We start from the raw sequence: 144,179 nt of genomic DNA on the forward strand, positions 1-144,179 counted from the left end.
TGCTGACCCTGAACCTAACACTAAACCCTACCCTAAACCAAACCCTAACCCTGACCTTACGCTGTCTAACCCTAACCCTAACCCTAAACATAACCCTACTTCTAACTCTAACCCAAAACCCAATCCCAAACCCTACCGCCAAAACCTAACTGTCACACTGAACCGAACATTGACCCTATACCAAAGCCTGACCCTCAACCTTACCCTGGCCCTGCCGTTTACCTGACCCTGACTCTGAACCTAATCCTAACCTTGACACTAACTCTGACCACTACATAGCCCTGTCCCTGACCCGAATGTGGACGTTAAACCAATACCTGAACCTGACCCTAAAAAGGACACTGGTGCTAAACTTCACCCTGACACTGACCCAGACCATGATGAAAACCTATCCCTGACCCTCACAGTGACCCCGACAATCAACTGAACACTAAACCTGACCCTGACTGTGAGACTGAACCTAACTCTGAGCCTAAGTGTAACCCTGACCCTGAAACTAACATGGGCCCTCCCCCGAATCCTATCTCTGAACCTAACCCTCACACTAACCACTAACCCTACCACGGACCCTGATCCTAACAAGTTCTAACCCTAACCGTCAACCTAACGCTAAACGTAGATCTAACCCTAAACATTAACAATAACCCTGACCCTATACCTGACTATGATCATAACCCTAACCCTGAACTTTGCCTATAACAGACCCTGACGCTAAACCTGAACTTGTCCCTGACCCTAAACCTAACCATGACCCTAACAATGACCACTACATAACCTTGTCCCTGACCCGAATGTGGGCTTTAAACCAATACCTGATCCTGACAGTAAACATGACACTGGCCCTAGACTTCACCCTGACCCCGACCCAGGCAAAGACCAGAAACCTAACCCTGACCCTAACAGTGACCCTGACCCTGAACCTAACACTAACCCTGACACTGAATGGGAGCCTGAACCTATCCCTAACCATAAACGTATCCCGGACCCTGACACTAACACTGGCCCTGACCCGAAACCTAATGCTGAACGTAACCCTAAAACTAACCCCTAACATTATGCCTGACACTGACCGTACCCCGGTCTACACTAACCCACAACCTACCTCTAACCCTAACCCTAACCCCACTTTAACAATTATCCTGACCCTCTCCCTGACCCTGATCATAACCATAACTCTGAAATTTGCCTACATCAGAACTTAACCTTAAAACTGACCCTGGCCTTGACCTTAATACTGACCCTAATCCTGACTGCAAACCTAAATCTGACCCAATCCGTGATCCTGAACATATTAGTAACCCTAAAGCTAACTCTGATCCTGAACCTACTCATAAAACAGAACCTAAATATAAAGCTGACCTTACCATAACCATGAACCTAACACTTACCCTGACCCTAACCCTGACACTAAACCTGTCCCAAACCTAACCCTGACCTGACATGACCTTGCCCCCAAACCAAAACTTGAACCTGACCCTAAAACTGACCATGACTCTTAACCTGACCCTAAACCTAACCATCAGCCTAACACTGACCCTGAGCCTGACTCTGACCGTAACGCTAACCCTGAACCTACTGTGATCCTGACCCTAAACCTAACCATGAACCTAACCCTAACCCTGACCCCTGCCTAAACCTTACGCTAACCTTGACCCCAAGGACGTCTAACCCTAACCCTGACCCTAAGTCATTCTTAACCCCATTACAGAGAAAACCGCCATGCCCAGCTCATTTCTAAGCACATCCTAAAGGAAGCAACATGTTCTCTGCTGTACTAAAGCCGAGGATGCAGGGAAAAGAGAGCTCGCCCGCCAGACACGTCCCCTCCCTGGCAAGTCATATCAGGTTTCCCCAACGCCGCAGCACCTTTGGCTAATAAACTTAAAAGGTGACTCCAGGGGGCTCAGAATCAGAGAGTCCCACATATCTTATCCAATTGTGTAGCCCTAGGTCTCATCCCTAACTGTGTGTTGTGTGTGTGTGTTCGAGTGCCTCTGGGTGTCTGTGTGTCTGTGTGTAAAGAGCACCTTGCCATGCCATCGTGGGTGGAGATGCCCCAAGCAGGATCAGGCTGATGAGGGTTTAGATATCTGGTGGGCAAGTCATGTTCACACCCCAGTTTAAGGCTGGTTTAGTGGGATTGGGTGTAGCGTATACACCCTTCAGCCCAGGGTTTATCCTGAGACGCTGAATGGATGGGTTCATGACCCAGGAGGGGGCTAACCCTAACAGTAACCACTAACCCTGACCCTGATCTTACGCTGTCTAACCCAGCCCTAACCGAAACCATAACCCTACTTCTAACTCTAACCCAAACCCCAATCCCAAACCCTACCGCCAAAACCTAACTGTGACACTGAACCGAACATTGACTCTATACCAAAGCCTGACCCTTACCCTGACCCTGGCCCTGACCTTTACCTGACCCTGACTCTGAACCTAATCCTAACCTTGACACTAACTCTGACCACTACATAGCCCTGTCCCTGACCCGAATGTGGACTTTAAACCAATACCTGAACCTGACCCTAAAAAGGACACTGGTGCTAAACTTCACCCTAACCCTGACACAGACCATGACGATTACTTAACCCTGACACTTACAGTGACCCCGACAATCAACTGAACACTAAACCTGACCCTGACTGTGAGACTGAACCTAATTCTGACCTTAATTGTAACCCTGACCCTGACACTAACATGGGCCCTCCCCCGAATCCTATCTCTGAACCTAACCCTCACACTAACCACTAACCCTACGACGGACCCTGACCCTAACAAGTTCTAACCCTAACCGTCATCCTAACGCTAAACGTAGAACTAACCCTAAACATTACAAATAACCCTGACCCTATACCTGACTATGATCATAACCCTAACCCTGAACTTTGCCTATACCAGACCCTGACTCTAAACCTGACCCTGACCCTGACCCTAAACCTGACCATGACCCTAACAATGACCACTACATAACCTTGACCCTAACCCGAATGTGGAGTTTAAACCAATACCTGATCGTGACCGTAAGCCTGACACTGGCCCTAGACTTCACCCTGACCCCGAACCAGGCAAAGACCAGAAACCAAACCCTGACCCTAACAGTGACACTGACCCTGAACCTAACAATAAATCTGACACTGAATGGGAGCCTGAACCTAACTCTAACCCTAAACGTAACCCTGACCCTGACACTAACACGGGCCCTGACCTGAAACCTAATGCTGAACCTAACCCTAAAACTAACCCCTAACATTATCCCTGACATTGACCCTACCCCGATCTAACCCTAACCTCGCAACCTACCTCTAACTCTAAACCTAACCCCACTTTAACAATAATCCTGACCCTCTCCCTGACCCTGATCATAACCTTAACTCTGAACTTTGCCTATGTCAGAACTGAACCTTAAACCTGACCCTGGCCTTGACGTTAATACTGACCCTAAACCTGACTGTAAGCCTAAATCTGACCCAATCCGTGATTCTGAACAGAATCGTAACCGTAAAGCTAACCCTGATCCTGAACCTACTCATGAAACAGAACCTAAACATAAAGCTGACCTTACCATAACCATGAACCTAAACCTGACCCTGACCCTCACCCTGACACTACACCTGTCCCAAACCTAACCCTGACCCTGACATGAACCTTGACACCACACCAAAACTTGAACCTGACCCTAAATCTGACCATGACCCTGCCTGGACCTAAACATAACCATCAGCCTAACTCTGACCCTGACCCTGTCTGTGACCGTAACGCTAACCCTGACCCTACTGTGATCCTGACTCTAAACCTAACCATGAACCTAACCCTACCCCTGACCCCTACCCTAAGCCTTACACTAACCCTGACCCCAAAGTCGTCTAACCCTAACCCTGACCCTACCTCTCTCTTAGACCTAAGCCTAACACTAAGCTGGTCTAAACCCAGCTCTGTTCCCTCCAGCGGGGACAACAGCTGCACCCAGGCTTCCTAGGGTCTGGGAGGAGGCTGTATGGGGGTCACTGGATGGGCACTGCATTGAGTGGAGTGTGAGCCTTGAGCAGCTTGGGGACCGGCAGCTCAGGGAGCTCTGGTGCAGCAGGAAGTTCGGTAAGGAGCCCCCAGGCAGTGGTGACCTCACTTCCTTGAAGACAGAGACCAATGCAATTGGAACCCACGTATCACGGCACCCCATAACAGAGAAAACCCCCTGTGCGGATCATTTCTAGGCACATCCTAAAGGAAGCGACATGTTCTTCTACTGTACTGAAGCCCAGAGCATACAGGGAGAAGTGAGCTCGCCCGCCAGACACGTCCCCTCCCTGGCAGGTCATATCAGGTTTCCCCAACGCCACAGGCCCTTTGGCTAATAAAATCAAAAGGTGACACCAGTGGGCTCAGAGTCAGAGAGTCCCACACCTTCTGATCAATGGGTGTAGAGCTAGGTCTCCTCCCTGTCTCTGCGAGTGTGTGTGTGTGTGTGTGTGTGCCTCTGGGTGACTGTGTGTCTGTGTGTAAAGAGGTCCTGGTCATGCCATCGTGGGTGGAGATGCCCCAAGCAGTATGAGCTGATCAGGGGTTAGATGTCTGGTGGGTACGTCATGTTCACACCCCAGATTAAGGCTGCTTAAGTGGGATCGGTTGTAGGGTCTACACCCTTCTGCCCAGAGTTTATCTTGAGACCCTGAATGGATGGGTCCATGACTCAGGAGCAGGGCTACCCTAACAGTAACCACTAACTCTGACCCTGACACTGACTGTGAGCCTGTCCAAACACTAACCCAAGCCCTGACCCTGACTCTGACCCTGACCCTGACTGTGATCCTTACCTGAACCCAAAACAAAACCTAAGCCTGGCACGGACCCTGATGTGGATCCTGAACCTAAACCTAAATCTGACATTACCGTAAATATGACTAATACCTAACCATGACCCAGACCCTGACCCTAAACCTAACCCTGATGCTGATCTAACCCTGACCCTAACACTAACCCTGACACTGAAAGGGAGCCTGAACCTAACTCTAACCCTAAACGTAACCCTGACCCTGATACTAACACCGGCCCTGACCCAAAACCTAACGCTGAACCTAACCCTAAAACTAACCCCTAACATTATCCCTGACACTGACCCTAACCCGGTCTAAACCTAACCGTCAACCTACCTCTAACCCTAACCCTAACCCACTTTAACAATTATCCTGACCCTCTCCCTGACCCTGATCATAACCCAAAATCTGAAATTTGCCTACATCAGAACATAACCTTAAAACTGACCCTGGCCTTGACCTTAATACTGACCCTAATCCTGACTCCAAACCTAACTCTGACCCAATCCTTGATCCTGCACATATTAGTAACCCTAAAGCTAACTCTGATCCTGAACCTACTCATAAAACAGAACCTAAATATAAAGCTGAACTTACCATAACCATGAATCTAACACTTACCCTTACCTAACCCTGACACTAAACCTGTCCCAAACCTAACCCTGTCCTGACATGACCTTGCCCCCAAACCAAAACTTGAACCTGATCCTAAAACTGACCATGACACTCAACCTGACCCTAAACCTAACCATCAGCCTAACACTGACCCTTAGCCTGACTCTGACCATAACACTAACCCTGAACCTACTGTGATCCTGAACCTAAACCTAACCATGAACCTAACACTAACCCTGACCCCACCCTAAACCTTATGCTAACCCTGACCACAAAGACGTTGAACCCTAACCCTGACCCTAATTCATTCTTAACCCTAACCCTAACACTAAGCTGGTCTAAACCCAGCTCTGTTCCCTCCAGTAGGGACAACAGCTGCACCAAGGCCTCCCAGGGGCTGGGGGAGGCTGTATGGGGGTCACTGGATGGGCACTGCATTGAGTGGGGTGTGAGCCTTGAGCAGCTTGGGGACCGGAGGCTCAGGAAGCTCTGGTGGAGCAGGAAGTTCAGTAAGGAATCCCCGGCACTGGTGACCTCACTTCCTTGACGACAGAGCCCAACTGAATTGGAACCCACGTATCCAGGCACCCCATGACAGAGAAAACCCCCCTGCCCAGCTCATTTCTAGGCACATCCTAAAAGAAGCGACATGTTCTCTGCTGTACTAAAGTCGAGAGGATGCAGGGAAATGAGAGCTCGCCCGCCAGACATGTCCCCTCCCTGGCAGGTCATATCAGGTTTCCCCAAAGCCGCAGGCCCTTTGGCTAATAAAATTAAAAGGTGAAACCGGGGGGCTCAGAGTCAGAGAGTCCCACACATCTTGTCGAATTGTGTAGCCCTAGGTCTCCTCCCTGTGTGTGTGTGTGTGTGTGTGTGTGCGAGTGCCTCTGGGTGTCTGTGTGTCTGTGTGTAAAGAGCACCTTGCCATGCCATCGTGGGTGGAGATGCCCCAAGCAGGATCAGGCTGATGAGGGTTTAGATATATGGTGGGCAAGTCATGTTCACACCCCAGTTTAAGGCTGGTTAAGTGAGATCGGGTGTAGGGTCTACACCCTTCTGCCCAGGGTTTATTCTGAGATCATGAACGGATGGGTCCATGACCCCGGACGGGGCGAACCCTAATAGTAACCACACACCCTGACCCTGACCCTGATACTGACTGTGAGCCTGCCCCAAAACCTGACCCAAGCCCTGACCCTGACCCCGAACGTGGCCCTGACTGTGATCCTGACCTGAACCCTAAACCTAAACCTAAGCCTGACACTGACTCTGATTTGGACCCTGAAACTAAAACTAACTCTGACAATACCGTAACCATGACTCAAACCTAACCAGGACCCTGACCCTGACCGTAATCATAACCCTGACGCTGACCTAACCAGTACCCTAACCCTACCCCTGACCGTGACAGTGTGCTTGACCCTAACCCTAAACCTAATGGTAACTCGAACCAACCCTAATAAGGACACTGAACCTACACCTCAAGCTGACCCTGAACCTAACACTAACCCATACCCTAAACAAAACCCTAACCCTGATCTTACGCTGTCTAACCCAGCCCTAACCCTAACCATAACCCTATTTCTAATTCTAACCCAAACCCCAATTCCAAAACCTACCGCCAAAACCAACAGTGACACTGAACCGAACATTGACCCTATACCAAAGCCTGACCCTCACCCTGACCCTGGCCTTGACCTTTACCTGACCCTGACTCTGAACCTAATCCTAACCTTGACACTAACTCTGACGACTACATAGCCTTGTCCCTGACCCGAATGTGGACTTTAAACCAATACCTGAACCTGACCCTAAAAAGGACACTGACCCAGATCATGACGATAACCTTACCTGACACTTAGAGTGACCTCGAAAATCAACTGAACACTAAACCTGACCCTGACTGTGAGACTGAACCTAACTCGGACCCCAAGTGTAACCCTGACCCTGACACTAACACGGGCCCTCCCCCGAATACTATCTCTGAACCTAACCCTAACACTAACCTCTAACCCTATCACGGACCCTGACCCTAACAAGTTCTAACCCTAACCGTCAACCTAATGCTAAACGTAGAACTAACCCTAAACATTAGCAATAACCCTGACCCTATACCTATGATCATAACCCTAACCTTGACCTAAACTTGACCATGGCCCTGACCCTAAACCTGACCATGGCCATAACAATGACCACTATATAACCTTGTCCCTGACCCGAATGTGGACTTTAAACCAATACCTGATCATTACCGTAAACATGACACTGGCCCTAGACTTCACCCTGACCCCGACCCAGGCAAAGAACAGAAACTTAACCCTGACCCTAACAGTGACCCTGACCCTGAACCTAACACTAACCCTGACACGGAATGGGAGTCTGAACCTATCCCTAACCCTAAACGTAACCCTGACCCTGACACTAACACTGGCCCTGACCCGAAACCTAATGCTGAACCTAACCCTAAAACTAACCTCTAACATTATCCCTGACACTGACCCTACCCCGATCTAACCCTAACCCGCAACCTACCTCTAACCCTAACCCTAACCCCACTTTAACAATTATCCTGACCCTCTCCCTGACCCTGATCATAACCTTAACTCTAAACTTTGCCTATGTCAGAACTGAACCTTCAACCTGACCCTGGCCTTGACCTTAACACGGACCCTAACCCTGACTGTAAACCTAACTCTGACCCAATCCATGATCCTAAACAGAATCGTAACCGTAAAGCTAAACCTAATCCTGAACCTACTCATGAAACAGAACCTAAACATAAAGCTGACCTTACCATAACCATGAACCTAACCCTGACCCTGACCCTAAGCCTGACACTAAACCTGTCCCAAACCTAACCCTGACTCTAACATGAACCTTGCCCCCACACCAAAACTTGAACCTGACCCTAAATCTGACCATGACCCTGCCTGGACCTAAACCTAACCGTCAGCCTAACACTGAACCTTACCCTGTCTGTGACCGTAACGCTAACCCTGACCCTACTGTGATCCTGACCCTAAACATAACCATGAACCTAACCCTAACCCTGAACCCTAAACTAAGCCTTACGCTAACCCTGACCCCAGTCGTCTAACCGTAACCCTGAGCCTACCTCTTTCTTAGACCTAAGCCTAACACTAAGCTGGTCTAAACCCAGCTCTGTTCCCTCCAGCGGGGACAACAGCTGCACCCAGGCTTCCTAGGGTCTGGGAGGAGGCTGTATGGGGGTCACTGGATGGGCACTGCATTGAGTGGAGTGTGAGCCTTGAGCAGCTTGGGGACCGGCAGCTCAGGGAGCTCTGGTGCAGCAGGAAGTTCGGTAAGGAGCCCCCAGGCAGTGGTGACCTCACTTCCTTGAAGACAGAGACCAATGCAATTGGAACCCACGTATCACGGCACCCCATAACAGAGATACCCCCTGTGCAGATCATTTCTAGGCACATCCTAAAGGAAGCGACATGTTCTTCTACTGTACTGAAGCCCAGAGGATACAGGGAAAAGTGAGCTCGCCCGCCAGACACGTCCCCTCCCTGGCAGGTCATATCAGGTATCCCCAACGATGCAGGCCCTTTGGCTAATAAAATCAAAAGGTGACACCAGTGGGCTCAGAGTCAGAGAGTCCCACACCTTCTGATCTATGGGTTTAGCCCTAGGTCTCCTCCATGTCTCTGCGTGTGTGTGTGTGTGTGTGTGTGTGTGTGTGTGTCTGTGTGTCTGTGTGTGTGCCTCTGGGTGTCTGTGTGTCTGTGTGTAAAGAGGTCCTGGCCATGCAATCGTGGGTGGAGATGCCCCAAGCAGGATGAGATGATGAGGGGTTAGATGTCTGGTGGGTAAGTAATGTTCACACCCAAGATTAAGGATGCTTAAGTGGGATCGGTTGTAGGGTCTACACCCTTCTGCCCAGAGTTTATCCTGAGACTCTGAATGGATGGGTCCATGACTCAGGAGCAGGGCTACCCTAACAGTAACCACTAACTCTGACCCTGACACTGACTGTGAGCCTGTCCAAACCCTAACCCAAGCCCTGACCCTGACTCTGACCCTGACCCTGACTGTGATCCTTACCTGAACCCAAAACAAATCCTAAGCCTGGCACGGACCCTGATGTGGACCCTGAACCTAAAGCTAAATTTGACATACCGTAAATATGACTAATACCTAACCATGACCCAGACCCTGACCCTAAACCTAACCCTGATGCTGATGTAACCCTGACCCTAACACTAACCCTGACACTGAAAGGGAGCCTGAACCTAACTCTAACCCTAAATGTAACCCTGACCCTGACACTAACACAGGCCCTGACCTGAAACATAACGCTGAACCTAACCCTAAAACTAACCCCTAACATTATCCCTGACACTGCACTAACCCATCTAATCCTAACCCTCAACCTACCTCTAACCCTAACCCTAACCCCACTTTAACAATTATCCTGACCCTCTCCCTGACCCTGATCATAACCCAAACTCTTAAATTTGCCTACGTCAGAACTTAACCTTAAACTGACCCTGGCCTTGACCTTATTACTTACCCTAACCCTGACTGCAAACCTAAATCTGACCCAATCCATGATCCTGAACAGAATCGTAAACCTAAAGCTAACTCTGATCCTGAACCTACTCATAAAACAGAACCTAAATATAAAGCTGACCTTACCATAACCATGAACCTAACACTTACCCTGACCCTAACCCTGACACTAAACCTGTCCCAAACCTAACCCTGACCTGACATGACCTTGCCCCCAAATCAAAACTTGAACCTGACCCCATAACTGACCATGACCCTGAACCTGACCCTAATCCTATCCATCAGCCTAACACTGACCCTGAGCCTGACTCTGACCGTAACGCTAACCCTGAACCTACTGTGATCCTGAACCTAAACCTAACCATGAACCTAACCCTAACCCTGACCCCACCATAAACCTTACGCTAACCCTCACCCCAAGGACGTCTAACCCTAACCCTGACCCTAAGTCATTCTTAACACTAACCCTAACACTACGCTGGTCTAAACCTAGCTCTGTTCCCTCCAGCATGGACAACAGCTGCACCCAGGCATCCCAGGGGCTGGGGGGAGGCTGTATGGGGGTCACTGGATGGGCACGGCATTGAGTGCAGTGTAAGACTTCAGCAGCTTGGGCACCGGAGGCTCAGGGAGCTCTGGTGGTGAAGGAAGCTCAGTAAGGAGCCCCCAGGAAGTGGTGACCTCACTTCCTTGACGACAGAGCCCAATTGAATTGCAACCCACGTATCCAGGCACCCCATTACAGAGAACACCGCCATGCCCAGCTCATTTATAGGCACATAGTAAAGGAAGCGACATGTTCTCTGCTGTACTAAAGCCGAGAGGATGCAGGGAAAAGAGAGCTCGCCCGCCAGACACGTCCCCTCCCTGGCAAGTCATATCAGGTTTCCCCAACGCCGCAGGCCCTTTGGCTAATAAAATTAAAAGGTGACACCAGGGGGCTCAGAGTCAGAGAGTCCCACACATCTTATCGAATTGTGTAGCCCTAGGTCTCCTCCCTGTCTGTGTGTGTGTGTGTGTGTGTGCGAGTGCCTCTGGGTGTCTGTGTGTCTGTGTGTAAAGAGCACCTTGCCATGACATCGTGGTTGGAGATACCCCAAGCAGGATCAGGCTGATGAGGGTTTAGATATCTGGTGGGCAAGTCATGTTCACACCCCAGTTTAAGGCTGGTTAAGTGGGATTCGGTGTAGGTCTACACCCTTCTGCCCAGGGTTTATCCTGAGACCCTGAACGGATGGGTCCATGACCCATGAGGGGGCTAACCCTAACAGTAACCACTAACCCTGACCCTGACCCTGATACTGACTGTGAGCCTGCCCCTAAACCTGACCCAAGCCCTGACCCTGACCCCGAACCTGACCCTAACTGTGATCATGACCTGAACCCTAAACCTAATCCTAAGCCTAACACTGACCCTGATGTGGACCCTGAACCTAAACGTAACTCTGACATTACCGTAACCATGACTCAAACCTAACCAGGACCCTGAACCTGACCCTAATCCTAACCCTGACACTGACCTAACCCGGACCCTAACCCTACCCCTGAACGTGACAGTGAGCTTGACCCTGACCCTAAACATAATGGTAACTCGAACGATGACCCTAATAAGGACCCTGAACCAACACCTCATGCTGACCCTGAACCTAACACTAACCCCTACCCTAAACCAAACCCTAACCGTGACCTTACGCTGTCTAACCCTAACCCTAATCCTAACCATAACCCTACTTCTAACTCTAACCCAAACCCCAATCCCAAACCCTACCGCCAAAACCTAACTGTGACACTGAACCGAACATTGACCCTATACCAAAGCCTGACCCTCAACCTGACCCTGGCTCTGACCTTTACCTGACCCTGACTCTGAACCTAATCCTAACCTTGACACTAACTCTGACCACTACATAGCCCTGTCCCTGACCCGAATGTGGACTTTAAACCAATACCTGAACCTGACCCTAAAAAGGACACTGGTGCTAAACTTCACCCAGACCCTGACCCAGACCATGACAATAACCTAACCCTGACCCTTACAGTGACCCCGACAATCAACTGAACACTAAACCTGACCCTGACTGTGAGACTGAACCTAACTCTGAGCCTAAGTGTAACCCTGACCCTGACACTAACATGGGCCCTCCCCCGAATCCTATCTCTGAACCTAACCCTAACACTAACCCCTAACCCTACCACGGATCCTGACCCTAACAAGTTCTAACCCTAACCGTCAACCTAATGCTAAATGTAGAACTAACCCTAAACATTAACAATAACCCTGACCCTATACCTGACTATGATCATAACCCTAACCCTGAACTTTGCCTATAACAGACCCTGACCCAAAACCTGACCATGACCCTAAAAATGACCACTACATAACCTTGTCCCTGACCCGAATGTGGACTTTAAACCAATACCTGAGCCTGACCGTAAACCTGACACTGGCCCTAGACTTCACCCTGACCCCGATCCAGGCAAAGCCCAGATACCTAACTCTGACCCTAACAGTGACCCTGACCCTGAACCTAACACTAACCCTGACACTGAATGGGAGCCTGAACCTAACTCTAACCCTAAATGTAACCCTGACCCTGACACTAACACGGGCCCTGACCCAAAACATAACGCTGAACCTAACCCTAAAACTAACCCCTAACATTATCCCTGACACTGACCCTACCCCGATCTAACCCTAACCCGCAACCTACCTCTAACCCTAACCCTAACCCCACTTTAACAATAATCCTGACCCTCTCCCTGACCCTGATCATAACCTTAACTCTGAACTTTGCCTATGTCAGAACTGAACCTTAAACCTGACCCTGGCCTTGACGTTAACACTGACTCTAACCTTGACTGTAAACCTAACTCTGACCCAATCCATGATCCTAAACAGAATAGTAATGGTAAATCTAACCCTGATCCGGAACCTACTCATGAAACAGAACCTAAACATAAAGCTGACCTTACCATAACCATGAACCTAACCCTGACCCTGACCCTAACCCTGTCACTAAACCTGTCCCAAACCTAACCCTGACCCTGACATGAACCTTGCCCCCACACCAAAACGGGAACCTGACCCTAAATCTGACCATGACCCTGCCTGGACCTAAACCTAACTGTCAGCCTAACACTGAACCTTACCCTGACTGTGACCATAACGCTAATCTTGACCCTACTGTGATCCTGACAATAAACCTAACCATGAACCTAACCCTAACCCTTACCCCTGCACTAAGCCTTACGCTAACCCTGACACCAAAGTCGTCTAACCCTAACCCTGACCCTACGTCTTTCTTAGTCCTAACCCTAACACTAACCTGGTCTAAACCCAGCTCTGTTCCCTCCAGTGGGGACAACAACTGCACCCAGGCCTCCTAGGTTCTGGGAGGAGGCTGTATGGGGGTCACTGGATGGGCACTGCATTGTGTGGAGTGTGAGCCTTGAGCAGCTTGGAGACCGGTGGCTCATGGAGCTCTGGTGGAGCAGGAAGTTCGGTAAGGAGCCCCCAGGCAGTGGTGACCTCACTTTCCTGACGACAGAGCCCAGTGCAATTGGAACCCACGTATCACGGCACCCCATAACATAGAAAAACCCCTGTGAAGATCATTTCTAGGCACATCCTAAAGGAAGCAACATGTTCTTCTACTGTACTGAAGCCCAGAGGATACAGGGAGAAGTGAGCTCGCCCGCCAGACACGTCCCCTCCCTGGCAGGTCATATCAGGTTTCCCCAACTACGCAGGCCCTTTGGCTAATAAAATCAAAAGGTGAGACCAGCATGCTCAGAGTCAGAGAGTCCCACACCTTCTGATCAATGGGTGTAGAGCTAGGTCTCCTCCCTGTCTCTGCGTGTGTGTGTGTGAGTGTGTGTGTGTGTGTGAGTGTGTGTGTGTGTGTGTGTGGGTGTGTGTTTGTGTGCCTCTGGGTGTCTGTGTGTCTGTGTGTAAAGAGGACGTGGCCATGCCATCGTGGGTGGAGATGCCCCAAGCAAGATGAGCTGATGAGGGGTTAGATGTCTGGTGGGTAAGTCATGTTCACACCCCAGTTTAAGGATGCTTAAGTGGGTTTGCTTGTAGGGTCTACACCCTTCTGCCCAGAGTTTATCCTGAGACCCTGAATGGATGGGTCCATGACTCAGGAGAAGGGCTAACCCTAACAGTAACCACTAACCCTGATCCTGACTCTGACTGTGAGCCTGCCCCAAACCCTAACGCAAGCCCGGTCCCTGACTCTGACCCTGACCCTGACTGTGATCCTTACCTGAACTCAAAACAAAACCTAAGCCTGGCAAGGACCCTGATGTGGACCCTGAACCTAAACCTAACTCTGACATTACCGTAAATATGACGAATACCTAACCATGACCCAGACCCTGACCCTAATCCTAACCCTGATGCTGATCTTCCCTGACCCTAACACTAACCCTGACACTGAATTTAAGCCTGAACCTAACTCTAACCCTAAATGTAACCCTGACCCTGACACTAACACAGGCCCTGACCCGAATCCTAACGCTGAACCTAACCCTAAAACTAACCCCTAACATTTTCCCTGATATTGACCCTAATACTGACCCTAACGCTGACTGTAAACCTAACTCTGACCCAATCCGTGATCCTGAACAGATTAGTAACCCTAAAGCTAACACTGATCCTGAACCTACTCATAAAAGAGAACCTAAACATAAAGCTGACCTTACCATAACCATGAACCTAACCCTGACCCTGACCCTAACGCTGACACTAAACCTGTCCCAAACCTAACCCTGACCTGACATGACCTTGCCCCCAAACCAAAACTTGAACCTGACCCCAAAATAGACCATGACCCTGAACCTGACCGTAAACCTAACCATCAGACTAACACTGACCCTGAGCCTGACTCTACCGTAACGCTAACCCTGAACCTACTGTGATCCTGACCCTAAACATAACCATGAACCTAACCCTAACCCTGACCCCACCCTAAACCTTACCCTAACCCTGACCCCAGAGACGTCTAACCCTAACCCTGACCCTAAGTCATTCTTAACCCTAACCCTAACACTAACCTTGTCTAAACCCAGCTCTGTTCCCTCCAGCGGGGACAACAGCTGCACACAGGCCTCCCAGGGGTTGGGGGGAGGCTCTATGGGGGTCACTGGATGGGCACTGCATTGAGTGCAGTGTGAGAATAGAGCAGCTTGGGGACGGCGGCTCAGGGATTTCTGGCGGAGCAGGAAGTTAGCCCCCAGGCAGTGGTGACCTCACTTCCTTGATGACAGAGCCCAACTGAATTGGAACCCACGTATCCAGGCACCCCATTACAGAGAACACCGCCATGCCCAGCTCATTTCTAGGCACATCCTTAAAGAAGCGACATGTTCTCTGCTGTACTAAAGCCGAGAGGATGTAGGGAAAAGAGAGCTCGCCCGCCAGACACGTCCCCTCCCTGGCAATTCATATCAGGTTTCCCCAATGCCCCAGGCCCTTTGGCTAATAAAATTAATAGGTGACACCAGGGGGCTCAGAGTCAGAGAGTCCCACACATCTTATCCTATTGTGTAGCCCTAGGTCTCCCCCTGTCTGTGTGTGTGTGTGTGAGTGCCTCTGGGTGTCTGTGTGTCTGTGTGTAAAGAGGACCTTGCCATGCCATCGTGGGTGGCGATGCCCCAAGCAGGATCAGGCTGATGAGGGTTTAGATATCTGGTGGGCAAGTCATGTTCACACCCCAGTTTAAGGCTGGTTAAGTGAGATCGGGTGTAGGGTCTACACCCTTCTGCCCAGGGTTTATCCTGAGACCCTGAACGGATGGGTCCATGACCCAGGAGCGCGGATAACACTAACAGTAACCACTAACCCTGACCCTGACCCTGACACTTAGTGTGAGCCTGCCCCTAATCCTGACCCAAGCCTGACCCTGACCCCGAACCTGACCCTGACTGTGATCCTGACCTGAACCCTAAACCTAAATCTAAGCCTGACACTGACCGTGATGTGGACCCTGAACCTAAACGTAACTCTGACATTACCATAGCCATGACTCAAACCTAACCAGGACCCTGACCCTGACCCTAATTCTAACCATGACGCTGACCTAACCCGGACCTAACCCTACCCCTGAACGTGACAGTGTGCTTGACCCTAACCCTAAACATAATGGTAACTCGAACCATGACCCTAATAAGGACCCTGAACCTACATCTCATGCTGACCCTGAACCTAACACTAACCTCAACCCTAAATGAAACCCTAACCCTGACCTTACGCTGTCTAACCCTAACCCTAACCATAACCATAACCCTACTTCTAACTCTAACCAAACCCCAATCCCACACCCTACCGCCAAAACCTAACTGTGACACTTAACCGAACATTGACCCTATACCAAAGCCTGACCCTCAACCTGGCCCTGGCCCTGACCTTTACCTGACCCTGACTCTGAACCTAATCCTAACCTTGACACTAACTCTGACCACTACATAGCCCTGTCCCTGACACAAATGTGGACTTTAAACCAATACCTGAACCTGTCCCTAAACATGACACTGGAGCTAATGTTCACCTTGATCCTGACCCAGACCATGACCATAAACCTAACCCTGACCCTAACAGTGACCTCGACCCTGACCTGAACACTAAACCTGACCCTGACTGTGAGACTGACCCTAACTCTACCTCTAAATGTAACCCAGACCCTGACACTAACACGGGCTGTACCCCGAACCTATCGCTGAACCTAACCCTAACACTAACCCCTAACCCTACCACGGACCCTGACCCTAACAAGTTCTAACCCTAACAGTCAACCTAACGCTAACCCTAACACCTACTCTAAACTTTAACAATAACCCTGACCCTATACATGACTATGATCATAACCCTACCCCTGAACTTTGCCTATACCAGACCATGAACCTAAACCTGACTCTGGCCCTGACCCTAAACTAACCATGATTATAACACTTACCACTACATAAACCTGTCAGCATGCATGGTACTGGCACAAAAACAGACACATAGATCAATGGAACAGAATAGAGAGCCAGAAATAGACCCTCAACTCTATGGTCAACTAATCTTCGACAAAGCAGGAAAGAATGTCCAATGGAAAAAAGACAGCCTTTTCAATAAATGGTGCTGGGAAAATTGGACAGCCATATGCAGAAAAATGAAATTGGACCATTTCCTTACACCACACACGAAAATAGACTCAAAATGGATGAAGGACCTCAATGTACGAAAGGAATCCATCAAAATCCTTGAGGAGAACACGGGCAGCAACCTCTTCGACCTCTGCCGCAGCAACATCTTCCTAGGAACAACGCAAAAGGCAAGGGAAGCAAGGGAAAAAATGAACTACTGGGATTTCATCAAGATCAAAAGCTTTTGCACAGCAAAGGAAACAGTTAACAAAATCAAAAGACAACTGACAGAATGGGAGAAGATATTTGCAAACGACATATCAGATAAAGGACTAGTGTCCAGAATCTATAAAGAACTTAGCAAACTCAACACCCAAAGAACAAATAATCCAATCAAGAAATGGGCAGAGGACATGAACAGACATTTCTGCAAAGAAGACATCCAGATGGCCAACAGACACATGAAAAAGTGCTCCATATCACTCGGCATCAGGGACATACAAATCAAAACCACAATGAGATATCACCTCACACCAGTCAGAATGGCTAAAATCAACAAGTCAGGAAATGACAGATGCTGGCGAGGATGCGGAGAAAGGGGAACCCTCCTACACTGTTGGTGGGAATGCAAGCTGGTGCAGCCACTCTGGAAAACAGCATGGAGGTTCCTCAAAATGTTGAAAATAGAACTGCCCTATGACCCAGCAATTGCACTATTGGGTATTTACCCTAAAGATACAAATGTAGTGATCCAAAGGGGCACGTGCACCCGAATGTTTATAGCAGCAATGTCCACAATAGCCAAACTATGGAAAGAACCTAGATGTCCATCAACAGATGAATGGATCAAGAAGATGTGGTATATATACACAATGGAATACTATGCAGCCATCAAAAGAAATGAAATCTTGCCATTTGCAACAACATGGATGGAACTAGAGCGTATCATGCTTAGCGAAATAAGTCAAGCAGAGAAAGACAACTATCATATGATCTCCCTGATATGAGGAAGTGGTGATGCAACATGGAGGCTTAAGTGGGTAGAAGAAGAATAAATGAAACAAGATGGGATTGGGAGGGAGACAAACCATAAGTGACTCTTAATCTCACAAAACAAACTGAGGGTTGCCGGGGGGAGGGGGTTTGGGAGAAGGGGGTGGGATTATGGACATTGGGGAGGGTATGTGATTTGGTGAGTGCTGTGAAGTGTGTAAACCTGGTGATTCACAGACCTGTACCCCTGGGGATAAAAATATATGTTTATAAAAAATAAAAAATTAAAAAAAAAAAAAACAAAAAAACCCTGTCCCTGACCTGAATGTGGACTTTAAACCATTACCTGATCTTACAGTAATCCTGACACTGGCCCTAGACTTCACCCTGACCCTGACCCAGGTAAAGACCATAAACCTAACCCTGACCCTAACAGAGACTCTGACCCTGACCCTAACAATAAACCTGACACTGAATGGGAGCCTGACCCTAACTCTAATCCTAACCGTAACCCTGACCCTGACACTAACACGGGCCCTGACCCGAAACCTAACACTGAACTTAACCCTAAAACTAACCCCTAACATTATCCCTGACACTGACTCTAACCCGGTCTATCCCTAACCCTCAAACTACCTCTAATCCTAACTCTAACCCCACATTAACAATAATCCTGACCCTCTCCCTGACCCTGATCATAACCCTAACTCTGAACTTTGCCTTTGTCAGACCTTAACCTTAAACCTGACCTTGGCCTTGACCTTAACACTGACCCTAACCCTGACTGTAAACCTAACTCTGACCCAATCCATGATCCTGAACAGAATCTTAAACCTAAAGCTAACACTGATCCTGAACCTACTCATAAAACAAAACCTAAACATAAAGCTGACCTTACCATAACCGTAAACCTAATCCTGACCCTGACCCTAACCCTGACACTAAACCTGTCCCAAACCTAACGCTGACCCTTCAACTCTGGTGAAGCAGGAAGTTTGGTAAGGAGCCCCCAGGCAGTGGTGAACTCACTTCCCTGATAACAGAGCCCAACGGAATTGGAACCCACATATCCAGGCACCCCATTACAGAGAAAACCGCCATGCCCAGCTCATTTCTAGGCACATCCTAAAGGAAGCAAAATGTTCTTCTGCTGTACTGAAGCCAAGAGGATGCAGGGAGAAGAGAGCTGGCCCGTTAGACAGGTCCCCTCCCTGGCAGGTCATATCAGGTTTCCCCAACGCCTCAGGCCCATTGTCTAATAAAATCAAAAGGGGACACAGAAGGTTCAGAGTCAGAGAGTCCCACACCATCTGATGACTGGTGTAGCCCTTGGTCTCCTCCCCGTCTCTCTGTGTGTGTGTGTGTGTGTGTGTGTGTGTGTGTGTGTCTGTGCGCGGTTGGATGTCTGTGGGTCTGTGTGTAAAGAGCACCTGGCCATGCCATCGTGGGTAGAGATGCCCCAAGCAGGATCAGGCTGATGAGGGGTTAGATATCTGGTGGGCAAGTCATGTTCACACCCCAGTTTAAGGCTGGTTAAGTGGGATCGGGTGTAGGGTGTACACCCTTCTGCCCAGGGTTTATCCTGAAACCCTGAAGGGATGGGTCCATGACCCAGGAGCGGGGCTAACACTAACAGTAAGCACTAACCCTGACCCTGACACTGACTGTGAGCCTGCACCAAACCCTCACCCAAGCCCTGACCATCACCCTAACCCTGAACCTGACTGTGATCCTGACATGAACGCTAAACCTAAACCTAAGCATGACACTGACCCTGATGTGGACCCTGAACCTAAACCTAACTCTGTCAACACCGTAACCATGACTCATACCTAACCATGACCCTGACCCTGACCCTAATCCTAACCCTGACGCTCACCTAACCCTGAGCCTAACCCTAACCCTACCCCGGACCGTGACTGTGAGCCTGATGCTAACCCTAAACCTAAAGATAACTCTAACCATGTCCCTCTACGGACCCTGAACCTAATCCTAACGATGACCCTGACCCTAACACTAACCCCTACCATAAACCAAACCCTAAACCTGACCTTCCGTTGTCTATCCCTAACCCTAAACATAACCCTACTTCTAACTCTCACCCAAACCCCAATCCCAAAACCTACTGCCGAAACCTAACTGTGACACTGAACCGAACATTAACCCTAAACCAAAGCCTGACCCTAAACCTGACCTATCCCTGACCTTCACCTGACCCTGACCCTGACCCTAATCATATCCATGACACTAACACTGACAACTACATAACCCTGTCCTTGACCCGAATGTGGACTTTAAACCAATACCTGAACCTGACACTAAACCTGACCGTGGCGCTAAACTTCACCCTGACCCTGACCCAAACAATGACCATAAACCTAACCCTGACCCTAACAGTGACCCCGACTCTGACCTGAACACTAAACCTGACCCTGACTGTGAGCCTGACCCTTACTCTAACCCTAAATGTAACCCAGACCCTGACACTAACACGGGCCGTACCCCGAATCCTATGGCTGAAACTAAACTTACACTAACCCCTAGCCCTACCACGGACCCTGACCCTAACAAGTTCTAACCCTAACCGTCAACCTAACGCTAACCCTAACACCTACTCTAAACTTTAAAAATAACACTGACCCTATACCTGACTATGATCATGACCCTATCCCTGAACATTGCCTATACCAGACCCTGACCCTAAACCTGACTCTGGCCCTGACCCTAAACCTAACCATGATTCTAACACTTACCACTACATAACCCTGTCCCTGACCCGAATGTGGACTTTAAACCAATACCTGATCTTGACCGTAATCCTGACAGTGGCCTTAGACTTCAACCTGACCCTGACGCAGGTAAAGACCATAAACCCAAGGCTGACCCTAACAGAGATGCAGACCCTGACCCTAACAATAACCGTGACCCTGAATGGGAGCCTGACCCTAACTCTAACCCTAACCGTAACCCTGACCCTGATACTAACATGGGACCTGACCGAAAAATAATGCTGAACCTAACCCTAAAACTAACCCCTAACATTATCCCTGACACTGACCCTAACCCGGTCTAACCCTAACCCTCAACCTACCTCTAACCCTAAGCCTAACCCCACTTTAACAATAAACCTGACCCTCTCCCTGACCCTGATGATAACCCTAACTGTGAACTTTGCCTATGTCAGACCTTAACCTTAAACCGGACCCTGGCCTTGACCTTAACACTGACCCTAACCCTGACTGTAAACCTAACTCTGACCCAATCCGTGATTCTGAACAGAATCGTAACCCTAAAGCTAACACTGATCCTGAAGCTACTCATAAAACAAAACCTAAACATAAAGCTGACCTAACCCTAACCCTGACACTAAACCTGTCCCAAACCTAACCCTGACCCTGATATGAACCTTGCCCCAAAACCAAAACTTGAACCTGACCCTAAACCTGAGCATGACCCTGAACCTGACCCTAAACCTAACCGTCACCCACACGGACCCTGACCCTGACTCTGAGCGTAACGCTAACCCTGACCCTACTGTGAGCCTGACCCTAAACCTAACCATGAACCTAACCCTAACCCTGAACCCTACCCTAAGCCTTATGCTAACCCTGACCCCAACGACGTCTATTCCTAACCCTGACCCTAGTTGTTCTTAACCCTAACCCTAACAGTAACTTGGTCTAAACCCAGCTGTGTTCCCTCCAGCGGGGACAACAGATGAACCCAGCCCTCCAGGGGCATGGGGAGGCTGTATGGGGGTAACTGGATGGGCACTGCATTGAGTGGAGTGTGAGCCTTGAGCAGCTTGGGGACCGGCGGCGTAGGGAGCTCTGGTGAAACAGGAAGTTCGGTAAGGAACCCCCAGGCAGTGGTGACCTCACTTCCCTGAAGACAGAGCCCAACGGAATTGGAAGCCACGTATCCAGGCACCCCATTACAGAGAAAACGGCCATGCCCAACTCATTTCTAGGCACATCATAAAGGAAGCGACATGTTCTTCTGCTGTACTGAAGCCCAGCGGATGCAGGGAGAAGAGAGCTCGCCCACCAGATACGTCCAATCCCTGGCAGGTCATATCAGGTTTCCCCAACGTCTCAGGCCCTTTGGCTAATAAAATCAAGGGGACACCAGGGGTCTCAGAGTAAGAGAGTGCACACCTTCTGATCAACAGGTTTAGCCCTAGGTCTCCTCCTCTTCTCTCTCTCTGTGAGTGTGTGTGTGTGTGTGTGTGTGTGCGCGCGCGCGCGGCTCTGGGTGTCTGTGTGTCTGTGTGTAAAGAGGACCTGGCCATGCCATCGTGGGTGGAGATGCCCCAGGCAGGATCAGGCTGATGAGGGGTTAGATGTCTGGTGGGCAAGTCATGTTCACACCCCAGTTTAAGGCTGGTTAAGTGGGATGGGGTGTAAGGACTACACCCTTCTGCCCATGGTTTATCTTGAGACCCTGAAGGGATGGGTCAATGAAATCTAACAGTAACAGTAACACTAAAAGTAACCACTAACCCTGACCCTGACACTGACTTTGAGCTTGCCCCAAACCCTAACCCAAGCCCTGACCCCGAACCTGACCCTGACTGTGATCCTGACCTGAACCGTAAACCTAAACCTAAGCCTTACACTGACCCTGATGTGGACCCTGAACCTAAACGTACCTCTGACATTACCGTAACAATGACTCATACCTAACCATGACCCTGACCCTAACCCTAATGCTAACCCTGACGCTGACCTAACCCTGACCCTAACTCTACACCTGACCGTGACTGGGAGCCTGACGCTAAACCTAAACCCAAACGTAACTCTAACCATGACCCTCTACAGACCCTGAACCTAAACCTAACGCTGACCCTGACCCTAACACTTACCCGAACCCTAAACCAAACCCTAACCCTGACCTTACACTATCCCTAACCCTAACCATAACCCTACTACTAACTCTAACCCTAAGCCGAATCCCAAACCCTACCACCAAAACCTAACAGTGACACTGAACCAAACATTGACCCTAAACCAAAGCTTGACCCTAAACCTGACCCTGGCCCTGACATTCACCAGACCCTGACCCTGACCCTGACCCTAATCCTAACCATGACACTAACACTGACCCCTACATAACCCTGTCCCTGACCCGAATGTGGACTTTAAACAAATACCTGAACCAGACCCTTAAAAGACACTGGCGCTAAACTTCACCCTGACCCTGACCCAGACTCTGTCCATCAACCTAACTCTGACCCTAACAGTGACCCCGACCCTGACCAGAACACTAAACCTGACCCTAACTGTGAGCCTGACCCTAACTCTAACCCTAATGTAACCCAGATCCTGACACTAACACGGGCTGTACACCGAATCCTATTGCTGAACCTAACCCTAACACTAACCGCAAACCCTACCACGGACCCTGACCCTAACAAGTTCTAACCCTAACCGTCAACCTAACGCTAACCCTAACACTAACTTTAAACTTTAACAATAACCCTGACCCCTACCTGACTATGATCATAACCGTACCCCTGAACTTTGCCTATACCAGACCCTGATCCTAAAACTGACTCTGGCCCTGACCCTAAACCTAACCATGATTCTAACACTTACCACTACATAACCCTGTCCCTGACCCGAATGTGGACTTTAAACCAATATCTGATTTTGACCGTAAAGCTGTCACTGGCCCTAGTCTTCACCCTGACCCTGACCCAGCCAAAGACCATAAACCTTACCCTGACCCTAACAGTGACACTGACCCTGACCCTAACACTAACCCTGACACTGAATGGGAGCCTGACCCTAACTCTAACCCTAAACGTAACCCTGACCCTGACACTAACACGGGCCCCGACCCGAAACCTAACGCTGAACCTAACCCTAAAACTAACCCCTAACATTATCCCTGACACTGACCCTAACCCGGTCTAACCCTAACCCTCAACCTATCTCTAAACCTAACCATAACCCCACTTTAACAATAAACCTGACCCTGTCCCTGACCCTGATCATAACCCTAACTCTGAACTTTGCCTATGTCAGACCTTAACCTTAAACCTGACCCTGGCCATGACCTTAACACTGACCCTAACCCTGTCTGTAAACCTAACTCTGACCCAATCCGTGATTCTGAACAGAATCGTAACCCTAAATCTAACCCTGATCTTGAACCTACTCATAAAACAGAACCTAAACATAAAGCTGACCTAACCCTAACCCTGACACTAAACCTGTCCCAAACCTAACCCTGACCCTGACATGAACCTTGCCCCAAAACCAAAACTTGAACCTGACCCTAAACCTGAGCATGACCCTGAACCTGACCCTAAACCTAACCGTCACCCTAACACTGACCCTGACCCTGACTCTGACAGTAACGCTAACCGTGACCCTACTGTGAGCCTGACCCTAAACCTAACCATGAACCTAATCCTAACCCTGACCCCTACCCTAAGCCTTATGCTAACCCTGACCCCAACGACGTCTAACCCTAACCCCACTGCCTGTCCTCCGTCCACTTGTGATCTCTCTCTGTCAAATAAATAATAAATAAATTCTTAAAAAAAAAAGAATGACTCTACTTTAAATAATAACTTAAAAGGGGCACCTGGGTGGCTCAGTGGGTTAACAAGACTTATAGACCAGTGGATTAGAGTAGAGTGCCCAGATATGGACCATCAACTCTATGGTCAAAAAATCTTTGTCAAAGCAGAGAAAATTACACAGTGGAAAAAAGACAGCCTCTTCAATCAATGGTGCCGGAAAAATTGGACAGCTATGTATGGAAGAATGACACTCAACCATTCTCTTATCCCATACATAAAGATAAATTCGAAATGGACAAACGACCTCAACATGAGGCAGGAATCTATCAAAATCCTAGAGGAGAACATAGGCAGTAACCTCTTGGACACTGGCCACAGCAAATTCTTTCAAGACATGTCCCCAAAGACAAAGGAAACAAAAGCAAAAATGAACTTTTGGGACTTCATCAAGATCAAAAGTTTCTGCACAGCAAAGGAAACCGTCAACAAAATGAAGAGACAACCCACGGAATGGGAGAAGATTTTCACAAATGACATTACAGATAAAGGGCTGATATCCAAGATCTATAAAGAACTCCTCAAACTCAACACACACAAAACAGATAATCATGTCAAAAAATGGGCAGAAGACATGAACAGACACTTCTCCAAAGAAGACATACAAATGGCAAACAGATGCATGAGAAAATGTTCATCATCATTAGCCATCAGGGAGATTCAAATCAAAAGCACATTGGGATACCACCTTACACAGTTAGAATGGCCAAAATTAAGAAGGCAATAAACAACAAGTGTTGGAGAGGATGTGGAGAATGGGGAACCCTCTTACACTATTGGTGAGAATGCCAGTTGGTGCAGCTACTTTGGGATACAGTGTGGAGACTCCTTAAGAAATTAAAATTAGAGCTACCCTATGACCCTGCAATTGCACTACTGAGTATTTACCCCTAAGATACAGATGCAGTGTGAAGGACCCCAGGTCAGAATTATACTATAGCCTATAAGTTTTAACATTCTTTTTATAACCAGCTTATGCTAACTGAGAAACTGTAGCTAGCTGACGATAGATAAGGGAGTCAGCAAGCAGCATAACAGGATAACGAATAGCGAAAATCTGTGTTTAACCCAGCTGTTTCTGGCTTCTGTATAATAATGCTTCTAATGCTTTGCTAAGAAATGAAAAATTGCTTAAACCCTCAACTCTAAGGAGCAAGAGGCTGGCTGAGGACAAAGCAAAAGCTGGCGCCTTGCACCGCCCCCCCTTCACCCGCTCCCCTCCATATGTGTAGCATTATAAATAGTTAACTTGCAGAAATCACAGTCCTGCAGGGTAGGAGTCTCCCTTGGTTTGCAAATGTCCTTGAGATTTACAACAAAGAAGTTACCTTACGTTTGATAGCAGGAATGTAACATTTCACCAGGAGAGACTCCCAATTGTCTTTATGTTAGGACCTCATTAAAGGGAAAATGGCCTTGGCTTGATAGTAACCAGGCCTTCAATATCCTGATAGTGCTTTCATTCGCATGCGTGGGCTAACCGGCCAGTTCTGCTTCTGTAAGATTGCTTTGTCTGCTTTCGCACGTGGGTCCCCTGATCCACTCCACTGACGCCAAGTATGCCTGTTCAAACTATCAATTAGTCAGCTCAGCCCCTCCCGAAACTTGTTTGTCCATAAAAATCCTGCACCACCCCAGCCTGGTGTGTTCAGCTAGCAGGAGCTGCTGACCACCCGCAGGAGCGCGCTGACCACCCGCAGGCGCCTGTGTAACAATAAAGAACCTCTTGCTGATTGCATCCAGTGGCAGTGTTGGATTCTTGGGTAAGGGGATCCGCGGGTCTTTCAGTGAAAAGAAGGGACATCTGTACCCTAATGTTTATAGCAGCAATGGCCACAGTCATTAAACATTGGAAAGAACCGAGATGACCTTCAATGGAAGAACGGATAAGGAAGATATGATCCATTTTTACAATGGAGTATTATGCTTCCTTCTGAAAGGAAGGATACCCAACTTTTGTATCAACATGGATGGGACTGGAGGAGATAATCCTGAGTGGAATAATTCAAGCAGAGATTGTCAATTTTCATATGGTTTCACTTAATTGTGGAGCATAAAGCATAACACAGAAGACACTGGGTGATCAAGAGGAGAAGTGAGTGGGGGGAAATTGGAGGGGGAGACAAACCATGAGAGACTCTGAGAAACAAACTGAGAGTTTTGAGGGGAGGGGGCAGAGGGTTGGGTAAGCCTGTTAATGGGAGTTATGGAGGGCACATATTGCATGGAGCACTGGGTGTGGTGCATAAACAGTGAATTTTGGAACCCTGATAAAAATAAAATAAAAATGACAACAACTCCTTTTCCCAACATGTGGTAGGAGTCCCCCAAATGATTGGAAGCAGCCTCCATTAGAGATCAATCCACTGCATGTTGAAGGTCCTCCCACTTCAAAAAGAACAAGAAATATCCAATCCCAAAACAAAGTAAGGGCCAGCTCCACCTCATGGAATACCACCTGCTCTCCCTTAGATAGTGTGCTGTTGCTTTAATAAACCTGCCTTCTGCTTTCACTTGGGCATTGATCTCTAATTCTCACGGGCCAACAATAAAAATAATGATGGTTGACCATTACAATTCATAGAAAAGGAGGTACAGGGAAATTGAATGAAAGGGAATAACAAAGTAGGTTCATAAGTCAATCTTCCTTGTAAAAAAATTAACCTGAAAGTGCGTTTCTGCCACCTCTCTCCTGTTTGATATGATAAAGAATGACCACGATACATGAATTATAGTTCGGGATTTTGAAAAGCATAATAGCTTTATACCAACACTTGACCTTTTATTTATTTATTTATTTATTTATTTATTGCTAAAAAGATAGCTCGATTTGATATGCGGTTCCTGACAACCAACCTCAGAAGTAATTCCATCTTCATGAGAAGTCAGAAAGAACCACAAATCAAACCTCAAAATAGATTCAAAGAGGAAATACTCTTAAAAAAATTTCCCTTCCTGGGGCACCCGAGTAGCTCAGTGAGTTTGGCTCACTGGGCCTTTGCGTTCGGCTCAGGTCATGATCCTAGGGTCCTGGGATTGAGGCCCATGTCTGGCTCTCTGCTCAGCAGGGAGCCTGCTTCCACTTCTCTCTCTGCCTGCTCTCTGCCTACTTGTGATCTCTGTCTGTCAAATAAATAAATAAAATCTTTAAAAAAAATTTCCCTTGGGCACCTGGGTGGCAGAGTGAGTTAAAGCCTCTGCCTTCGGCTCAGGTCATGATTCCAGGGTCCTGGGATCGAGCCCGACATCAGGCTCACTCCTCAGCAGGGAGCCTGTTTCTTCCTCTCTCTCTGCCTGCCTCTCTTCCTACTTGTGATCTCTATCAAATAAATAAATAAAATCTTTAAAAATAAAATTTCCCTTCATAAGAAGCAGACCAAACCACTAACAAATTCCCCAGAAAGCTTCATCTAAAAGGTTGTACTTTCTTCAGACACCCAGCAGGACCTTCTTCTCTGGGCCTGGTATTTCTTCAATGGCCTATTCCAGAGAATAAGACACTAAACTACTGAGCGCCAAGGGCCGCAGAACCACGAAAGACATGATGAGGGGCACAAAGCATGCCTCTGGTCACCAAGAGGGTATGTAAACGTTTGCTGCTTTTCTGCATTTTTCAAAGCTGAGTTTTTAGCTGGTGGCAGCTCCTTTAGGATAAATTGCTGATACCGTATAGTAAAAGCTATTATATGATCTTTTACAAACCATTTCCTATCTTTGCAATCTCATGTGCCAAGACAGACACGGATTATTTAAAACCCTGAAGAGAGTGCTATTGCATTGAAATTGCCTGTAACCTTCGTGTAATAGATTTATGATTGATGATAGATTTAGTTAAAATATAACTGTTTTAAATATTTATTCTTAGTAAACGATTTCAAACTATGCTCATTTAAGTAAGTTGGTGCATAATCCCATTTCTATTAAAACATAGTGCAAGGACCAATGCCACACTTCAGCGAGAACCCCAAGCTCTTTTCCTAGAATGGCCATATGCGTATGTATCAGGCATCCTCTTTTCACTCCCTTTGTGGAGCACCTACCATGGAGGTCATGTAATAACCAATAACCAAAAAACAAACAAAAAACCCAAACATCCGGGTCGAAGTGATTCGCGCCTGCCATCAGGCAATGGCGGACCCTGCCTGGAGACTAGGAGACTGCTCAAAGAGATCTCTGGCAGGCATCTCAGCCCAGGCCTGTGCTGGGGAATCTGGTTCCCGGCTTTGGGCACAATCAGGAAGCCAGAGAAATGACCCGAGAGTGCAGCCGGGTTTAGGGCTGATGATCTTTTCGCAGCCAGGCAGCACTCGGACACCCGCTCAGGGAGCCAGGCTAGGAGGCTGCCCAGCGCTGGCGCTGGCCACGTTCGCAGGCCCCCGGGGCTTCGCCTCAGGGCGGAGGGGGAGGGGGGCGGGGGCGGGTGCGGCCCGGAGAAGGGGCTTTGCTAATTGCCGAAGCGGGAAGTGAGCTCGCGGAGGACGCGGTGGAGACTCTGAGAGGAGGTGGAGGGGCTGGCAGAGGAGGGGCGCGCAGCGCCGCCATGGTGTGCTGCGGCCCAGTCAGGACTCAGGACCCCCTTCCTCGCCGCCCCTGCACTCCCGCGGTCCAGCCCAGCCCCTGAGGCCCAGCTGTCCCGCTCCCGAGGCCCGCTGCCTCGCCCCGCCCCATGGCTTCTCAGGACGACCCTCTGCGAGCAGGTAAAGTGACACTGCGCCGCGCCCTCACTGGAGCAGAAAGCGCGGCCCGCGAGTTCGCGGGGGTGTCGGGACCCAGCCTCCTGCGAACCCCGGGGCAGCGGGACCACCCCGGAGGACACGCCGCACCCTGGACCCCACGGGGTCGGGCCGGGACGGAGCCTGGCGAGGTGCCCCCCCCCCCGCCAGCGAGCGCAATAGCCCCCATCGTTTGGCACCCCCACGCGCGGGTGCGGAGGACCCCCTTCCCTCATCCCGAGCTTTGGACCCGCCATTTTTGTTCTGGACTTGGGATCCCAGGTGGAAACTAGTCCCTCAGACCTCCCTGGCAGCAAGGAGCGCAGGGAGGGATTCTCCCTTTTTCCACCCTGGCTCTTCCTCTCTCCACATTCACATGCCTTCTGGCGTCCCTTTCCTCACCTCATTGTCACTTTTATTAAATGGCTTTGTTCTGCATGTTGACCCGCAGAGCGATTTCATGAATGAATATACAGGAAACTAAGTCGGAGCCCACCTGTGAGAGCCCACCTGTGGAGGCCTTTCATTAGAATGGTCTCTGGTTCTAGCCTCAGTTCAGAATACTGCGTGTACCTGAGGACCGAGTCCAGATGTTTCTTTCATCTCTGACTTGAATTTGAAATCCTAACGTCACTATGACCTGGGAAGCTGAGGTCCACAGCATCTTCATCTGAAATTCCACTAGAGCTCCCATTTACTTGAGTCTGTTTTCCACTACTGTCAGGGTTCTAGAAGTTCATGCGCTGCCCACCACTGACAGTAGGGGCATCTCTCTGTCCAGATTTTCCCTTTACAAAAGGAGGTCAGTTACAGGAGATTAGGGCCCACTCTAACGACCTCACTGTAATGTGATTGCATCTGTAAGGACTCTAGTTCCAAATAAGGTCACGTTCTGTGGTACCAGAGGTAAAGACAGCAGCAAGGTTTCTGGGGGAAATGCAAGGTCAGCTCTTAACAGTCCACTCTCTGGCTCCCCAAATTCGTGTCCTTCCCGTGTGCAAAATACCTTCACCCAATGCCCTCCAAAGCACTAATCATCCCAGAATCAACACAAAATCTGAAATATCATCTGTCTGCCTCCACTGAAAGACCTAGATCTCAGCCAGACCATGGGACCTGAGGACGGCACCCAGAAGCCACAGTCTCCTGGTAAAGCTTCCCATCAGGTCCTGACATCACCCTCATTCGTCCCAGCAGCCGAGGGCCTAGAGTTCCCAGAGACAGTTTCTCAGAGGAAGTTTGAAGACCACCTCAGAGGACGTTCTTTGGGAGTGAATGAAGAGGGAAGGGGGTCAGAGACTCCTGCCATTCCCAGGGCACCCAGAACCCAGAGAGTGAGGCCTTGGGTGCTTTCTAGTGACAGATTCAAGGCAATTCTTTGACTTTGGGACTTCAGAGCTAACTTAGTTTTCATTTGTGATTATTATTTTTGTGTGGGGGCCATAGCTTTTCTTTTGACCTATGGCTGTTTTCACTCCCGGTTCTGAAGAAGCCCCTAAATCCTAACCCTGTTGAGAACTCTGAAAGCTCTCAGAGCAGCAGTACTGGGGGACAGTGTGGACACATGGTTTGGTTTCTCCTCTGGCCTGATTCTGCGGCAGCCCCACTCTGTCCTCCTAAGACTTCAGAGCAATAGCTGAATAAGTGGAGAAAGGACCAGGGGATCAGGAAGGTGGCCACCGAAGAGTGACTTTTCTGGAGGGTGGCTGAGCTAGCGAGTGAGCATGATAGTCCAGCTCTGCCTGCAGTCTGGATGGAGCTGAACAAGGGCCAAGAAAGGGGAGGAGGAGCAGAGAGCAGGGAGAAAGGGACCAAAGAGGAGATTCAGAGGAAGGGAAGTAATTGGGAGGAGAGAAGAAACTCTAGAAGGCAGGCATGTAAGAAAAGAAAAGGGATGAAGTGGGCATCGGGAAAGGGCACCACCAGGGAAGGACAGAGGGGAAGGGAAGAAGGAGGGAGGGAGGAAAGGGGAAAGGAAGAAGGGAGGAGTCAGCACTCCAAGGCTCCCCCTGCATCTGAAGAAGAGGTGGCTGGTCCCTCCTGTCAAACAGGGTGTTCACTCTTTGGTCCCAGTTTCTGCTCCCAGTGCTATTGGGCTTTGCAGCAAATTAATGACATATATAAAATTATAGGGAAATAACACCTTCCGTTCCATTATGAGTACAGCTTTTAAAATGGTCTCATGAGGCAGGGATTCTAGCCATTGGCTGCGCAAGGCATGAGGCCTGTTAGTGATTCTATTTTTTCCTCTGCAGAATGGGTATTTCTACATTCCAGGTCATTTCTACCCTAATAAATAATGCGGCGATTCTCTCAGTGAGTTGTACTTTTGGTTTAAGCAGCCAACTTTCTCTTAAAAAGGACTTATGTTTAAAGTCCTTTAAAAAAAAAAGTCCTTTCAAAAAATCTTTTTTTTAATTTTTTAATCCCATATGTTTACTCTTAATCTGGAACTTTGTCATTTTGACCTTCTCTTTTGAATAAAATATTCTTCATCATCAGCACATACTGCTCTCCTCTCCTGGTGTTCTCTCCAGAAGGGGTCTTCTCTAGCTCTTCTAGCAGGAGATGGGCTCTTCCCCTCTACCCGTGTTGCCGGACTTACCTTACCTATCCTGCAGGGTCAGGATGGCCGGGCCTTTTATCTATTGTTCTCTTCTGAGTGGTTAGTTTTTCATAGATACCGTGCTTTGCTTTTGTCAGGATTTACTCTGGACTTTCAAAATCCTTTTCTAGTGCCCCTGAAGCCTAGGAAACTGTCCTGATGAGAGAACCATGAACTCGAACAGATCATGTTTATCCTGAATGTTCTGTCCAAAATGAAAAATACATTTCTGAGGAGCCTCAAGATCTCTGAGAAGGGAAGTTTCACCAACTCTGTCATGTAGGGGCATCAATTCCGATTCTGTGTCAATTTTCCTCCTTTCCTAGCTAGTAATTCTCTACCTCAGAAAGCCCACGCTCAACCGTTTCGTCTCTCAAAGGCAGTTGCTCTTAGAGTCTGCACATGGCACTTGGGGCCTGCTGGTCGTTGGCTACTGCCCTCTGTACCTTGGGTCTAGCAGCTGCGGGGCATCAAGATGAGAACGTCTCTTGTTCTAAGACTTAATATAGTTTGGGGCACATGGTAAGCAATAATAACTTTTTAAGTTGATCCAAGTGTTCGACCTTTCTTAATTATTCTAGTTCCACTATTTACTTGTTCTAAGATTTGTGCTCCCTGCCCATTTTAATATGTCTTAAGGTGGCAGTCACGTTGCACTTGAGGATATATCTTAGTTTAACTGACAGCATTTCTCTTTCTAAGTCGAACATAAACTTTAGTGCATCTTACCCTTGATGAAAGATAGGATGCAATTAAATACTCTATTATGGTTACGATTCTGATATTTGAAATCCTCCGTTAGCTCCCTGTGCCCCTACAGTGTAGTACCTCACATCCTCGGCATAGTATACAAACCATCTCAGCCCCAGTCTTAAACCCTGGGCTAGCCTCCATCCGCAGGTGATGCTGGGAGATCAGCTGTCCGTTGTCATGAACTTGCTGTAGTTTCTCGAATGCACTGTGCTGCCTCATGGCACTTTGAAACTTGACACTCTCATCCTCATTCTTTGCTTTGCCCTTCTCTATCACCTCCCCTGAAAATGAGTTCCTAAGTGGCTTTTCCCAGCTCCAACCTACACTTGGCAGCCTTTTATCTCCCTGTTGTAAAGCCTGTCACACTGCACCATGGACATGCCGGTTGTCCCCCTGAGAAGAGAAAAGGGACAGTGAGGGCCCCCCAGCATTTGCAGCTTTAGTGCAGAGCCCCATGCCTGGCTTGCAGGAAATGCCAGATCATGAAGACAAACGGAGATCATCCTCTGGCTAAAACCAGCTCTTCTTTACCTACCGCTGGATCTGGATCAATAAAGAGCAGCCAGTTATTATTGCTGTTTTTCTAGGGATTTTTTCCCCGTATATTTCCCAGGTCTTTTCTCTTTTTATAGCACTTTAATTCAGGCTTCAACCACTTCCTAGTCAGATCAGGTGAAATCATTTTCCTTCCCATACCCTCGATGTATTTCACTTCCTGTAATTCTTTTTTTAAAGATCTTATTTACCCATTTGACAGACAGATAACAAGTACAGAGAGAGACAGGCAGGGAGGGGGGGGTATGCAGGCTCCCTGCTGAGCAGAGAGCCAGATGTGGCGCTCCATCCCAGGACCCTGAAATCATGACCTGAGCCGAAGTCAGAGGCCTAAACCACTGAGCCACCCAGGAGCCCCATATCTGGTATTTTTAATCAACGTGGATTTGCTGCATCAAATAATTCCTTCTTCTTAAAATATAAATATATAAATATATTGATCAAGTCACGCGCATGTCTTAGGAGAAGGTCACACCTTCAGTAGCAAACTTGAAATCTTGGCCATTGGTATGATTTTTGTTTTGGATTGATTTGGTTCGGTTTTTGTAATGTTAAAGATCCCTCCAGCCCTTGGCTCTGTCTGACCTGATTGCTTCCAGCTGTTTCTGCAACAAATTTGTCCTGGCAGCGAAAACTCTCATTTTTTGCAGTGGCGCCCCCTTCTGAACACATTGTTAATAAAAAGATTTTTTTTTTTTTTTTTTTTTTTTTTTGGCTATGGTAAATGTGGAACAACAATGAGGTATTTCAAAGAGGTGAACCACAGATAAATTTCTCTAAGGGTGGGGTAAGGGTTACTCAAAAAGAAACTTGACAAGGCTTTTAAAGATATCGACAGTCATTTAACATAATGTGACTGATTGTTACCTGCTCTTAACTGGCAAACACTTGTTGGCTTCCAAGATACACTAACATAGTTGAGATGGTTCTAGCGGCCTTCTAGCACAGGGTCTCATGAGGCAGGGATTCTAGCCACTGGCTGTGCAAGGCATGAGGCCTGTTAGTGATTCTATTTTTTCCTCTGCAGATTGGGTCTTTCTACATTACAAGACTCTTCTACCCCAATAAATAATGCGGCGATTCTCTCAGTGAGTTGTACTATTGGTTTAAACAGCCAACTGTCTCTTAAAAAGGACTTTGTTTAAAGTCCTTCAAAAAAAAAAAAAGCCCTTTCAAAAAATCTTTTTTTATTATTTTTTATTTTTTAATCCCATATGTTTACTCTGATCCTGGAACTTTTTCATTTTGACCTTCTCTGCTGATTAAAATATTCTTCATCATCAGCACCTACTGCTCTCCTCTCCTGGTGGTCTCTACGGAAGGGGTCTTCTCTAGCTCTTCTAGCAGGAGATGGGCTCTTCCCCTCTACCAGTGTTGCCGGACTTACCTTACCTATCCTGCAGGGTCAGGACGGCCGGGCCTTTTATCTGTTGTTCTCTTCTGAGTGGTTAGTTTTTCATAGATCGTGCTTTGCCATTGTCAGGATTTACTCTGGACTATCAAAACCCTTTCTTTGTGCCACTGAAGTCTAAGAAACTGTCCTGATGAGAGAAACAGAAACTCGAACAGATCATATTTATCCTCAATGTTCCGTCCAAAATGAAAAATACATTTCTGAGGAGCCTCAAGATCTCTGAGAAGGGAAGTTTCACCAACTCTGTCATGTAAGGGGCATCAATTCCGATTCTGTGTCAATTTTCCTCCTTTACCAGCTAATAATTCTCTACCTCAGAAAGCCCACGCTCAACCGATTCCTCTCTCAAAGGCAGTTGCTCTTAGAGTCTGCACATGGCACTTGGGGCCTGCTGGTCGTTGGCTACTGCCCTATGTACCTTGGGTCTAACAGCTGCGGGGCATCAAGATGAGAATGTCTCTTGTTCTAACAGTTAATATAGTTTTGTGCACATGGGAAGCAATAATCACTTATTTTGTTGATCCAAGTGTTTGACCTTTCTTATTTATTCTAGTACCACAGTTTACTTGTTCTAAGATTTGTCCTTCCCCCCTATTTTAATATCTCTTAAGGTGGCACTCACGTTGCACTTGAGGACATATCTTAGTTTAACTGAGAGCATTTCTTTCTTAGTCGAACATAAACTATAGTGCATCTTACCCTTGATGAAAGCTAGGATGCAATTAAATACTCTATTATGGTTACAATTCTGATACTTGAAATCCTCCGGTAGCTCCCTGTGACCCCACAGTGTAGTACCTCACCTCCTCGGCATAGTATACAAACCATCTCAGCCCCAGTGTTAACCCCGGGGCTCAGCCTCCATCCGCAGGTGATGCTGTGAGTTCAGCTGTCAGTTGTCATGAACTTGCTGTAGTTTCCCGAATGCACAGTGCTGCCTCCTGGCACTTTGAAACTTCTCACACTCATCCTCATTCCTCGCTTTGCCCTTGTATATCACCTCCCCTGAAATCTGTTCCTAAGTGGCTTTTCCCAGCTCCAACCTACCCTTGGCAGTCTTTTATCTCCCTGTGGTAAAGCCTATCTCAATGCACCATGGACATGCCCGTTGTCCCGCTGAGAAGAGAAAAGGGACAGTGAGGGCTCCCCAGCATTTGCAGCTCTAGTGCAGAGCCCCATGCCTGGCTTGCAGGAAATGCCAGATCATGAAGACAAACGGAGATCATCCTCTGGTTAAAACCAGCTCTTCTTTGCCTACCGCTGGATCTGGATCAATAAAGAGCAGCCAGTTATTATTGCTGTTTCTCTAGGGATTTTTTCCCCATATATTTCCCAGGTCTTTACTCTTTTTATAGCACTTTAATTCAGGCTTCAACCACTTACTAGTCAGATCAGGTGAAATCATTTTCCTTCCCATACCCTCGATGTATTTCACACCTAGTAATTCTTTTTTTAAAGATCTTATTTAACCATTTGACAGACAGATCGCAAGTAGGTAGAGAGAAACACAGAGGGGGGGGTGATGCAGGCTCCCCGTAGAGGAGGGAGCCTGATGTGGCACTCCATCCCAGGACCCTGAAATCATGACCTGAGCCGAAGGCAGAGGCCTAAACCACTGAGCCACCCAGGAGCCCCATATCTGGTATTGTTAATCAACGTGGATTTGCTGCATCAAATAGTTCCTTCTTCTTCAAATATAAATATATAAATATATTGATCAAGTCACACGCATGTCTGAGGAGAATGTCATAGCTTTAGTAGCAAACATGATATCTTGGCCATTGGTTTTTTTTTTTTTTAAGATTTTATTTATTTGTTTGACAGAGAGAAATCACAAGTAGATGAAGAGGCAGGCAGAGAGAGAGAGAGAGGGAAGCAGGCTCCCTGCTGAGCAGAGAGCCCGATGCAGGACTCGATCCCAGGACCGTGAGATCATGACCTGAGCCGAAGGCAGCGGCTTAACCCACTGAGCCACCCAGGTGCCCTTGGCCATTGGTTTTGATTTTTGTTTTGGTTTGATTTGGTTAGGTTTTTGTAATTTAAAAATTCCTCCAGCCCTTGGCTCTGTCTGACCTGATTGCTTCCAGCTGTTTCTGCAACAAGTTGTCCCGGCAGTGAAAACTCTCATTGTTTACAATGGCGCCCCCTTCTGAACACTTTGTTAATAAAAAGATTTTTTATTTTTATTTTTTTTTTGGCTATGGTAAATGTGGAACAACAATGAGGTATTTCAAAGAGGTGAACCACAGATAAATTTCTCCAAGGGTGGGGTGAGGGTTACTCAAAAAGGAACTTACAAGCCTTTTAAAGATATCGACAATCATTATAACATAACATGACTGATTGTTACCGTGCTCTTAACCGGGCAAACACTTGTTGGCTTCCAAGAGAGACTAACATAGTTGAGATGGTTCTAGCGGCCTGTTAGCACAGGGTCTCATGAGGCAGGGATTCTAGCCACTGGCTGTGCAAGGCATGAGGCCTGTTAGTGATTCTATTTTTTCCTCTGCAGAATGGGTCTTTCTACATTCCAGGTCCTTTCTACCCCAAAAAATAATGCAGCGATTCTCTCAGTGAGTTGTACTATTGGTTCAAACAGCCAAATGTCTCTTAAAAAGGACTTTTGTTTAAAGTCCTTTAAAAAAAAAAAGTCCTTTCAAAAAAATCTTTTTTTTAATTTTTTATGTTTTAATCCCATATGTTTACTCTGATCCTGGAACTTTGTCATTTTGATATTCACTGCTGATTAAAATATTCTTCATCCAATCCCAACAGAAAGTAAGGGCCAGCTCCACCTCATGGAATACACCTGCTCTCCCTTAGATAGTGTGCTGTTGCTTTAATAAACCTGCCTTGTGCTTTCACTTTGGGCATTGAGCTCTAATTCTTACGTGCCAACAATAAAAATAATGATGGTTTACCGTTACAATTCATAGAAAAGGAGGTACAGGAAAATTGAATGAAAGGGAATAACAAAGAAGCTTCATAAGTCAATCTTCTTTGTAAAAATATTAACCTGAAATTGCGTTTCTGCCACCTCTCCCTGTTTGATCTGATAAAGAATGACCACGATACATGAATTACATTTCGGGGTTTTGAAAAGCATAATAGCTTTATACCAACACTTGAGCTTTTATTTATTTATTTAATTATTTATTTATTTATTGCTAACAAGACAGATCGATTTGATATGCGGTTCCTGACAACCAACCTCAGAAGTAATTCCATCTTCATGAGAAGTCAGAAAGAACCACAAACCAAACCTCAAAATAGATTCAAAGAGAAAATACTCTTAAAAAAATTTCCCTTCCTGGGGCACCCGAGTGGCTCAGTGAGTTTGGCTCACTGGGCCTTTGCTTTCGGCTCAGGTCATGATCCTAGGGTCCTGGGATTGAGCTCCATGTCTAGCTCTCTGCTCAGCAGGGAGCCTGCTTCCACTTCTCTCTCTGCCTGCTCTCTGCCTACTTGTGATCTCTGTCTGTCAAATAAATAAATAAAATCTTTAAAAAAAATTTCCCTTGGGCACCTGGGTGGCAGAGTGAGTTAAAGCCTCTGCCTTCGGCTCAGGTCATGATTCCAGGGTCCTGGGATCGAGCCCGACATCAGGCTCACTCCTCAGCAGGGAGCCTGTTTCTTCCTCTCTCTCTGCCTGACTCTCTTCCTACTTGCGATCTCTATCAAATAAATAAATAAAATCTTTAAAAATAAAATTTCCCTTCCTATCAGAAGCAGACCAAACCACTAACAAATTCCCCAGAAAGCTTCATCTAAAAGGTTGTACTTTCTTCAGACACCCAGCAGGACCTTCTTCTCTGGGCCTGGTATTTCTTCAATGGCCTATTCCAGAGAATAAGACACTAAACTACTGAGCGCCAAGGGCCTCAGAACCACGAAAGAGATGATGAGGGGCACAAAGCACGCCTCTGGTCACCAAGAGGGTCTGTAAACATTTGCTGCTTTTCTGTATTTTTCAAACCTGAGTTTTTAGCTGGAGGCCGCTCCTTTAGGATAAATTGCTGATACCGTATAGTAAAAGCCATTATATGATCTTTTACAAACCATTTCCTATCTTTGCATTCTCATGTGCCAAGACAGATACGGATTATTTAAAACCCTGAAGAGAGTGCTATTGCATTGAAATTGCCTGTAACCTTCGTGTAATAGATTTATGATTGATGATAGATTTAGTTAAAATATTACTGTTTTAAATATTTATTCTCAGTAAACGATTTCAAACTATGCTCATTTAAGTAAGTTGGTGCATAATCCATTTTCTATTAAACCATAGTGCAAGGACCAATGCCGCGCTTCCGCGAGAACCCCAAGCTCTTTTTCTAGAATGGCCATATGCGTATGTATCAGGTGTCCTCTTTTCACTCCCTTTGTGGAGCACCTACCATGGAGGTCATGTAATAACCAATAACCAAAAAACAAACAAAAAACCTAAATATCCAGGTCGAAGTGATTCGCGCGTGCCATCATGCAATGGTGGACCCTGCCTGGAGACTAGGAGACTGCTCAAAGAGATCGCGGGCAGGCATCTCAGCCGAGGCCTCTGCTGGGGAAGCTGGTTCCCGGCTTTGGGCACAATCAGGAAGGCAGCGAAGTGACCCAAGAGTGCAGCCAGGGTTTAGGGCTGATGATGTTTTTGCAGCCAGGCAGCGCACGGACACCGGCTCGGGGAGCCACGCTAGGAGGCCGCTCAGTGCAGGCGCTGCCCATGCTCGCAAGCCCCCGGGGCTTCGCTGCGCCCAACCCTGGGCCCGCGTCTCAGGACGGAGGGGGAGGGCAGGGGACTGGGGCAGCCCGGAGAAGGGGCTTTGCTAATTGCGGAATCTGGAAGTGAGCTGTGAGCTCGTGGAGGACGTGGAGGAGAGTCTGAGAGGAGGTGGAGGGGCTGGCGGAGGAGGGGCGCGCAGCGCCGCAGTGCTCTGCTGTGAGGCAGTCAGCACTGCAGGACCCCCGCACTCCCGCGCTCCCGCCCAGCCCCAGTGGCCTCGCTGTCCCGCGCCCGCGGCCCACTGCCCCCCCCCCGTCCCATGGCTTCTCAGGAGGAACCTCTGCAAGCAGGTAAAGTGACACCGCGCCGTGCCCTCACCTGGAGCAGAAAGCGCAGGCCGCGAGCTCGCGGGGGTGTTGGGACCCAGCCTCCCTCGACCCCCGGGGCAGAGGGACCACCCGGACGACACACCACACCCGGGACCCCACGGGGTCGGGCTGGGGACGGAGCCTGGCGAGGTGCCCCCCCCCTCAGCGAGCGCTATAGCACCCATCGTTTGGCACCCCCACGCACGGGTGCCGAGGAACCCCTTCCCTCATCCTGAGCCTTGGACCCGCCACTTTTGTTCTGGACTTGGGATCCCAGGTGGAAACTAGTCCCTCAGACCTCCCTGGCAGCAAGGAGCACAGGGAGGGATTCTAGGTTTTACCGCCCCGCCCTGGCTCTTCCTCTCTCCACATTCACATGCCTTCTGGCGTCCCTTTCCTCACCTCATTGTCACTTTTATTAAATGGTTTTGTTCTGCATGTTGACCCGCAGAGCGATTTCATGAATGAATATACAGGAAACTAAGTCGGAGCCCACCTGTGAGAGCCCACCTGTGGAGGCCTTTCATTAATTAGAATGGTCTCTGGTTCTAGCCTCAGTTCAGAATACTGTGTGTACCTGAGGACTGAGTCCAGATGTTTCTTTCATCTCTGACTTGAATTTGAAATCCTAACGTCACTATGACCTGGGAATCTGAGGTCCACAGCATCTTCATCTGAAATTCCACTAGAGCTCCCATTTACCTAGTGCCCATCCTGTCTGCTTTCCACTACTGTCAGGGTTCTAGAAGTTCATGCGCTGCCCACCACTGACAGTAGGGGCATCTCTCTGTCCAGATTTTCCCTTTACATAAGGAGGTCAGTTACAGGAGATTAGGGCCCACTCTAACGACCTCACTGTAATGTGATTGCATCTGTAAGGACTCTAGTTCCAAATAAGGTCACATTCTGTGGTACCAGAGGTAAGGACAGCAGCAAGGTTTCTGGGGGAAATGCAAGGTCAGCTCTTAACAGTCCACTCTCTGGCTCCCCAAATTCGTGTCCTTCCCGTGTGCAAAATACCTTCACCCAATGCCCTCCAAAGCACTAATCATCCCAGAATCAACTCAAAATTTGAAATCTCATCTGTCCTCCTCCACTGAAAGACCCTGATCTCACCCAGACCATGGGACCTGAGGACTGCATCCAGAAGCCACAGTCTCCTGGTAAAGCTTCCCATCAGGTCCTGACATCACCCTCATTCGTCCCAGCAGCCAAGGGCATACAGTTCCCAGAGACAGTTTCTCAGAGGAAGTTTGAAGACCACCTCAGAGGACGTTCTTTGGGAGTGGATGAAGAGGGAAGGGGGTCAAAGCCTCCTGCCATTCCCAGGGCACGCAGAACCCAGAGAGTGAGGCCTTGGGTGCTTTCTAGTGACAGATTCAAGGCAATTTTTTGACTTTGGGACTTCAGAGCTCACGTAGTTTTCATTTGTGATTATTATTTTTGTGTGGGGGCCATAGCTTTTCTTTTGACCTATGGCTGTTTTCACTCCTGGTTCTGAAGAAGCCCCTAAATCCTAACCCTGTTGAGGACTCTGAAAGCTCTCAGAGCAGCAGTAATGGGGGACAGTGTGGACACATAGTTTGGTTTCTCCTCTGGCCTTCTTCTGCGCCAGCCCCACTCTGTCCTCCTCAGACTTCAGAGAAATAGCTGAATAAGTGGAGAAAGGACCAGGGGGTCAGGAAGGTGGCCACCGAAGAGTGACTCTTCTGGAGGGTAGCTGAGCTAGTGAGTGAGAGTGTTAGTCCAGCTCTGCCTGCAGTCTGGATGGAGCTGAACAGGGGCCACGGAAGGGGAGGAGGAGCAGAGAGCGGGGACAAAGGGACCAAAGAGGAGATTCAGACGAAGGGAAGTAATTGGGAGGAGAGAAGAAACTTTAGAAGACAGGCATGTAAGAAAGGAAAAGGGATGAAGTGGGCATCAGGAAAGGGCACCACCAGGGAAGGAGAGAGGGGAAGGGAAGAGGGAGGGAGGGAGGAAAGGGGAAAGGAAGAAGGGAGGAGTCAGCACGCCTGGGCTCCCCCTGCATCTGAAGAGGAGGTGGCTGGTCCAGCTTGTCAAACAGGGTGCTCACTCTTTGGTCCCAGTTTCTGCTCCCAGTGCTACTGGGCTTTGCAAGGAAGGCAGGCTGTCCCCTGGGATCCACTGGAGCCCACTGGAGCCCACTGGAGCCCACAGGAGGGTGGGAGAGGTAAGATGCCACCTGGTCCTGTCCTGAGCTGCTCCCAGCTGCTAGCCTCACCACATGGTGCAAGAGGGACCCCAGAACAAAGGAAGGACACAGGCCCGCGTGTCTGCCAGTGGCCCTGGGCACTTAGCTCATTGCAGTGAACCACACCGCCTCCTCAACCCAGGCTTTCAAAGCCTGCTTCTTCGTTCCTGGCTTTCATGTCTGTATGAACATGAGCCAGATCTAACTCATCTCTGACAGACAATTCTGATTCACCCTGTGTCAGATTTTTATTAGTGGCTGTGATAGAGTAAGATAGCAATGCTCCAACAAACGGACTATTTCCTCCCACGTGACCTCAACAGTCTTACACATTTTCTTAGTGAAAAAATCTTGTCTCCTTCCATTAAGCTCATAACGTGGTCTAATAGTATACATGTGCCTTTGTTAGATGCGAAGCGATACAGAGGTATTTTTTTTTTTTTAATTTTACAAGGTAAAGTCAGTGAACACATCTAACTTGACGAATACGTCTCTAAAATGTCAATCCAGGCAAAGCTTTTTCTGCCTACAGTTTGGAGCCTACGTGGTGACATTTTTAAAACGCTTTCAGTCCCTCAGTGAGGCTCTTAGAAGCTAGCCAGGGCTTACTACGTGCCAGGCACTGTGTCAGGTGTTGGAGCTAAACGGACGGAGAACTTGGAGGCAGGCTGGGGAGGGACATCCGTGACACAACCACAGCTAGAAACGGAGGCCAGTGCTAGAAAAGAGAGAGCAGGCTGCATGGAGAGTGTGTACCATGGGGCTTGTGAGCTCACGAATAAGTGGGAGTAACTGGAGTGGGGAGACGGGGGAGAGGAAGAGGGTCTTCCCATCAATGGGAATCACCTGTGCTTGGAGGCAGGCACCATGAGGGGTCTCCACAGGAAGAGGGAGGCAGCGTGGTTGAAGGGCAGAAAGACAGGGCAGAACAGGCAACAGTCAGTTGGAAGGGTAGGAAGAGATGGATGGGAGGATTATGGATGCCTTTGGAGGACTGAGAATTTGTTAAAAGAGCAGTGCAGATTTTTATGGAGACAAAGGCCAGGAACTGATAGGTCTTTGAAAGGTCACTCTGGCTGCCTTTTGGCAAAGGGGTTGGTAAAAGGCACCTGCAGGTGTGAACACACCAGGTGGGAGGTGAGTGCAGGAAATCAGGTGAGGGAGCATGGGAACTTGGTCCGGGGGTATATAAGGGAAAATAGCCTTTAATGAGTTCCACAAATTGGCACCAGCTGTAGCTTCATTACAGCGCTGGAAGGGGTAGGTGGGTGTGTCCTGGAGGTTACAGAGATTACATGAGAAAGGGAAGTCTTTTTAGATCTTTTTTCCAACTAGAGGAACTCTCACCTTATTGATAGAATTCCAGAGTGGGAACGGATGGACATGAGGACATCTTTGAAATGTCTGAATATGTTCTTTGACATCTTTTAAAATGACGAGGAGACCTTGACCTTAGAAGGCCTCGGCCTTCTTTGTAGCCAAGAAGATTTCACCTACAGATTTGGGCTCTCCCTTTTAAAGTCAAGAAGACAGTCCTTCCAAAGGACACCTCCTATCATTTTACGCTCTCATCATACCACACTTGCTGGGATCTCCAAGACCCTCTGTTCCAGGTTGTGAGTATCCACTTTGGCCAGGCTGGTCTTGCCAAGAACACCACCACAGGAAATCTAGAGCCTGTAGTGCTATTAATAACATCATCTGGGGTGCCTGGGTGGCTCAGTGGGTTAAGCCACTGCCTTCGGCTCAGGTCATGATCTCAGGGTCCTGGGATCGAGTCCCGCATCGGGCTCTCTGCTCAGCAGGGAGCCTGCTTCCTCCTCTCTCTCTGCCTGCCTCTCTGCCTACTTGTGATCTCTCTCTGTCAAATAAATAAATAAATAAAATCTTAAAAAAAAAATTAAAAAAAAAATAACATCATCTAAGACTGTCTTTGCTGCCCTCATGGCCTCTTCCCACCATGACTCACTGAAGCTATAGTTCCCAAAGCTCATCTTCTCTAGTGCCATTAATTTTTAGGGGACCAGGCAAACCTTAAACTTGTCCCCCTTAATTGGATCCCTGTGCCCCCACAATCTCTTTGAATGACTTTCACCATGATCCTTGAATGAGCTCTGAGACCACTGCTGGTACCTAACACTTCTTGGCACCTTGTCTGTTAGTTCTTGGAAGAGGAGGTGGCTATGGAGGTGAGTGGGGATGGGAGTGGGAGGATTTCTCCCTTCACTTCCTTTTTTGTTTTTTCAAATAATGGGTTTTGAGGGGGAGGGAAAGGTTAACCAGACAATTTATTTTCCATCTCCCGTTGATAAAATGTTTACCACTCCCCATTGGAAGAATTTAGATCTTTCTTTAGAATCTCCAGGAAAATCTCCCAAACCCAGCCCACCACCATGTGGATTCAGCCATCTTCTGATTCACCTCCAGATTGTCTCCTCCTAACTGCTCAAGCCACAGGTTAAGGGCGAAATGTTCAATGCCCAAGCAATTAAGTGGGGAACACGTTTATCTAAGCAATTGCATGCAGCTCTGTATCTGCATACAGGGGGTCTCTTCCAAGCCTTTCCAACCTCAGCAAAACAAGAAAAAGCCCCAGCGACCTGGGGGTATATATCATTCATTCATTCCTGTGTTCAACACTCATGGCGGATCCCCACCGAGACAGTGGGAGAGCAAGGACGGGAGCAATCCTGGAAGCTGAAGTCTGAGGAGGATTTCAAATTCAAGTCAGAGATGAAAGAAACATCTGGACTCGGTCCTCAGGTACACGCAGTATTCTGAACTGAGGCTAGAACCATTCTAATGAAAGGCCTCCACAAGTGGGCTCTCACAGGTGGGCTCCGACTTAGTTTCCTGTATATTCATTCATGAAATCGCTCTGCGGGTCAACATGCAGAACAAAACCATTTAATAAAAGTGACAATGTGGAGAGGAAAGGACACAACAAGGCATGTGAATGTGGAGAGAGGAAGAGCCAGGGTGGAAAAACCGAGAATCCCTCCCTGTGCTCCTTGCTGCCAGGGAGGTCTGAGGGACTAGTTTCCACCTAGGATCCCAAGTCCAGAACAAAAGCGGTGGGGCCATGGCGGGAGACGAGGGAAGGGGGACCTTGGCACAAGGCATGGGGGTGCCGAACAATGGGGGCTAGCGCGACCACTGGCGGGGGAACCTCAGGCGGCGCCATCCCTGGCCCGACCCCGTGCGGACCCGGGTGCGGCGTGGCATCCCGGGTGGTCCCGGTGCCCCGGGGGTCGCGGGAGGCTGGGTCCCCACACCACCGCGAGCTCGCGGCCTGCGCTTTCTGCTCCAGGTGAGGGCGTGGCGCGGTTTCAATTTACCTGTCCACAGAGGGTAGTCTGGGGAAGCCTTGGGGCTGGGAGGGGCAGCGCAGACTCCAGGCCTTGGCTGGAGCGGAGGAGCGCATGGGCGGCTAGTCTTGTGGGTCCTGCTGTCCCGACGGGGCCGCAGCACAGCACCGGGGCGCTGCACGCCCCTCCTCCACAAGCCCCTCCACCTCCTCCCAGACTCTCCGCCATGTCCTCCGCGAGCTCATTTCCCGCTTCGGCAATTAGCAAAGCCCCTTCTCCGGGCTGCCCCCGCCCCGGCCCTGCTCCTTCCTGAGGCGGAGGCCCGGGCCTGGGCACGGGGTGAAGCCCAGGGGTCCTGCGAGCGTGGCCAGCGCCGGCGCTCAGCGGCCTCCTAGCCTGGCTCCCTGAGCGGGTGTCCGGGTGCAGCCTGGCTGCAAAAAGATCATCAGCCCTAAACCCGGCTGCACTCTCGGGTCACTTCGCTGGATTCTGATTGCGCCAGAAGCCCGAAACCAACTTCCCCAGCACAGGCCTGGGCTGAGATGCCTGCCTGCTATTTGAGCAGTCCCCTGGTCTCCAGGCAGGGTCTGCCTATGCATGATGGCAGGCGCGAATAACTTCGACCTGGATGTTTGGGTTTTTTGTTTGTTTTTTGGTTATTGGTTATTACATGACCTCCATGGTAGGTGCTCCACAAAGGGAGTGAAAAGAGGATGCCTGATACATACGCATATGGCCATTCTAGAAAAAGAGCTTGGGGTTCTCGCTGAAGCGTGGCATTGGTCCTTGCACTATGTTTAAATAGAAATGGGATTATGCACCAACTTACTTAAATGAGCATAGTTTGAAATCGTTTACTGAGAATAAATATTTAAAACAGTTATATTTTAAATGAATCTATCATCAATCATAAATCTATTACACGAAGGTTACAGGCAATTTCAATGCAATAGCACTCTCTTCAGGGTTTTAAATAATCCGTGTCTGTCTTGGCACATGAGAATGCAAAGATAGGAAATGGTTTGTAAAAGATAATATAATGGCTTTTACTATACAGTATCAGCAATTTATCCTAAAGGAGCGGCCTCCAGCTAAAAACTCAGCTTTGAAAAATACAGAAAAGCAGCAAACGTTTAAATACCCTCTTGGTGACCAGAGGCGTGCTTTGTGCCCCTCATCATCTCTTTCGTGGTTCTGAGGCCCATGGCGCTCAGTAGTTTAATGTCTTATTCTCTGGAATAGGCCATTGAAGAAATACCAGGCCCAGAGAAGAAGGTCCTGCTGGGTGACTGAGGAAAGTACAACCTTTTAGATGAAGCTTTCTGGGGAATTTGTTAGTGGTTTGGTCTGCTTCTGATAGGAAGGGAAATTTTTTTTAAAGATTTTATTTATTTATTTGACAGACATAGATCACCAATAGGCAGAGAGCAGGCAGAGAGAAGTGGACGCAGGCTCCCCGCTGAGCAGAGAGCCAGACATTGGGCTCAATCCCAGGACCCTAGATTCATGACCTGAGCTAAATGCAGAGGATTTAACTCACTGAGCCACACGGGTGCCTCAGGAAGGGAAATTTTTTTAAGACTATTTTCTCTTTGAATCTATTTTGAGGTTTGGTTTGTTGTTCTTTCTGACTTCTCATGAAGATGGAATTTCTTCTGAGGTTGGTTTCAGGAACCGCATATCAAATCGAGCTATCTTGTTAGCAATAAATAAATAAATAAATAAATAAAAGCTAAAGTGTTGGTATAAAGCTATTATGCTTTTCAAAACCCCGAACTATAATTCATGTATCGTGGTCATTCTTTATCAGATCAAACAGGAGAGAGGTGGCAGAAACGCACTTTCAGGTTAATTTTTTTTACAAGGAAGATGGACTTATGAACCTACTTTGTTATTCCCTTTCATTCAATTTCCCTGTACCTCCTTTTCTATGAATTGTAACGGTAACCCATCATTATTTTTATTGTTGGCACGTGCTTTGTGTACCATAAAGTGTATGCTATCAATGAGAGTGCTTTTCTTTTTTGGCAGTTTACAAAAAACTAACTTTTTAAATTTATTTTTTATTTATTTTCAGCATAACCGTATTCATTCTTTTTGCACCACACCCAGTGCTCCATGCAAGCAGTGCCCTCTATAATACCCACCACCTGGTACCCCAACCTCCCAACACCCCGCCCCTTCAAAACCCTCAGACTGTTTTTCAGAGTCCATAGTCTCTCATGGTTCAGCTCCCCTTCCAATTTATCCCACCTCCCTTCTCCTCTCTAACTCCCCATGTCCATGAAAAACTAATTTAAAAACATTCATCCACCAGAGTACCCAAAGGGCTCCCACATAAACTATCTGTCGTTACATTATGTCATTCTGCTTTCGCTTCTATTGCTGTCCAAACAATGTTTTAAAACATTCTTTAAAATGGGCCTTTTTAACAAGATTTTTACAAAAGATTTAATTTATTCATTTGTCAGAGAGATAGCACAAGCAGAGGGAGAGGCAGGCAGAGTGGGAAGCAGGCTCCTGGTAAGCAAGAAGCCTGATGGGGGACTCGATCCCAGGATGCTGGGATTATGACCTGAGCTGGAGGTAGACAATTAACCAGCTGAGCCATCCATGTGTCCCTGAAATGGGCATTTTTGACATTTCCTGATAGCACCTACACACTCATGAATCTCAGATTCATGATATATGGGGCTAGTGGACTTGACAATCATGGAGTCAAGCATGCTGGATTTGACTCACGGGCCTGTCACTGTGAATTTGGGTGGCTTGCTAAACTTGCTACATAGAAATCCAAGCATGTAAGAATTTGCAGGATTGTGACAGTTCAGTGGTATAATGTGTACATAAAAATACCTAAACCAGTGTCTCTCACAAAGTAGGTCCAAATAGACCAGCTCGCTTCCTGCCTTCATTCTGTCCTTGGAATTCCGTCCCTTGGGAGAAGTTCCTACTGCCTTTGTTACAAGAAAGGAACGATATTTACTACACTGTTGGTGCATAGCATGGATCAATACTTTGAGTGATAGTATTAACATACTTCTTGAACTGCCCATTGCCCCCCAAGCACCAAATAAAATGTCATGCTCTGGGGAAACCAAAGTGAGAGGTCCCCAACTTTTAGGAATTATGGACAGGAGAGAGATGCAAATACTGTGTCAGTGTAGAACCAGGGTAACTAATGTTTAAACCAGGAAGAGAATGTGTGTGGAAGAAAGGCACTGATGATGTTTAAAGCCATTTGGCTGCATGGTGACTACCCTCAGACTGAAAATTTGCCATGAAAGCTTCCAGGCAAATTTGAGATCTTTATTAGTGACAATATGGCTATAGCCTTAAGGGGAAGAAAAAAACCAAAAACCAAAAACCAAAACACACATACACACAAACTGTTGGTCTTGTGTCTTTTCACAAATAATGACAGTTATCAGAAATTTTATCTTTAAATGGGGAAAACAGCAACTGAAAATGTATTTCATTTGACTCATCACAGAATATGGTGTTTTTGTTCATTTCACACCATTTTTGTTAAGTTTTATTTAAATTAATGCAATCTGAGATAAAATGTTAATATTCCTGAGGGTATGGACATTGTATACAAATGAACCCAGCTAAGTGGGCTCCTGGACAGGGTCTGATCTATTTATAAAAGTAGCTGGAGCTAAGTGGTTTGTTCCAGAAGAAGATAACGCCTTCCCTCCGTTGCATTTGCCTTCTACAGCCTAAGTGGGAGTTAATACGTTCACTTGTCTCCTTAAATTTTGTCCAGAGTGTGTTAAAGCAGTCATAGGGGACCTGGGTGGTTTTGCCGTCTGCCTTCTCATAACAATGCCCCAGGTTTCTCCTGGAGAATCAACGTTCTCGCTTTCAGTCCATGCACTTAGGCAGCGGCAACTTCACACTGGCTCCTGACTCTAGCAGTGGCATGTCACCCACTAATGGCCTTTGAGAACATCACTGAGTGAGATGCAAGTTTAGTAGATGCACGAGACCTTTGCTGGGTCGGTGAGGAGGTGGGTCTCTGAATAACTAGCCCGAGATCCACTTGTGTGTGGTGGAACAAACGAGCAGTGATGTGTTGGCCAGAGTGCCCATCCTAGAGAGCCCTGAATGCCAGACAAAAGCATTTGAGACTATTTTTTCAGGCAACAGGAAGCTAGTTTTGAAAAGCAGCACATGAAAATGTGTGTTTTTGGAAGATTAGTCGGGCAGCTGTGTGTACGATAGGATGGAGGGAGGAGAGAACGCAAACCCAAGTGCATTTAATCTTTATGATGCAGTGTAATTTATTATGAAGTTGAATTTGCATCCTTATCCAAACGTAAGGGAAACTCCGGTCCAAAACTGTTAATGTTTTTTGGTTGCCTTTTTTTTTTAAAGATTGTATTTATTTATATGACACAGAGAGAGATCACAAGCAGGCAGAGAGGCAGGCAGAAAGAGAGAGAGAGATGCAGGCTCCCGGCTGAGCCTAGAGAATGATGCAAGGCTCGATCCCAGGACCCTGAAATTATGACCTGAGCCAAAGGCAGAGGCTTAACCCACTGAGCCACCCCGGTGCCCCTGGTTGCCTTTTTAAGCATTCCTTGTCTCACATAAAGTGATTACAAATTTGCAGATGTGCATTAAAATGATGTATTCCAAAATGTTAACAGAGGAATTAAAAAACTTATTAAGTACAATATTATCATTTCTGTTGATTTGAAGCCTATCTGACAAGGGACATAGAATTCTGGTGCATATATGTAAACATGAATAATTATTTCTTTTAAAAATCTTTATTTATTTATTTGACAGAGATCACAAGTAGGCAGAGACAGGCAGAAAGTGGGAGGGGGGAAAAAGGTTCCCCGCTGAGCAGAGAACCTGATGTGGGGCTTGATCCCAGGACCCTGAGATCATGACCTGAGCTAAAGGCAGAGGCATAACCCGCTGAGCCACCCAGGTGCCCCTAAACATGAATAATTCTTTATTTTTTAAGATTTTATTTATTCCTCTGACAGAGACAGATCAGAAGTAGGTAGGCAGAGAGGGAGGCAGTGAGAGGAGGAAGTAGGCTCCCTGCCAAGCAGAGAGCCAAATGCAGGTCTCGATCCCAGGACCCTGAGATCATGTCCTGAGCTAAAGGCAGAGGCTTAACCCGCTGAGCCACCCAGGTGCCCCTAAACATTAATAATTCCTAAAGGTTCCTCTACTCACTTATATAGAAGCCCTTTTCCAAACAGAAGATTAAATCTCTCTTGGCTACTCCTATCAGCTTATTCTGAATTATTTTCAATCCAGAAGCATGAACTAGAAAACCACAGTTTTTACACAGTGTTTGGTTTTCCACCAAGAGAATCACATAATTTGTGGTGATTCAGTGTGGTGTGTTGCTAAAAGCATTTCCAATGCTGTGGATACAAGAGGGTAGTGCAGAGAGGTAAGGAAACAGGAGAAAAGGTATGGCTCTCTAATAAGCACTTTATTCTAGAATTTTCCTCCCGCCTTGGGAGCTCACCACTCACAAGTGTGTGCTGGTGCCTTGATCTCATGGGCCACAGTGCTCAGCATCTTCCAGCTGCTTTTTTAGTGAATACATATGTAACAATTGATTTCTTGCCCCGGACTTTGAGAGAAAAATCTGTTCAGAGGGATGGACACTCTGAACCAACACCAGAAAACACTCTCTGTAGTCTTCTTGTTAAATGAAAAAATATAGTTAAACCACTTTTGACAGTCTACTACATACAGCAAAATGTAAATCTTAATTGAAATATGTCCTCTCAGCTGTGCTTAAGCAACTGAGACCTGAGCTTTTCAGGTTTTCAGTCTGAAAGAGTACACCTCTGGTGCTCTGAAAGGGAAGAGAAAGGACACCCTGTTCTCCATATAAATTAAAGAAGAGAAATCTGTGCATTTAAGTGGGCCATATAAAATTGATCAAGCAATTGCCTCCTAACTCCTTCCTATCCAAATTACCTGATATGCTCTCCCTACTCCTTTATTCCACGTTACTGCCTTTTCCAGGATTCTGTCTCACATCACAACATGTCTTCTGTTATTTCCTTCTTGCAAGCTAGTTTTGTGTTCTCCATCTAAAAAAATCAACAATCATTGTGTATTTCAATTCCCATTTTCCTCAAATGCATTGATTCTTCTTATCTATTACTCTTTTCTAATACTCAGTGTCTTTGTCTTTATGCGGTTTGTACTTTGCTTTTCCCCATCCTTTACTGCCATTATATAAACAAATCTAATAACTTCTTAGGGAAAGTTAAAAATTCCTGCATAGCCACACGTGAACACAAAGTCACTGATTTTTAGCAAACCTATAAGATAGTCAGACATCCATTGAATTACTTTTTTTTAAAGATTTTATTTATTTCTTTGACAGAGAGAGTTGACAAGCAGGCAGAGAGGCAGGCAGAGAGAGAGGAGGAAGCAGGCTCCCGGCTGAGCAGAGAGCCCGATTTGGGGCTCCGTCCCAAGAACCTGGGATCATAACCTGAGCCAAAGACAGTGGCTTAACCCACTGAGCCACCCAGGCATCCCTCCATTCAATTTCTTAACTGAGTCTCAAATGCATCCGGAGTTCTAACTTAAACCTCAGTTCTACTTCTTACACGTTGCTATATGACCAAATTCTTTCAGTTCAGTATTTTGTAGGTCTCCTCAGCACGGTGTAATAAACCCGCATGGAGCGAAATCCACTATGCCTGGGCATCCCCTCTGCCTGAGTGAGAAGTGCGCTTGCGCCTGTGGAAACAGCCTTAAGGAAAGGGACACGTCTTTCACTGCGCTCCCCAGGAGCATGTCTGTGCAAGGTGCAGCACGCTCCCAAGGGAGAAGACCAGGAGCCCGTGACCTTCTGGTGTGGAAACAGTTGCGAAGCAGGAGAGTCGGCCCTGGCAGGCACAGCGGCCGGTGGCAATACAAATGTCACTGGCTCCCTGTGCAGAGAGACGGAAGCCTGGCTGCTAAGGAGACAGGAGAGGATGAGGTGTGCCGGGCGCGTGCTCCTCGCTTAGGAAGGAGTCTGGACAGAAAGAAAGCCTGTCCTGAGTCTGGCCCAAGGAGACAGCAGCTCCTTGGCCACGGGTCCCTGGGGCAGACATGCGCTAGCCACCAGGCGCCTACCCTGTACTCGCAGAAACAGCTCCCTGAAATAACGGGGAGTCAGATGCCTTTTTCCTCCAGGATGTGGAAGCTTGGAGGAGGCACGGGGTTTAAGGGGAAGGAGTGGGGACAGTCCCCCAAAGCTCCCTATTCAGTGCACGGGCGGTGTACAGGGATCCTGTCACTTCTCCTTTCCTGTGGGGAAAGCACTGGCCTAGTCCGCGAGTCCGCCTGAGCACCAGAGTAAAAGGCCAAGCGATGCCTACACTGCGAGATGGTAGTGTGCATAGAGTGCCATCCTAGGCTGTGCACGCTACTGCAGGGTTGTGGCTGTGTCTGCTTAGTTCGACCTGGCAGGGTGAACCCAGGACGCGAACATAGAGCCCGGGAAAGCAAGGCCCAAGTGGCACCAGCTCTCCTGCAGCTCTTCTTCCCTGACGCGACAGAAGCCTTGCTGAGGAAGCAGCGGCCTTGCTTTCCCGGGCTCCATGTTCGCGTCCTGTGTTCACGCTGCCAGACCGAACTAAGCAAACACAGACACAACCCCGCAGTAGCGTGCGTAGCCTAGGATGGCACACTATGCACACTACCATCTCCCATTTTAGGTATCACTTGGCCTTTTACTCTGGTGCTCAGGCGGATTCTCGGACTAGGCCAGTGCTTTCCCCACAGGAAAGGAGAGGTGACAGGATCCCTGCACACCGCCCGTGCACTGAATAGGGAGTTTTGGGGGACTGTCCTCTTAAACTCAGTGCATCCTCCAAGCTTCCACATCCTGGAGGAAGAAGGCATCGGAATCCCAGATATTTCAGGGAGCTGTTTCTTCGAGTTCATCATAGGCGCCTGGTGGCTAGAGCATGTCTGCCCCAGGACAGGTGGCCAAGGAGCTGCTGTCTCCTTGGGCCCAGATGCTCAGGACAGGCATTCTTTCCACCCAGACGCCTTCCTAAGAGTGGAGGACGCGCCCTGCCATATTCATCCCCTCCTGTCTCCTTAGCAGCCAGTCTTCTGTCTCTCTGCAATTGGTGCATGTGACACTTGTATTACCACCGGTGGCTGTGCCTGTCAGGGTCGGCTCTCCTGCTTCTCAACCTTTTCCAGGCCTGAAGGCCAACGGCTCCTGGTCTTCAGGCCTGGAAGCGTGCTGCCCCTTCCACGGACCTGCTCCTGGGGACCGCAGTGAAAAACGTGTCCCATTCCTTAAGGTTGTTTCCACAGTCACAAGCGCGCTTCTCTCTCAGGCAGAGGGGATGCCCAGGCATAGAGGATTTCGCTCCATGCGGGTTTATTACACCGTGCTGGGGAGACCAGCTCAGGCAACAGGAGAATCCCTCAGACCCGACTCTGATTTAGCAAAGAATGTTGTGCTTTCCCAGACGGGATGCTAGTGCAAAGACGCTTTTGCACTATGCTGGATTCTCCCATAGTGCTGCGAATACTAGGCTAAGGCAAGCAACAAAACAGCCTACAGAACCGACTCTGATTTCCCAGCGACTGCTATGCTTTCGCAGAGGTTTTCAGCTTGGCACGAACCGCACTTCGCTGCTGTTTCCTCAGAAAGACTTTGGGTGCTCATTCTGTTGCGGCAGGGAAGAGGAGCCGCGGGAGAGCTGGTGCCTCTTGGGACTTGCTTTTCCGTTCTCCAAGTTCACAGCCGGAGATCACCTTGCTTTGCGGAACTCAGCAGTCACAGTCACAACCCTGCAGCAGCGTGTGTGTCTTAGCATGCACTCTATGCCTATTACCATCTCCTGGGGTAGGTAAGGCTTTGCCTTTTGCTCCGGTGCTCAGGCAGTCTCGGGGTCTAGGCCAGTGCCTTCACCACAGGAGAGAGGAGGCGACAAGATCACTGTACACGGCCCGTGCAAGGGGATGGGGAATTGTGTGGGACTGTCTCCACTCTTTCCCCGGCACACCCCCTGACACCCACATCGCTGCCACATCTTGGTGGAAGACGGCATCTGACTGCCCGTTTCTCCCTGTGTCTGTTTCTGCGAGTTCCGGGTATGGCACCTGGTGGCAAGCCCAAGTCTGCCTTTGGGACAGGTGACCAAGGAGATGCTGTCCTCTTGGGACCTGAGGCACAGGACAGGCCTGCCTTCTGCCCAGACTCCTTCCTCAGAGTGGAACACGAGCCAATGCCCTAGTCGTCCCCTCATGTCTCCTTAGCAGCCAGGCTTCCATCTCTCCGCACAGGGATCGGGTGACACTTATCTTGCCACCGGCCTGCTGTTCTAGCCACGGCAGGCTATCCTGCAGCCCGAGCATTTCCCGAGCCCAAGACCAACGGCTCCTTCTCTTCTCCCGGGACGGCGTGCTGCGCCTTCCCCACACTTGGCATCTCTCTCAGGCAGAGGGGATGCTAGGGCAAAGGGTATTTCGGTCCATGCGGGTTTCTTCCACCGAGCTGCGGAGATTAGCTCAGGCAAGGAGCAGAAGCATCCCCAAACCCAACTGTGATTTCCTAAGGAACGCTGTGCTTTCCCAGGGGAGATGCCCAGGCAAGGAGGCTTTCGCTGTATGCGGGTTACTCCCACCGCGAGACTGGGCTCTTGCAAGCTGCAGCAGCCCGCAGAACATTTTTCAGCGAATGCTGTGCTTTAGCGGAGGCTTTGGCTTGGAGCGAACAGCACTTCGCTGCTGCTTCCTCAGCAAGGCTTCTGTCGCGTCAGGGAAGAAGAGCTGCAGGAGAGCTGGTGCCACTTGGGCCTTGCTTTCCCGGGCTCTATGTTCGCGTCCTGGGTTCACCCTGCCAGGTCGAACTAAGCAGACACAGCCACAACCCTGCAGTAGCGTGCACAGCCTAGGATGGCACTCTATGCACACTACCATCTCGCAGTGTAGGCATCGCTTGGCCTTTTACTCTGGTGCTCAGGCGGACTCGCGGACTAGGCCAGTGCTTTCCCCACAGGAAAGGAGAAGTGACAGGATCCCTGTACACCGCCCGTGCACTGAATAGGGAGCTTTGGGGGACTGTCCCCACTCCTTCCCCTTAAACCCCGTGCCTCCTCCAAGCTTCCACATCCTGGAGGAAAAAGGCATCTGACTCCCCGTTATTTCAGTGAGCTGTTTCTGCGAGTACAGGGTAGGCGCCTGGTGGCTAGCGCATGTCTGCCCCAGGGACCCGTGGCCAAGGAGCTGCTGTCTCCTTGGGCCAGACTCAGGACAGGCTTTCTTTCTGTCCAGACTCCTTCCTAAGCGAGGAGCACGCGCCCGGCACACCTCATCCTCTCCTGTCTCCTTAGCAGCCAGGCTTCCGTCTCTCTGCACAGGGAGCCAGTGACATTTGTATTGCCACCGGCCGCTGTGCCTGCCAGGGCCGACTCTCCTGCTTCGCAACTGTTTCCACACCAGAAGGTCACGGGCTCCTGATCTTCTCCCTTGGGAGCGTGCTGCACCTTGCACAGACATGCTCCTGGGGAGCGCAGTGAAAGACGTGTCCCTTTCCTTAAGGCTGTTTCCACAGGCGCAAGCGCACTTCTCACTCAGGCAGAGGGGATGCCCAGGCATAGTGGATTTCGCTCCATGCGGGTTTATTACACCGTGCTGAGGAGACCAACTCAGGCAACAGGGGAATCCCTCAGACCCAACTCTGATTTCCCAAAGAATGCTGTACTTTCCCAGAGTGGATTCCCGAAAAAAAGAGGCTTTTGCTCTATAAGGGTTCCTCCCATCCTGCTACGAATAATAGGCTAAGGCACGCAGCAACAGCAGCCCACAGAACCGACTCTGATTTCCCAGTGACTGCTATGCTTTCGCAGAGGTATTCAGCTTGGCACGAACGGCACTTCACTGCTGCTTCCTCAGCAAGGCTTTGGTCATTCTCTCTGTCGCGTCAGGGAAGAAGAGCTGCGGGAGAGCTGCTGCCTCTTGGGCCTTGCTTTCCCGGGCTCCATGTTCGCGTCCTGTGTTCACGCTGCCAGACCGAACTAAGCAAACACAGACACAACCCCGCAGTAGCGTGCGTAGCCTAGGATGGCACACTATGCACACTACCATCTCCCATTTTAGGTATCACTTGGCCTTTTACTCTGGTGCTCAGGCGGATTCTCGGACTAGGCCAGTGCTTTCCCCACAGGAAAGGAGAGGTGACAGGATCCCTGCACACCGCCCGTGCACTGAATAGGGAGTTTTGGGGGACTGTCCTCTTAAACTCAGTGCATCCTCCAAGCTTCCACATCCTGGAGGAAGAAGGCATCGGAATCCCAGATATTTCAGGGAGCTGTTTCTTCGAGTTCATCATAGGCGCCTGGTGGCTAGAGCATGTCTGCCCCAGGACAGGTGGCCAAGGAGCTGCTGTCTCCTTGGGCCCAGATGCTCAGGACAGGCATTCTTTCCACCCAGACGCCTTCCTAAGAGTGGAGGACGCGCCCTGCCATATTCATCCCCTCCTGTCTCCTTAGCAGCCAGTCTTCTGTCTCTCTGCAATTGGTGCATGTGACACTTGTATTACCACCGGTGGCTGTGCCTGTCAGGGTCGGCTCTCCTGCTTCTCAACCTTTTCCAGGCCTGAAGGCCAACGGCTCCTGGTCTTCAGGCCTGGAAGCGTGCTGCCCCTTCCACGGACCTGCTCCTGGGGACCGCAGTGAAAAACGTGTCCCATTCCTTAAGGTTGTTTCCACAGTCACAAGCGCGCTTCTCTCTCAGGCAGAGGGGATGCCCAGGCATAGAGGATTTCGCTCCATGCGGGTTTATTACACCGTGCTGGGGAGACCAGCTCAGGCAACAGGAGAATCCATCAGACCCGACTCTGATTTAGCAAAGAATGTTGTGCTTTCCCAGACGGGATGCTAGTGCAAAGACGCTTTTGCACTATGCTGGATTCTCCCATAGTGCTGCGAATACTAGGCTAAGGCAAGCAACAAAACAGCCTACAGAACCGACTCTGATTTCCCAGCGACTGCTATGCTTTCGCAGAGGTTTTCAGCTTGGCACGAACCGCACTTCGCTGCTGCTTCCTCAGAAAGACTTTGGGTGCTCATCATGCTGGGGAGACCAGCTCAGGCAACAGGAGAATCCCTCAGACCCGACTCTGATTTAGCAAAGAATGTTGTGCTTTCCCAGACGGGATGCTAGTGCAAAGACGCTTTTGCACTATGCTGGATTCTCCCATAGTGCTGCGAATACTAGGCTAAGGCAAGCAACAAAACAGCCTACAGAACCGACTCTGATTTCCCAGCGACTGCTATGCTTTCGCAGAGGTTTTCAGCTTGGCACGAACCGCACATCGCTGCTGTTTCCTCAGAAAGACTTTGGGTGCTCATTCTGTTGCGGCAGGGAAGAGGAGCCGCGGGAGAGCTGGTGCCTCTTGGGACTTGCTTTTCCGTTCTCCAAGTTCACAGCCGGAGATCACCTTGCTTTGCGGAACTCAGCAGTCACAGTCACAACCCTGCAGCAGCGTGTGTGTCTTAGCATGCACTCTATGCCTATTACCATCTCCTGGGGTAGGTAAGGCTTTGCCTTTTGCTCCGGTGCTCAGGCAGTCTCGGGGTCTAGGCCAGTGCCTTCACCACAGGAGAGAGGAGGCGACAAGATCACTGTACACGGCCCGTGCAAGGGGATGGGGAATTGTGTGGGACTGTCTCCACTCTTTCCCCGGCACACCCCCTGACACCCACATCGCTGCCACATCTTGGTGGAAGACGGCATCTGACTGCCCGTTTCTCCCTGTGTCTGTTTCTGCGAGTTCCGGGTATGGCACCTGGTGGCAAGCCCAAGTCTGCCTTTGGGACAGGTGACCAAGGAGATGCTGTCCTCTTGGGACCTGAGGCACAGGACAGGCCTGCCTTCTGCCCAGACTCCTTCCTCAGAGTGGAACACGAGCCAATGCCCTAGTCGTCCCCTCATGTCTCCTTAGCAGCCAGGCTTCCATCTCTCCGCACAGGGATCGGGTGACACTTATCTTGCCACCGGCCTGCTGTTCTAGCCACGGCAGGCTATCCTGCAGCCCGAGCATTTCCCGAGCCCAAGACCAACGGCTCCTTCTCTTCTCCCGGGACGGCGTGCTGCGCCTTCCCCACACTTGGCATCTCTCTCAGGCAGAGGGGATGCTAGGGCAAAGGGTATTTCGGTCCATGCGGGTTTCTTCCACCGAGCTGCGGAGATTAGCTCAGGCAAGGAGCAGAAGCATCCCCAAACCCAACTGTGATTTCCTAAGGAACGCTGTGCTTTCCCAGGGGAGATGCCCAGGCAAGGAGGCTTTCGCTGTATGCGGGTTACTCCCACCGCGAGACTGGGCTCTTGCAAGCTGCAGCAGCCCGCAGAACATTTTTCAGCGAATGCTGTGCTTTAGCGGAGGCTTTGGCTTGGAGCGAACAGCACTTCGCTGCTGCTTCCTCAGCAAGGCTTCTGTCGCGTCAGGGAAGAAGAGCTGCAGGAGAGCTGGTGCCACTTGGGCCTTGCTTTCCCGGGCTCTATGTTCGCGTCCTGGGTTCACCCTGCCAGGTCGAACTAAGCAGACACAGCCACAACCCTGCAGTAGCGTGCACAGCCTAGGATGGCACTCTATGCACACTACCATCTCGCAGTGTAGGCATCGCTTGGCCTTTTACTCTGGTGCTCAGGCGGACTCGCGGACTAGGCCAGTGCTTTCCCCACAGGAAAGGAGAAGTGACAGGATCCCTGTACACCGCTCGTGCACTGAATAGGGAGCTTTGGGGGACTGTCCCCACTCCTTCCCCTTAAACCCCGTGCCTCCTCCAAGCTTCCACATCCTGGAGGAAAAAGGCATCTGACTCCCCGTTATTTCAGGGAGCTGTTTCTGCGAGTACAGGGTAGGCGCCTGGTGGCTAGCGCATGTCTGCCCCAGGGACCCGTGGCCAAGGAGCTGCTGTCTCCTTGGGCCAGACTCAGGACAGGCTTTCTTTCTGTCCAGACTCCTTCCTAAGCGAGGAGCACGCGCCCGGCACACCTCATCCTCTCCTGTCTCCTTAGCAGCCAGGCTTCCGTCTCTCTGCACAGGGAGCCAGTGACATTTGTATTGCCACCGGCCGCTGTGCCTGCCAGGGCCGACTCTCCTGCTTCGCAACTGTTTCCACACCAGAAGGTCACGGGCTCCTGGTCTTCTCCCTTGGGAGCGTGCTGCACCTTGCACAGACATGCTCCTGGGGAGCGCAGTGAAAGACGTGTCCCTTTCCTTAAGGCTGTTTCCACAGGCGCAAGCGCACTTCTCACTCAGGCAGAGGGGATGCCCAGGCATAGTGGATTTCGCTCCATGCGGGTTTATTACACCGTGCTGAGGAGACCAACTCAGGCAACAGGGGAATCCCTCAGACCCAACTCTGATTTCCCAAAGAATGCTGTACTTTCCCAGAGTGGATTCCCGAAAAAAAGAGGCTTTTGCTCTATAAGGGTTCCTCCCATCCTGCTACGAATAATAGGCTAAGGCACGCAGCAACAGCAGCCCACAGAACCGACTCTGATTTCCCAGTGACTGCTATGCTTTCGCAGAGGTATTCAGCTTGGCACGAACGGCACTTCACTGCTGCTTCCTCAGCAAGGCTTTGGTCATTCTCTCTGTCGCGTCAGGGAAGAAGAGCTGCGGGAGAGCTGCTGCCTCTTGGGCCTTGCTTTCCCGTGCTCCATGTTCGCGTCCTGTGTTCACGCTGCCAGACCGAACTAAGCAAACACAGACACAACCCCGCAGTAGCGTGCGTAGCCTAGGATGGCACACTATGCACACTACCATCTCCCATTTTAGGTATCACTTGGCCTTTTACTCTGGTGCTCAGGCGGATTCTCGGACTAGGCCAGTGCTTTCCCCACAGGAAAGGAGAGGTGACAGGATCCCTGCACACCGCCCGTGCACTGAATAGGGAGTTTTGGGGGACTGTCCTCTTAAACTCAGTGCATCCTCCAAGCTTCCACATCCTGGAGGAAGAAGGCATCGGAATCCCAGATATTTCAGGGAGCTGTTTCTTCGAGTTCATCATAGGCGCCTGGTGGCTAGAGCATGTCTGCCCCAGGACAGGTGGCCAAGGAGCTGCTGTCTCCTTGGGCCCAGATGCTCAGGACAGGCATTCTTTCCACCCAGACGCCTTCCTAAGAGTGGAGGACGCGCCCTGCCATATTCATCCCCTCCTGTCTCCTTAGCAGCCAGTCTTCTGTCTCTCTGCAATTGGTGCATGTGACACTTGTATTACCACCGGTGGCTGTGCCTGTCAGGGTCGGCTCTCCTGCTTCTCAACCTTTTCCAGGCCTGAAGGCCAACGGCTCCTGGTCTTCAGGCCTGGAAGCGTGCTGCCCCTTCCACGGACCTGCTCCTGGGGACCGCAGTGAAAAACGTGTCCCATTCCTTAAGGTTGTTTCCACAGTCACAAGCGCGCTTCTCTCTCAGGCAGAGGGGATGCCCAGGCATAGAGGATTTCGCTCCATGCGGGTTTATTACACCGTGCTGGGGAGACCAGCTCAGGCAACAGGAGAATCCATCAGACCCGACTCTGATTTAGCAAAGAATGTTGTGCTTTCCCAGACGGGATGCTAGTGCAAAGACGCTTTTGCACTATGCTGGATTCTCCCATAGTGCTGCGAATACTAGGCTAAGGCAAGCAACAAAACAGCCTACAGAACCGACTCTGATTTCCCAGCGACTGCTATGCTTTCGCAGAGGTTTTCAGCTTGGCACGAACCGCACTTCGCTGCTGCTTCCTCAGAAAGACTTTGGGTGCTCATCGTGCTGGGGAGACCAGCTCAGGCAACAGGAGAATCCCTCAGACCCGACTCTGATTTAGCAAAGAATGTTGTGCTTTCCCAGACGGGATGCTAGTGCAAAGACGCTTTTGCACTATGCTGGATTCTCCCATAGTGCTGCGAATACTAGGCTAAGGCAAGCAACAAAACAGCCTACAGAACCGACTCTGATTTCCCAGCGACTGCTATGCTTTCGCAGAGGTTTTCAGCTTGGCACGAACCGCACTTCGCTGCTGTTTCCTCAGAAAGACTTTGGGTGCTCATTCTGTTGCGGCAGGGAAGAGGAGCCGCGGGAGAGCTGGTGCCTCTTGGGACTTGCTTTTCCGTTCTCCAAGTTCACAGCCGGAGATCACCTTGCTTTGCGGAACTCAGCAGTCACAGTCACAACCCTGCAGCAGCGTGTGTGTCTTAGCATGCACTCTATGCCTATTACCATCTCCTGGGGTAGGTAAGGCTTTGCCTTTTGCTCCGGTGCTCAGGCAGTCTCGGGGTCTAGGCCAGTGCCTTCACCACAGGAGAGAGGAGGCGACAAGATCACTGTACACGGCCCGTGCAAGGGGATGGGGAATTGTGTGGGACTGTCTCCACTCTTTCCCCGGCACACCCCCTGACACCCACATCGCTGCCACATCTTGGTGGAAGACGGCATCTGACTGCCCGTTTCTCCCTGTGTCTGTTTCTGCGAGTTCCGGGTATGGCACCTGGTGGCAAGCCCAAGTCTGCCTTTGGGACAGGTGACCAAGGAGATGCTGTCCTCTTGGGACCTGAGGCACAGGACAGGCCTGCCTTCTGCCCAGACTCCTTCCTCAGAGTGGAACACGAGCCAATGCCCTAGTCGTCCCCTCATGTCTCCTTAGCAGCCAGGCTTCCATCTCTCCGCACAGGGATCGGGTGACACTTATCTTGCCACCGGCCTGCTGTTCTAGCCACGGCAGGCTATCCTGCAGCCCGAGCATTTCCCGAGCCCAAGACCAACGGCTCCTTCTCTTCTCCCGGGACGGCGTGCTGCGCCTTCCCCACACTTGGCATCTCTCTCAGGCAGAGGGGATGCTAGGGCAAAGGGTATTTCGGTCCATGCGGGTTTCTTCCACCGAGCTGCGGAGATTAGCTCAGGCAAGGAGCAGAAGCATCCCCAAACCCAACTGTGATTTCCTAAGGAACGCTGTGCTTTCCCAGGGGAGATGCCCAGGCAAGGAGGCTTTCGCTGTATGCGGGTTACTCCCACCGCGAGACTGGGCTCTTGCAAGCTGCAGCAGCCCGCAGAACATTTTTCAGCGAATGCTGTGCTTTAGCGGAGGCTTTGGCTTGGAGCGAACAGCACTTCGCTGCTGCTTCCTCAGCAAGGCTTCTGTCGCGTCAGGGAAGAAGAGCTGCAGGAGAGCTGGTGCCACTTGGGCCTTGCTTTCCCGGGCTCTATGTTCGCGTCCTGGGTTCACCCTACCAGGTCGAACTAAGCAGACACAGCCACAACCCTGCAGTAGCGTGCACAGCCTAGGATGGCACTCTATGCACACTACCATCTCGCAGTGTAGGCATCGCTTGGCCTTTTACTCTGGTGCTCAGGCGGACTCGCGGACTAGGCCAGTGCTTTCCCCACAGGAAAGGAGAAGTGACAGGATCCCTGTACACCGCCCGTGCACTGAATAGGGAGCTTTGGGGGACTGTCCCCACTCCTTCCCCTTAAACCCCGTGCCTCCTCCAAGCTTCCACATCCTGGAGGAAAAAGGCATCTGACTCCCCGTTATTTCAGGGAGCTGTTTCTGCGAGTACAGGGTAGGCGCCTGGTGGCTAGCGCATGTCTGCCCCAGGGACCCGTGGCCAAGGAGCTGCTGTCTCCTTGGGCCAGACTCAGGACAGGCTTTCTTTCTGTCCAGACTCCTTCCTAAGCGAGGAGCACGCGCCCGGCACACCTCATCCTCTCCTGTCTCCTTAGCAGCCAGGCTTCCGTCTCTCTGCACAGGGAGCCAGTGACATTTGTATTGCCACCGGCCGCTGTGCCTGCCAGGGCCGACTCTCCTGCTTCGCAACTGTTTCCACACCAGAAGGTCACGGGCTCCTGGTCTTCTCCCTTGGGAGCGTGCTGCACCTTGCACAGACATGCTCCTGGGGAGCGCAGTGAAAGACGTGTCCCTTTCCTTAAGGCTGTTTCCACAGGCGCAAGCGCACTTCTCACTCAGGCAGAGGGGATGCCCAGGCATAGTGGATTTCGCTCCATGCGGGTTTATTACACCGTGCTGAGGAGACCAACTCAGGCAACAGGGGAATCCCTCAGACCCAACTCTGATTTCCCAAAGAATGCTGTACTTTCCCAGAGTGGATTCCCGAAAAAAAGAGGCTTTTGCTCTATAAGGGTTCCTCCCATCCTGCTACGAATAATAGGCTAAGGCACGCAGCAACAGCAGCCCACAGAACCGACTCTGATTTCCCAGTGACTGCTATGCTTTCGCAGAGGTATTCAGCTTGGCACGAACGGCACTTCACTGCTGCTTCCTCAGCAAGGCTTTGGTCATTCTCTCTGTCGCGTCAGGGAAGAAGAGCTGCGGGAGAGCTGCTGCCTCTTGGGCCTTGCTTTCCCGTGCTCCATGTTCGCGTCCTGTGTTCACGCTGCCAGACCGAACTAAGCAAACACAGACACAACCCCGCAGTAGCGTGCGTAGCCTAGGATGGCACACTATGCACACTACCATCTCCCATTTTAGGTATCACTTGGCCTTTTACTCTGGTGCTCAGGCGGATTCTCGGACTAGGCCAGTGCTTTCCCCACAGGAAAGGAGAGGTGACAGGATCCCTGCACACCGCCCGTGCACTGAATAGGGAGTTTTGGGGGACTGTCCTCTTAAACTCAGTGCATCCTCCAAGCTTCCACATCCTGGAGGAAGAAGGCATCGGAATCCCAGATATTTCAGGGAGCTGTTTCTTCGAGTTCATCATAGGCGCCTGGTGGCTAGAGCATGTCTGCCCCAGGACAGGTGGCCAAGGAGCTGCTGTCTCCTTGGGCCCAGATGCTCAGGACAGGCATTCTTTCCACCCAGACGCCTTCCTAAGAGTGGAGGACGCGCCCTGCCATATTCATCCCCTCCTGTCTCCTTAGCAGCCAGTCTTCTGTCTCTCTGCAATTGGTGCATGTGACACTTGTATTACCACCGGTGGCTGTGCCTGTCAGGGTCGGCTCTCCTGCTTCTCAACCTTTTCCAGGCCTGAAGGCCAACGGCTCCTGGTCTTCAGGCCTGGAAGCGTGCTGCCCCTTCCACGGACCTGCTCCTGGGGACCGCAGTGAAAAACGTGTCCCATTCCTTAAGGTTGTTTCCACAGTCACAAGCGCGCTTCTCTCTCAGGCAGAGGGGATGCCCAGGCATAGAGGATTTCGCTCCATGCGGGTTTATTACACCGTGCTGGGGAGACCAGCTCAGGCAACAGGAGAATCCCTCAGACCCGACTCTGATTTAGCAAAGAATGTTGTGCTTTCCCAGACGGGATGCTAGTGCAAAGACGCTTTTGCACTATGCTGGATTCTCCCATAGTGCTGCGAATACTAGGCTAAGGCAAGCAACAAAACAGCCTACAGAACCGACTCTGATTTCCCAGCGACTGCTATGCTTTCGCAGAGGTTTTCAGCTTGGCACGAACCGCACTTCGCTGCTGCTTCCTCAGAAAGACTTTGGGTGCTCATTCTGTCGCGGCAGGGAAGAGGAGCCGCGGGAGAGCTGGTGCCTCTCGGGACTTGCTTTTCCGTTCTCCAAGTTCACAGCCGGAGATCACCTTGCTTTGCGGAACTCAGCAGTCACAGTCACAACCCTGCAGCAGCGTGTGTGTCTTAGCATGCACTCTATGCCTATTACCATCTCCTGGGGTAGGTAAGGCTTTGCCTTTTGCTCCGGTGCTCAGGCAGTCTCGGGGTCTAGGCCAGTGCCTTCACCACAGGAGAGAGGAGGCGACAAGATCACTGTACACGGCCCGTGCAAGGGGATGGGGAATTGTGTGGGACTGTCTCCACTCTTTCCCCGGCACACCCCCTGACACCCACATCGCTGCCACATCTTGGTGGAAGACGGCATCTGACTGCCCGTTTCTCCCTGTGTCTGTTTCTGCGAGTTCCGGGTATGGCACCTGGTGGCAAGCCCAAGTCTGCCTTTGGGACAGGTGACCAAGGAGATGCTGTCCTCTTGGGACCTGAGGCACAGGACAGGCCTGCCTTCTGCCCAGACTCCTTCCTCAGAGTGGAACACGAGCCAATGCCCTAGTAGTCCCCTCATGTCTCCTTAGCAGCCAGGCTTCCATCTCTCCGCACAGGGATCGGGTGACACTTATCTTGCCACCGGCCTGCTGTTCTAGCCACGGCAGGCTATCCTGCAGCCCGAGCATTTCCCGAGCCCAAGACCAACGGCTCCTTCTCTTCTCCCGGGACGGCGTGCTGCGCCTTCCCCACACTTGGCATCTCTCTCAGGCAGAGGGGATGCTAGGGCAAAGGGTATTTCGGTCCATGCGGGTTTCTTCCACCGAGCTGCGGAGATTAGCTCAGGCAAGGAGCAGAAGCATCCCCAAACCCAACTGTGATTTCCTAAGGAACGCTGTGCTTTCCCAGGGGAGATGCCCAGGCAAGGAGGCTTTCGCTGTATGCGGGTTACTCCCACCGCGAGACTGGGCTCTTGCAAGCTGCAGCAGCCCGCAGAACATTTTTCAGCGAATGCTGTGCTTTAGCGGAGGCTTTGGCTTGGAGCGAACAGCACTTCGCTGCTGCTTCCTCAGCAAGGCTTCTGTCGCGTCAGGGAAGAAGAGCTGCAGGAGAGCTGGTGCCACTTGGGCCTTGCTTTCCCGGGCTCTATGTTCGCGTCCTGGGTTCACCCTGCCAGGTCGAACTAAGCAGACACAGCCACAACCCTGCAGTAGCGTGCACAGCCTAGGATGGCACTCTATGCACACTACCATCTCGCAGTGTAGGCATCGCTTGGCCTTTTACTCTGGTGCTCAGGCGGACTTGCGGACTAGGCCAGTGCTTTCCCCACAGGAAAGGAGAAGTGACAGGATCCCTGTACACCGCCCGTGCACTGAATAGGGAGCTTTGGGGGACTGTCCCCACTCCTTCCCCTTAAACCCCGTGCCTCCTCCAAGCTTCCACATCCTGGAGGAAAAAGGCATCTGACTCCCCGTTATTTCAGGGAGCTGTTTCTGCGAGTACAGGGTAGGCGCCTGGTGGCTAGCGCATGTCTGCCCCAGGGACCCGTGGCCAAGGAGCTGCTGTCTCCTTGGGCCAGACTCAGGACAGGCTTTCTTTCTGTCCAGACTCCTTCCTAAGCGAGGAGCACGCGCCCGGCACACCTCATCCTCTCCTGTCTCCTTAGCAGCCAGGCTTCCGTCTCTCTGCACAGGGAGCCAGTGACATTTGTATTGCCACCGGCCGCTGTGCCTGCCAGGGCCGACTCTCCTGCTTCGCAACTGTTTCCACACCAGAAGGTCACGGGCTCCTGGTCTTCTCCCTTGGGAGCGTGCTGCACCTTGCACAGACATGCTCCTGGGGAGCGCAGTGAAAGACGTGTCCCTTTCCTTAAGGCTGTTTCCACAGGCGCAAGCGCACTTCTCACTCAGGCAGAGGGGATGCCCAGGCATAGTGGATTTCGCTCCATGCGGGTTTATTACACCGTGCTGAGGAGACCAACTCAGGCAACAGGGGAATCCCTCAGACCCAACTCTGATTTCCCAAAGAATGCTGTACTTTCCCAGAGTGGATTCCCGAAAAAAAGAGGCTTTTGCTCTATAAGGGTTCCTCCCATCCTGCTACGAATAATAGGCTAAGGCACGCAGCAACAGCAGCCCACAGAACCGACTCTGATTTCCCAGCGACTGCTATGCTTTCGCAGAGGTATTCAGCTTGGCACGAACCGCACTTCACTGCTGCTTCCTCAGCAAGGCTTTGGTCATTCTCTCTGTCGCGTCAGGGAAGAAGAGCTGCGAGAGAGCTGCTGCCTCTTGGGCCTTGCTTTCCCGTGCTCCATGTTCGCGTCCTGTGTTCACGCTGCCAGACCGAACTAAGCAAACACAGACACAACCCCGCAGTAGCGTGCGTAGCCTAGGATGGCACACTATGCACACTACCATCTCCCATTTTAGGTATCACTTGGCCTTTTACTCTGGTGCTCAGGCGGATTCTCGGACTAGGCCAGTGCTTTCCCCACAGGAAAGGAGAGGTGACAGGATCCCTGCACACCGCCCGTGCACTGAATAGGGAGTTTTGGGGGACTGTCCTCTTAAACTCAGTGCATCCTCCAAGCTTCCACATCCTGGAGGAAGAAGGCATCGGAATCCCAGATATTTCAGGGAGCTGTTTCTTCGAGTTCATCATAGGCGCCTGGTGGCTAGAGCATGTCTGCCCCAGGACAGGTGGCCAAGGAGCTGCTGTCTCCTTGGGCCCAGATGCTCAGGACAGGCATTCTTTCCACCCAGACGCCTTCCTAAGAGTGGAGGACGCGCCCTGCCATATTCATCCCCTCCTGTCTCCTTAGCAGCCAGTCTTCTGTCTCTCTGCAATTGGTGCATGTGACACTTGTATTACCACCGGTGGCTGTGCCTGTCAGGGTCGGCTCTCCTGCTTCTCAACCTTTTCCAGGCCTGAAGGCCAACGGCTCCTGGTCTTCAGGCCTGGAAGCGTGCTGCCCCTTCCACGGACCTGCTCCTGGGGACCGCAGTGAAAAACGTGTCCCATTCCTTAAGGTTGTTTCCACAGTCACAAGCGCGCTTCTCTCTCAGGCAGAGGGGATGCCCAGGCATAGAGGATTTCGCTCCATGCGGGTTTATTACACCGTGCTGGGGAGACCAGCTCAGGCAACAGGAGAATCCCTCAGACCCAACTCTGATTTAGCAAAGAATGTTGTGCTTTCCCAGACGGGATGCTAGTGCAAAGACGCTTTTGCACTATGCTGGATTCTCCCATAGTGCTGCGAATACTAGGCTAAGGCAAGCAACAAAACAGCCTACAGAACCGACTCTGATTTCCCAGCGACTGCTATGCTTTCGCAGAGGTTTTCAGCTTGGCACGAACCGCACTTCGCTGCTGCTTCCTCAGAAAGACTTTGGGTGCTCATTCTGTCGCGGCAGGGAAGAGGAGCCGTGGGAGAGCTGGTGCCTCTTGGGACTTGCTTTTCCGTTCTCCAAGTTCACAGCCGGAGATCATGACGTGGATGGAACTAGAGGGTATTATGCTTGGCGAAATAAATCAATCTGACAACTATCACATGATCTCCCTGATATGATGAAGTGGAGATGCAACATAGGCGGTTTCGGGCGTAGGAAAAGTAAAATAAAAGACGATGGGATTGGGATGGAGACAAACCATAAAAGACTGAATCTCACCAAACAGACTGAGGGTTGCTGGGGGGAGGTGTGTTGGGAGAGGATGGTGGGGGTATGGACATTGGGGAGGGCAGGTGTTATGGTGAGTGATGGTGAGTGCTGTGAAATGTGTAAACCTGGTGATACACAGACCTGTACCCCTAGGGATAAAAACACATTATATGTTTATAAAAAATTAAAAAAAATAATTTAAAAAATCCATTAAAGAAAAAACACATATTGCAAGCCCAGAGCTAATCTCATATTCAATCAAAAAAGTTTGAAAGTTTTCCCCTTAAAGATCAGAAAAAAGACAAGTGTGTCCACTTTCACTACTCTCATTTGACATAGTACTGGATGTCCTAGCCAGAGAAACAAGGAACACAAAGAAATAAAAGACTCCAAAAAAAAAAAAAAAGTAAGAAGTAAAATTTTCTTTTTTTTGGATAACATGAACTTACATGTAAAAGAATCCTAAAAATTCACAAAAATTTTGAATTAACAAATTTAGTAAATCTGCCAAATACAAGATCAATATATCAAAGACAAGAATTTTGTTTTGTTTCATTTTTTTTTAATATGGAATGCTTCCCAGTTTTTCATGTCATCCTTTTCAGTGATCAAGCTAATCTTCTCTGCATCATTCCAATTTTAGTATATGTGCTGCCAAAGTAAGCACAAGACAGGAGCATTTTAACAATCTAATGATGAACTGTCTGAAAAAATAAAGAGAACAATCTAATTCACAATAGCATCAAAACTAATAAAATACTTAGGAAAAGATTTAACTAAGAAGATGAAAGATCTGTACCCCATAAACTATGACATTGATAAAGAAATTGAAGGAGACATAAATGGAAAGATAGCTCATATTCATGAATGGTAAGAATTAACATTGTTAAAATGTCCATACTACCGAAAACCATCTGTAAATTCAATTCCTATCAAAAATCCAATGTTAGGGGCGCCTGGGTGGCTCAGTGGGTTAAGCTGCTGCCTTCGGCTCAGGACATGATCCCAGGGTCCTGGGATCGAGCCCTGCATCAGGCTCTCTGCTCAGCAGGAAGCTGCTACCTCTTCTCTCTCTGCCTGCCTCTCTGCCTGCTTGTCATCTCTCTCTCTGTGAAATAAATAAATAAATAATCTTTTAAAAAATCCAATATTGTGTTTTTACAGAAGTAAGTAAAGAATCCTAAAATTTATATGAGACCATAAAAGACAACAAATAATTAAAGCCGTTCTGAGAAAGAATGAAGAAGCGAAATTACACTCTTGATTTGAAACTATTCTACAAAGCCATCATGCTCAAAACAATAAATTATACTGGCATAAAAACAGACCCATAAACAAGTAGAACAGAATTGAGAGTCCAGAAATAAATCCTTTCATTCAGTCACCTAATATTTGACAGGGGCCAACATATATAATGGGTAAAGATAGTCTGTTCAATAAATGATATTTAAAACTGAATAGTCACATAAACCAGCATGAAGCTGGAACCTTATATTACTCATAAATCTTAACTTGAAATAGATTAAAGACTTAAATGTGATGCATGAAACTAAATTTCCTAAAGGAAAACTTAGGAAAAATTCTCCTTGACATTGGTCTTGCCAATAGTTTTTTGGATACCAGACCAAAAACACAAGCAAAAGAAGCAAAAATAAATAAATGGTATTACATTAAACTAAAGTTTCTGCATTGCCAAAAAAAACAAAACAGAGAGAAAGAATGAAAACACAATCCACAGAATGGAAGAAAATACTTACAAATCTTATATCTGAAAAGAGGTTAATAACCAACAGATACAAATAGAAAATAATATATAATTAAAAAAATAGCAAAAGAATCTCAATAGACTTTTTTTTTCAAAAAAGTTATATAAATGACCAACAGGAGCATTAAAAAGTGCTCAACGTAAAAACTCAGGGCAAAGTCATTATGTTGTTGTTGTTGTTGTTTACCTCTGAAAAACACAGCAAGATATTACTACCTATTAGAATATATACTACCAAAAAATTAAAACTAACAAATTTTGGTAAATATTGGGTAAAATGCGGAACTTATGCACTGTGATAGGGATATAAAATTGTATGGAAAACAGTATGGAGATTATTCATATTATTAAAAGTAAAATTACCATATGATTCAGTAATCCCACCTCTAGGTATATATCTAAAGGAAACGAAGTCACTATTCGAAGACATATCTACACTCTTATGTTCATTATAAAATTATTAACTCTAAGCAAGAGATGGAAATAACTTCAGTATCCATTAATGGATGAATGAATAAAAAAGTATGGTAAATATATACTATGGAATACTACTTAGCCATGAAAAATTAAGAAATACTGCCATTTACAACAGCATGGATGGATCTTGAAGGTATTATACTAATTGAAATATTTCAAAGATTTTATATATTTTTTAAATTTATGTATTATGATATCCCTTACATACAGAATCTGAAGGAAAAGCAAACTAATGGAAACTTAGAGTTGAGTTGACAAGAGGTGAACCTGGGGCGGAATAAGGTGGTCAAAGGGTACAAACTTGCAACTATAATATGAAAAAGTTCTGCGGATCTAATGTACAGCATGATGATCATAGTTAATAATATATACATACTTTTTTATTGTGCTTCCCTTTATTAAACTTTGCATATATCACATTCTTACAAGTTGAAAGTTTATAGCAATCTTGTATAAAATAGGTCTGCTGCCACCAGTTTTCTAAACATTTGTTCATTTTGTGTCTCTCTGTCACATGTTGGTAATTCTTGCAATATTTCAAGTTTTTTCATTATTATTGTATTTGTTATGGTGATCTGTGATCAGTAATTATGACCCACTGAAATCTGAGAACTAGTTTACTTAAGGTATATACATTGTTTTCCCTTAAAGACATAATGCTTTTGAACAGTACAGTATAGTGTTTATTTTTTATATGCACTGGGAAACATAATTTTTTATTTGCACTGGGAAACAAAAAAAAATAATAATGATTTGACTTAGTTTATTGAGATAATCACTTTATTGAGGCGGTCTGGAACAAATCCCACAAGACCTCTGTATTTCATCTCTACTGTACTATATGCATAAAAGTTGCTAAGAGAGTAGATCTTAAAATTCCTTACCATACATGCATAAAAAACAGTGGCAACTATATGAGGTAGTAGATGTATTAACATTTTTATGTAGATTATATTGCAATACAGATGTATGCCAATTTATCAAATGGTACAAAATTTACACAATGTTAAAAGTTTGCAGTGTTATAAGAAATCATTTCTTAAATTTACAAATTATAATATGTCAATTATTTTTCAATAAAGCTGGAAATAACTTTTTGTAGAATTAATCTATTTTTCAAAAAAGGAAGTAAGGAAGTAGAAACTGCAACTAACTCTGAAATAATGAAATACAAAATCCATTTTAGTTATATACACTGTGACAAACACTATTAGTTAGTTTACAATGAAGGAATACTTATGAAGCATGAAGGATGGTCTATAAATAAGGCTGAAAGAGCTCAGTTTCAAGGTTTAAATTTAAAATCTTCTTTTGAAATACTAAACTGACCACCCAGTTTTCCAAACATAAATGTCTTAACTGCATGAATTTATTTCATACAACTCTCTAATCTAGGTTCATAAGAAAGCAGCATGCAAATTTTGAATAAGACAGACTTGCTTAAGTTTCTTTATGTTCAACAGTAAAGGACACTTCCCTAAAAATAAATAGAAGAAAAATCAGCACATTTATTATGATAATTATTATTCATAATGAGATTCGTATTGAATTAAGGAATATATATCCTCAGAGGGGGTAAAGTAAAATGAAATTTATTTTGGTAAATGTGTCTATGAATAGTCAATACAATGCCTCAATATAAATGAATATTATCATTTTGAACAATTTAATTACTATTAAGAATTACTATAAGTATAAAAATAGCTATCATTTTAGCATGGAATATGAGACTCTCATGCTCCATGCTTCATTACATCCACACAACAACTCTGCATAATAAGTATTATCATCACCATTTCAGGGGTGAAAAAACTGAGGCTAACACACTTAGATAACTGGTTTATGATTACATGGCTGATAAAGATGCATCACACTAAATTAGGCTTTATGATTTCAGAATTGTACTCTTTCCACTGCACATTCTATTACTCTGTAAATACTTGGCTTGTTTTCATTTAGTTCTTTAATTTTATTCATGTGGCGATGGCTTAAAGCTTCATTTAAAGGAAGCGTAAAAAATTCATTTAGCCAAAAGCTCCCAAGAATTAAAAATGTCATGGATCTAATGTAGACATGGATATCATTAGTTAATGGGTAACTATATATTTTCCACTCTAGTGAGATAACAATCAGAGTATTTTTCTAAGTTATAGTCTCTGAGTGTTCAAAAGGACTTTGTTAAAATAGAAATATTTAGACAAAGGTGATCAAAAGTCTGGATCAGGTCACCTTAAGATAAATATTAGAAAACTGAGGAAACAAATGGAGATTCGAACACTGAGCTATGATATAATGAATGGTTTAAAGTATTTAGTAGAGCATAGAAAAGCCCTTTAAAGCCTGGTCTTAGCCTAGCATTGCAGCTTCTGGGATATCTCTCTATCTATCATCTATCTATCTATCTATCTAGATATAAATTTGAAAACCTTTTTAGACAGGAGGAGATGAGGTGGGCAGGGCCTGTGCTCCTCTCTTAGGAAGGAGTCTGGGCAGAAAGCATGACTTTCGTGAGCCTCTGGGCCCAAGGAGAGGCGAACATGGCACCCATGAAAGCAAGGCCCAAGAGGCACCAGCTCTCCCGAAGCTCTACTTCCCTGACGCGACAGAAGCCTTGCTGAGGAAGCAGCAGAGAAGTGCTGTTCGCTCCAAGCCAAAGCCTCTCCGAAAGCACAGCATTCGCTGAGAAATGTTCTGCGGGCTGCTGCTGCTTGCCTGAGCCCAGTCTCGCGGTGGGAGAAACCCGCATACAGCTAAAGCCTCTTTGCCTGGGCATCTCCCCTGGGAAAGCACAGCGTTCCTTGGGAAATCAGAGTTGGGTTTGGGGATGCTGCTGCTGCTTACCTGGGCTAGTCTCTGCAGCTTGGTGGAAGATACCCGCATGGAGCGAAATACCCTTTGCCCTAGCATCCCCTCTGCCTGAGAGAGAAGCCACGTGTGGGGAAGGCGCAGCACGCCGCCCCCGGAGAAGAGAAGGAGCCATTGGCCTTGGGGTCGGGAAACACTCCGGAAGCAGGATAGCCTGCCGTGGCACGAACAGCAGGCCGGTGGCAAGACAAGTGTCACCCGCTCCCTGTGCGGACAGATGGAAGCCTGGCTGCTAAGGAGACATGAGGGGACGACTAGGGCAGGGGCGTGTGCTCCACTCTGAGGAAGGAGTCTGGGCAGAAGGCAGGCCTGTCCTGTGCCTCTGGTCCCAACGGGACAGCATCTCCTTGGCCACCTGTCCCAAGGGCAGACTTGGGCTTGCCACCAGGTGCCATACCCGGAACTCGCAGAAACAGCCCCATGGAGAAACGGGCAGTCAGATGCCTTCTTCCACCAAGATGTGGCAGGGAATTGGGTGGCAGGGCGTGTGCCAGGGAAGGAGTGGAGACAGTCCCCCACAGTTCCCCATCCCAGTGCACGGGTCGTGTGCAGTGATCCTGTCGTCTGCTCTCCCCTGTGGTGAAGGACTGGCCTGGACCCCGAGTCTGCCTGAGCACCGGACAAAAGGCTCCTACCCCAGGAGATAGTAATAGGCATAGAGTGCCATGCTAGGACACACACGCAGCTGCAGGGTTGTGACTGTGTCTGCTTAGTTCGGCTTAGCAAGGTGAACCCTGGGCGTGAACTTGGAGCCCGGGAAAGCAAGTCCCAAGAGGCACCAGCTCTCCCGCGGCTCTTCTTCCCTGCTGCGACAGAGAAAAAACCCAAATTCTTGCTGAGGAAGCAGCAGTGAAGTGCGGTTCATGTCAAGCTGAAAACCTCTGCGAAAGCATAGCAGTCGCTGGGAAATCAGAGTCGGTTCTGTGGGCTGCTGTTGCTGCTTGCCTTAGCCTAGTATTCATAGCAGGATGGGAGAAACCTGCATAGAGCGAAAGCCTCTTTGTCCGGCAACCCCTCTGGGAAAGCACAGCATTCTTTGGGAAATCAGAGTCCAGTCTGAGGGATGCTCCTGTTTGCCTGAGCTGGTCTCCACAGCACGGTGTAATAAACCCGCATGGAGCGAAATCCTCTTTGCCTGGGCATGAGAAGCTTGGTTGCGCCTGTGGAAAGAGCCTTAAGGAAAGGGACACGTCTTTCACTGGGCTCCCCAGGAGCATCTGTTGAAGGTGCAGCACGCTGCCCAGGGAGAAGAGCAGGAGCCGTTGGCCTTCTGGTCTGGAAACGGTTGCGAAGCAGGAGAGCCGGCCCTGGCAGGCACAGCGGCCGGTGGCAATACAAGTGTCTCCCGCTCCCTGTGCAGAGAGACGGAAGCCTGGCTGCTAAGGAGTGAAAAGGGGATGAGTATGGCAGGGCGCGTGCTCCACTCTTCAGATGGAGTCTGGGCAGAAAGCATGCCTGTCCTGAGCCTCTGGGCCCAAAGAGATAGCAGCTCCTTGGCCACCTGTCTCTGGGGCAGAGATGCGCTAGCCACCAGGCGCCTACCCTGAAGTCACAAAAACAGCTCCCTGAAATAACGGGGAGTCAGATGCCATCTTCCTGCAGGATGTGGAAGCTTGGAGGAGGCACGGGGTTTAAGGGAAAGGAGTGGGGACAGTCCCCCAAAGCTCCCTATTCAGTGCACGGGTGGTGTGCTGGGATCCTGTCACCTCTCCTTTCCTGTGGGGAAAGCACTGGCCTAGTCCGCGAGTTCGCCTGAAAGCCAGAGTAAAAGGCCAAGTGATGTCTACACTGGGAGATGGTAGTGTGCATTGAGTGCCATCCTAGGCTACGCATGCTACTGGAGGGTTGTAGCTGTGTCTGCTTAGTTCGGCCTGGCAGGGTGAACCCAGGACGCGAACATGGAGCCCGGGAAAGCAAGGCCCAAGAGGCACCAGCTCTCCCGAAGCTCTTCTTCCCTGACGCGACAGAAGCCTTGCTGAGGAAGCAGCAGCAAAGTGCTGTTCGCTCCAAGCCAAAGCCTCTGCGAAAGCACAGCATTCGCTGAGAAATGTTCTGCAGGCTGCTGCTGCTTGCCTGAGCCCAGTCTCGCGGTGGGAGATACCCGCACACAGCGAAAGCCTCTTTGCCTGGGCATCTCCCCTGGGAAAGCACAGCATTCCTTGGGAAATCAGAGTTGGATTTGGGGATGCTGCTGCTGCTTGCCTGGGCTAGTCTCCGCAGCTTGGTGGAAGATTCCCGCTCGGAGCGAAATTCCCTTTGCCCTAGCATCCCCTCAAGTGAAGGCAGTTTTATTAGTTCTGAAGTATTTGTGATTCTGAATTCTTGGCCTCATTAGTAAATTTATTTTTAATAAATTATTATTTAATATATAATAATATATATAATATACTATATGTAACATATATAACATATATAACATATATAATAAATTCATTCATTCATTTATTATTTATTTATTTATTATTATTATGTATTTATTTATTAACTCAAACACAAGAAAATGAATGACCTGATTGAAAAATTGGCAAGGACTGGAACAGACACCTCACTGAAGAAGATATTGAGATGGCAATAATGATATGAAAAGATGCTGTGATGATTCACAGCATGTCTAATTAAGGAATTGTAAATTAAAAGAACAAAGAGGGGCGCCTGGATGGCTCAGTGGGTTAAGCAGCTGCCTTTGGCTCAGGTCATGATCTCAGGGTCCTGGGATCAAGTTCCACGTTGGGCTCTCTGCTCAGCAGAAGCCTGCTTCCCTTTCTCTCTCTCTCTGAGTGCCTCTCCGTCTTCTTGTGATCTCTCTCTGTCAGATAAATAAATAAAATCTTATTTAAAAATAAATAAATAAATAAATAAAACAATGATATATCACTACACATCTATTAGACTGGCTAATATCCAAAATACTGACAACATAAAATGCTTTTGACGATGAGGAACAAGAGAAACTCTCATTCATTCTGGTGAGAACACCAAAATGGTGCTACCACTTTGGAAGACAGTTGGGCAGTTTCTTACCAAACTAAACATATTCTTACCATATGATCCAGCAATCGTGCTCCTTGGTACTCACCCAAAAGAGCAAAAACTTTGTGTACACAGAATCCTGCATATAAACCTGTGTTTGTAACAGCTTTACCCATACGTGCCAAGAGTTGGAAGTAACCAAGATGTCCTTCAGCAGGAGAATGGATAGATAAACAGTGGTCCATTGAAACAATGGGATATGATTCAGCGATAAAGAGAAATGGCTATCAAGCAATGAAAAGACATGGAACAAACTTAAAATCCGCCATAATAAGTGAAAGAAGTCAATTTGAAAAAGCTTCATGCTGCAAGGTTCCAACTATATGACCTTCTAGAAAAGGCAGAACTATGCAAATGGTATAAAGGTCAGCGGTTTGTAGCAGTTAGGAGAGAAGGAGGAGGAACAGGCAGAGCACAGAGGATTTTTAGGCCAGTGAAAATGTTCTGTATGACATGTATGATATTTTAGATATATATCGCTACACAGTTGTCAAAATGCATAAGATACTATACCAAGAGTGAACTCTATGAAAAAAGGTTTTTTTAAGATTTTATTTATTTATTTGACAGGCATCAAAGCAGGCAGAGAGGCAGGCGGGGAAAGCAGGGGTTGGGGGAAAGCAGGCTCCCTGCCAAGCAGAGAGTGTGGTCTGGGGCTCGATCCCAGGACTGCCAGATTATGACCTGAGCGGAAGGCAGAAGCCTTAACCCACTGAGCCACCCTGGTGCCCCACCAAGAGTGAACTCTAATGTAAACTGTGGACTTTGGGGTGATAATGATGTGTCAGTGTAGGGTCAGTGAGCGTGAAAAATTATCACCGTGGTACAGGATGTGGATAATGAGGAAGGCTGTGTGTATGTGGGGAAAGGGAATTTTACTTTGATCCCCAAACTACTATAAAAAATGCAGTCTGTTAAAAAAAACTTTATAATGCAATATAATACAAAACAAGAATGCATATCAAGAGAGAAATAATGTTTAAAGGGAACGAAGAACTTCAGTAATGTGTACCTAGGGATTTTGATTGCACATTTGTAGGATGTTCACATTGTCATTAGCAATTGTTTATCTGTGAAGTAGAAGTAACATAAAGAGTGATGAAAACTCAAAAATGCAACATTAAAAAAATGCCATCTATGGGCTTTTAAAAAATGGAACAAAATTTGCTTGGCTTTTTAAGCTTTGTGGGGAATGAAGGGACAGAATTTAAATTCAGCTTTATAAAAGATTGGATAATATGTTTCTACAAAGAAGGATCCTCTGAGTAACATAGAAATGAACATGGTAGCAGAAAGTGGAAAAAAGGTTACATCTCTTGTGAGCTCACGTTCTCTGAAACCCTGTCACTTGATGGAGACAGTAACTGTTTGATGAATAGCAAATGGTAGTCTTTCAGATTGCCGGGATTTTCACTAAGAATCGTGAATGGATTTTTTAAAAAATATGTAAAGAATATCTACAGTGCAAGTACCTGCAAATAACTGACATTTTTGAGAGAATATTTTAATCATCAGAGAAGGTCAAAATGACAAAGTTCCAGGATCAGAGTAAACATATGGGATTAAAAAATAAAAAAATAAAAATAAATATTTTTTTGAAAGAACTTTTTTTTTTAAAGGACTTTAAACAAAAGTCCTTTTTAAGAGACAGTTGGCTCTTTAAACCAAAAGTACAACTCACTGAGAGATTCGCCGCATTATTTATTGGGGTAGAAAGGGCCTGGAATGTAGAAAAACCCATTCTGCAGAGGAAAAAATAGAATCACTAACAGGCCTCATGCCTTCCACAGCCAGTGGCTAGAATCCCTGCCTCATGAGACCCTGTGCTAGAAGGCCGCTAGAACCATCTCAAGAATGTTAGTCTATCTTGGAAGCCAACAAGTGTTTGCCCAGGTAAGAGCACGGTAACAATCAGTCACGTTATGTTATAATGATTGTCGATATCTTTAAAAGCCTTGTCAAGTTCCTTTTTGAGTAACCCTCACTCCACCCTTAGAGAAATTTATCTGTGGTTCACCTCTTTTGAAATACCTCATTGTTGTTCCACATTTACCATAGCCAAAAAAAAAAAAAAAAAGCTTTTTATTAACAAATTGTTCAGAAAGGGGCGCCACTGTAAACAATGAGAGTTATCGCTGCTGGGACAACTTTGTTGCAGAAACAGCTGAAAGCAATCAGGTCAGACAGAGCCAAGGGCTGGAGGGATTTTTAAAATTACAAAAACCGAACCAAATCAAACCAAAACAAAAATCAAAACCAATGGCCAAGATTTCAAGTTTGCTACTAAATGTATGACATTATCCTAAGACATGCACGTGACTTGATCAATATATTTATATATTTATATTTGAAGAAGAAGGAACTATTTGATGCAGGAAGTCCACGTTGATTAAAAATTACCAGATATGGGGGCTCCTGGGGGGGCTCAGTGGATTAGGCCTCTGCCTTCGGCTCAGGTCAAGATCTCAGTGTCCTGGGATCGAGACCCCCATCAGGCTCTCTGCTCAGCAGGGAGCCTGCTTCCTCTTCTCTCTCTCTCTCTGCCTGCCTCTCCCTACATGTGATCTCTCTCTGTCAAATAAATAAATAAAATCATTAAAAAGAAACAATTACTAGGTGTGAAATACATCGAGGGTATGGGAAGGAAAATGATTTCACCTGATCTGACTAGGAAGTGGTTGAAGCCTGAATTAAAGTGCTATAAAAAGAGTAAAGACTTGGGAAATATATGGGGAAAAAATCCCTAGAAAAACAGCAATAATAACTGGCTGCTCTTTATTGAACCAGATCCTGCGGTAGGCAAAAAGAGCTGGTTTTAGCCAGAGGATGATCTCCGTTTATCTTCATGATCTGGCATTCCTGCAAGCCAGGCATGGGGCACTGCACTAGAGCTGCAAATGCTGGGGGCCCTCACTGTCCCTTTTCTCTTCTCAGGGGGACAACAGGCATGTCCATGGTGCAGTGTGACATGTTTTACCACAGGGAGATAAAAGACTGCCAAGGGAAGGTTGGAGCTGGAAAGAGCCACTTAGGAACAGATTTTCAGGGGAGGTGATAGACAAGGGCAATGCGAAGAATGAGGATGAGTGTGTCAAGTTTCACAGTGCCAGGTAGCAGCACAGTGAATTCAGGAAACTACAGCAAGTTCATGTCAACCAACAGCTGATCTGGCAGCATCACCTGGGGATGGAGGCTGAGCTCCGGGGTTAACACTGGGGGTGAGATGGTTTGTATACTATGCCGAGGAGGTGAGGTACTACACTGTGGGGGCACAGGGAGCTACCGGAGGATTTCAAATATCAGAATCGTAACCATAATAGAGTATTTCATTGCATCCTAGCTTTCATCAAGGGTAAGATACACTATACTTTATGTTCGACTAAGAAAGAGAAATGCTGTCAGTTAAACTAGGATATGTAATCAAGTGCAAGGTGAGTGCCACCTTAAGAGATATTAAAATGGGGTGGGGGGGAGACAAATCTTAGAACAAGTAAACTGTGGTACTAGAATAATTAAGAAAGGTCGAACACTTGGATCAACAAAAAAAGTGATTATTGCTTACCATGTGCCCCAAACTATATTAAGTCTTAGAACAAGAGACGTTCTCATCTTGATGCCCCGCAGCTGTTAGACCAAAGGTACATAGGGCAGTAGCCAACAACCAGCAGGCCCCAAGTGCCATGTGCAGACTCTAAGAGCAACTGCCTTTGAGAGAGGAAACGGTTGAGAGTCGGCCTTCTGAGGTAGAGAATTACTAGCTGGGAAAGTAGGAAAATTGACACAGAATCGGAATTGATGCCCCTACATGACAGAGTTGGTGAAACTTCCCTTCTCAGAGATCTTGAGGCTCCTCAGAAATGTATTTTTCATTTTGGACGGTACATTCAGGATAAATATGATCTGTTCGAGTTCCTCTTCTCTCATCAGGACTGTTTCTTAGGCTTCAGTGGCACAAGAAAAGGGTTTTGATAGTCCAGGGTAAATCCTGCCAAAAGCAAAGCACAGTATCTATGAAAAACTAACCACTCAGAAGAGAACAACAGATAAAAGGCCAGGACGACCTGACCCTGCAGGATAGGTTAGGTTGGTCTGGCAACAGGGGTAGAGGGGAAGTGCCCATCTCCTGCTAGAAGAGCTGGAGAAGACCCCTTACGGAGAGACCACCAGGAGAGGAGAGCAGTAGGTGCTGATGATGAAGAATACTTTAATCAGCAGAGAAGGTCAAAATGACAAAGTTCCAGGATCAGAGTAAACATATGGGATTAAAAAATAAAAAAATAAAAATAAATATTTTTTTGAAAGAACTTTTTTTTTTAAAGGACTTTAAACAAAAGTCCTTTTTAAGAGACAGTTGGCTGTTTAAACCAAAAGTACAACTCACCGAGAGATTCGCCGCATTATTTATTGGGGTAGAAAGGACCTGGAATGTAGAAAGACCCATTCTGCAGAGGAAAAAATAGAATCACTAACAGGCCTCATGCCTTGCACAGCCAGTGGCTAGAATCCCTGCCTCATGAGACCCTGTGCTAGAAGGCCGCTAGAACCATCTCAACTATGTTAGTCTATCTTGGAAGCCAACAAGTGTTTGCCCAGGTAAGAGCACGGTAACAATCAGTCACGTTATGTTATAATGATTGTCGATATCTTTAAAAGCCTTGTCAAGTTCCTTTTTGAGTAACCCTCACCCCACCCTTAGAGAAATCTATCTGTGGTTCACCTCTTTGAAATACCTCATTGTTGTTCCACATTTAAGACACAATGAAGCAATAAAATTGACAATGAGTTCCAGATTTTAAAAGTCACTTGCCATTCAATCCAAATTGTGAGTTTGATTGGTTACCGAACACTTTATAATGCACCCCCAGTAATTTTACAAATATTATTTTTTTCTTACCAAATCTTGATTATTCTGTCTTGCAATGCAGAGTAAGCTAACTAATTTAAAATAAACTTCCGTTAATTTTGATTGTTATAAACTTAAAATTGATTAATTTCCATATACAGTGTTTAAAATGTTCACAATTTACATTAAATATATATTCTGTGTATACCTTGGAAAAATTATACTGCAAATTGAAATTAAAATGATGTTGTATATAGCTGCAAGAAGCCACCTGTCCTATTTCATCTTACTATATAAGTTGTGTCAGGTAATTTATAAAATCCCTACTGAATAACAAATGTATTTTTTGTTGGAATGGGTAGTAATGTTTGTTCTTATTTCTAAATAATATTTGGTCTATGAGTGCATCTGCAATTGTATTTTTCCTAAGTGGCTTCAGGGTCTTGAACTGAGAAAGCTCAAATCATTAAACATCAAAATAATATAATTTGACATAATTAGACATCAAAGAAATGCAATTAAAAGGACACTGAGATATCACTACACACTTATCAGAATGGCTAAAATAAAATATAATGACAAGACCAAAAGGAAAAAATATACCATTTGATGATACACAATGGCAAGTTGTACCATAACTTAACCATCTCAGACTAGTGTAGTGTTAAATTTGTTTTTCTAAGCAATGTTTTGGGTCCCTTACCACTTTTCAAGGATTTAAAGTGCTATCATTTTACTTAAAACTGTGAAATTTGGTCAGATTTAAATTTCAATTTATGTTAAAACATTCTGTAAACTGTGTTAAACTTTGACATTTGTTCCCTCTGTTCAGTGAATAACACTATATCATATTTTGAAAAATACACTAATTTTCATTTTGAAAAATATCCCTTTTTCCTCTTATGGTAATTATTAATATGAATTAATAGTAGAATTTGATATGGTTCCATATGACCATAAATCCTTTATTGTATATTATCAAATTTAATAATGAATATAATGTACTTCTTTGGACAATTTTTAAAGACCAGTCTACTCTTAAAAAAAAAAATGGAGACGCACTTCTTCAGTTCACACAAATTTCATTTTATTATATATAACCTCAGATAGATTTCAACAAATCATAATTTATTAAAATTATGTCTATTTAAAAATCTCATAGAAGAGTAAAACCATCAAAAATAAAAATAAACACGCACAACACACACACATCACCCATGTATTGGCAAATCACAATTGCTGTAACAATACATTAGACATTCCACAGTTAAGGGCTATCAAAATTTCCATCATTGACAAAAAGATTTGTGTCCAAATGGTCTGATTTTCCAGAATCCAAGAAAATTCTCCTAGGGTTTATTTAAAGATAAATATTTGAACAAATACTTCTTAAATTTAGGAAATTCAGAACATACGATTAAAGAATATTTGCAGTGCAGACTATATTAAATCCTTCCTTCAAAATGTGCCTTTGAGTACATAATTCTGTTTTCTCTATCTAAATTGAGCTGTCCTCCAAGGAAGTTTTCTAAAATGTGTGTCTCTGTGTGATAAATATTCTAAGACCTAACATGCTTCATTGTAGTTTTACTGAGCTCTCAAATTTAATCAATAATTTGGCTTGATGTATAATATCTAGTTTCAAATATCTTTTCCATCTATACAAACACCCAGCTGTCTCCTTTATATGCTATTACTATTGAGAATTCTGCTGTCAGTATTATTCTTGTACATTTTAGGTGATCTGTTCTTCTCTTGGGCATCATTTATGCTCTTCTCTGTTTTTGATATTCTTAAAGCTCACCATAATATATATGAGTGTTTTTTTTAAAGATTTTATTTATTTATTTGACAGAGAGAAATCACAAGTAGTTGGAGAGGCAGGCAGAGAGAGAGAGAGGAGGAAGCAGGCTCCCCGCCAAGCAGAGAGCCCCATGCGGGACTCAATCCCAGGACCCTGAGATCATGACCTGAGCCGAAGGCAGCGGCTTAACCCACTGAGCCACCCAGGCGCCCTATATGAGTGTTTTTGTGTGTGTGTGGTTTTTGTTTTGTTTTGTTTCTGATTTCTCATGTTTGGCATCATTTTAAGTTTGGTATCTTTTATCTTTCTTTAATTCTCCAAAATTTATCTCAGTACTTATTTAAATATTTTCTTTATTTTTTTTCTCTTCTGCTGCATTTGGGCAGAAGTCATTAATTTGTTTGTTTGTTTTTCCCAACTCACTTATTCATTTTACAGCTATATTCATCTAAGTCTCCATTTATTGTATTTTTTATTTCAACAATTTTCACTTAATTTATATTCACAGTATAGTATCTTTCTTTTCTTTGTATATGTATATCATTATTTTATCATATACTTTTAAGCTATTTTTAAAAATATTTTATTTATATATTTGACAATGAGAAATCACAAGTAGGCAGAGAGGCTGGCAGAGAGAGAGGAAGGGAAGCAGGCTACCGGCTGAGCAGAAAGCCTGATGTGGGGCTTGATCCCAGGACCCTGAGATCATGACTTGAACCGAAGGCAGCGGCTTAACCCACTGAGCCACCCAGGTGCCCCTTTTAAGCTATTTTTTAAAAGTACAGTCATTCTCTTTTTTAAAATATTTTATTTTTTATTTATTTGAGAGAGAGAGAGAGAGAGAGAGAGAGAGAAGCAGACTCTCTGCTGAGCAAAGAGCCTGATGCAGGATTTGATCCCAGGACCCTGAGATCATGACCTGTGCTGAAGGCAGTGGCTTAATCCACTGAGCCACCTAGGCGCCCCTAAGCTATTTTTTAAATTCCTGTTCCAATAACACTTGGATTGCCATATAAAGTTAACCACATCATCTTTTTTAGGTAAGTAATTGTACTTTTTATGTGCATAGTTATTTTGGTCCATGAGTACAGCTCCTCTTAGGATCATCAAATCTCTGTAAAGTCTGGGTATGCTAGGATTTTCTAAGCAACAATAAAATACATTGAAACCTGGTAGCTTAATTATAATAATGTTTTCTTTCTCAATCATTCACAATAGCATTACATTCTGAATAGCTTCCTTCTATTTTGCAGATATAGTGTTTGGAAAAACTTGAATTGTGATATCACTGTGATAATGTGAATTAGTCAGGGTTTTTCAGAGAATCGGGAAGAGAAAAAAAAAAAAGGAAGATATTCTCCAGGGCCAACTCTAGAAGTGACTATTAAAACATCTGTCCAAATTCAATTGAACAAAACTCAGAAATGCCATCTCCAGTGAAATACAAAGAAGAGTATATATAGTTCTGGGCACACACATCTCATTTGACCCAATGATGTACATCAATGAAAGACTGAAGGCCAATCACCACTCCATGGGAGAATTTAAAAATAAATTTACTAATGAGGCCAAGAATTCAGAATCACAAATACTTCAGATCTAATAATAACTGCCTGCACTTGATGTCATTCTGTAACATAAATCCTACGATCAAGTTTTAATTTTAAATTCTTACAATTTTAAATTCTTAAATCCTTATGAAGAAGCATCATTTGGAGGGAGCAGTTTTCATAATTTATCATCCATCAGCCTTTTTTTTAAGATTTTATTTATTTATTGGACAGAGAGAGAGAGAGATCACAAGTAAGCAGAGAGGCAAGCAAGCAGGGAGGGAAGCAGGCTTCCTTTTGAGCAGAGCCCGATGTGGGGCTGGATCCCAGGACCCAGAGACCATGACTTGAGATGAAGGCAGAGGCTTAACCCACCACCCACGTGATGAGACAGCCACTCAGGTGCCCCTCATCTATCAGTCTTAATTGTTTGGAGGAAAATGTGTGGATGAATAATGCCTTAGGGAGCTAATCTCTCTAAAGAATTTTCAAGTCTTTACCCCTTCAAGGTTTTTGTACAGTTCTGATCGCCTCTAAACATCCAGCTGATTTCTACAGTGACATCCCTGTTAAAACCTGTCCTCAAACCAGGAATAGAGCTTGAAACATACCAGTCAAGAGCAACTTTGAGTCTTTTAAGGAATTTATCATCATTTCTTTGTTTTTGGTACATATCCGAAATAGTTCCCTATTACACTTGCATAATTTCTCCAGAGCTGACTTTGAAGGAGGCATTCAGTTCCAGCTAGTTCCATATTTGGCAAGAACTATAATTCTATATAAAAAAAGAACATATTTTAGGGTGCCTGGGTGGCTCAGTGGGTTAAAATCTCTGCCTTCGGCTCAGGTTATGATTCCAGGTTCCTGGGATTGAGTCCCACAGTGGGCTCTCTTCTCAGCAGGGAGTCTGCTTCCATTCCTCTCTCTCTGCCTGCCTCTCTGCCTTCCTGTGATCTCTGTCAAGTAAATAAATAAAATTTTTTAAAAAACATATTTTATACCAGTTATTCATGTTTATTAACCAAGATATCACAATACAAATAATACAAACAGTTGCTCTTTATTAATACTTTCAACCAAGATCAAAAAAATAAGTCATATTTTCTCCAAAAATTTTATATCATCTGATAGGTCAGATATATATAAAATTACATTTAAACTTTTAAAACTATCAGCAAATATTTTCATTTAAATGCAAATTTCAAAGAAAATCTACTTTTCGAAACACGACTTTTTAATCCTATTTTTTTTTAATTTTGTCGACAACTGCTAAATTGTTTAGTGACACTCTAAATGTTAGGTCGAAAAAATGATTGATAGATGTAGGATCAAAATATTATGTTCCATTAAAAATGATTTAGTCTTTGATGAACATCTGTTTGGTAATATGTTGTATCCAGATACAGTAAATTAATGACATTTATAAAATTATAGGGAAATGACACCTTCCGTTCCATTATGAGTAGAGCTTTTAAAATGCTATTTGTCACAACCTGTCATCTTGTCATTATGTAGCATTATGTAGCATTTAAAAAATGTATACTCTTCACTTTGAAGTCTTTTAGAAATCTAAAATATGACTTTCTATGGTTTGTGTTTCCATATTCCTTTATTGCCAGTTTGAACAAATCCACATGCTTTGATTCAAAGGTAATAAATTCCTCTTATTTGGAAAAATGATTTTTATTTTTGTTCTCTCACCCTTAGCAGGTGGTTTCATTTTAGCACACTTCAGAGTTATAATTTCATGCTTATTAAAAACATTTATTATGATCTACTTAGATGAATGAAACTTTTATTTTATTAAATTATTTGCCAAAAAATCTGTTATTTTAAAAATGTATTTCCTTGGAAGGGTTATTTTAGAGCATTGAGAGAGGATCTAGGAGTGTGGTATTATGCAATTTTTAAGTAGGTTTGAAATGGTTATTGATATGATTGTTTCTTTAAGGCTTATGTATATTGTCCATTATATGGTATAAAATATTTTGAAAGTAAATTTAAGGTATGTTTTACATTGTTTATTTTTTGGAAAAAAATATTGAATGACTTATGAAATTCAGTATACTCTCAACATTCATTTTTTCTGAAATTTACCAATTGTGTATTGAACCTATTATATGGCAGTTATTACTTCATACTACACTGGTAAATGAAATACTTGGCTTTGTAGAATGTTTATTTTAATGGGTGAGACAATTAAAAGCTATAAACCTTAATAAAAATTGCATAGTGCATTCAAAAATGATGAGTACAATGGGGAAAAAGAAAAATTAGATCAGGGTGAGAAAAATCAAGGTTGCTAGGCAGGGGATAGGGAGTTAAGAATTTTAATAGGAAGATCAGGGTAGTAACAATGAAGCTGACAATTGAACAAAGGTATGGAAAGGTGATGAATTTGCCCAGAACTATCAGCAATAAGGTCACTCCAGACAAAGGAATTGGCTATCTTGAAGGCCATAAGGTTGGATCGTGCCTGGCATATCTGAGGAATAGCCAGGAGGCCACTGTGAGTGACTGAAGAGTAGCAGGGAAAGAGGTCAGAGAGGTTAAATGAGTGGCTAGATCATGTAAAAGCTTAGAAGTCATTGTAAAACTCTGGCTTTTATATTTGGAAATTTACTCTATGATAGAATTTCTGCTAATAACGGAGAGTTCAAATGTCCATAAAATTTCAAGGATTCTTTTTCTTGTAAGACAGAATAAAGAAAAAGAGTTCATATTTTCACATGGTGTAACAAATGCCCAGAGATCCAAGTGTAGGAATCTATGGGCAACAGAAGAAGGCACTAAAATCACACCAATATATTTGATGACTGTGACTATATATAAATTTGTATTTTCTAGATTTTTTTATAGTCATGGAATCACACAGTATATACTATTCATTGCCTGCCTTTTCTTTTCTCAGCACCATTACTTTGAGAATCTCCAATTGTAAATAGTTCATTTTGATGTTGAACAGTAATCTCTTTAATGAATAGATCATAATTTGTCTTTGCTCTATTGATGGACATTGATGAACATTTCCACTGTTTTCAATTCTTAAAAATAAAGCTGCAATGTAATTCATAAACAAGTCCTTGTATGAACATAGGGTTTGTTTCTCTTGGTTAAATGCCTAGAATTAAAATGGCTATTCGTGTAACTGCAACATATTTTGCATTTAAAAAAAATTTCAAACTATTTTCCAAAGTGGTGGTATCATGATATATGTCAACAACAGTTTAGATTTTTTGTTGCTTCTCAATCTAGCTCAGACGAAGTACAATTAGCCTTTATAATTTTAGCCATTCTAATAGATATGTAAGCATGTCTCATGATTTTAATTTGTATTTCTTTAATGTCTAAATGTTGAGAAATTTGTCATGTGCTTATATCCTTTTGGTGACATGTCTCTTCAATACTATTCTTCACATGTAAAATTGGATACTCTGTTTGGTTATTAGTAAGGTTTTTTATTTTTATTCATTTTTTAATAATCAGAGTAGATGTCCATTATCAGATATATAATTTGCAAATCCCTTCTCCAACTTTACGTTTTCTCAATGGAGCTTTGATAGCTGTGTCTTTCAAGAAATATGCTAATTCTTTCCTGGTACACGGAGGTATGACTAGAACATTATCAATGTTGACCTTTGCAAAGAAAATCATGGCTTAAGATATATGTCGTCTGCAGCTGTTGGGAGTGTTTTGTAATATCAAGCATATCTACTTAGTTGATCATTTTGTTCAAGTCTTACATATCTTACCAATTTGATGACCATTTGTCTATATAATCTTAAAATAAAGGTGTTGCAATTTTTTTCCATTTCTCTTCTAAGGTAGAAGTTATGATTTTTGTTCTTAGTTTTTCCCTATATATCCCCAAATCTGTTATTATGTATTAAAAATCAAGAATTATTATACTCCCTGATGAATTCATCCATTTATTCTTCTGTAATTTTGACTTGATCTTTATGTCTGATAATGAAATTTGCTTTAAAATCACTTTTCATTATCTTGATATAACCACCAAAGGTATAGTGTGATTAGTGTTAATATAGCATATTTTTTCTTTTACTTTATAAAGCACTTCTATATTTAATCCTGAAAAAAATAAACAGCTTTTTAGCTCTGGAAGCATCTTTCTAAATTATCTTTTCTTTTTTTTTTTTTTTTAATGAATCAGTAGCAATTTTTGTTAAGGGACCTAAACTGAAAGTAGGTTTAGAACTTTATTTATTTATTTATTTATTTATTTAGTAAAAGATTTTATTTTGTTTATTGACAGTGAGAGAGAGAGAGAGAGAGAGAGAGAGGTAACGCACAAGCGGGGGTAATCACATGCAAAGGGAGAGGAAGAAGCAAGTTCCTTGGGGTGCAAGTAGTCCCATGCAGGGCTGGATCCCTGTACACTGGAATCATGACCTCAGCCAAAGGCAAACATCTGCTAAAACAACTGAGTCATCCAGGCACCCCTAGAAAATTAAAAAAAAAGACCTTTTAAAAATATTTTGTTTCTTTCTTTTTTTAATAATTTATTTATTTATCAGACAGAGAGACAGGAATAGGAACTATAAGCAGGGCAGATGGAAAAGGAGAAGCAGGTTTCCCTCTGAGCAGAGAGCCTGATGTGGGGCTCCATACCAGGACCCTGAGATCATGACCTGAAAAGAAGGGACACTTATGGAGGAAGCCACCCAGACACCTCTTTTCTTTGTTTTTAATATATGGCAACTGATGCTTCCCAGCCACGAGGAGCATATTACCCATTGATTAAATCTTTGATAACAACCTATTTAAAGAGGTGTGTAAATATATACTTACTCAGATATATACACTTTGTGTTTTCTTCATAGTTTGTGGGTGGACCCCATGGTCATAAAACTGCTTCCAGTCTTTGCCTTCCCATCTTTTGATACCTGGTATTTGGCCAGCAAAGCAAATTATTATCAAAATTAATAAGCCCTTGGCACCATATCTCTGGAGCAGGGGTTGCTCTTAGCCAAGGCCCAGAGCAGTTGACCTCCCCTCGCTAGTTCTATAGCCGCAAGGACTAGGTCCCTGCCACCAGAACTAAGTCTTACATATGTTATGCTAAGCAGACAAAACCAAATCAGGAAAGCTCCGACAGCTTTCACTGGCATGCCCCATCTCCCACTCCCTCGATGTCCAGGCAGTACCAGATGCCAGGGAGGGGTCTTGGTCCAACATATGGGAGGAAAGGAAGTAGCCACGAGCAAGTACCTGCCCCTCTATACCTTTCTTTCATGAGCAGGTTGTAAGGAGGAGGAAGAGGAAGGGGAAGAGAGGTGAACTTCAAGGGGTGAAGGCCTCAGGTAGGCAGCTGGCTCCTGCCAGTAGGAAAGGGACAAAGGAGAAGGCAGTGAGTCTTGCAGGGAGGGTGGGGGGTAAGGGTTACTGCTTATGACGGAATCTGGAAAGGAATAATAGGGATACTAGTCATTTGAGTCCACCATTGGCAAGCTGGGCTGGGTGTCAGGGCAGATAGGCCTCCCTGGGCAACGGCACATGAGAGAAGTTGGAATTCTTCTCTGAGGAGCAGGTGGAGCTTTGGGTGTTGGGAAAGCATAGACAGTATTGTTCCAGGGCCAAGGACAGGTCCGGGTACTCCTGGATGGAGGTTAAGGCCACAGTATGATCCAGGTCTCCTACCACCAGCTTGAAGGAACCACATGCCAGCCACCCCTCATTATTGTGTATAACTCCCTGGTGCACTTATTGGCTTATCCATCAAATGACTCCTTCAGCAGCTTGAAAACCACCTCCACAGGCACTCCAGGATATGGGAGGCTTCCAGAGTGAAGATTTTGCACGGGATCACCCCAAAAGACCAGAAGTCACTCTGGTGGATGTAGATCTGGTCAAACATGGCCTTAGGGACCATCCACTTCACAGGCAGTCCACTGTTGGTTGTCTTTTTATAGTAACTGATGTGGTGATATCTCTGGCAAGGCTGAGGTCTGAGATCTTCATCATGTTGTCCTTTGTCACCAGCACTTCCCTGGTGGCCAGGTCTTGGTGTATGCACTTCTTGGAGGCAAGGTACTCCATGCCTTAGGATACCTGATAGGCACAGGATACCAGGTCCTTGGAGGAGAGTTGCTCTGCTGCATTGTGGCTGATATTGTAACAGTACTCCAGGTCAGGAGGCCTCTGGGCCTGCAGGTACTCCTGTATGTTGTCTTTGGAGGCATATTCCATGAGGGTGTACAAAGGACCGTCCTGTGTGCAGGACCCAGCAGGTTGATGGTGTCCTTGTGCTGTCCAATCATCTTCATCATCTCCATTTCTGAGATTAGGTTTGACAGGTCTTTCTCTGTTGCATCTGACTTCAACATCTTCACAGACACTTTAGTCAAATGGTTGGATTTGTCTTTGTCTAGCCCAATGGCCTACTCCAACACCACCTGCCCAAAGTAGGCCTGTCTTAGGGGTCTGCCTAAACTGCCTAAAACCAGCCTGCCTCAAGGCAATTATGAACCCTAGATTATCCTCAAAAACATTAAACCACAAGCTAAAAGTTCTCTTCACTAGGTCCTGTCGCAGGTCTAATTTTCTTATCTTTCATCATTTATCTTTTTCCTAATTCTTATTTTCAGTATAGTTTATTTTGCTTCCAGGTGTTTCCCCTGGTTTCTGTATGCTGTTTCATAGGGAAGAATTATCCTGTCATAAAATTATTTCTTGAGCATTCATTACATCTCACAGTTAAAATGGGTTCTTTTATGGTATTGATTCATTTGAGTTTTCTCAAAATGGGAAGAATTTTCAAAATGGTGTTTTCCTCAAGGTTCAGAGTATGTTTTAGCCTCATCTTTACTCTTTTTGAAATTCACTTTTCAAATTCTTGTCCCTCTTTTTATTTTTTCAAACTAAAATGTTTTATTTTTACTATTCTTTTATTTGAGTATAGTTGATATTCAGTGTTACATTGGTTTTAGGTTTTCAATATCTCCATACATTATTCTATGATCACTACAAATATAGCCACCATCTGTCACCATATAACACTATTATAATATCATTGACTATATTCTCTACACTGTCCCATATCTCTTTTTAAAATCTCTATTTTTATGTTTTCTGTTATTCCAATTTTCGACCATCATTTTACTTGGTTACTTTAATAAAATATACCTGATTACACAAACTTTGCTGAAAACCATAGCATTTGATTTATAGTCTTCTTCTTCTTTTTGTCTTTTTTTTAATTAACATATAATGTATTATTAGCCCCAGGGGTACAGGTCTGTGATCGCCAGGTTTACACACTTCACAGCACTCACCACAGCACATACCCTCCCCAATGTTCATAACCCCACCACCCTCTCCCTACCCTCCCCAACCCCCCGGCAACTCTCAGTTTGTTTTGTGAGATTAAGAGTCTCTTATGGTTTGTCTCCCTCCCGATCCCATCTTGTTTCATTTACTCTTTTCCTGTCCCCCATATTGCACCTCCATTTCCTCATAACAGGGAGATCATATGATAGTGTCTTTCTCTGGTTGATTTATTTTGCTAAGCATAATACCCTCTAGTTCCATCCATGTCATCACAAATGGCAAGATTTCATTTCTTTCGATGGCTGCATAGTATTCCATCGTGTGTATATATATATATATATATATATATATATATATATATATTTCATTTGTTGATGGACATCTAGGTTCTTTCCATAGTTTGGCTATTGTGGATATTGCTGCTATAAACATTTGGTGCACGTGCCCCTTTGGATCGTATAGTAGTCTTCTCTACCTCTATCAGAACCCCAGGAAGCTTTATTTATTTATTTACTCACATAAACAGATGATCCAACACAACGTATTTTGATGTTCAAATGTATTATAGTATCTTACCGCTTAACACTATGCTTACTGCTCTCTTTCACTGTCTCACTAAATCCTCATCATCACTATGCCATTTAATCAGAAAGAACATTTGAACTCAGAGTTCTCTCCATATCATGGAATGAAGACTCCACCCTTCTGTTTGTGCAGGTAAAATAAATGTTGGTATTTTCTGTCCTGCACATACTCCATCCTGTTCACCAGAATATTCACCATCAAAATATATACAAAATAAAAACCATAACTCACCACTTCTATTACCACCCAGCATGCTAAAAACACCATCATATGTTCCTGAATTATTGACTTGATTGATAACCCCACTTCCACACAAACTGCACTCCTTTCTCCCTGCAAATTTATTTTGGTACAGAAACTTAACCTAAAAATCAAGTCAGATGATTTTATTCTGCTGTCGAAAGTCTTTTGGTATCTTCCCCTTTCATATTAAATAAAAACTGAAGGCGTTTCAATGTACTAGAATGTCACGCGTCAATACGTGCTTACCTCTCTCCACCACTATGAACTCCTCATTGGCCTCCTTGATTTTCCTCAAAAGTAACAGACCAGCTGTTCACACAAAGTCTATATACTTACTTGCTCTGCCTAGAGCAATCTTTTCCTTTAATATGTGTATAACACCCTCCTTCACTTCCTGGGTTTTTTTGTGCAAATAACATCTCATAAATGAGATATAACCACCCAACACAAAATAAAATTAACTTTCCTCCCAGCATTCTCCAATGGCTTTTACCTTTCTTGTATTTCTTTGTAACACTTATCACCATCAACCATCAATCATTATTCTATTACTGGTTTATTTTGTGATTGGAGACAGAGAGAGAGAGAATTGGGAGGGGGCGCAGAGGAAGAAGAAAACACCCCACTGCCTAGAAAGCCTGCTGGGGAGTTACATCCCAAGGCCCTGAGATCATGACCCAAGACAAAGGCAGTCACTCAATGGGCTGAGCCACCGAGGTGCCCCTCTATTATTGGCTTATTTCACTATTGTATTTCAAAAGAATGTAAGCTCTTTGTGGTCAGGTATTTTATATGTTTTATTAATTGAAGTATTCTCAGAAAGGTAGCTGGCAGATTGTAAGGGCTCACTAAACTGTATTTTGTTGTTATTATTGGGCTCTTTTATGGGCTTTACCTCTTACACTAGACGTCTATCCTTCAGATGTAAGCAATAAGAATAGAGCCCTGCTGCCTGTTCAAATGAGTAAAAAGCCTGTATTAAGTGGATATTTTAAAAGCTAAATGAATGGCTTAATAGTTGTATATAGGGGGAAAGGGAACATATTTTCCACGGTTTAGAAGTGGAGTTCTTTTATAGAGTTCTTGTACAAGCCTACACTATTGAACGATAATGGGCAGTTGTACATTCCAATTATACAAACACTTTGGTAATTTATATCCTTTTTTTGTAATTCATGACTGGATCATTTAATTCCTTAGGAGCATTATACCATTTCAACTTTTCTGTTCAATAAACTTATTGGGGTTGTTACCTTTTTTATTCAAATGGAGAAATAGTCATGATTTCATCTAAATAAAGTGTTATTGATTGTGTTGTTTTCTAGGAAGGAGTCGCACATGCTGGTTTAAAAGTTTTGTTAAATTCCCAAGTCTGTCACCGATAAAAGCCTTTTGTAGATTAGTAACTTGATCAAAACAGAAAAGTTATGTAACACTCAATTGTTATACTATCTTTGTTTCCATCTTGCATTGTAATAACACCCATCTTAACTCTATTTAAGACAAGTTATCGCCAGATGGCTTTCTGGCATTGATTGCATGATATGAAATCTAATATAACTAAAAGTTTTTGGTTTTATTAGCATATAAATAATTTAGAAAAATATATGTATTTGAATATAAGGTAAAGTTTTAAATTATTTGGCAATAGTAAACTAAACTTTTTTTTGGTAAATTTTTATTTTCTATAATTTCTTTGAGCTCTTTTGCAATAAGAAACAAGTTACAAAAAATTAAGGTTTATTTACCCCAATTCAAAATAATTAGGAATATAATCATAGAGGTTGAAGTATTTAAAATATTGAACCCAAAACATTTTATTAGGTAAATTCGTGAATGCTGAGCATTCACTGTTAAAATATACTAATACTATTGATACACTGGTAGAAGCCTAAAATCAAATATTTATTAAATATTTATATCCATATCTTTTCATGGCGTGGTAATTCATTTCTCTAGCATTAAATAATATTCCATTGTTTGCATGTACTACACTTTATTTGACCTTTCACCTATGGAAGGATATCTTGGTTGCTTCCAAGCTTTTGTCAGTTATGAATAAAACTGCTATAGACATCTTTGTGTGTATAGATTTCATCTTCTTTTGATAAATACCAAGAACTGCTACTGCTGAATCATCTGGCAAGAATATGTTTAGTTTTGTAAGAAACTGCCAAGTTGTTTTCCATTCTTTATTCTCAATAGACATGGAAGAACATTCCTGTTGTTCCACATCCTCACCAACATTTCGTGTTCTGTTGTCAGTGTTCTGGATTCTGGGTATGTACTGGTGTCTCTTTTTTGTTTTAATTTGCATTTTCCTGATGACATATGATGTGAAGCATCTTTTTATATGCTTATTTGCCATCTGTAATATTTTCTTTTGTGAGGTATCTGCTAAGGTCTTTGGCTCATTTTTAATCAGGTTTTTCCCCCATTGTTGAGTTTTAAGGGGTCTTTGTGTATTTTTGATTAACAGTCCTTTGCCAGATGTGTATTTTGCAAATTTTTTCTCATAGTCTGTGCTTTGCCTTTTCATTCTCTTGGCATTGTGTTTCACAGAGTAGACATTTTTAAATTCAGTGCTTGTGCTTTTGTAGCTAAAGTTATTTCCAAAACCAAGGTCATTTAAATTTTCTTCTATATTACCTTCTACATGTTTCATGTTTAGGTTTATAATCCAATCTGAGTTAATTTTTGTGAAGAGTGTATATCTGCCTGGATTTATTTTATTTTATTATTTTATTTTATATTTTTACATTTAGCTTCACCATTACTCCAGAATCAATTGTTTAAAAGATTGTATTATGCTCTCTTGTATTGCTTTTGCTTTTATATTAAATATAAAATATAATTATAATATATATTCCGTTCCTTTAATCTAGTCTTTCTGTGGTATTACAATATCTTGCTTACAATTATCGTTATGGTATATTTTTTGCATGATTTTATTTATGTATTTGACAGAGAGAGAGATCACAAATAGGCAGAGAGACAGACAGAGAGAGAAATGAGGAGAAGCAGGCTCCCTGCTGAGCAGAGAGCCCAATGCGGGACTCGATCCCAGGCCCCTGGGATCATTACCTGAGCCAAAGGCAGAGGCTTAACCCACTGAGCCACCCAGGCGCCCCATCGTTATGGTAATCTTTGAAGTCAGTCCTCAGTCTTTGTTCTCCTTCAACACTATGTTGAATATTGTGAGTCTTTGCCTCTCCATATAAACTTTAAAATAAGTTTGTTAATAGTAAAAAAAAAAAAGGACTTGCTGGAATGCATTAATTGTATAGATAAACTTGGAAACCAGTGACCTCTTGAGCTTAGCAGGAGATAGACCATGGACATCAGTTGTCACAGTGGTGCCTCTGGCAGTACCTATTGAAAATCCCTAGGCAAAATGAGACCTCAAGGATCTGAGAAAATGTCTAAGAAGTACATGATACATCCCTTGGGTATGGTTTATTGAAGTGTCCACCTGTCTGAAAGCTGGGGAATCTAGATTAGGGAGGGAAAATTAGTTATGATAAAACATATCAACAAACATGAATAAATTTTGTAAAACTAATTGTCATGGCTCATATACAATATGACCAACAGAGGGACCATCAAAAGGAAAGCTTCCGTTATGTTTATAGTGAAATTTTTTATTCAAAATAAAGCAATGACAGGGGAAGACACAATGAGAAAATTACCATTTTTTAAATGGTAAACTTCTTACAAAATAGATTAGGTTTTATATTCTAAGTAGTATATTGAAAAGTAAAACATTGGGGCACCTGGGTGGCTTAGTGTTTTGGACTGCTGCCTTCGGCTGGGGTCATGATCTCAGGGTCCTTAGATTAAGCCCTGCATCGGGCTCTCTGCTCCGCAGGAAGCCTGCTTCTCTCTCTCTCTCTATCTCTCTGCCGGCCACTCTGCCTACTTGTGATCTCTGTCTGTCAAATAAATAAATAAAATCTTTTTTAAAAAAAGAAAAGAAAAGTAAAATATTAAAAAATAAAATTTTAATTTAAAAAAATTATGTAATTTTTAAAAAAGCTTAAAAATAGCAGAACCATTTTTCTTATAACTGGAAAATACATTGTATATATATCTATCAAAAATAACTTGTCGGGCTCCTGGGTGGCTCAGTGGGTTAAGCCGCTGCCTTCAGGTCAGGTCATGATCTCAGGGTCCTGGGATGGAGCCCCACTTCGGGCTCTCTGCTCAATGGAGAGCCTGCTACCTCCTCTCTATCTTTGCCTGCCTCTCTGCCTACTTGTAATCTCTCTCTGTCAAATAAATAAATAAAATCTTTAAAAAAAAATAACTTGTCATGGGGGCACCTGGGTGGCTCAGTGAGTTAAAGCCTCTGCCTTCGGCTCAGGTCATGATCCCAGGATCCTTGGATCCAGTCCCACATCGGGCTCTCAGCTCATCAGGGAGCCTGCTTCCCCCTCTCTCTCTGCCTGACCCTGCCTACTTGTGATCTCTGTCAAATAAATAAATAAAATCTTTTATAAAAAAATTTAAAAAATAACTTGTCATGTCTGGAATCAGGAGCATATGGAAAAAAATAATATCTGAGGACAATACTTCTGCCATGTTTTGTGCCTTGTTAATATTTTTAAACATTCAGGCAACTTTTAGCTTTATTGAAATACCTGCTAAGATACCAGCAGTGCCTTTTGGAGCTCTATGACTATAAAAATTAACTGCAAATATTCAAAATGTTTACTATGGTGTCACTATTTAGGGCCACCACCAAGCATGTTTCAGAAGTAAGCATAACTGTTACTCTTCTGTAAGGCAAAAGGGCATGTTTTCAGGAGTTCCATCTGCTGTACCAGGAGGTGAATCAAGTAATGATTTTTGTCTATAAAATAATTCACTTTTCAATCTAACATTCCTCATTCCACATTATAATAATAAAAACTAGGAGGAGACTAAAACAAACAAACAACTACAACTACAACAACCAGCTTTACCTTCAGTGGTAGAGTAAATAGAACCTTATGAGTAGCCTGAAATTTATTTTTAAATATTTTTAAGATAAACGTTTTTGTTAGAAAACCATATATTTTATATTACTAAGAAATAACAGGCAAAGTTTTAGTAACTTCTAAAAAGTCTAGTTACTTCTATTTATCTATTAACTCATCTCTTTATGAAGTAGAACATGATCACACCTATTGTATCTACCCAAGTTTGTATGCTTTGGTTATTTTATGTTTGCTATTTCCTTGCTTAATTTTTACAATATTTGATACATAATAGTATCTTTAAGTCCATCTACGGTTTCACAGAATTTGTTTGAACTTCATAAAAATGTACCATACTTTTTGCACTGTCCTTGCTTTACTTCTCTATTAACTTTCCAAGATTTATTCACTTTAGAGTGTGTAGCTATCATTTATTTTTATTCCTCCATAATGCTATGTTTACAAATTTGTATTTATCTGTACTTTTAAAAATATCTTAATTATATACCATTTCTCATCTCATGTAACACGCATGTTACTTCTACACTTATCAGATATTATGTAACTGAAAACCACAACTCAGCAACAATATAGCACCATTTTTCAAAATTAAATGGCTTACCAGAATTCTTTAATTCTATCCTTTATTTGTATTGGATGACCCTTTATTCTAGTATTTGGCAGTGTTCATATGGAGGAAAGCTTATAAGTTGATATTCCATAAATAGAAGGATTTATTATGATTGATTAATTATTTTCATTTAGAATGCATAGAATATGGTTGATTTAATATTTGTTTCTTACTCTCTGCCTGGAACATAGTGCTATCTATGTAATAGCCACTAAAATATTAATTACCTAGACTTTAAACTTCATATGAATAGGAATAACATACAGAACTCTTCTCAGATTGGGACACCTGGGTGGCTCAGTCAGTTAAACGCCTGAGCCTTTAGCTCAGGTCATGATCTTAGGGTCCTGGGACTCAGTTCTGCAACAGATTCCCTGCTTAGCCGGGAGTTTGCTTCTCCCTCACCCTGCTGCTCCCCCTGCTTGTGCTCTCTCTCACTCTCTCTCTTACAAATAAATAAAATTAAAAAAATAAATTCTTCTCAGATAGCTAATATAGAATATCGTCTTTGTATTCATCAAAGGGAAAGTGCCATATAATAATGAAATTCAGACTACTTCAAATTCATTTTTTAACCAGTAAGAAAGTACTGTAAACAAGCCAAAAATGTCTTTAATGAATTAAAGAAATAGATTGATTTTCAATATCTTAATGTTTCTAAAATAAATTGCAAGATTTTTATACTCGATATCAGTGTAAATATTCATTATACAAGGATATTCTAAAAATAAACCTGAGAAAACTACTTGACATATATGATGACAAAAACGAGTTTGACAAAAGTCAGTTTGGGTAAAACTTACAACGCCTACCACCTGAAACTCTTGTTCTATAGTTTAATTATTTTAATTTACAAAAATACAAAAATAATGTATCAGAGTAAGTCTATTGATAGCTTTGAAGGTATGCTCTGGTTGTGCACTGTTTACTATTAACAGGGGAATCAAATATGTGATGCTTATGCTGTGACTATATTAAAATTCAACAAGTTCAGAAGCATACGAGGAATAGAATAAAGACAAAAGATGACCTTACTTATCCTAAAGATAGACAATGGTATATATGTGCTAGTTGGGGAGAGAATCCAGTCAGTAGATGGAGGATGTGGTAGTGGAAAAAAAAAGACACAACGTTTTGGTTGAACGTTTAGCACTATATTTAACAAAGTGAAATTGTGTGTTAACAGCCTTGAATAAAATCCAAAAAATATTTTCAATTCATTGAAGATTATTTAGGAAAAACTTGAAAAATACAACTTGATAAGCATTCCAATAAAAGATTCATAAGCAATACAAGTTTCAGAATTTTTAGTATATTTTCCCTAAAAAGCCATTTGATTTAAATTAAAAAGAATTCTATTTACCTGCCACTTAAATAAGAGGAAATTATTTGGTTTTGTTATAAGTCAATAAAATAAATTAACATATCTTGAGAAAACAGATATGCACACTAAGTTAAAAATAATAGTGCTTAAGCTGTTCAGCAAACATTTGCAAAATTCCTTGCCCTCAGCTAGCTCTGGAGTTCTGCTAGGTGAGTAAGGCCATGTATGTTACTGCTCAGAGTACTGACGCAAAGCAATTATCCCCTTCACCACCATTTTTTGCCATTGATATGTCATGCTATGTTGTTTAGAGATACATAGATGGCCCTACATGAAGGCCTTTTTTTGTGTGTATACGGGTGACTGTGATTTAACTTTCAAATAAGATGGCTCCTGATTTACAATGATTCAACTTACGATATATTTGGCAATGATGTGAAAGTGAAAGTGATTCAGTAGAAACTGTACTTTGAATTTTGAATTTGGGTCTTTATAAAAAGGGCCAGTGACATGTGGTATGGTGCCGTCTTGTGATGCTGGGCAGGGTCAGTGAGCCACAGCTCCCAGTCAGCTAGAAGATTACAGGGGTGAACACCTGATATTCTTACAACCACTTTATATATAACCATTCTTCTTTTTTTTAGTGTAATATTTAATAAATTGCATGTGATATTTGATACTTTGTTATAAAATAGGCTTTGCTTAAGATGATTTTGCCCAAATGCAGGCAAATGTAAGTGTTCTGAGTATGTTTAAATAAGCTTAAGGTAAGCTATGATATTTAATAGTTTAGGGGTATTAAATGCATTTTCAATTTTTTATGTGTTTCTCTGTACATATCCCCCTTGTAAGCTGTGGAACATCTCTATATGTATATGTAGCCTTGGTATGGCTTACATATTATTGGCATGAAACATCTAGAACAGTACGTGTGCCATATGATTGTCTACAACATCAAACAAGTTTCTTGAAAACTTGTGCCAAAGGGGTTATGTCTTTAAGGATTCTTATTTCTGAAGGGTTCTCTCAAACGTAAGATTTTTCAGAAGTTAAGTGAAAATCTGACCAAACTAAACATTTTTCCATTTTCCCTAGTGAGCAAAGATAGCTAAAATCTATCTGCCATTTTCAACACTGTACTCAACGACTGTAATTCTAATTTAAGAACAGATTATTTATATCAAAACCATATGTTGGCCTAATCTTACACAATATTCATAAATCTCACTCAGAGCCTTGGACACTTTTATTTGTTGAGTCTATATGGTACTACGGACATTCATCTTTTTTGGACCTCATAGCTTCATGTATGTCTATACTTTTGAAAATACATGCATCATAGTTCCATTGTAAAATGTCTGGGTTATAAAATGTGCTATGCTATCAAAATGGTAATAAGAACATACAAATGACCTGATGTAATGAACTGGACCAGATTGCCAGATATCACATTTCATACCAGAAAGTTTCAGTGGTAAGTTTTAAAATGGCCAGCTATACTTCGACTGAATTATAACTCATTTAACTTCTTTCTTTGTGTCCAGTATTATACATTAGTCAGTATTATAGTAAATAAGTACTTTGGACAGATGTAAATATGCTGTAATAAAAAATGTTTTTCTTCTTTCTTTTAGTCCTTTTTACTTGTAAGACTAGCCACAAATACCTTGCCTCCTCCAAAATAATTTGCAATCCAAATCTATCTCTAAATGAATTTATTGCACAGAAAAAAAAATATATATACACTTACAGTAGACATGTTCAAAAATAGTTACACAACAGCAGGGCCCTAAATGTAAGCAGTATAGTATGTTTTGTTTTGTTTTCTTTAAATAAATAGAGGTTATGTGAAATACTGGAATTTTATTTCCAGGCCTAGTATTTCAAGACAGTTAACTACACTTACAGTGTCAACAGCCTCTTGTTGGCAGTATGATTTTATTGGCTCCATGGAATAAAAGCAAGAATTTACTATTGCTTCTTTCTTTTATGACACACACAGAAAAAAAAAATTGACACATTTGCTTAAGACCAACCAGAATCATTTTAACCTATCAATATTGATGGGAGGCCTTCACTGCCAAAGTCACTGCTGGGTTTTCACAATTCATTGCAGACAATCTGCTACTCCCATTATGATAAAGGAGAGAAGAGTCATAATCAGGGAAGAAAGCTAGATTAATACTTGTAATTATCATTGAAATATTTAGCCTGCTATAGGATTATTATTATTAGTGTCATTTGATAATTTTCTCTCATTTTATTAAACACAACTGTGAGTAATTACCCTCCCTAATATTTCTCTGTATTGGCTGACTAGCTAGCAAACATTGATGAAAATATCCGGTAGCCACACATATAAAATGCTGCATTATGATGCTGTTGAATCAAAACATACCACTACCTGATCCTGTAGCTCTTTGAGGATTTGCAAATCAATTAATTCTATGTTTATTGGATTCTTCCCATACAATTAGAAAATGTATAATAGAGTCCATGAACACTATTAGTTTTACCATTTTAAGCCAGCAATCACACTTTGATTTTTACAACAAAAGCAGAAATATAAACACACACATTCGGATCAGTTTTCTGTTAGTCTGTCTGGACTTCAGAATCCTATTCCTCAAGGTAATGCACACCAAAGTTCTGGATTAAACAAGAAATTAGATGGCACCTGAACACTTGGTTTAATATTCCCCAAAGGACTTATTTCTTACATTATGACATTGTTTTACAAAGATCCATACTTTTATAATGTTAGTATTTTTAATAATCAATAAAGTCAATTAATCGTGATTAAAAATCAAACATAAAAATTTCTACTTTTTGCTTTTGCCCCCTCCATTTAGAACTTATTTATAGCCTGATAATTCAAAGGTCTCTATGTTTATGAAAATCTGGACAGAAATAGCTCTAAGATCCCATTCAGAACTTGATATTAATCTAAGTCTTTTGGCTCCATTTATCCTGAGAGCAAAGAGTAGGACAAAGGATTTGAGTACTGTTAGTTTATCTGGGAGATTATCCAAGGTAGAAAAGAATGGGAAATTCATACAGTGAAGAAGCAACTTTGTCAAAGAGGTACATTGTTGATATAATTGTTGTGGATAGAAAATGAAGGCTTGCTTTTACTGAAAGTTCCTGAGAAACTTTTTAAGTTGTCCTCATGAAGACCTGAAAACTGACAATTTTATCTATGGTTCTTATTTCCACTTCACTGAGAGCTGTCCTCAGAGGACATGAACTCTCCTACACTTTTGGGTTGTGTTGGAGACATTCTAAAATGAGAGAGAGAGCATGAGATGCTATCAGTGTTAAGTAACTGCAATTTCCCATGGAACTATCCACCACAGGTTTGGCTATAATCAGGTGTTGGGTCTTGATATCAGAGGGATTTGAGGCAGTATCATTTTAGGTTAATCATTATATCTGAAATTTCCAAAAACTTCAACTGATGAAACTTTGATTATAAATCTATAAATATAACAATAAATCTACAGTATTCCAATTATTTTCATAGAAATACACAGACAAAGCATCAATTGATTAATATTTAAATGTTACAAAATACTGAACTGAAAGAATTTGGTCATATAGCAACGTGTAAGAAGTAGAACTTAGGTTTAAGTTAGAACTCCGGATGCATTTGAGACTCAGTTAAGAAATTGAATGGAGGGATGCCTGGGTGGCTCAGTGGGTTAAGCCACTGTCTTTGGCTCAGGTTATGATCCCAGGATCCTGGGACGGAGCCCCAAATCGGGCTCTCTGCTCAGCCTGGAGCCTGCTTCCTCCTCTCTCTCTCCCTGCCTCTCTGCCTGCTTGTCAACTCTCTCTGTCAAATAAATAAATAAAATCTTTAAAAAAAGTAATTGAATGGATGTCTGACTATCTTATAGGTTTGCTAAAAATCAGTTACTTTGTGTTCACGTGTGGCTATGCAGGAATTTTTAACTTTCTCTAAGAAGTTATTAGATTTGTTTATATAATGGCAGTAAAGGATGGGGAAAAGCAAAGTACAAACCCCATAAAGACAAAGACACTGAGTATGAGAAAAGAGTAATAGATAAGAAGAATCAATGCATTTGAGGAAAATGGGAATTGAGATACTCAATGATTGTTGATTTTTTTAGATGGAGAACACAAAACTAGCTTGCAAGAAGGAAATAACAGAAGACATGTTGTGATGTGAGACAGAATCCTGGAAAAGGCAGTAACGTGGAATAAAGGAGTAGGGAGAGCATATCAGGTAATTTGGATAGGAAGGAGTTAGGAGGTAATTGCTTGATAAATTTTATATGGCCCACTTAAATGCACAGATTTCTCTTCTTTATTTATATGGAGAACAGGGTGTCTTTTCTCTTCCCTTTCAGAGCACCAGAGGTGTACTCTTTCAGACTGAGAACCTGAAAACCTCAGGACTCAGTTGCTTAAGCACAGCTGAGAGGACATATTTCAATTAAGATTTACATTTTGCTGTATGTAGTAGACTGTCAAAAGTGGTTTAACCATATTTTTTCATTTAACAAGAAGACTACAGAGAGTGTTTTCTGGTGTTGGTTCAGAGTGTCCAACCCTCTGAACAGATTTTTCTCTCAAAGTCCGGGGCAAGAAATCAATTGTTACATATGTATTCACTAAAAAAGCAGCTGGAAGATGCTGAGCACTGTGGCCCATGAGATCAAGCACCAGCACACACTTGTGAGTGGTGAGCTCCCAAGGCGGGAGGAAAATTCTAGAATGAAGTGCTTATTAGAGAGCCATACCTTTTCTCCTGTTTCCTTACCTCTCTGTACTACCCTCTTGTATCCACAGCATTGGAAATGCTTTTAGCAACACACCACACTGAATCACCACAAATTATGTGATTCTCTTGGTGGAAAACTAAACACTGTGTAAAAACTGTGGTTTTCTAGTTCATGCTTCTGGATTGAAAATAATTCAGAATAAGCTGATAGGAGTAGCCAAGAGAGATTTAATCTTCTGTTTGGAAAAGGGCTTCTATATAAGTGAGTAGAGGAACCTTTAAGAATTATTAATGTTTAGGGGCACCTGGGGAGCTCAACAGGTTAAGCCTCTGCCTTTAGCTCAGGACATGATCTCATGGTCCTGGGATGGAGACCTGCATTTGGCTCTCTGCTTGGCAGGGAGCCTGCTTCCTCCTCTCTCTGCCTTCCTCTCTGCCTACTTCTGATCTGTCTCTGTCAGAGGAATAAATAAAATCTTAAAAGAAAAATAATTATTCATGTTTAGGGGCACCTGGGTGGCTCAGCGGATTATGCCTCTGCCTTTAGATCAGGTCATGATCTCAGGGTCCTGGGATCAAGCCCCACATCAGGTTCTCTGCTCAGCGGGGAACCTTTTTCCCCCCTCCCACTTTCTGCCTGTCTCTGCCTACTTGTGATCTCTGTCAAATAAATAAATAAAGATTTTTAAAAGAAATAATTATTCATGTTTACATATATGCACCAGAATTCTATGTCCCTTGTCAGATAGGCTTCAAATCAACAGAAATGATAATATTTTACTTAATAAGTTTTTTAATTCCTCTGTTAACATTTTGGAATACATCATTTTAATGCATATCTGCAAATTTGTAATCACTTCATGTGAGACAAGGAATGCTTAAAAAGGCAACCAGGGGCACCGGGGTGGCTCAGTGGGTTAAGCCTCTGCCTTTGGCTCAGGTCATAATTTCAGGGTCCTGGGATCGAGCCTTGCATCATTCTCTAGGCTCAGCCAGGAGCCTGCATCTCTCTCTCTCTTTCTGCCTGCCTCTCTGCCTGCTTGTGATCTCTCTCTGTGTCATATAAATAAATACAATCTTTAAAAAAAAGGCAACCAAAAAACATTTACAGTTTTGGACAGGAGTTTCCCTTACGTTTGGATAAGGATGCAAGCCAACTTCATAATAAATTACACTGCATCATAAAGATTAAATACACTTGGGTTTGCGTTCTCTCCTCCCTCCATCCTATCGTACACACAGCTGCCCGACTAATCTTCCAAAAACACATTTTCATGTGCTGCATTTCAAAACTAGCTTCCTGTTGCCTGAAAAAATAGTCTCAAATGCTTTTGTCTGGCATTCAGGGCTCTCTAGGATGGGCACTCTGGCCAACACATCACTGCTCGTTTGTTCCACCACACACAAGTGGATCTGGGGCTAGTTATTCAGAGACCCACCTCCTCACCGACCCAGCAAAGGTCTCGTGCATCTACTAAACTCGCATCTCACTCAGTGATGTTCTCAAAGGCCATTAGTGGGTGACATGCCACTGCTAGAGTCAGGAGCCAGTGTGAAGTTGCCGCTGCCTAAGTGCATGGACTGAAAGCGAGAATGTTGATTCTCCAGGAGAAAACTGGGGCATTGTTATGAGAAGGCAGACGGCAAAACCACCCAGGTCCCCTATGACTGCTTTAACACACTCTGGACAAAATTTAAGGAGACAAGTGAACGTATTAACTCCCACTTAGGCTGTAGAAGGCAAATGCAACGGAGGGAAGGCATTATCTTCTTCTGGAACAAACCACTTAGCTCCAGCTACTTTTATAAATAGATCAGACCCTGTCCAGGAGCCCACTTAGCTGGGTTCATTTGTATACAATGTCCATACCCTCAGGAATATTAACATTTTATCTCAGATTGCATTAATTTAAATAAAACTTAACAAAAATGGTGTGAAATGAACAAAAACACCATATTCTGTGATGAATCAAATGAAATACATTTTCACTTGCTGTTTTCCCCATTTAAAGATAAAATTTCTGATAACTGTCATTATTTGTGAAAAGACACAAGACCAACAGTTTGTGTGTATGTGTGTTTTGGTTTTTGGTTTTTGGTTTTTTTCTTCCCCTTAAGGCTATAGCCATATTGTCACTAATAAGATCTCGCATTTGCCTGGAAGCTTTCATGGCAAATTTTCAGTCTGAGGGTAGTCACCATGCAGCCAAATGGCTTTAAACATCATCAGTGCCTTTCTTCCACACACATTCTCTTCCTGGTTTAAACATTAGTTACCCTGGTTCTACACTGACACAGTATTTGCATCTCTCTCCTGTCCATAACTCCTAAAAGTTGGGGACCTCTCACTTTGGTTTCCCCAGAGCATGACATTTTATTTGGTGCTTGGGGGGGCAATGGGCAGTTCAAGAAGTATGTTAATACTATCACTCAAAGTATTGATCCATGCTATGCACCAACAGTGTAGTAAATATCGTTCCTTTCTTGTAACAAAGGCAGTAGGAACTTCTCCCAAGGGACGGAATTCCAAGGACAGAATGAAGGCAGGAAGCGAGCTGGTCTATTTGGACCTACTTTGTGAGAGACACTGGTTTAGGTATTTTTATGTATACATTATACCACTGAACTGTCACAATCCTGCAAATTCTTACATGCTTGGATTTCTATGTAGCAAGTTTAGCAAGCCACCCAAATTCACAGTGACAGGCCCGTGAGTCAAATCCAGCATGCTTGACTCCATGATTGTCAAGTCCACTAGCCCCATATATCATGAATCTGAGATTCATGAGTGTGTAGGTGCTATCAGGAAATGTCAAAAATGCCCATTTCAGGGGCACAGGGATGGCTCAGTTGGTTAATTGTCTACCTCCAGCTCAGGTCATAATCCCAGCATCCTGGGATCGAGTCCCCCATCAGGCTTCTTGCTTACCAGGAGCCTGCTTCCCACTCTGCCTGCCTTTCCCTCTGCTTGTGCTATCTCTCTGACAAATGAATAAATTAAATCTTTTGTAAAAATCTTGTTAAAAAGGCCCATTTTAAAGAATGTTTTAAAACATTGTTTGGACAGCAATAGAAGCGAAAGCAGAATGACATAATGTAACGACAGATAGTTTATGTGGGAGCCCTTTGGGTACTCTGGTGGATGAATGTTTTTAAATTAGTTTTTCATGGACAAGGGGAGTTAGAGAGGAGAAGGGAGGTGGGAGAAATTGGAAGGGGAGCTGAACCATGAGAGACTATGGACTCTGAAAAACAGTCTGAGGGTTTTGAAGGGGCGGGGGGTTGGGAGGTTGGGGTACCAGGTGGTGGGTATTATAGAGGGCACTTCTTGCATGGAGCACTGGGTGTGGTGCAAAAAGGATGAATACGGTTATGCTGAAAATAAATAAAAAATAAATTAAAAAAATTAGTTTTTTGTAAACTGCCAAAAAAGAAAAGCACTCCCATTGATAGCGTACACTTTATGGTTCACAAAGCACGTGCCAACAATAAAAGTAATGATGGGTTACCATTACAATTCATAGAAAAGGAGGTACAGGGAAATTGAATGAAAGGGAATAACAAAGTAGGTTCATAAGTCCATCTTCCTTGTAAAAAAAATTAACCTGAAAGTGCGTTTCTGCCACCTCTCTCCTGTTTGATCTGATAAAGAATGACCACGATACATGAATTATAGTTCGGGGTTTTGAAAAGCATAATAGCTTTATACCAACACTTTAGCTTTTATTTATTTATTTATATATTTATTGCTAACAAGATAGCTCGATTTGATATGCGGTTCCTGAAACCAACCTCAGAAGTAATTCCATCTTCATGAGAAGTCAGAAAGAACAACAAACCAAACCTCAAAATAGATTCAAAGAGAAAATAGTCTTAAAAAAATTTCCCTTCCTGGGGCACCCGAGTGACTCAGTGAGTTAAAGCCTCTGCATTTAGCTCAGGTCATGAATCTAGGGTCCTGGGATTGAGCCCAATGTCTGGCTCTCTGCTCAGCGGGGAGCCTGCGTCCACTTCTCTCTGCCTGCTTTCTGCCTATTGGTGATCTATGTCTGTCAAATAAATAAATAAAATCTTTAAAAAAAATTTCCCTTCCTATCAGAAGCAGACCAAACCACTAACAAATTCCCCAGAAAGCTTCATCTAAAAGGTTGTACTTTCCTCAGTCACCCAGCAGGACCTTCTTCTCTGGGCCTGGTATTTCTTCAATGGCCTATTCCAGAGAATAAGACACTAAACTACTGAGCGCCATGGGCCTCAGAACCACGAAAGAGATGATGAGGGGCACGAAGCACGCCTCTGGTCACCAAGAGGGTATGTAAACGTTTGCTACTTTTCTGTATTTTTCAAAGCTGAGTTTTTAGCTGGAGGCCGCTCCTTTAGGATAAATTGCTGATACCGTATAGTAAAAGCCATTATATGATCTTTTACAAACCATTTCCTATCTTTGCATTCTCATGTGCCAAGACAGACACGGATTATTTAAAACCCTGAAGAGAGTGCTATTGCATTGAAATTGCCTGTAACCTTCGTGTAATAGATTTATGATTGATGATAGATTTAGTTAAAATATTACTGTTTTAAATATTTATTCTCAGTAAACGATTTCAAACTATGCTCATTTAAGTAAGTTGGTGCATAATCCCTTTTCTATTAAACCATAGTGCAAGGACCAATGCCGCGCTTCCGCGAGAACCCCAAGCTCTTTTTCTAGAATGGCCATATGCGTATGTATCAGGTGTCCTCTTTTCACTCCCTTTGTGGAGCACCTACCTTGGAGGTCATGTAATAACCAATAACCAAAAAACAAACAAAAAACCCAAACATCCAGGTCGAAGTTATTCGCGCCTGCCATCATGCAAAGGCAGACCCTGCCTGGAGACCAGGGGACTGCTCAAATAGCAGGCAGGCATCTCAGCCCAGGCCTGTGCTGGGGAAGTTGGTTTCGGGCTTCTGGCGCAATCAGAAGCCAGCGAAGTGACCTGAGAGTGCAGCCGGGTTTAGGGCTGATGATCTTTTTGCAGCCAGGCTGCACCCGGACACCAGCTCGGGGAGCCAGGCTAGGAGGCCGCTGAGCGCCGGCGCTGGCCACGCTCGCAGGCCCCCGGGGCTTCATCCCGTGCCCAGGCCCCGGCCTCCGCCTCAGGAAGGAGGGGGCCGGGGGCGGGGGAAGCCTGGAGAAGGGGCTTTGCTAATTGCCGAAGCGGGAAGTGAGCTCGCGGAGGACATGGCGGAGAGTCTGGGAGGAGGTGGAGGGGCTGGCGGAGGAGGGGCGTGCAGCGCCCCGGTGCTGTGCTGCAGCCCAGTCGGTACTGGAGGACCCACAAGACTAGCCTCCCATGTGCTTCTCCACTCCAGCCCAGCCCTGGAGTCCGCGCTGCCCCTCCCAGCACCAAGGCTTCCCCAGACTACCCTCTGTGGACAGGTAAATTGAAACCACGCCGCGCCCTCACCTGGAGCAGAAAGCGCAGGCCGCGAGCTCGCGGTGGTGTGGGGACCCAGCCTCCCGCGACCCCCGGGGCACCGGGACCACCCCGGATGCCACGCCGCACCCGGGTCCACACGGGTCGGGCCAGGGATGGCGCCGCCCGAGGTTCCCCCGCCAGTGGGCGCACTAGCCCCCATTGTTCGGCACCCCCATGCCTGCGTGCCAAGGTCCCCCTTCCCTCGTCTCTCGCCATGGCCCCACCGCTTTTGTTCTGGACTTGGGATCCTAGGTGGAAACTAGTCCCTCAGACCTCCCTGGCAGCAAGGAGCGCAGGGAGGGATTCTCGGTTTTTCCACCCTGGCTCTTCCTCTCTCCACATTCACATGCCTTCTTGTGTCCTTTCCTCTCCTCATTGTCACTTTTATTAAATGGTTTTGTTCTGCATGTTGACCCGCAGAGCGATTTCATGAATGAATATACAGGAAACTAAGTCGGAGCCCACCTGTGAGAGCCCACCTGTGGAGGCCTTTCATTAGAATGGTCTCTGGTTCTAGCCTCAGTTCAGAATACTGCGTGTACCTGAGGACCGAGTCGAGATGTTTCTTTCATCTCTGACTTGAATTTGAAATCCTCCTCAGACTTCAGCTTCCAGGATTGCTCCCGTCCTTGCTCTCCCACTGTCTCGGTTGGGATCCGCCATGAGTGTTGAACACAGGAATGAATGAATGATATATACCCCCAGGTCGCTGGGGCTTTTTCTTGTTTTGCTGAGGTTGGAAAGGCTTGGGAGAGAACCCCTGTATGCAGATACAGAGCTGCATGCAATTGCTTAGATAAACGTGTTCCCCACTTAATTGCTTGGGCATTGAACATTTCGCCCTTAACCTGTGGCTTGAGCAGTTAGGAGGAGACAATCTGGAGGTGAATCAGAAGATGGCTGAATCCACATGGTGGTGGGCTGGCTTTGGGAGATTTTCCTGGAGATTCTAAAGAAAGATCTAAATTCTTCCAATGGGGAGTGGTAAACATTTTATCAATGGGAGATGGAAAATAAATTGTCTGGTTAACCTTTCCCTCCCCCTCAAAACCCATTATTTGAAAAAACAAAAAAGGAAGTGAAGGGAGAAATCCTCCCACTCCCATCCCCACTCACCTCCATAGCCACCTCCTCTTCCAAGAACTAACAGACAAGGTGCCAAGAAGTGTTAGGTACCAGCAGTGGTCTCAGAGCTCATTCAAGGATCATGGTGAAAGTCATTCAAAGAGATTGTGGGGGCACAGGGATCCAATTAAGGGGGACAAGTTTAAGGTTTGCCTGGTCCCCTAAAAATTAATGGCACTAGAGAAGATGAGCTTTGGGAACTATAGCTTCAGTGAGTCATGGTGGGAAGAGGCCATGAGGGCAGCAAAGACAGTCTTAGATGATGTTATTAATAGCACTACAGGCTCTAGATTTCCTGTGGTGGTGTTCTTGGCAAGACCAGCCTGGCCAAAGTGGATACTCACAACCTGGAACAGAGGGTCTTGGAGATCCCAGCAAGTGTGGTATGATGAGAGCGTAAAATGATAGGAGGTGTCCTTTGGAAGGACTGTCTTCTTGACTTTAAAAGGGAGAACCCAAATCTGTAGGTGAAATCTTCTTGGCTACAAAGAAGGCCGAGGCCTTCTAAGGTCAAGGTCTCCTCGTCATTTTAAAAGATGTCAAAGAACATATTCAGACATTTCAAAGATGTCCTCATGTCCATCCGTTCCCACTCTGGAATTCTATCAATAAGGTGAGAGTTCCTCTAGTTGGAAAAAAGATCTAAAAAGACTTCCCTTTCTCATGTAATCTCTGTAACCTCCAGGACACACCCACCTACCCCTTCCAGCGCTGTAATGAAGCTACAGCTGGTGCCAACTTGTGGAACTCATTAAAGGCTATTTTCCCTTATATACCCCCGGACCAAGTTCCCATGCTCCCTCACCTGATTTCCTGCACTCACCTCCCACCTGGTGTGTTCACACCTGCAGGTGCCTTTTACCAACCCCTTTGCCAAAAGGCAGCCAGAGTGACCTTTCTAAGACCTATCAATTCCTGGCCTTCGTCTCCATAGAAATCTGCACTGATCTTCTAACAAATTCTCAGTCCTCCAATGGCATCCATAATCCTCCCATCCATCTCTTCCTACCCTTCCAACTGACTGTTGCCTGTTCTGCCCTGTCTTTCTGCCCTTCAACCACGCTGCCTCCCTCTTCCTGTGGAGACCCCTCATGGTGCCTGCCTCCAAGCACAGGTGATTCCCATTGATGGAAAGACCCTCTTCCTCTCCCCATCTCCCCACTCCAGTTACTCCCACTTATTCGTGAGCTCACAAGCCCCATGGTACACACTCTCCATGCAGCCTGCTCTCTCTTTTCTAGCAATGGCCTCCGTTTCTAGCTGTGGTTGTGTCACGGATGTCCCTCCCCAGCCTGCCTCCAAGCTCTCCGTCCGTTTAGCTCCAACACCTGGCACAGTGCCTGGCACGTAGTAAGCCCTGGCTAGCTTCTAAGAGCCTCACTGAGGGACTGAAAGCATTTTAAAAATGTCACAACGTAGGCTCCAAACTGTAGGCAGAAAAAGCTTTGCCTGGATTGACATTTTAGAGATGTATTCGTCAAGCTACATGTGTTCACTGACTTTACCTTGTAAAATATTTTAAAAAAAGGAACTCTGTATCGCTTTGCATCTAACGAAGGCACATGTATACTATTAGACCACGTTATGAGCTTAATGGAAGGAGACAAGATTTTTTTGCTAAGAAAATGTATAAGACTGTTGAGGTCATGTGGGAGGAAATAGTCCGTTTGTTGGAGCATTGCTATCTTACTCTATCACAGCCACTAATAAAAATCTGACACGGGGTGAGTCAGAATAGTCTGTCAGAGATGAGTTAGATCTGGCTCATGTTCGTACAGACATGAAAGCCAGGAACGAAGAAGCAGGCTTTGAAAGCCTGGGTTGAGGAGGCGGTGTGGTTCACTGCGATGAGCTAAGTGCCCAGGGCCACTGGCGGACACGCGGGCCTGTGTCCTTCCTTTGTTCTGGGGTCCCTCTTGCACCATGTGGTGAGGCTAGCAGCTGGGAGCAGCTCAGGACAGGACCAGGTGGCATCTAACCTCTCTCACCCTCCTGTGGGCTCCAGTGGGCTCCAGTGGGCTCCAGTGGATCCCAGGGGACAGCCTGCCTTCCTTGCAAAGCCCAGTAGCACTGGGAGCAGAAACTGGGACCAAAGAGTGAGCACCCTGTTTGACAAGCTGGACCAGCCACCTCTTCTTCAGATGCAGGGGGAGCCCAGGCGTGCTGACTCCTCCCTTCTTCCTTTCCCCTTTCCTCCCTCCCTCCCTCTTCCCTTCCCCTCTCTCCTTCCCTGGTGGTGCCCTTTCCTGATGCCCACTTCATCCCTTTTCCTTTCTTACATGCCTGTCTTCTATAGTTTCTTCTCTCCTCCCAATTACTTCCCTTCGTCTGAATCTCCTCTTTGGTCCCTTTGTCCCCGCTCTCTGCTCCTCCTCCCCTTCCCTGGCCCCTGTTCAGCTCCATCCACACTGCAGGCAGAGGTGGACTAACACTCTCACTCACTAGCTCAGCTACCCTCCAGAAAAGTCACTCTTCGCTGGCCACCTTCCTGACCCCATGGTCCTTTCTCCACTTATTCAGCTATTGCTCTGAAGTCTGAGGAGGACAGAGCGGAGCTGCCGCAGAATCAGGCCAGAGGAGAAACCAAACCATGTGTCCACACTGTCCCCCAGTACTGCTGCTCTGAGAGCTTTCAGAGTCCTCAACAGGGTTAGGATTTAGGGGCTTCTTCATAACCGGGAGTGAAAACAGCCATAGGTCAAAAGAAAAGCTATGGCCCCCACACAAAAATAATAATCACAAATGAAATCTAAGTGAGCTCTGAAGTCCCAAAGTCAAAAAATTGCCTTGAATCTGTCACTAGAAAGCACCCAAGGCCTCACTCTCTGGGTTCTGCGTGCCCTGGGAATGGCAGGAGGCTTTGACCCCCTTCCCTCTTCATCCACTCCCAAAGAACGTCCTCTGAGGTGGTCTTCAAACTTCCTCTGAGAAACTGTCTCTGGGAACTGTAGGCCCTCGGCTGCTGGGATGAATGAGGGTGATGTCAGGACCTGATGGGAAGCTTTACCAGGAGACTGTGGCTTCTGGATGCAGTCCTCAGGTCCCATGGTCTGGGTGAGATCAGGGTCTTTCAGTGGAGGAGGACAGATGAGATTTCAGATTTTGAGTTGATTCTGGGATGATTAGTGCTTTGGAGGGCATTGGGTGAAGGTATTTTGCACACGGGAAGGACACGAATTTGGGGAGCCAGAGAGTGGACTGTTAAGAGCTGACCTTGCATTTCCCCCAGAAACCTTGCTGCTGTCCTTACCTCTGGTACCACAGAACGTGACCTTATTTGGAACTAGAGTCCTTACAGATGCAATCACATTACAGTGAGGTCGTTAGAGTGGGCCCTAATCTCCTGTAACTGACCTCCTTATGTAAAGGGAAAATTTGGACAGAGAGATGCCCCTACTGTCAGTGGTGGGCAGTGCATGAACTTCTAGAACCCTGACAGTAGTGGAAAACAGACAGGATGGGCACTAGGTAAATGGGAGCTCTAGTGGAATTTCAGATGAAGATGCTGTGGACCTCGGCTTCCCAGGTCATAGTGACGTTAGGATTTCAAATTCAAGTCAGAGATGAAAGAAACATCTGGACTCGGTCCTCAGGTACACGCAGTATTCTGAACTGAGGCTAGAACCAGAGACCATTCTAATTAATGAAAGGCCTCCACAGGTGGGCTCTAACAGGTGGGCTCCGACTTAGTTTCCTGTATATTCATTCATGAAATCGCTCTGCGGGTCAACATGCAGAACAAAACCATTTAATAAAAGTGACAATGAGGTGAGGAAAGGGACGCCAGTTGGCATGTGAATGTGGAGAGAGGAAGAGCCAGGGCGGGGCGGTAAAACCTAGAATCCCTCCCTGTGCTCCTTGCTGCCAGGGAGGTCTGAGGGACTAGTTTCCACCTGGGATCCCAAGTCCAGAACAAAAGTGGCGGGTCCAAGGCTCAGGATGAGGGAAGGGGGTCCTCGGCACCAGCACGTGGGGGTGCCAAACGATGGGTGCTATTGCGCTCGCTGCGGGGGGGCACCTCGCCAGGCTCCGTCCCCAGCCCGACTCCGTTGGGTCCCGGGTGTGGCGTGTCGTCCGGGTGGTCCCTCTGCCCCGGGGGTCGCGGGAGGTTGGGTCCCAATACCCCCGCGAGCTCGCGGCCCGCGCTTTCTGCTCCAGGTGAGGGCGCGGCGTGGTGTCACTTTACCTGCTTGCAGAGGGTCCTCCGGAGAACCCATGGGGCGGGGGGGGGGGGCAGCGGGCCGCGGGAGCGGGACAGCGAGGCCACTGGGTCTGGGCGGGAGCGCGGGAGTGCGGGGGTCCTGCAGTGCTGACTGCGCCAGCAGCAGAGCACCGCGGCGCTGCGCGCCCCTCTCCGCCAGCCCCTCCACCTCCTCTAAGACTCTCCTCCACGTCCTCCACGAGCTCACAGCTCACTTCCAGATTACGCAATTAGCAAAGCCCCTTCTCCGGGCTGCCCCAGTCCCCTGCCCTCCCCCTCCGTCCTGAGACGCGGGCCCAGGGTTGGGCGCAGCGAAGCCCCGGGGGCTTGCTAGCATGGTCAGCGCCTGCACTGAGTGGCCTCCTAGCCTGGCTCCCCGAGCGGGTGTCCGCGCGCTGCCTGGCTGCAAATACATCATCAGCCCTAAACCCTGGCTGCACTCTTGGGTCACTTCGCTGCCTTCCTGATTGTGCCCAAAGCCGGAAACCAGCTTCCCCAGCAGAGGCCTGGGCTGAGATGCCTGCCCGAGATCTCTTTGAGCAGTCTCCTAGTATCCAGGCAGGGTCCACCATTGCATGATGGCACCCACGAGTCACTTCGACCTGGATGTTTAGGTTTTTTGTTTGTTTTTTGGTTATTGGTTATTACATGACCTCCATGGTAGGTGCTCCACAAAGGGAGTGAAAAGAGGACACCTGATACATACGCATATGGCCATTCTAGAAAAAGAGCTTGGGGTTCTCGCGGAAGCACGGCATTGTTCCTTGCACTATGGTTTAATAGAAAATGGTTTATGCACCAACTTACTTAAATGAGCATAGTTTGAAATCGTTTACTGAGAATAAATATTTAAAACAGTAATATTTTAACTAAATCTATCATCAATCATAAATCTATTACACGAAGGTTACAGGCAATTTAAATGCAATAGCACTCTCTTCAGGGTTTTAAATAATCCTTATCTGTCTTGGCACAAGAGAATGCAAAGATAGGAAATGGTTTGTAAAAGATCATATAATGGCTTTTACTATACGGTATCAGCAATTTATCCTAAAGGAGCGGCCTCCAGCTAAAAACTCAGCTTTGAAAAATACAGAAAAGCAGCAAACGTTTACATGCCCTCTTGGTGACCAGAGGCGTGCTTTGTGCACCTCATCATCTCTTTCGTGGTTCTGAGGCCCTTGGCGCTCAGTAGTTTAGTGTCTTAGTCTCTGGAATAGGCCATTGAAGAAATACCAGGCCCAGAGAAGAAGGTCCTGCTGGGTGTCTGAAGAAAGTACAACCTTTTAGATGAAGCTCCTGGGGAATTTGTTAGTGGTTTGGTCTGCTTCTGATAGGAAGGGAAATTTATTTTTAAAGATTTTATTTATTTATTTGATAGAGATCACAAGTAGGAAGAGAGGCAGGCAGAGAGAGAGGAAGAAACAGGCTCCCTGCTGAGGAGTGAGTCTGATGTGGGGCTCGATCCTAGGACCCTGGAATCATGACCTTAGCCGAAGGCAAAGGCTTTAACTCACTCTGCCACCCAGGTGCCCAAGGGAAATTTTTTTTTTAAGATTTTATTTATTTATTTGACAGACAGAGATCACAAGTAGGCAGAGAGCAGGCAGAGAGAGAAGTGGAAGCAGGCTCCCTGCTGAGCAGAGAGCTAGACATTCAGCTCAATCCCAGGACCCTAGGATCATGACCTGAGCCGAACCCAAAGGCCCAGTGAGCCAAACTCACTGAGCCACTCGGGTGCCCCAGGAAGGGAAATTTTTTAAAGAGTATTTTCTCTTTTAATCTATTTTGAGGTTTGGTTTGTGGTTCTTTCTGACTTCCATTGAAGATGGAATTGCTTCTGAGGTTGGTTGTCAGGAACCGCATATCAAATCGATCTGTCTTCTTAGCAATAAATAAATAAATAATTAATTAAATAAATAAAAACTCAAGTGTTGGTATAAAGCTATTATGCTTTTCAAAACCCCGAACTATAATTCATGTATCGTGGTCATTCTTTATCAGATCAAACAGGAGAGAGGTGGCAGAAACGCAATTTCAGGTTAATATTTTTACAAAGAAGATTGACTTATGAACCTACTTTGTTATTCCCTTTCATTCAATTTTCCTGTACCTCCTTTTCTATGAATTGTAACGGTAAACCATCATTATTTTTATTGTTGGCACGTGAGAATTAGAGGTCAATGCCCAAAGTGAAAGCACAAGGCAGGTTTATTAAAGCAACAGCACACTATCTAGGGAGAGCAGGTGTATTCCATGAGGTGGATCTGGCCCTTACTTTCTTTTGGGATTGGATGAAGAATATTTTAATCAGCAGTGAAGATCAAAATGACAAAGTTCCAGGATCAGAGTAAACATATGGGATTAAAACATAAAAAATTAAAAAAAAGATTTTTTTGAAAGGACTTTTTTTTTTTAAAGGACTTTAAACAAAAGTCCTTTTTAAGAGACAGTTGGCTGTTTAAACCAAAAGTACAACTCACTGAGAGAATCGCTGCATTATTTATTGGGGTAGAAAGGACCTGGAATGTAGAAAGACCCATTCTGCAGAGGAAAAAATAGAATCACTGTCAGGCCTCATGACTTGCACAGCCATTGGCTATAATCCCTGCCTCATGAGACCCTGTGCTAGAAGGCCGCTAGAACCATCTCAACTATGTTAGTCTTTCTTGGAAGCCAACAAGTGTTTGCCCAGTTAAGAGCACGGTAACAATCAGTCATGTTATGTTATAATGATTGTCGATATCTTTAAAAGGCTTGTAAGTTCCTTTTTGAGTAACCCTCACCCCACCCTTAGAGAAATTTATCTGTGGTTCACCTCTTTGAAATACCTCATTGTTGTTCCACATTTACCATAGCCCAAAAAAAAAAAAAATCTTTTTATTAACAAAGTGTTCAGAAGGGGGCGCCACTGTAAAAAATGAGAGTTTTCCCAGCCGGGACAACTTGCTGAAGAAACAGCTGAAAGCAATCAGGTCAGACAGAGCCAAGGGCTGGAGGGATTTTTAAAATTACAAAAACCTAACCAAATCAAACCAAAACAAAAATCAAAACCAATGGCCAAGGGAACCTGGGTGGCTTAGTGGGTTAAGCCGCTGCCTTCGGCTCAGGTCATGATCTCACGGTCCTGGGATCGAGTCCTGCATCGGGCTCTCTGCTCAGCAGGGAGCCTGCTTCCCTCTCTCTCTCTCTGCCTGCCTCTCCATCTACTTGTGATTTCTCTCTGTCAAATAAATAAATAAAATCTTAAAAAAAAAAAATCAATGGCCAAGATTTCATGTTTGCTACTAAAGTTATGACATTCTCCTCAGACATGCGTGTGACTTGATCAATATATTTATATATTTATATTTGAAGAAGAAGGAACTATTTGATGCAGCAAATCCACGTTGATTAAAAATTACCAGATATGGGGCTCGTGGGTGGCTCAGTGCTTTAGGCCTCTGCCTTCGGCTCAGGTCATGATTTCAGGGTCCCGGGATGGAGCGCCACATCGGGCTCCCTGCTCAACGGGGAGCCTGCATCACCCCCCCCTCTGTCTTTCTCTCTACCTACTTGTGATCTGTCTGTCAAATGGGTAAATAAGATCTTTAAAAAAAGAATTACTAGGTGTGAAATACATCGAGGGTATGGGAAGGAAAATAATTTCACCTGATCAGACTAGGAAGTGGTTGAAGCCTGAATTAAAGTGCTATAAAAAGAGTAAAGACCTTAGAAATATATGGGGAAAAAAATCCCTAGAAAAAAAGCAATAATAACTGGCTGCTCTTTATTGATCCAGATCCAGCGGTAGGCAAAGAAGAGCTGGTTTTAACCAGAGGATGATCTCCGTTTGTCGTCATGATCTGGCATTTCATGCAAGCCAGGCATGGGGCTCTGCACTAGAGCTGCAAATACTGGGGGGCCCTCACTGTCCCTTTTCTCTTCTCAGCGTGACAACGGGCATGTCCATGGTGCAGTGAGACAGGCTTTACCACAGGGAGATAAAAGACTGCCAAGTGTAGGTTGGAGCTGGGAAAAGCCACTTAGGAACAGATTTTCAGGGGAGGTGATAGACAAGGGCAAAGCGAAGAATGAGGATGAGTGTGTCAAGTTTCAAAGTGCCAGGAGGCAGCACAGTGCATTCGGGAAACTACAGCAAGTTCATGACAACTGACAGCTGATCTCACAGCATCACCTGCGGATGGAGGCTGAGCCCTGGGGTTAACACTGGGGCTGAGATGGTTTGTATACTATGCCGAGGAGGTGAGGTACTACACTGTGGGGGCACAGGGAGCTACCGGAGGATTTCAAGTATCATAATTGTAACCATAATATTATATTTAATTGCATCCTAGCTTTCATCAAGTGTAAGATGCACTATAGTTTATGTTCGACTAAGAAAGAGAAATGCTGTCAGTTAAACTAAGATATGTCCTCAAGTGAAAGGTGAGTGCCACCTTAAGAGATATTAAAATGGGGGGGAGACAAATCTTAGAACAAGTAAACTGTGGTACTAGAATAATTAAGAAAGGTCCAATACTTGGATCAACAAAATAAGTGATTATTGCTTCCCATGTGCACAAAACTATATTAAGTGTTAGAACAAGAGACATTCTTATCTTGATGCCGCGCAGCTGTTAGCCCCAAGGTACAGAGGGCAGTAGCCAACCCCCAGCAGGCCCCAAGTGCCATGTGCAACTGCCTTTGAGAGAGGAAACGGTTGAGAGTGGGCTTTCTGAGGTAGAGAATTATTAGCTGGGAAAGGAGGAAAATTGACACAGAATCGGAATTGATGCCCCTACATGACAGAGTTGGTGAATCTTCCCTTCTCAGAGATCTTTAGACTCCTCAGAAATGTATTTTTCATTTAGGACGGAACATTCAGGATAAATATGATCTGTTCGAGTTTCTGTTTCTCTCATCAGGACAGTTTCTTAGACTTCAGTGGCATAAAGAAAGGGTTTTGATAGTCCAGAGTAAATCCTGACAATGGCAAAGCCCGATCTATGAAAAACTAACCACTCAGAAGAGAACAACAGATAAAAGGCCAGGCCGACCTGACCCTCCAGGATAGGTAAGGTTGGTCTGGCAACAGGGGTAGAGGGGTAGTGCCCATCTCCTGCTAGAAGAGCTAGAGAAGACCCCTTCCGGAGAGACCACCAGGAGAGGAGAGCAGTAGGTGCTGATGATGAAGAATATTTTAATCAGCAGAGAAGGTCAAAATGAAAAAGTTCCAGGATCAGAGAAAACATATGGGATTAAAAAATAAAAAATTAAAAAAAAAGATTTTTTTGAAAGGACTTTTTTTTTTAAAGGACTTTTAAAAAGTCCTTTTTAAGAGACAGTTGTCTGTTTAAACCAATAGTACAACTCACTGAGAGAATCGCCGCATTATTTATTGGGGTAGAAGTGTCTTGGAATGCAGAAAGACCCAATCTGCAGAGGAAAAAATAGAATCACTAACAGGCCTCATGCCTTGCACAGCCAGTGGCTAGAATCCCTGCCTCATGAGACCCTGTGCCAGAAGGCCGCTAGAATCATCTCAACTATGTTAGTCTATCTTGGAAGCAAACAAGTCTTTGCCAGTTAAGAGCACGGTAACAAACAGTCACGTTATGTTATAATGACTGTCGATATCTTTAAAAGCCTTGTCAAGTTTCTTTTTTAGTAACCCTAATCCCACCCTCAAGAAATTTATCTGTGGTTCACCTCTTTGAAATACCTCATTGTTGTTCCACATTTACCATAGCCAAAAAAAAAAAAAAAAAAAAAAAAAAAAAAAAATCTTTTTATTAACAAAGTGTTCAGAAGGGGGCGCCACTGCAAAAAATGAGAGTTTTCGCTGCCAGGACAAATTTGTTGCAGAAAAAGCTGAAAGCAATCAGGTCAGACAGAGCCAAGGACTGGAGGGATTTTTAAAATTACAAAAACTGAACCAAATCAATCCAAAACAAAAATCATACAAATGGCCAAGATTTCAATTTTGCTACTGAAGGTGTGACATTCTCCTCAGACATGCGCGTGACTTGATCAATATATTTATATATTTATATTTTAAGAAGAAGGAATTATTTGGTACAGCAAATCCACGTTGATTAAAAATTACCAGATGTGGGGTTCATGGGTGGCTCAGTGGTTTAGGCCTCTGACTTCGTCTCAGGTCATGATTTCAGGGTCCTGGGATGGAGCGCCACATCTGGCTCTCTGCTCAGCGGGGAGCCTGCATCACCCCCCTCTCTGCCAGTCTCTCTCCGTACTTGTGATCTGTCTGTGAAATGGGTAAATAAGATCTTTAAAAAAAGAATTACTAGGAGTGAAATACATCGAGGCTATGGGAAGGAAAATGATTTCACCTGATCTGACTAGGAAGTGGTTGAAGCCTGCATTAAAGTGCTATAAAAAGAGTAAAGACCTGGGAAATATATGGGGAAAAAATCCATAGAAAAACAGCATTAATAACTGGCTGCTCTTTAATGATCCAGGCAAAGAAGGCAAAGAAGAGATGGTTTTAGCCAGAGGATGAACTCCGTTTGTCTTCATGATCTGGCATTTCTTGCAAGCCAGGCATGGGGCTCTGCATTAGAGCTGCAAATGCTGTGGGACCCTCACTGTCCCTTTTCTCTTCTCAGCGTGACAACGGGCATGTCTACGGTGCAGTGTGACAGGCTTTACCACAGGGAGATAAAAGACTGCCAAGTGTAGGTTGGAGCTGGGAAAAGCCACTTAGGAACTGATTTTCCGGGGAGGTGATAGACAAGGGCAAAGCAAAGAATGAGGATGAGAGTGTCAAGTTTCAAAGTGCCATGAGGCAGCACAGTGCATTCGGGAAACTACAGCAAGTTCATGACAACCAACAGCTGATCTCCCAGCATCACCTGCGGATGGAGGCTGAGCCCAGGGGTTAACACTGGGGCTGAGATGGTTTGTATACTATGCCGAGGAGGTGAGGTACTACACTGTGGGGGCACAGAGAGCTACCGGAGGATTTCAAATATCAGAATCGTAACCATAATAGAGTATTTAATTGCATCCTAGCTTTCATCAAGGGTAAGATGTACTATAGTTTATGTTCGACTAAGAAAGAGAAATGCTGTCAGTTAAACAAAGATATGTCCTCAAGTGCAACGTGAGTGCCACCTTAAGAGATATTATAAAAGGGGGTGGGGAGGAAAAATCTTAGAACAAGTAAACTGTGGAACTAGAATAATTTAATAAGTTCGAACACTTATATCAACAAAATAAGTGTTTATTGCTCACCATGTGCCCCAATCTATATTAAGTCTTAGAACAAGAGATATTCTCATCTTGATGCCGCGCAGCTGTTAGCCCCAAGGTACAGAGGGCAGTAGCCAACCCCCAGCAGGCCCCAAGTGCCATGTGCAGACTCTAAGAGCAACTGCCTTTGAGAGAGGAAACGGTTGAGAGTGGGCTTTCTGAGGTAGAGAATTATTAGCTGGGAAAGGAGGAAAATTGGCACAGAATCAGAATTGATGCCCCTGCATGACATAGTTGGAGAAACTTCCCTTCACAGAGATCTTGAGGCTCCTCAGAAATGTATTTTTCATTTTGGACGGAACATTCAGGATAAATATTATCTGTTCGAGTTCCTGGTTCTCTCATCAGGACTGTTTCTTAGGCATCAGTGGCACAAGAAAAGGGTTTTGATAGTCCAGAGTAAATCCTGACAAAAGCAAAGCACGGTATCTATGAAATCTAACCACTCAGAAGAGAACAACAGATCAAAGCCCAGGCCGACCTGACCCTGCAGGATAGGTAAGGTAAGTCCGGCAACAGGGGTTGAGGGGAAGTGCCCATCTCCTGCTAGAAGAGCTAGAGAAGACCCCTTCCGGAAGACCACCAGGAGAGGAGAGCAGTAGGTGCTGCTGATGAAGAATATTTTTATCATCAGAGAAGGTCAAATGACACAGTTCCAGGATCAGAAAAAACCTATGGGATTAAAAAATAAAAAATTAAAAAAAAGATTTTTTTGAAAGGACTTTTTTTTTTAAAGGACTTTAAACAAAAGTCCTTTTTAAGAGACAGTTGGCTGCTTAAACCAAAAGTACAACTCACTGAGAGTATCGCCGCATTGTTTTTGGGGTAGAAAGTACCTGAAATGTAGAAAGACACATTCTGCAAAGGAAAAAAGAGAATCACTAACAGGCCTCATGCCTTGCACAGCCATTGGCTAGAATCGCTGCCTCATGAGACCCTCCCTGTGCTAGAAGGCCCCTAGAAACATCTCAACTATGTTAGTCTATCTTGGAAGCAAACAAGTTTTTGCCCAGATAAGAGCACGGTAAAAATCAGTCACGTTATGTTATAATGACTATCAATATCTTTAAAAGCCTTGTCAAGTTCCTTTTTGAGTAACCCTCACCCCACCCTTAGAGAAATTTATCTGTGGTTCACCTCTTTGAAATACCTCATTGTTGTTCCACATTTATCATAGCCAAAAAAAAAAAAAAAAAAAATCTTTTTATTAACAAAGTGTTCAGAAGGGGGCGCCACTGTAAAAAATGAGAGTTTTCGCTGCCAGGACAACTTTGTTGCAGAAACAGCTGAAAGCAATCAGGTCAGACAGAGCCAAGGGTGGAGGGATTTTTAAAATTACAAATACCGAACCAAATCAAACCAAAACAAAAATCATAAACAATGGCCAAGATTCACGTTTGCTACTAAAGGTATGACATTCTCCTAAGACATGCGTGTGACTTGATCAATATATTTATATATTTATATTTGAAGAAGAAGGAACTATTTGATGCAGCAAATCCACGTTGATTAAAAATGACCAGATATGGGGCTCCTGGGTGGCTCAGTGGTTTAGACCTCTGCCTTCGGCTCAGGTCATGATTTCAGGGTCATGGGATGGAGCCCCACATCAGACTCTCTGCTAAGCGGGGAGCCTGCTTCCCCCTCTCTCTCTGCCTGCCTCTCTACCTACTTGTGATCTGTCAAATGGGTAAATAAGTTCTTTAAATAAAGAATTACTGGGAAGGAATATGATTTCACCTGATCTGACTAGTAAGTGGTTGAAGCCTGCATTAAAGTGCTATAAAAAGAGTAAAGACCTGGGAAATATATGGGGAAAAATCCCTAGAAAAACAGCAATAATAACTGGCTGCTCTTTATTGATCCAGATCCTGCGGTAGGTAAAGAAGAGCTGGTTTTAGCCAGAGGATGATCTCCGTTTGTCTTCATGATCTGGCATTTCTTGCAAGGCAGGCATGGGGCTCTGCACTAGAGCTGCAAATGCTGGGGGTCCTCACTGTCCCTTTTCTCTTCTCAGCGGGACAACGGGCATGTCCATGGTGCAGTGTGACAGGCTTTACAACAGGGAGATAAAAGACTGCCAAGTGTAGGTTGGAGCTGGGAAAAGCCACTTAGGAACTGATTCTCAGGGGAGGTGATAGACAAGGGCAAAGCAAAGAATGAGGATGAGAGTGTCAAGTTTCAAAGTGCCAGGAGGCAGCACAGTGCACTCGGGAAACTATAGCAAGTTCATGACAAACGACAGCTGATCTCACAGCATCACCTGGGGATGGAGGCTGAGCCCAGGGTTTAATACTGGGGCTGAGATGGTTTGTATACTATGCCGAGGAGGTGAGGTACTACACTGTAGGGGCACAGGGAACTACCGGAGGATTTCAAATATCAGAATCGTAACCATAATAGAGTATTTAATTGCATCCTAGCTTTCATCAAGGATAAGATGCACTAAAGTTTATGTTCGACTAGGAAAGAGAAATGCTTTCAGTTAAACTCTGATATATCCTCAAGTGCAACGTGAATGCCACCTTAAGGCATATTAATTTGGGCGGGGAGCACAAATCTTAGAACAAGTAAATAGTGGAACTAGAATAATTAAGAAAGGTCGAACACTTGGATCAACTTAAAAAGTGATTATTGCTTACCATGTGCCCCAAACTATATTAAGTCTTAGAACAAGAGACGTTCTCATCTTGATGCCCCGCAGCTGCTAGACCCAAGGTACAGAGGGCAGTAGCCAACGACCAGCAGGCCCCATGTGCCATGTGCAGACTCTAAGAGCAACTGCCTTTGAGAGAGAAAATGGTTGAGAGTGGGCTTTCTGAGGTAGAGAATTACTAGCTAGGAAAGGAAGAAAATGGACACAGAATCGGAATTGATGCCCCTACATGACAGAGTTGGTGAAACTTCCGTTCTCAGAGATCTTAGGCTCCTCAGAAATGTATTTTTTATTTTGATCAGAACATTCAGGATAAACATGATCTGTTCGAGTTCATGGTTCTCTCATCAGGACTGTTTCCTAGGCTTCAGGGGCACTAGAAAAGGGTTTTTGAAAGTCCAGAGTAAATCCTGACAAAAGTAAAGCACGGTATCTATGAAAAACTAACCACTCAGAAGAGAACAACAGATAAAAGGCCTGGCCGTCCTGACCCTGCAGGATAGGTAAGGTAAGTCTGGCAACACGGGTAGATGGGAAGAGCCCATCTCCTGCTAGAAGAGCTAGAGAAGACCCCTTCCGGAGAGACCACCAGGAGAGGAGAGCAGTAGGTGCTAATGATGAAGAATATTTTAATCAGCAGAGAAGGTCAAAATGACAAAGTTCCAGATTCAGAGTAAACATATGTGATTAAAAAATAAAAAAAAAATTTTTTTTTTGAAAGGACTTTTTTTTTAAAGGACTTTAAACAAAAGTCCTTTTTAAGAGACAGTTGGCTGCTTAAACCAAAAGTACAACTCACTGAGAGAATCGCCGCATTATTTATTGGGGTAGAAAGGACCTGGAATGTAGAAAGACCCATTCTGCAGAGGAAAAAAGAGAATCATTAACAGGCCTCATGCCTTGCGCAGCCAGTAGCTAGAATCCCTCCCTCATGAGACCCTTTGCTAGAAGGCCACTAGAACCATCTCAACTATGTTAGTCTATCTTGGAAGCCAACAAGTGTTTGCCCAGTTAAGAACACGGTAACAATCAGTCACGTTATGTTATAATGACTGTGGATATCTTTAAAAGCCTTGTCAAGTTCCTTTTTGAGTAACCCTCACCCCACCCTTAGAGAAATTTATCTGTGGTTCACCTCTTTGAAATACCTCATTGTTGTCCCACATTTACCATAACCAAAGGAAAAAAAAAAAAAGCTTTTTATAAACCAAGTGTTCAGAAGGGGGCGCCAATGTAAACAATGAGAGTTTTCCCTGCCGGGATGACTTTGTTGCAGAAACAGCTGAAAGCAATCAAGTCAGACAGAGCCAAGGGCTGGAGGGATTTTTAACATTACAAAAACCGAACCAAATCAATCCAAAACAAAAATCATAACCAATGGCCAAGATTCACGTTTGCTACCAAAGTTATGACATTCTCCTAAGACATGCGTGTGACTTGTCAATATATTTATATATTTATATTTGAAGAAGAAGGAACTATTTGATGCAGCAAATCCACGTTGATTAAAAATTACCAGATATGGGGCTCCTGGGTGGCTCAGTGGTTTAGGCCTATGACTTCGGCTCAGGTCATGATTTCAGGGTCCTGGGATGGAGCGCCACATCTGGCTCTCTGCTCAGCGGGGAGCCTGCTTCCCCCTCTCTTTCTGCCTGCCTCTCTACCTACTTGTGATCTGTCAAATGGGTAAATAATATCTTTAAAGAGTGAATTGCTAGGAGTGAAATACATCAAGGGTATGGGAAGGAAAATGATTTCACCTGATCAGACTAGGAAGTGGTTGAAGCCTGAATTAAAGTGCTATTAAAAAGTAAAGACATGGGAAATATATGGGGAAAAAATCCCTAGAAAAACAGCAATAATAACTGGCTGTTCTTTAATGATCCAGATCCTGCGGTAGGTAAAGAAGAGCTGGTTTTAGCCAGAGGATGATCTCCGTTTGTCTTCATGATCTGGCATTTCTTGCAAGCCAGGCATGGGGCTCTGCACTAGAGCTGCAAATGCTGGGGGGACCTCACTGTCCCTTTTCTCTTCTCAGGGGGACAACCGGCATGTCCATGGTGCAGTGTGACAGGCTTTACCACAGGGAGATAAAAGACTGCCAAGAGTAGGTTGGAGCTGGGAAAAGCCACTTAGGAACTCATTTTCAGGGGAGGTGATAGAGAAGGGCAAAGCAAAGAATGAGGATGAGAGTGTCAAGTTTCAAAGTGCCCAGAGGCAGCACAGTGCATTCAGGAAACTACAGCAAGTTCATGACAACCAACAGCTGATCTCCCAGCATCACCTGCGGATGGAGGCTGAGCCCAGGGATTAACACTGGGGCTGAGATGGTTTGTATACTATGCCGAGGAGGTGAGGTACTACACTGTAGGGGCACTGGGAGCTACCGGAGGATTTCAAATATCAGAATCGTAACCATAATAGAGTATTTAATTGCATCTTAGCTTTCATCCAGGGTAAGATGCACTAAAGTTTATGTTCGAATAAGAAAGAGAAATACTGTCAGTTAAACTAAGATATATCCTCAAGTGCAACGTGAATGCCACCTTAAGACATATTAAAATGGGGGGGGGGGAGCACAAATCTTAGAACAAGTAAATAGTGGAACTAGAATAATTAAGAAAGGTCGAACACTTGGATCAACTTAAAAAGTGATTATTGCTTACCATGTGCCCCAAGCTATATTAAGTCTTAGAACAAGAGACGTTCTCATCTTGATGCCCCGCAGCTGTTAGACCCAAGGCACAGAGGGCAGTAGCCAACGACCAGCAGGCCCCAAGTGCCATGTGCAGACTCTAAGAGCAACTGCCTTTGAGAGAGGAAACGGTTGAGAGTGGGCTTTCTGAGGTAGAGAATTATTAGCTTGTAAAGGAGGAAAATTGACACAGAATCTGAATTGATGCCCCTACATGACAGAGTTGGTGAAACTTTCCTTCTCAGAGATGTTGAGGCTCCTCAGAAATGTATTTTTCATTTTGGATGGAACATTTAGGATAAATATGATGTTCGAGTTCCTGGTTCTCTCATCAGGACTGTTTCTTAGGCTTCAGTGGCACAAGAAAAGGATTTTGATAGTCCAGAGTAAATCCTGACAAAAGCAAAGCACGGTATCTATGAAAAACTAACCACTCAGAAGAGAACAACAGATAAAAGGCCAGGCCGACTGACCCTGCAGGATAGGTAAGGTTGGTCTGGCAATAGGGGTATAGGGGTAGTGCCCATCTCCTGCTAGAAGAGCTAGAGAAGACCCCTTCCGGAAAGAACACCAGGAGAGGAGAGCAGTAGGTGCTGATGATGAAGAATATTTTAATCAGCAGAGAAGGTCTAAATGACAAAGTTCCAGGATCAGAGTAAACCTATGGGATTAAAAAATAAAAAAATTAAAAAAAAGATTTTTTTGAAAGGACTTTTTTTTTTTTTTAAGGACTTTAAACAAAAGTCCTTTTTAAGAGACAGTTGGCTGTTTAAACCAAAAGTACAACTCACTGAGAGAATCGCCGCATTATTTATTGGGGTAGAAATGACCTGGAATGTAGAAATACCCATTCTGCAGAGGAAAAAATAGAATCACTAACAGGCCTCATGCCTTGCGCAGCCAATGGCTAGAATCCCTGCCTCATGAGACCATTTTAAAAGCTGTACTCATAATGGAATGGAAGGTGTTATTTCCCTATAATTTTATATATGTCATTAATTTGCTGCAAAGCCCAATAGCACTGGGAGCAGAAACTGGGACCAAAGAGTGAGCACCCTGTATGACAGTAGGGACCAGCCACCTCTTCTTCAGATGCAGGGGGAGCCTTGGAGTGCTGACTCCTCCCTTCTTCCTTCCCCCTTTCCTCCCTCCCTCCTTCTTCCCTTCCCCTCTGTCCTTCCCTGGTGGTGCCCTTTCCCGATGCCCACTTCATCCCTTTTCTTTTCTTACATGCCTGCCTTCTAGAGTTACTTCTCTCCTCCCAATTACTTCCCTTCATCTGAATCTCCTCTTTGGTCCCTTTCTCCCTGCTCTCTGCTCCTCCTCCCCTTTCTTGGCCCTTGTTCAGCTCCATCCAGACTGCAGGCAGAGCTGGACTATCATGCTCACTCGCTAGCTCAGCCACCCTCCAGAAAAGTCACTCTTCGGTGGCCACCTTCCTGATCCCCTGGTCCTTACTCCACTTATTCAGCTATTGCTCTGAAGTCTGAGGAGGACAGAGTGGGGCTGCCGCAGAAGCAGGCCAGAGGGGACACCAAACCATGTGTCCACACTGTCCCCCAGTACTGCTGCTCTGAGAGCTTTCAGAGTCCTCATCAGGGTTAGGATTTAGGGGCTTCTTCAGAACCGGGAGTGAAAACAGCCATAGGTCAAAAGAAAAGCTATGGCCCCCACACAAAAATAATAATCACAAATGAAATCTAAGTGAGCTCTGAAGTCCCAAAGTCAAAAAATTGCCTTGAATCTATCACTAGAAAGCACCCAAGGCCTCACTCTCTGGGTTCTGGGTGCCCTGGGAATGGCAGGAGACTCTGACCCCCTTCCCTCTTCATTCACTCCCAAAGAACGTCCTCTGAGGTGGTCTTCAAACTTCCTCTGAGAAACTGTCTCTGGGAACTGTAGGCCCTCGGCTGCTGGGACGAATGAGGGTGATGTCAGGGCCTGATGGGCAGCTTTACCAGGAGACTGTGGCTTCTGGATGCAGTCCTGAGGTCCCATGGTCTGGCTGAGATCTAGGTCTTTCAGTGGAGGCAGACAGATGATATTTCAGATTTTGAGTTGATTCTGGGATGATTAGTGCTTTGGAGGGCATTGGGTGAAGGTATTTTGCACACGGGAAGGACACGAATTTGGGGAGCCAGAGAGTGGACTGTTAAGAGCTGACCTTGCATTACCCCCAGAAACCTTGCTGCTGTCTTTACCTCTGGTACCACAGAACGTGACCTTATTTGGAACTAGAGTCCTTACAGATGCAATCACATTACAGTGAGGTCGTTAGAGTGGGCCCTAATCTCCTGTAACTGACCTCCTTTTGTAAAGGGAAAATCTGGACAGAGAGATGCCCCTACTGTCAGTGGTGGGCAGTGCATGAACTTCTAGAACCCTGACAGTAGTGGAAAACAGACTCAGGTAAATGGGAGCTCTAGTGGAATTTCAGATGAAGATGCTGTGGACCTCAGCTTCCCAGGTCATAGTGACGTTAGGATTTCAAATTCAAGTCAGAGATGAAAGAAACATCTGGACTCCGTCCTCATGTACACGCAGTATTCTGAACTGAGGCTAGAACCAGAGACCATTCTAATGAAAGGCCTCCACAGGTGGGCTCTCACAGGTGGGCTCCGACTTAGTTTCCTGTATATTCATTCATGAAATCGCTCTGCGGGTCAACATGCAGAACAAAGCCATTTAATAAAAGTGACAATGAGGTGAGGAAAGGGACGCCAGAAGGCATGTGAATGTGGAGAGAGGAAGAGCCAGGGTGGAAAAAGGGATAATCCCTCCCTGTGCTCCTTGCTGCCAGGGAGGTCTGAGGGACTAGTTTCCACCTGGGATCCCAAGTCCAGAACAAAATTGGCGGGTCCAAAACTCGGGATGAGGGAAGGGGGTCCTCGGCACCCGCGCGTGGGCGTGCCAAACGATGGGGGCTATTGCGCTCGCTGGCTGGGGGGAGGGGCACGTCGCCAGGCTCCGTCCAGGCCCGACCCCGTGGCGTCCAGGGTGCGGCGCCTCGTCCGGGGTGGTCCCGCTGCCCCGGGGTTCGCGGGAGGCTGGGTCCCGACACCCCCGCGAACTCGCGGGCCGCGCTTTCTGCTCCAGTGAGGGCGCGGCGCAGTGTCACTTTACCTGCTCGCAGAGGGTCGTCCAGAGAAGCCAGGGGGCGGGGCGGGGCAGCGGGCCACTGGAGCGGGACAGCCGGGCCTCAGGGGCTGGGCTGGAGCGCGGGAGTGCAGGGGCTGCGAGGAAGGGGGTCCTGAGTCCTGACTGGGCTGCAGCACAGCACGGCGGCGCTGCGCGCCCCTCCTCTGCCAGCCCCTCCACCTCCTCTCAGAGTCTCCACCCTGTCCTCCGCGAGCTCACTTCCCGCTTCGGCAATTAGCAAAGCCCCTTCTCCGGGCCGCACACGCCCCCGCCCCCCTCCCCCTCCGCCCTGAAGCGCGGGCCCGGGGCACGGGCGCTGGCGAAGCCCCGGGGGCCTGCGAGCGTGGGCAGCGCCAGCGCTGGGCAGCCTCCTAGCCTGGCTCCCCGAGCGGGTGTCCGGGTGCAGCCTGGCTGGGAAAAGATCATCAGCCCTAAACCCGGCTGCACTCTCGGGTCATTTCTCTGGCTTCCTGATTGTGCCCAAAGCCGGGAACCAGATTCTCCAGCACAGGCCTGGGCTGAGATGCCTGCCTGCTTCCAATTCCGTTGGGCTCTGTCTTCAGGGAAGTGAGGTCACCACTGCCTGGGGGTTCCTTACCGAACTGCCTGTTTCACCAGAGCTCCCTAAGCCGCCGGTCCACAAGCTGCTCAAGGCTCACACTCCACTCAATGCAGTGCCCATCCAGTTACCCCCATACAGCCTCCCCACGCCCCTGGAGGGCTGGGTTCATCTGTTGTCCCCGCTGGAGGGAACATAGCTGGGTTTAGACCAAGTTACTGTTAGGGTTAGGGTTAAGAACAACTAGGGTCAGGGTTAGGAATAGACGTCGTTGGGGTCAGGGTTAGCATAAGGCTTAGGGTAGGGGTCAGGGTTAGGGTTAGGTTCATGGTTAGGTTTAGGGTCAGGCTCAAAGTAGGGTCAGGGTTAGCATTATGCTCAGAGTCAGTGTCAGGGTCCGTGTTAGGTTTAGGGTCAGGTTCAGGGTCATGCTCAGGTTTAGGGTCAGGTTCAAGTTTTGGGTTTGGGGCTGGGTTCATGTCAGGGTCAGGGTTAGGTTTGGGACAGGTTTAGTGTCAGGGTTAGGGTTAGGTCAGCTTTATGTTTAGGTTCTGTTTTATGAGTAGGTTCAGGATCAGTGTTAGCTTTAGGGTTACAATTCTGTTCAGAATCACGGATTGGGTCAGAGTTAGGTTTACAGTCAGGGTTAGGGTCAGTGATAAGGTCAGGCCAGGGTCAGGTTTAAGGTTAAGTTCTGACATAGGCAAAGTTCACAGTTAGGGTTATCATCACAGTCAGGGAGAGGGTCAGGTTTATTGTTAAAGAGGGGTTAGGCTTAGGGTTAGAGGTAGGTTGAGGGTTAGGGTTAGACCGGGTTAGGGTCAGTGTCAGGGATAATGTTAGGGGTTAGTTTTAGGGTTAGGTTCAGCGTTATTTTTCGGGTCAGGTCCCGTGTTAGTGTCAGGGTCAGGGTTACGGTTAGGGTTAGAGTTAGGGTCAGGCTCCAATTCAGGGTCAGGGTTATTGTTAGGGTCAGGGTCAGCATCTCTGTTAGGGTCAGCCTTAGGTTTATGGTCTTTACCTGTGTCAGGGTCAGGTTGAAGTCTAGGGCCACTGTCAGGATTACGGTCAAGATCAGGTATTGGTTTAAAGTCGACATTCGGGTCAGGGACAGGGTTATGTAGTGGTAAGTGTTAGAATAATGGTTAGGTTTAGGGTCAGGGCCAGAGTCAGGTTTAGGGTCAGGGTCTGGTATAGGGAAAGTTCAGGGATAGGGTCATGATCATAGTCAGGTATAGGGTCAGTGTTATTTTTAAGTTTAGAGTAGGTGATAGGGTTAGCGTTAGGTTGACTGTTAGGGTTAGAACTTGTTAGTGTCAGGGTCCGTGGTAGGGTTAGGGGTTAGTGTAAGTTTAGTTTCAGCGATAGGATTCGGGGTATGGCCCGTGTTAGTGTCAGGGTCTGGGTTACATTTAGGGTTAGAGTAAAGGTCAGGTTCACGGTCAGGGTCAGGTTTAGTGTTAAGGTCAGGGTCGGGGTCACTGTTAGGGTCAGGGTTAGGTTTATGGTCATTGTTTGGGTCAGGGTCAGGGTGAAGTTTAGAGCCACGGTCAGGTTTAGTGTCAGGTTCAGGTATTGGTTTAAAGTCCACATTCGGGTCAGGGACAGGGTTATGTAGTTGTCAGTGTTAGTGTCATGGATATGATTAGGGTCAGGGTCAGGGTCAGGTGAAGGTCAGGGATAGGGTCAGGTTTAGGGTCAGGCTTTGGTTTAGGGTTAATGTTCGGTTCAGTGTCACAGTTAGGTTTCTGCAGTAGGTTTTGGGATTGGGGTTTGGGTGAGAGTTAGAAGTAGGGTTATGTTTAGGGTTAGGGATAGACAACAGAAGGTCAGGTTTAGGGTTTGGTTTATGGTAGGGGTTAGTGTTAGGGTCAGGGTCATCGTTACGATTAGGTTCAGGGTCCGTAGAGGGACATGGTTAGAGTTATCTTTAGGTTTAGGGTTAGCATCAGGCTCACAGTCACGGTCCGGGGTAGGGTAGGGTTAGGCTCAGGGTGAGGTTAGCCTTAAACTGGGGTGTGAACATGACTTGCCCACCAGACATCTAACCCCTCATCAGCCTGATCCTGCTTGGGGCATCTCTACCCACGATGGCATGGCCAGGTGCTCTTTACACACAGACCCACAGACATCCAACCGCGCACAGACACACACACACACACACACACACACACACACACACACAGAGACGGGGAGGAGACCAAGGGCTACACCAGTCATCAGAAGGTGTGGGACTCTCTGACTCTGAACCTCCTGTGTCCCCTTTTGATTTTATTAGACAATGGGCCTGAGGCGTTGGGGAAACCTGATATGACCTGCCAGGGAGGGGACCTGTCTAACAGGCCAGCTCTCTTCTCCCTGCATCCTCTTGGCTTCAGTACAGCAGAAGAACATTTTGCTTCCTTTAGGATGTGCCTAGAAATGAGCTGGGCATGAGGGTTTTCTCTGTAATGGGGTGCCTGGATATGTGGGTTTCAATTCCGTTGGGCTCTGTCATCAGGGATGTGAGGTCACCACTGCCTGGGGGCTCCTTACCGAACTTCCTGCTTCACCAGAGTTCCCTGAGCCGCCGGTCCCCAAGCTGCTCGGCTCACACTCCACTCAATGCAGTGCCCATCCAGTCACCCCCATACAGCCTCCCCCCGCCCCTGGGAGGCCTGGGTGCAGCTTTTGTCACCACTGGAGGGAACAGAGCTGGGTTTTGACCAGGTTACTGTTAGGGTTACGGTTAAGAATGACTTAGGGTCAGGGTTAGGGAGAGACATCGTTGGGTTCAGGGTTATGTAAGGCTTAGGGTAGGGGTCAGGGTTAGGGTTAGGTTCTTGGTTAGGTTTAGGGTGAGGCTCACAATAGGGTCAGGGTTAGCATTACGCTCAGAGTCAGAGTCACGGTCAGTGTTAGGGTGACGGTTAGGTTTAGGGTCAGGTTCAGGGTCATGGTCAGGTTTAGGGTCAGGTTCACGTTTTGGTGTGGGGGCAAGGTTCATGTCAGGGTCAGCGTTAGTTTTGGGACAGGTTTAGTGTCAGGGTTAGGGTCAGGGTCAGGATTAGGTTTACGGTTATGGTAAGGTCAGCTTTATGTTTAGGTTTTGTTTTATGAGTAGGTTCAGGATCAGTATTAGCTTTAGGTTTAAGATTCTGTTCAGGATCATGGATTGGGTCAGAGTTAGGTTTACAGTCAGGGTTAGGGTCAGTGTTAAGGTCAAGGCCAGGGTCAGGTTTAAGGTTAAGGTCTGACAAAGGCAAAGTTCAGAGTTAGGGTTATGATCAGGGTCAGGGAGAGGGTCAGGATTATTGTTAATGTGGGGTTAGAGTTAGGATTAGAGGTAGTTTGAGGGTTAGGGTTAGACCAGGTTAGGGTCAGTGTCAGGGATAATGTTAGGGGTTAGTTTTAGGGTTAAGTTCAGCGTTAGGTTTCGGGTCAGGGCCCGTGTTAGTGTCAGGGTCAGGGTTACGGTTAGGGTTAGAGTTAGGGTCAGGCTCCCATTCAGTGTCAGGTTTATTGTTAGGGTCAGGGTCAGAGACTCTGTTAGGGTCAGGGTTAGGTTTATGGTCTTTACCTGGGTCAGGGTCAGGGTGAAGTCTAGGGCCATTGTCAGGATTACTGTAAGATCAGGTAATGGTTTAAAGTCCACATTCAGGTCAGGGACAGGTTTATGTAGTGGTAAGTGTTATAATCATGGTTAGTTTAGGGTCAGGACCAGAGTCAGGTTTAGGTTCAGGGTCTGGTATAGGCAAAGTTCAGGGGTAGGGTTATGATCATAGTCAGGTATAGGGTCAGGGTTATTGTTAAAATTTAGAGTTAGTGTTAGGGTTAGCGTTAGGTTGACTCTTAGGTTTAGAACTTGTTAGGGTCAGGGTCCGTGGTAGGGTTAGGGGTTAGTGTTAGGGTTAGGTTCAGCGATAGGTTCGGGGTACGGCCCGTGTTAGTGTCACTGTCTGGGTTACATTTAGGGTTAGAGTTAGGGTCAGTCTCACAGTCCGGGTCAGGTTTAGTGTTCAGGTCAGGGTCGGGGTCACTGTTAGGGTCAGGGTTAGTTTTATGGTCATGGTCTGGGTCAGGATCAAGGTGAACTTTAGCTCCAGTTTCATGTTTACTGTCAGGTTCAGGTATTGGTTTAACGTCCACATTAGTGTGAAGGACAGGGCTATGTAGTGGTCAGAGTTAGTGTCAAGGTTAGGATTAGGTTCAGAGTCAGGGTCAGGTAAAGGTCAGGGCCAGGGTCAGGTTGAGGGTCAGGCTTTGGTATAGGGTCAATGTTCGGTTCAGTGTCACAGTTAGGTTTTGGCGGTAGGGTTTGGGATTGGGGTTTGGGTTAGAGTTAGAAGTAGGGTTATGGTTATGGTTAGGGCTGGGTTAGACAGCGTAAAATCAGGGTTAGGGTTTGGTTTAGGGTAGGGGTTAGTGTTAGGTTCAGGGTCAGCATGAAGTGTTGGTTCAGGGTCCTTATTAGGGTCATGGTTTGAGTTACCATTAGGTTTAGGGTTAGGGTCAAGCTCACTGTCACGTTCAGGGGTAGGGTTAGGGTCTGGGTTCGGTCAGTGTCAGGGTTAGGATTAGGGTCAGGTTCAGGGTCCTAGTTAGGTTTGAGTCATGGTTACGGTAATGTCAGAGTTACGTTTAGGTTCAGGGTCCACATCAGGGTCAGTGTCAGGCTTAGGATTAGGTTTAGGGTTCAGGTCATGATCACATAGCCCTGTCCCTGACCCGAATGTGGACTTTAAACCAATACCTGAACCTGAACAAAAAAGGACACTGGTGCTAAACTTCACCCTGACCCTGACCCAACCATGACTATAACCTAACCCTGACCCTTACAGTGACCCCGACAATCAACTGAACACTAAACCTGACCCTGACTGTGAGACTGAACCTAACTCTGACCCTAAGTGTAACCCTGACCCTGACACTAACATGGGCCCTCCCCTGAATCCTATCTCTGAACCTAACCCTAACACTAACCCCTAACCCTACCACGGACCCTGACCCTAACAAGTTCTAACCCTAACGGTCAACCTAATGCTAAATGTAGAACTAACCCTAAACATTAACAATAACCCTGACCCTATACCTTACTATGATCATAACCCTAACCCTGAACTTTGCCTATACCAGACCCTGACCCTAAACCTGACCCTGGCCCTGACCCTAAACCTGACCATGACCCTAACAATGACCCTACATAACCTTGTCCCTGACCCGAATGTGGACTTTAAACCAATACCTGAGCCTGACCGTAAACCTGACACTGGCCCTAGACTTCACCCTAACCCCGACCCAGGCAAAGACCAGAAACGTAACCCTGACCCTAACAGTGACCCTGACCCTGAACCTAACATTAACCCTGACACTGAATGGGAGCCTGAACCTAACCCTAACCCTAAACGTAACCCTGACCCTGACACTAACACGGGCCCTGACCCGAAACCTAACGCTGAACCTAACCCTAAAACTAACCCCTAACATTATCCCTGACACTGACCCTACCCCGATCTAACCCTAACCCGCAACCTACCTCTAACCCTAACCCTAACCCTAACCCCACTTTAACAATAATCCTGACCCTCTCCCTGACCCTGATCATAACCTTAACTCTGAACTTTGCCTATGTCAGAACTGAACCTTAAACCTGACCCTGGCCTTGACCTTAACACTGACTCTAACCCTGACTGTAAACCAAACTCTGACCCAATCCGTGATCCTAAACAGAATCGTAAACGTAAATCTAACCCTGATCCGGAACATACTCATGAAACAGAACCTAAACATAAAGCTGACCTTACCATAACCATGAACCTAACCCTGACCCTGACCCTAACCCTGACACTAAACCTGTCCCAAACCTAACCCTGACCCTGACATGAACCTTGCCCCCACACCAAAACTGGATCCTGACCCTAAATCTGACTATGACCCTGCCTGGACGTAAACATAACCGTTAGCCTAACACTGAACCTGACCCTGACTGTGACCGTAACGCTAATCTTGACCCTACTGTGATCCTGACAATAAACGTAACCATGAACCTAACCCTAACCCTTACCCCTGCACTAAGCCTTACGCTAACCCTGACCCCAAAGTCGTCTAACCCTAACCCTGACCCTACGTCTTTCTTAGTCCTAACCCTAACATAACCTGGTCTAAACCCAGCTCTGTTCCCTCCAGTGGGGACAACAACTGCACCCAGGCCTCCTAGGTTCTGGGAGGAGGCTGTATGGGGGTCACTGGATGGGCACTGCATTGTGTGGAGTGTGAGCCTTGAGCAGCCTGGGGACCGGTGGCTCATGGAGCTCTGGTGGAGCAGGAAGTTCGGTAAGGAGCCCCCAGGCAGTGGTGACCTCACTTTCCTGACGACAGAGCCCAATGCAATTGGAACCCACGTATCACGGCACCCCATAACATAGAAAACCCCTTGTGAAGATCATTTCTAGGCACATCCTAAAGGAAGCGACATGTTCTTCTACTGTACTTAAGTCCAGAGGATACAGGGAGATATGAGCTCGCCAGCCAGACACGTCCCCTCCCTGGCAGGTCATATCAGGTTTCCCCAACTACGCAGGCCCTTTGGCTAATAAATTCAAAAGGTGACACCAGCGGGCTCAGAGTCAGAGAGTCCCATACCTTCTGATCTATGGGTGAAGCCCTAGGTCTCCTCCCTGTCTCTGCCTGTGTGTGTGTGAGTGTGTGTGTGTGTGTGTGTGGGTGTGTGTTTGTGTGCCTCTGGGTGTCTGTGTGTCTGTGTGTAAAGAGGACCTGGCCATGCCATCGTTGGTGGCGATGCTCCAAGCAGGATCAGGCTGATGAGGGTTTAGATATCTGGTGGGCAAGTCATGTTCACACCCCAGTTTAAGTATGGTTAAGTGGGATCGGGTGTAGGGTCTACACCCTTCTGCCCAGGGTTTATCCTGAAACCCTGAAGGGATGGGTCCATGACCCAGGAGCGGGTCTAACACTAACCCTGACCCCAACGATGTCTAAACCTAACCCTCTGCCTGTCCTCCGTCCACTTGTGATCTCTCTCTGTCAAATAAATAATAAATAAATTCTTAAAAAAAGAGAATGACTCTACTTTAAATAATAGCTTAAAAGGGGCACCTGGGTGGCTCAGTGGGTTAACAAGACTTGTAGACCAGTGGATTAGAGTAGAGTGCCCAGATATGGACCATCAACTCTATGGTCAAAAATTCTTTGACAAAGCAGAGAAAATTACACAGTGGAAAAAAGACAGCCTCTTCAATCAATGGTGCCGGAAAAATTGGACAGCTATGTATGGAAGAATGACACTCAACCATTCTCTTATACCATACATAAAGATAAATTCGAAATGGACAAACGACCTCAATATGAGGCAGGAATCTATCAAAATCCTAGAGGAGAACATAGGCAGTAACCTCTTGGACACTGGCCAGAGCAAATTCTTTCAAGACATGTCCCCAAAGACAAAGGAAACAAAAGCAAAAATGAACTTTTGGAACTTCATCAAGATCAAAAGTTTCTGCACAGCAAAGGAAACCGTCAACAAAATGAGACAACCCACGGAATGGGAGAAGATTTTCACAAATGACATTACAGATAAAGGGCTGATATCCAAGATCTATAAAGAACTCCTCAAACTCAACACACACAAAACAGATAATCATGTCAAAAAATGGGCAGAAGACATGAACAGACACTTCTCCAAAGAAGACATACAAATGGCAAACAGATGCATGAGAAAATGTTCATCATCATTAGCCATCAGGGAGATTCAAATCAAAAGCACATTGGGATACCACCTTACACAGTTAGAATGGCCAAAATTAAGAAGGCAATAAACAACTAGTGTTGGAGAGGATGTGGAGAATGGGGAACCCTCTTACACTATTGGTGAGAATGCCAGTTGGTGCAGCTACTTTGGGATACAGTGTGGAGACTCCTTAAGAAAATAAAATTAGAGCTACCCTATGACCCTGCAATTGCACTACTGAGTATTTACCCCTAAGATACAGATGCAGTGAAAAGAAGGGACATCTGTACCCTAATGTTTATAGCAGCAATGGCCACAGTCATTAAATATTGGAAAGAACCGAGATGACCTTCAATGGATGAACGGATAAAGAAGATATGATCCATTTGTACAATGGAGTATTATGCTTCCTTCTGAAAGGAAGGATACCCAACTTTTGTATCAACATGGATGGGACTGGAGGAGATAATCCTGAGTGGAATAATTCAAGCAGAGATTGTCAATTTTCATATGGTTTCACTTAATTGTGGAGCATAAAGAATAACAGAGAAGACACTGGGTGATCAAGAGGAGAAGTGAGTGGGGGGAAATTGGAGGGGGAGACAAACCATGAGAGACTCTGAGAAACAAACTGAGAGATTTGAGGGGAGGGGGCAGAGGGTTGGGTAAGCCTGTTAATGGGAGTTATGGAGGGCACATATTGCATGGAGCACTGGGTGTGGTGCATAAACAGTGAATTTTGGAACCCTGATAAAAATAAAATAAAAATGACCACAACACCTTTTCCCAACATGTGGTAGGAGTCCCCCAAATGATTGGAAGCAGACTCCATTAGAGATCAATCCACTGCATGTTGAAGGTCCTCCCACTTCAAAAAGAACAAGAAATATCCAATCCCAAAACAAAGTAAGGGCCAGCTCCACCTCATGGAATACCACCTGCTCTCCCTTAGATAGTGTGCTGTTGCTTTAATAAACCTGCCTTCTGCTTTCACTTGGGCATTGATCTCTAATTCTCACGGGCCAACAATAAAAATAATGATGGTTTACCATTACAATTCATAGAAAAGGAGGTACAGGGAAATTGAATGAAAGGGAATAACAAAGCAGGTTCATAAGTCAATCTTCCTTGTAAAAAAATTAAACTGAAAGTGCGCTTCTGCCACCTCTCTCCTGTTTGATATGATAAAGAATGACCACGATACATGAATTATAGTTCGGGATTTTGAAAAGCATAATAGCTTTATACCAACACTTGACCATTTATTTATTTATTTATTTATTTATTTATTGCTAAAAAGATAGCTCGATTTGATATGCGGTTCCTGACAACCAACCTCAGAAGTAATTCCATCTTCATGAGAAGTCAGAAAGAACCACAAACCAAACCTCAAAATAGATTCAAAGAGAAAATACTCTTAAAAAAATTTCCCTTCCTGGGGCACCCGAGTAGCTCAGTGAGTTTGGCTCACTGGGCCTTTGCGTTCTGCTCAGGTCATGATCCTAGGGTCCTGGGATTGAGCCCCATGTCTGGCTCTCTGCTCAGCAGGGGGCCTGCTTCCACTTCTCTCTCTGCCTGCTCTCTGCCTACTTGTGATCTCTGTCTGTCAAATAAATAAATAAAATCTTTAAAAAAAAATTTCCCTTGGGCACCTGGATGGCAGAGTGAGTTAAAGCCTCTGCCTTCGGCTCAGGTCATGATTCCAGGGTCCTGGGAATGAGCCCCCCCATCAGGCTCACTCCTCAGCAGGGAGCCTGTTTCTTCCTCTCTCTCTGCCTGCCTCTCTTCCTACTTGTGATCTCTATCAAATAAATAAATAAAATCTTTAAAAATAAAATTTCCCTTCCTATCAGAAGCAGACCAAACCACTAACAAATTCCCCAGAATGCTTCATCTAAAAGGTTGTACTTTCTTCAGACACCCAGCAGGACCTTCTTCTCTGGGCCTGGTATTTCTTCAATGGCCTATTCCAGAAAATAAGACAGTAAACTACTGAGCGCCAAGGGCCTCAGAACCACGAAAGAGATGATGAGGGGCACAAAGCATGCCTCTGGTCACCAAGAGGGTATGTAAACGTTTGCTGCTTTTCTGCATTAATCAAAGCTGAGTTTTTAGCTGGTGGCAGCTCCTTTAGGATAAATTGCTGATACCATATAGTAAAAGCGATTATATGATCTTTTACAAACCATTTCCTATCTTTGCAATCTCATGTGTCAAGACAGACACGGATTATTTAAAACCCTGAAGAGAGTGCTATTGCATTTAAATTGCCTGTAACCTTCGTGTAATAGATTTATGATTGATGATAGATTTAGTTAAAATATAAGTGTTTTAAATATTTATTCTTAGTAAACGATTTCAAACTATGCTCATTTAAGTAAGTTGGTGCATAATCCCATTTCTATTAAAACATAGTGCAAGGACCTATGCCACGCCTCCACGAGAACCCCAAGCTCTTTTTCTAGAATGGCCATATGCGTATGTATCAGGCGTCCTCTTTTCACTCCCTTTGTGGAGCACCTACCATGGAGGTCATATAATAACCAATAACCAAAAAACAAACAAAAAACCCAAACATCCGGGTCGAAGTGATTCGCGGGTGCCATCATGCAATGGCGGACCCTGCCTGGAGACTAGGAGACTGCTCAAAGAGATTGCTGGCAGGCATCTCAGCCCAGGCCTGTGCTGGAGAATCTGGTTCCCGGCTTTGGGCACAATCAGGAAGCCAGAGAAATGACCCGAGAGTGCAGCCGGGTTTAGGGCTGATGATCTTTTCCCAGCCAGGCAGCACTCGGACCCCCGCTCGGGGAGCCAGGCTAGGAGGCTGCCCAGCGCTGGCGCTGCCCACGCTCGCAGGCCCCCGGGGCTTCGCCAGCGCCCGTGCCCCGGGCCCGCGCCTCAGGGCGGAGGGGGAGGGGGCCGGGGGCGTGTGCGGCCCGGAGAAGGGGCTTTGCTAATTGCCGAAGCGGGAAGTGAGCTCGCGGAGGACAGGGTGGAGACTCTGAGAGGAGGTGGAGGGGCTGGCAGAGGAGGGGCGCGCAGCGCCGCCGTGCTGTGCTGCAGCCCAGTCAGGACTCAGGACCCCCTTCCTCGCAGCCCCTGCACTCCCGCGCTCCAGCCCAGCCCCTGAGGCCCGGCTGTCCCGCTCCAGTGGCCCGCTGCCCCGCCCCGCCCCCTGGCTTCTCTGGACGACCCTCTGCGAGCAGGTAAAGTGACACTGCGCCGCGCCCTCACTGGAGCAGAAAGCGCGGCCCGCGAGTTCGCGGGGGTGTCGGGACCCAGCCTCCCGCGAACCCCGGGGCAGCGGGACCACCCCGGACGAGGCGCCGCACCCTGGACGCCACGGGGTCGGGCCTGGACGGAGCCTGGCGACGTGCCCCTCCCCCCAGCCAGCGAGCGCAATAGCCCCCATCGTTTGGCACGCCCACGCGCGGGTGCCGAGGACCCCCTTCCCTCATCCCGAGTTTTGGACCCGCCAATTTTGTTCTGGACTTGGGATCCCAGGTGGAAACTAGTCCCTCAGACCTCCCTGGCAGCAAGGAGCGCAGGGAGGGATTCTCCCTTTTTCCACCCTGGCTCTTCCTCTCTCCACATTCACATGCCTTCTGGCGTCCCTTTCCTCACCTCATTGTCACTTTTATTAAATGGCTTTGTTCTGCATGTTGACCCGCAGAGCGATTTCATGAATGAATATACAGGAAACTAAGTCGGAGCCCACCTGTGAGAGCCCACCTGTGGAGGCCTTTCATTAGAATGGTCTCTGGTTCTAGCCTCAGTTCAGAATACTGCGTGTACATGAGGACGGAGTCCAGATGTTTCTTTCATCTCTGACTTGAATTTGAAATCCTAACGTCACTATGACCTGGGAAGCTGAGGTCCACAGCATCTTCATCTGAAATTCCACTAGAGCTCCCATTTACCTGAGTCTGTTTTCCACTACTGTCAGGGTTCTAGAAGTTCATGCACTGCCCACCACTGACAGTAGGGGCATCTCTCTGTCCAGATTTTCCCTTTACAAAAGGAGGTCAGTTACAGGAGATTAGGGCTCACTCTAACGACCTCACTGTAATGTGATTGCATCTGTAAGGACTCTAGTTCCAAATAAGGTCACGTTCTGTGGTACCAGAGGTAAAGACAGCAGCAAGGTTTCTGGGGGTAATGCAAGGTCAGCTCTTAACAGTCCACTCTCTGGCTCCCCAAATTCGTGTCCTTCCCGTGTGCAAAATACCTTCACCCAATGCCCTCCAAAGCACTAATCATCCCAGAATCAACTCAAAATCTGAAATATCATCTGTCTGCCTCCACTGAAAGACCTAGATCTCAGCCAGACCATGGGACCTCAGGACTGCATCCAGAAGCCACAGTCTCCTGGTAAAGCTGCCCATCAGGCCCTGACATCACCCTCATTCGTCCCAGCAGCCGAGGGCCTACAGTTCCCAGAGACAGTTTCTCAGAGGAAGTTTGAAGACCACCTCAGAGGACGTTCTTTGGGAGTGAATGAAGAGGGAAGGGGGTCAGAGTCTCCTGCCATTCCCAGGGCACCCAGAACCCAGAGAGTGAGGCCTTGGGTGCTTTCTAGTGATAGATTCAAGGCAATTTTTTGACTTTGGGACTTCAGAGCTCACTTAGATTTCATTTGTGATTATTATTTTTGTGTGGGGGCCATAGCTTTTCTTTTGACCTATGGCTGTTTTCACTCCCGGTTCTGAAGAAGCCCCTAAATCCTAACCCTGTTGAGGACTCTGAAAGCTCTCAGAGCAGCAGTACTGGGGGACAGTGTGGACACATGGTTTGGTTTCTCC

The 144,179-nt window shown here is 45.7% G+C and overlaps 1 non-coding gene across 1 annotated transcript; it reads right to left on the reverse strand.

The window, feature by feature from the left end:
- Positions 1 to 69,007: 69,007 nt before the first annotated feature.
- LOC131830972 (U6 spliceosomal RNA) lies at positions 69,008 to 69,113 on the reverse strand. Its single transcript, XR_009353497.1, has one exon. It is a non-coding gene; the product is annotated as a U6 spliceosomal RNA (small nuclear RNA).
- Positions 69,114 to 144,179: the final 75,066 nt, after the last annotated feature.

The sequence above is a fragment of the Mustela lutreola genome, chromosome 4 (genome assembly GCF_030435805.1).
Source record: "Mustela lutreola isolate mMusLut2 chromosome 4, mMusLut2.pri, whole genome shotgun sequence".
NCBI lineage: Eukaryota > Metazoa > Chordata > Mammalia > Carnivora > Mustelidae > Mustela > Mustela lutreola.